The 144179-nt window shown below is 44.9% G+C and overlaps 4 protein-coding genes across 22 annotated transcripts in view; 1 reads left to right on the top strand and 3 right to left on the bottom strand.

Moving 5' to 3' along the window:
* Nucleotides 1-10526: 10526 nt before the first annotated feature.
* STEEP1 (STING1 ER exit protein 1) lies at nt 10527-56291 on the bottom strand. 2 transcript variants are annotated; one of them, XM_014857543.3, is made up of 8 exons: nt 56082-56274; nt 53043-53160; nt 41511-41552; nt 39775-39913; nt 38875-38964; nt 38182-38274; nt 36888-36980; nt 10527-11046 (listed from the first exon to the last, which is right to left on the bottom strand). In XM_014857543.3, the coding sequence occupies exons 1-7, from the start codon at nt 56203-56205 to the stop codon at nt 36918-36920; spliced, it is 669 nt and encodes a 222-aa protein (XP_014713029.1). In that variant the 5' UTR covers nt 56206-56274; the 3' UTR covers nt 10527-11046; nt 36888-36917. The 2 variants fall into 2 exon arrangements, with proteins under 2 accessions (XP_014713029.1, XP_014713028.1); XM_014857542.3 differs by lacking the exon at nt 10527-11046 and having other exon boundaries at nt 34660-36980; nt 56082-56291.
* A 9347-nt stretch (nt 56292-65638) lies between these two features.
* Nucleotides 65639-74707, top strand: UBE2A (ubiquitin conjugating enzyme E2 A). The gene is made up of 6 exons (XM_044763837.2): nt 65639-65913; nt 66027-66107; nt 66501-66526; nt 71952-72041; nt 73049-73137; nt 73410-74707. The coding sequence occupies exons 1-6, from the start codon at nt 65870-65872 to the stop codon at nt 73536-73538; spliced, it is 459 nt and encodes a 152-aa protein (XP_044619772.1). The 5' UTR covers nt 65639-65869; the 3' UTR covers nt 73539-74707.
* A 2710-nt stretch (nt 74708-77417) lies between these two features.
* NKRF (NFKB repressing factor) lies at nt 77418-91408 on the bottom strand. Its single transcript, XM_044763931.2, has 3 exons — nt 90703-91408; nt 81474-81604; nt 77418-80399 (listed from the first exon to the last, which is right to left on the bottom strand). Exons 1-3 carry the CDS (start codon nt 90966-90968, stop codon nt 78442-78444), a joined length of 2355 nt encoding a protein of 784 aa, XP_044619866.1. The 5' UTR covers nt 90969-91408; the 3' UTR covers nt 77418-78441.
* Nucleotides 91409-97726: 6318 nt separating this feature from the next.
* Nucleotides 97727-144179, bottom strand: part of SEPTIN6 (septin 6) — a 62599-nt gene continuing 16146 nt past the window's right edge. For 4 of the 18 annotated variants that reach the window (XM_070503196.1, XM_070503195.1, XM_070503201.1 and 1 more), the window contains 9 exons: nt 138086-138281; nt 127160-127346; nt 123723-123884; nt 117436-117532; nt 113827-113995; nt 110843-110975; nt 108521-108711; nt 105806-105850; nt 98945-102044 (listed from right to left, as the gene is read on the bottom strand). In XM_070503196.1, the coding sequence (XP_070359297.1) occupies nt 105847-105850; nt 108521-108711; nt 110843-110975; nt 113827-113995; nt 117436-117532; nt 123723-123884; nt 127160-127346; nt 138086-138281 (1139 nt within the window). In that variant the 3' untranslated portion in view covers nt 98945-102044; nt 105806-105846. Of the gene's footprint in view, nt 98745-98944; nt 102045-105805; nt 105851-108520; nt 108712-110842; nt 110976-113826; nt 113996-117435; nt 117533-123722; nt 123885-127159; nt 127347-138085; nt 138282-144179 lie in introns of those variants that run through there. The other 14 variants (XM_070503197.1, XM_070503202.1, XM_070503189.1 and 11 more) reach the window with 6 other exon arrangements.

The following is a 144179-nucleotide window of genomic DNA, read 5'->3' on the forward strand; positions in this document are numbered from 1 at the left end:
AGTGAAAGCCCGTGAGAACCCTAGAGTGAATGGGACCCTCTTTGACTTGCTCTGAAAGCAAGTGAGTTTGTTTTCTCTCTCTCTCTCTCTCTCTCACAGGTGGGTGGGAAGCCCCTAGGGGTACGCCAGGGGCTTGGTCTCTTACTGCTCACCCATTGTCATTTCTTGAGCATTTCCTATGGGTTAGGCACTCTTCTAATGTGTATGGATTCTCTGATTTAATCCCTTCAGCAAGTTTATGATGCAGGTGCAATGATGACCATTTTCCAGGTAAGGATAACTGAGGCACCGGGCAAGCCACTTATAGCACCTGCTGCTGAAACCAGAGGCCCCCCACTTAGAGAGGGCCAGGAAGCAGAGCAGGATGGTGTGGTGCCTGGAAAATGACCAGGGAGCCCCCAGGAAGGGGAGTGGTTCAGGCTGGGAACCATCGGCCTGTATGGGGACTGACCCAACATCAACAGCGTCAGGAACGGCGCTTGGTGTAGTGGTTAAGAGCATGACTCTTCCGCTTTCCAGCTGTGAGACCCTGGGCAAGGTACTAAGCTCTCAGTGCCTCAGCTTGCTCAGCTGTAAAATGGGATCAAGAACAGTACTACAGTGTAGATGAAATGAGTTAGTATTTGCGAGGCGCAGGCAACAGAGTTTGGCACAGAATACGTGCTTAAGTGTTACGCGACCGCCGGGCTCTCTCGGAGGCCAGCCTCTTCCCTTTAGGTGCCGGTCTTTTCAAGGGAAACTTCGGAGGGGCCGCTCTCAGCGTGTTGGCTACAATAGTCTTTGCCGCGAATGGGCGGAGTAGCGGAGGGAGATGCCCCCGCCCGCCACCGGGGGAAGTGAAGACAGCTAACTAGGAGAGAGGAGGGTTGGGCACGCCCTGAGGGGCCAAATGCAGCTGTTGTGGGCCTAATGGCGATTCCAGCGGCTGGAGCGCCCTGCTGGAGGAGAGAGGCAGGCTGAGGAAGCCGCAGCGCAGCAGCCGCCGCAGCAGCCGAGGGCGACCCCCGCGCGCCGCGTTCAGCGTCCGGCTCCAGGCGCCTTCTCGCAGCTGCCTGCAGAGGGCGCGCTCCTCCTCGCCTCGGCCTGGGCTCGGCTGGGAGCGCGGCGACCTGCGCGCCACCTATCTCTTCAGCTGCTCGCCGCCTATCTCGGGCCAACCCACCTCCTCCAAGAAGCCTCCTCTGACCACTGCAGCCACACTCTTCCTCCCCTGATTCCCCAAGACACCATCTGCGCTTGCATAATTTAGAACTTGGATGTGTGCTGGCTGGTTCGCTGTGTGTGTGGATGTATGGGACAAGTCTTGGCTCCACATTATCGATAATACCTTGTGTTTCTCCCCCCGTCACGCAGGGCCTCTGGCACACTGGTAGCCACATAGCGGATGCCCCGCAAACACTTGACTTGCCTCTATGAGGTCTCGCTGTAGTGACTCCCAAAGGAAACCCTCAGGGTCCCTGATGTCACAGAGCCCAGGAGTGGCAGAAGGGGCACCTAGCAGGATGCCTGCATGACCTCAGTTGCCACTTTGAGCCTTTACTAACCAGGTGGGATGGGTATAGCCCGCTCAGGAGGCAATGCCATGGTGCAGAGGAAACCTGTCTGTAGGGAAGTTCGGCGATATGGGACCATGCGCTGAGCCCCAGCCTCAGTGCAGAGTCCTGTGCTGGGCAGCCGGGACACAGAGAGACATAAACGGGGTCCTCTCCCTCATGGGAGGCAGCGTAGAAAAATGGAAAGAAGAGATTTAGAGTCAGAAAATTCCCACACGCACTAGCTGTGCGAACTTGAGCACACCATGTCACTTCTCTGAGCCTCAGTTTCCTCATCCCTATCTCTGAGGGGGGTGAGGGGGCAGCGGCCAAAGAATAGTGGAGCCAGATCTATAATGTTTTCACTTTCGTGAGGATATATTTATCTATTAAGTATTTTAAATTATATTTTAAAGTTGAAAAACAAAATGGAAGTGACAGCATTTTGTGACAATCAGATGATAAAACATTTATGAAAGCTCTTTGTTAACTGAGAGAGACTCCACAAAGGTTCGTCACTTTTTCCATTGCTAAAATAGTAGGCGTTTGGTAAATGCTTCTTGAGGAGAATGAAAATGTTTCCTGGGTGGTGAGGTGAACAGTCAAGTTAAGGTGACAGGATCCATGTATAAATGGGAAAGTTAAAGATGCAAGAACATCTGACATGTGCCAAATGACTTGTCCAGACACTTGAGTTGTCCAGATGGCAAATGTTGAATGAACTCAGAAACGAGAGCAATCACGGCGGGTGGTGGAGGCGAGTCTCGAGAGGAGCTTGAGGGCTGGCTGGGATCCGGGTAAAGAGGCCTAGGGCAGGCCATCTAGCCAGAGGGAACGCACGGCGGAAGGTGCAGAGCCAGGAAGGTGTGAATGGTCAGGAACTGCAAGTGCTGGAGGGAAGACCTCTGCTTTTGCTCACTATTGTAGCCCCAGTGACTAGCACAGTCCTTGGCATGTAGTAGGTCTTCAGGACGTTTTCATGGAAGGAAGGAACAAGCGAATGAACGAATTTGGCCAAGGTGAAATCAAAACTTCCCAGAACTCACGAGAGTCAGGACAAGCAGACAAACAGAAACTAGCAGGACACAGATGTCTGAAGCAAAAACATCGTCTCCCCACTAGATTGGAAGCTCCAAGAAGGGGAGACAGAGCCGTGCCTGGCTTTTTCATCCCTGTATCCTTAGCACCAAGAACAGTAACCAGCACATAGAAAAAGCTCTAGAAATATTGGCTGCAGGAGTGAGTGAGCGGATGAATGTGGCATTGCAGAAAAGGCATGGACTGTGGGGTCAGACAGCCCTGAGTTTGAGTCCTGGTTTGGCCAGTCATTGCCTGGGTGACCTCGGGCAAGTTGCCCAACATCTCTGAGCCTCATTTTCCCTTCTGACATTAATACCCACCTCTCAGGGGTGTCCTGAAGAGACAATGACATAATGTGTATCAAGTGCCTGCTGCAACCTGCAAGGACACTTGGTCGCCATTGTGATCACATCCCTTCGGCTGGAGCAGATTTCTGAGGAGTGCTTTGTATACAGTAGGCCGTCAGTCGGTATTTCTGGCTGAGAGGAAGGTTGGGGGCCTTGAACTTTTTCTCCTGTAGGCAACGAGGAGGCTCACAGGCAAAGTGGGGTGTTGGCTGATTAGCGTGGACGTGGTGTGGGGCGCAGGCTACAGGCAAGGAGGGGAGGAGGTGCAGGTGTGGAGGCTGTCATCACTGTGAGGGGATTAGGACAGGCTAGGACGACGGCAGTGGAGATGGAAAGAAAGGGATAATGGGAAAAGGAGAAGCAAGGGGACTTGTTTTCGAAAGGAGACCGCTGGGAGGGGAATGCAAGGAAAGAGAGGCTAGGTCTGAGCCCAGCAAGATGCAGAGCGGGTGTTACTGCCAAAGAGCAAGGAGCTGAACCCCGTGTGGAGCCCTCAGTCAAAGAGCAGAGGGACCCAGAAGACACAGGGGCTTCTGCTGTCCCTGGTCAATGAAAGTTACAGTGGCCAAGTGCCAGACCCTGTAAGATTTTCAGGCAATGGTATTTTTCCAGGAATTTTAGAGACTGTGTGTACTTTCTTCTTCTCTTCTCCCAAAATGTCAGAAAAGCACAATCCACAAGGGGGCAGATGATATCTGCCAGAGTCCAATTTCAATGGAAATGCAGTGATATTAAAAGGCAATCTTCCCTCATAGATGCTCCAGCTGTCCGAACGAGCACGAACAGGATGTCGGCGTCATTCATTTCCCTTGGCTCATTAGCAGGAGCTGCGCTGCCAGAGGTGTGCGAGTTGTGATGTGGCCACAAGGTGAGCACTAGGGAGCTGCAGAGCCCATGCCTGACTACAGGGGACATGGGTTATGGCTCAAACTTGGCGCTGCCTCCTGCTTCCAGCTCCTGGCCTCCTCGCCATTTGCATCTCCCTAGCAGGGCCAAGCAGGAGCAAGGAGTCTGATGCCCAGCGGGCCTGATGGTGCGAGCAGACGTCCTGCAAACTGAGATCAAACAGGCATGTGCCCACTCCAAGCGGAGCCCAGGATTGGGTGTCAGGAAGTGGAAATCCAGAAGAAATCGAAGGTTCCTTTAAGGAACTGAATCTCGTGGAAGAGAAAAGGCAAACCCACACTGGTTGAGAGAGTGGCTCTGGGATCAGGGAGACCTGGTTCAGATCCCAGCTCTACCACTTCTTAGCTCTATGGCCTAGGGAAGCCATTTAACCTCCCCAAGCCTCAATTTCCTCCTCTAGAACATGGGAAAAGTAATAACAGCACCCACCTCACAGGGGGGTTGTGGAGTTTCAATGAGGTAATATGTGGGGCTGGCCCAGTGGCGCAGCAGTTAAGTTCACATGTTCTGCTTCGGCAGCCCGGGGTTTGCCAGTTCAGATCCCGGGTGCAGACCTATGCACCACTTGGCAAGCCATGCTGTGGCAGGCATCCCACGTATAAAGTAGAGGAAGATGGGCACGGATGTTAGCTCAGGGCCAGTCTTCCTCAGCAAAAAAGAGGAGGATTGGTGGCAGATGTTAGCTCAGGGCTAATCTTCCTCAAAAAAATATGAGGTAATATGTAAATAAGACAGTGACCGGCAAACAGAACTCAATAAATGGTAGCTGGAATCCTTGATATTGTTAGTAGTAACAATAAAGCAATATTGAATATAGAAAAAACTTGGAAGACTCAGTGGCAGGTGAGAAGGAGGTAGGTTTTACCCTGAGTTGTTGAAGGTGAAGAGGCTGGAGTTGTGAGAGCAGAGTGGGGAGGGCATTCCAGGCAGAGGGAGAGAGGGGACGGCTTCAGGGTTGCCAGGTGACTTCACTTGGCTGGCCCGCTGGGTCTGCCTCCGTCTGTTGCTGCAAGAGGGCTAAGGGGCTGTAGGCCCTGCCAGGCCAGGCACGGGAGGCTGCTCAGCTCCTCATCTAAGCATTAAGAAGCTGGGGAAGGGAGCTGGCCTGCTGGTGTAGTGGTTAAGTTCACACTCTCCACCTTGGCAGCCCGGGGTTTGCAGGTTCAGATCTTGGGCGCCGTGCTAGGACCCAGCATTGCTCATCAAGCCACGCTGTAGCGGCATCTCACATAAAGTAGAGGAAGGTTTGCATAGATGTTAGGTTAGGCCCAATCTTCCTCACACACACACACACACACACACACACACACAAAGCTAGGAAAGTGATGTGAGGGAAAAAGCATCTCATGAGAACAAGTGTATTAGTCAAAGTTCTCCAGAGAAACAGAACCAATAGGAGAGAGAGTAGCCTTATTATAGGAATTGGCTCATGCGATTATGGAGGTCAAAAAGTCCCCAGATCTGCCATCTGCAGGCTGGAGACCCAGGAAAACTGGTGGTGTAACTCAGTCTGAGTCAGAAGGCCTGAGAACCAAGAGCGCCAATGTCCAAGGGCAGGAGAAGATGGGTGACCCAGCTCAAGCCAGAAAAGCAAATTCGCCTTTCCTCCACCTTTTTGTTCTAATGGCACCCTCAGCAGGTTGGATGATGCCCACCTGCATTGTCGAGGGTGATCCGGTTTACTCAGTCTACCGATTCAAATGCTAATCTCTTCTCGAGACATCCTCATGGACACACCCAGAAATGATGCTTTACCAGCTATCTGGACATCCCTTACCTTAGTTGACACAAAAAATTAATCATCACAGCAAGCTAAGGGAGATAAGAGGCCCAGTGCTCTCTCTGCAGGTGTAGGCCCAGAGGGAGTAAACTGAGAACATGGAATAAGGGAGTCTGAAAGTTTCTTTGTTCTGGGCTCCATACTAGTATCTAGAATTCCAAGATGATACCCAGTGGGACCTAGAAGTCAGCTTCGACCCACAAAGGCCTCAGCTATCAGCTGCAAATACTCACCCCAGTCCAGTGCCCTCCCCACCCCCAGCCCAGGGGCAGTAAACTGGAGGGAGGTTCTTGACATTTTTAAGCCCAGGGCCTGGTCTAAGGTTTTCATTTCCATGCTGATTTCGTAGGTTGCACTTTCCCTGTTAGCAGATCTTTTTAGGGCCCTGACTCAGGGCCAGCAGAGCTGGGCTCATTTCCTGTCTGCCCTAAGCATATGAGCCCATATGACCTCTGCTTACACAAGCCTTTGGAGGGAAGCCTTGGCCTAAATAGCCCCAAACAAGAGATAATAGAGAAGCCTTTTATATTTAGCTTTAAGATCTCGTAAGTGATTTTTTGGCAGCGCATTTCCCTTCCTAAATAGGGTTGGATTAGACTAATATTAAAATTATCTTTATGAGAGGCAGTGTAGCAGAGTGGTTAAAAGCCTAATAGCACAGCGGTTATGGGCTCATAACCACACAGTCGGGTTTCCAATCCAATCACCATCGCTTACTAGCTGCTGAGCACTCCGAGGCTGAGTTTCTTCACCTGTAAAACGAGGATAGCCAGCGCACCTTTCCCATTGGGTGCTCGTGAGGACGGCAGGAAATCCACTGCGTGTGAGCACTGAGCCCCATGCCTGGCCCATGTGGGCATTCCATAAAGGGTGGTAAACGATCATCATGTTATTACTATTTCCCCAGCAGACCTGCTGGGCTTTGGAGAAAGGAAGCCTGAAGGTAGCCTGGGGGGAGAGGCCCCGAGGGAAAGTCAGCCCAGGATAAAAGACGGCCAGTATACAATCCGGAACAAACAGTCCATGCCAGAACATTGACTTGTCCGCTCCTTCTCCTGAAAACCGCCAGAACCAGCTTTCTCCGCCTTGGGCTGAAGCTCGCGCTGGTTCTCAGCAGGTCTGGGCTAGAGGGAGCAGGTGGCGCTGGCCTGCGACCAGCTGGACACACAGCCTGTCAGGAAACACTTTCTGCGCCAGGAGGCAGGCCCAGCTGGGGACAGGTGTGTGTTTACAAAGTGAATGGTTGTTACCACACAGCCACCTCTGTCCATGAAGCGGCGGGGTGAGAGGAGGCCAAAGCCTGTGGAAGGATGACATCCCTTCTGCCTGGGGCGGGGCTCGCCTGCCTCCGCATTCTTGTCAGTTTATCAATTTCCTTTGTGATGTCTTTGGAACAAAGACTAAAAAACGCATGCTTTTTCTAGCCAGGATATGGTGAAAAGACCTCTTGGAAATAACTGTCGTGGCTAAGGCCTGAACTCTGTCACAAGCCAGGAAGACAAATTGGTAAATTCCGTCTTTCTGTCCTGGTTCCTCCATCTCTGTCAACAACCCTAGCACTTGGAACACGTCCTTGTGAGCTCTTATTCTGCTGTGTACTTCTTCCAGCTACACATCTGCATACTTGTCTCTCCCTCTTACCTCATTTCTTTTTGCCTAGATAATATATAGGGAATATGTTCTCTGCCACCAAATTCACAAGGCACAAAGGGTTTGCAGGGACACCTCAGTCTCCCTCCCACCGCCATTCCCTAACCACCCGCAGGCGATCTCTGTTACCACATTCTGCTCCTCCCTCCCAGAAGTAACCTATGCATATGCAAGCGGTATTCTGTTAGCAGGCATGGTAGCATTCTTACTCATGTTTGGATTCCCAGTGCCTAGCAGAGTGCCAAACACACTGACCTTCAGAACAAGTTTGTTGGTCGAATGTTTGCTCCAAAATTTGTTGCTCTCGTCCTAGCCCCGGGTGGCTGCATCATCGTCTTGAAATTTCCACAGGTAGGATCAAAATGTTACCTGTCTGCGCTTGCAGCTCAGCGGTACTTTCCCAGGGCTGAGATTTACAAAGAGGCCACTGGGGCCTTGCTTACTGTAAACAACTCATTATCTTTCACAATAGAACCTGGAACAGCACCCTGATGCCCTCCTATTCTTCCCTGCTCTGCTCAGCGTCCAGCCAAAGCTTAGCTGTTGGGTGGTTGTTGCCTGAAGCTGGGGTTAAAGAGATTTTGATGCCATGCTCATCTTGGGGAGTTTCTAAGCACACTCAGCTCAGAATTTGGGCCCAGAAAACAAAATGCAGAAGGTTCTGAACCACCGCGGTATGCCTCAGCCTCTGCCAGAGCTGGCTTTCCCAGAAGCATCCAAGCATCCAGACAGCGCCCTCATTCTCACTCATTCTCTCCCCCTCCCCCCAGGTGACTAGGGGACAGGCGGGACTCCTGCACTTGAGCGACATAAAAGAGCCTACCGGAGAAAGGAAAGGGAGGAGTATGAGGGTTGCCCCTTGTCCTGCTCTGCTCTCACGAGACTTGCAAACCCAGTGAGGCACTACACTGACCTTTGCCTGGGGCTGCTCTTGGGGCCCTACTCTACCTCCAGAGGGCTGAGGAGAGCCCTCCTCAGAGCCTCCCCAGCCAGCACCTTCTGGGAAGTGTTGCTTTGGCTGCTGAGCCGGGAGAAGTGCTCAGCCTCCCCAAAGATATGTATGGGGCTGTGGCAATGGGGCTGTGGCAGTGGGCCTGTGCCCTGCAGGCTGCAGAGCAAGACACCAGCCTGGAAACCAGGTCCAGGTCCCGGTGGTCATCAGAAGTCCTTCTGCCAGATTGGCAGGCTGTGCTCCAGACAACAGAGGTGTCCTGTGCCTTTCAAAGGGCTGGGTTGTCCACCCAGCTCCTATTAGGCCTTCTCTCCAGGCCTCTCCTGTTTCTACGTTATTCTGACACAGGCAGTGTGCCTTCCAAGGGAGCTAGCACCAGAAAGACTTCTGAAGTCAGCTCAGCCAGGCCACGCATCTACTAGGCCGGGGGCTCCTTGGGAGGTTCCAGGGGAGGAGCCAGGCTCTGTCATCTAGGAAGGCTTCACAGCCTCAGGATGCGTCCTGGACAGCCCTGAGTCACCCTTGGAGACTCACTCAGGGTTTGGCATTCTCTCAGTGACGAGAACCCTAATGATCCTGACCACATGCACCTGCATTCCCTGTGCCTTGTGTTCAGGCAGGGCTGGGCCCAGCTGTGCCAGAACAGCAGGGGTTCAAAGGGCACGCCACCTGGTTCCCAGGGTTGCCCGCACAGAGTTTAATGCAGTTCTGTGGAAAGGGAAAAAAAGCGTATCCTTGACAACCAGTATACACACACAGACTCAGTCAGCAAACCCTTGTTGAGTGTCTGTTATGAACAAGGCCCTGTGCCAAGTACTGAGGGGAGGGGAAGAGGATACGAAAACAAATTAAGCGTGGCCCTTGTCCTTGAGGACTTTGTCCTCTACCAGAGAAGCGAGCCACATATATAACTAGCTATAATATGAGACCAAATTCATCCACTGGCTTGACATTTGCTGAACACACACTCTGGGTGGGGCACTACACTAGATGTGGGGATACACAGCAGAGAAGAAGAGAAAAAAAGTCCTCCCTTATGGAGCTTATGTCCCACTGAGGGACACAGAGAAGTAAGACGACAATCACAATATAGTGTAACAAGGTGCTGCTAGGGGTCAGCAGACATAGCTTCGGGACCAAAGAGCAGGAATGCCTAACTGACACTTGGGGAATCTGGGAAAGCTTCCAAGAGGAAGTTCCAGCTAAACCAAGACCCACGGCTGCCACATGGCACTGCTACAACATGACTGGCGCCTCCTGGAGTTGGACGCCACCATTGGTGGCAGCCCAGGCTGAAGGAGGTATAGGAGTTAGCCAAGAGTACTCAGAAGGCGTGGCAAACGGAAGGTAGCTCAAAATGGTTAGAGTTCAAGGGCCAACTGGTGAATGTGGATGGAGGGGGTGTGGGAGTTGGAACCTCATCACTTTGCAAGTATCACTGTAAAGATTGGATCGCACAAAAATTATCAATGGATGCTAAATCTAGTGGAGATTTTAGTGAGAAGCAAGATATTTGCATGGTCTTAAAGTGTACCCCTACAGACTGCTTATTATGTGCAAGGGAGAAAAAAAGTAGCTATGGAGTAGAGAAATTTGGCACCCCCTTGAACTGGTGATCAAAATTAACATTGCCTTGAGAGACCGTATTACCTGTGTAGTGCACCAGCAGAGGGGCATAGCCCTGATCAAATCATGGGGAAACATCGGGCAAACACAACACGAGCAGCATTCTGTTAAAAGTGTTAGCAAGAAGGGGCATGTGTTCTTCAAAAATAGCAGGGTCATGGCAAAGACCCAAAAAATGCTATGGAATGTTCCAGATTAATGAAGGCTAAATAGAAAGAACAACTCAATGCACTACCTGACCCTAGAGTAGCTCCTGTACTGGAGGGGAAGAAATGTTCTAAAGGACTTCGGTGTGTCAACTGATGAAGCTGCAGTGTGGACAGTAGATTAAAGTATTGCAACAGGGTTCAGTTTAGGAGACGGAGAGCTGGCCTGTGGCCACGGAAGAGGCCTGCTCTACGCTTGGGAAATATTCCCTGCCGTGCGGGTGTAAGGGCTCATGATGCATACCACCTACTCTCAAATGGCTCAGAAAAAAGTGTGGATGTGTGGGTATATAACGTGTGAATATATGTGTGTGTATATGTAAGGTCTATACGTAAAGTGTGCATACGCGTATGTGCGTGTGTGTGTGTGTGTGTGTAGAGAGAGAACCCAAATGATAAAGGAAATGGGATAAAAGGTTAACAATAGGTGACTCTGGGCAAAGGGTATACAAGTGTTCCCAGTACTATTTTTATTTTTGCAACATTTTATAATTTTGAAATTATTTCCAAATAAAAAGTTAAAAAACGATGACCAGGTGTCCGGTACAAAGGATTGGGGGCGAGTGGTGAGAAATGACAGCAGCAGCCATATCTTTTTTTTTCCAGCCTTCCAGAGATACAGTGGACCATACAACGTTGTGTCAGTTTAAGTCGTACCATGTGGTGATTTGACCCGTTTATATATGGCAAAATGATTACGACCGTACTGTGAACTACGTTACATAATGACCATCACATCCATCACCTCACATAATTATTTCTTGTTTGCGTTGAGAACATTTAAGATCTACTCTCTTGGCAGCTTTCAAGTATATAATACAGTATTAATAACTGTAATCAGCATGCTGTACACCAGAACTTACTCATCTTATAGCTGGAAGTTTGTACCCTTGACCAGCATCTCCCATTTAGCAGCGGCCAGACCTTGAAGAGACTTCCACATCGCGGTCAGAATCTGGACTTTATCCTGAGGACAATGAGAGAGACGCCACAGAGATATTTAGAAAAAAGACCTTGCACCACAAGGCTGACTCGTTTTGTTTTCTAATTTGTGCCTTTTGATAGTTTACAGATTTGGGACCACTGTCACATACAGTCTATTACAGGGCTGGGAGGGGGCAGTAAAAGGTGTGTTGTCAACAGAGTTCAGGGAAAGGCATTGGCCTGGGAGGAGAAAAGATGAGCATGTTGCAGGCTGAGCAGAGAGAGGCATAGGGGTCGTTTTCTGAGTGCCTGTTATGTTGGGTGACATTTCACACTAAAGATACAAAGATGAATGAGACAGTAGTCCCTTCCCAAGAAATCTGGTGGTGTCACCATCCTGCAGGATTGATGGGGTAGTGTCCTGGTTTTGTCAGAGGCAGCTGTGAGAGTCTTAGGCTTCAGCCTGGCCTTGCAGGACGGTCAGGGGCTGGTTGGAGCTGTAGCTATCGGGGGCTATCTCTCCAGAGGATGGGGATTTGGGAAGAGAGTCTTGTGTTTTGTGAAGAATGACCACACAAGGAGACAAGCCTTCCTCAAACTCTTAGGAGGGACAGGACCCACCCACCCAGAGCAGAAATGTGGGGCTCTGTCACCTCTTCAGGCCAGAGGTCCCAGCAGAGAATAGGAGCTGCTTCTCCAGCCCCATTCCCAATTTCCTCTCCCCAGTTTCTCCCTCCCTTCTGCAAGGAAGCCCAGACCACATTCTGGGAGATCTTAGCACTCTCCCTCTGAGAAATCTTGGCTGGCTCCCACCCAAGAGAGACCCTGGGAGGGAAGCCCAGTCAGCGGTCACCCAGTCACCGCGGGAGCTGGCCGGCTGAGACCTCTCCCTCCTCCAGGGTGGCGCCTTCCCCAGTGCAGTCTTTCTCCTGGGCGGTTCCTTCAGGACCCAGCTGACTCCTTTTCTGGAAGCCACTTCCCCCAAATCCTGGAAATCCCCTCTGGCTCTGTGGACACTCGCACTATCCTACTCTGGGCCTTTCCCTGACTTCCTCATTGGTGTCAAAACTTCCTTTTCATTTCCCATTCCTTCCATTCTGCCTAGGAAAATTTGATGCCGGTAAGATAAATCGGATAAGCTGGGCTCTGCTCAAGAGTGAGCTAGTTTATACCACAGCACGCGCTCCCAGAATTGACGGAAATAAGGGAATGTTAGGCACCTACAACTTGGAGAGGAAGACATGTTCGGTGAGGTGGGCGTTCTTCCTGCTGCGTTGGGCGCGTTATTTGGGACTGGCTTATGGACGGGGTTTAGAATGGAGTTGGGGGGGTAGGGATGGTGGGGGAACTAGAGGCAAGACAGCACATCAAGAGACTGTTGCTGTACTTCAAGATGGTGGCCTGGCCTAAAATCTTGCCAGGACATGCAGGGTTAGGTTGACGAAGCGCAAATATGAAGGGTAGGACAGGCCTGACCTGGTGACTGGCTGTGAGCAGATGTGAAATGTGGGAGTGCCCAGGTTTCCTACTTGGCCAAGTAGGTGAGTGGCAGTGCCATTTATTGAGAAAGGGATCATCAGGCAGGACAGATTGTGGGTTTGAGGGGGAAGGAAAGGATGATAAGTGTGGTTGGGTATATTAAATTTGAGTTGCCTGTGGGACATCCAAGTGGGGCTGTCCAGGAGGCATTTGGATTGGGGGTGGGGGGGGGGGTCTGGAGCACAGGAACAAAATGTGGCCTAGAAGCAAAACTTTTAATATCCTAACACACACACACACACACACACACACACACACACACAAACACAGACACCAGAACTTCCAACTTGGTACACACACAGGGTCATTCAGCCCAGGGCCTGTTGACAGAAGGTGTAGAAAGTTCCCACACAGTGCTTTTACGATGCCTCCTCAACAGTCATTATGCATAATCACAAGGACAACAGTAATCTGGGTCTGGAGACATTTTACTCCTGAAACTCCACAGTCACGCCTCTCTGCAGACTTCATAGTACGCCCCGGTCTTTTCCAAACTCCTGTGAATGGTATTGTCAGAAGGCATCTGCTGGAGGATGTGTGGGAATGCTGGTGTGTGTGCTGGGCGGGGCGTGGCGGCTTGGCAGGAAGTGGAGCTCTTGGAAATCTGACGAGTTTCGTCCCTGCCCTTTCAGAGCGTATTGAGCCCTTAGTGTCTGCATCCTCACCCTGGTCAATCCCATCCCATGTACTACGCTGCCCTCTCTGCACAGGATGTTCTCAGGCGACGCCAAGAGCAAATCGCTCCCCTTCAGTACTTGCGCCAGCCTCAGGAGGCATGGGTGGGGTGGGGCAGTGTGCCTGGGGGTGGGAGGCAGAGGTGACTTTTCTCGTAGGTTGGGAGAAAACCAATCAGCACCTGAACTTCCTGGTTATAGAACATCTGGCTAGTAAAAACCTGCGTGTGCATGGGGGTGGGGATTGGGGAGTTTCCCCTCCCCCCAAGTGTTAGCAATAATAAAGGCCACTCCTCGCACAAGCTGACAAGCTGAGAGCTCCCACACGGGACTCCACACTGGGCTTCTGTTTCACCAGGAAGAAGTCTTGAATGGCAGCCAGACTTGTACTCATTGATTCATTCAGTCAGTGAGGGCTGGTCTTTGTACCAAGTGCTGGGTGGGGTGGGGCTGGGGACTGTGGCCTTGGAGAGCTGCCAGCCTAGGTGCAAACACAGAACATTCATTCGTGCAGTGACATCAGAGTGGTATATCCCAACACGGTCCCAACTGTATCAGCGCAGTTGTGCCTGATAAGTTGCCTGGAGGTGACCTGAGGAGCGGAGATAAGCACATGTGGCCCAGAGGGAGACAGGGTTCATTCGCGGCCTGTTCGCAGAGGATGGCCCAGAACGCTGGGCAGGCTTTCCACCAGAGAGGGTCATATTCTAAAGCAGACTGAGCCAGTGGACAAGAGGCCCAACCACAGACCCAAAGCCCCACTGCCACTCTCTCTTTCTGCTGAGAAGGAAACAGGGCCCCAAATGTAGACTCCAAAGACAAACACTGGGCTGCCCTCAGGAGTAGCTTCCAGGACTCTGGCCAACATCCTAGGGGCGGAGGAGAAGCATTTGGCCCCCCTCCCCAACCAACAGTCTCTGGTGTCACCAGCCTTTCTGGAAAGCCTTCAACAATAAATTACAGCCCAGCCAGGAGCAAGGCCAAGTGGCGGAAGGGCTGTGCCAGAGCTCCCCTGCCCCCACTCCTTCCTCTTTCCCTTAGTCTGGAGTGCTCACCAGAGGTGCCTTTCAGAGGCACTGCAAGCGTCCCTGGATCTCTTCCACCCCTGCTTTTTTCAGGCAGAAAGAGGCCACCCACCCATGGAAAAGCCATTGTTGTCAATCTGTCCTCCGGGCCCCCATTCAAGGTGGCAGCGAAGATTAGCTCTAGAATCCAGGAGCTTGCCATCCAGGGCGGTGGGCTGTGGGGTCCTGAATCAATGGCAAAGGGGAGACGGAGTAGTGATGGGGGTGGTTGAGGCCCTGGAAATATAGTTAGGACCAGGGCTGTGCTGGGGCCGGCTCCTTCTGCCCCGTGGAAGCCAAATGCTACATTTTCACCAATGTGAGCTGATTATTAAACAGAGCTATTGTTTAAAAATATATATATACACTTATGACATAAATCCTATTAAAAACTAAAGTAATAAATACCCCAAAACTCATCACTTCCTAATCATTTTACTCTATTATACTACTGTCTGTGCACTTGAGCTTACTACCTATAACATCTGTATGGCTGAAATCCTGTACAATGGCGTGCAATCGCACATCTCTTTCCAACATCACAGAGAAGTTGGCAGCTTGAAATCACCCACAGTGGGAGTTCGAAATCAGTAACTGTTATAAATTAGGGTTTGATTTCTTGTTTTGTTGATTATCTAGACTTAAAAAAGTGAGGGAAAATTGTTAACAGGGCAGATGAAACTCAAGTGTGAGCCATGTCTGTAGCTGTTACATTCTGAAAAATACTAAAAAATGAGGAAATAATCTTCCAGTGTTTCAAAACCACTATCCTCTTCAGCAAAGAAGTCACTCACAGTATTTAGGATTTAAAAGAGTTCTCACATACGTCTTTGTTGTTTCACACACAATGAAAATATCAGGGGCCGACACAGTGGTCAAGTTCGCAAGTTCTGCTTCAGCGGCCCGGGGGGTTCGGATCCCAGGTGCGGACATGGCACCGCTTGGCAAGCCATGCTGTGGTAGGCATCCCACATATAAAGTAGAAGAAGATGGGCATGGATGTTAGCTCAGGGCCAGGCTTCCTCAGCAAAAAGAGGATTGACGGTAGATGTTAGCTCAGGGCTAATCTTCCTCAAAAAAAAAAAAGAAAGAAAACAACCAACAGTCATGTCAGAACTATATTTTTCATCAATTGCAACCACAGGTTGGCTACAGATGCAAGGGTCTGGCAAAAATGAAAGTATTCTGTGAGAATCAGTTGGTTACTGATTAATAAGTAATATTATTTATTAATATTGTACATTGTACTGTTATATGTAATTTACGTGGCATACACACTTTATATCAGTAAAATTGCGAATTGACTTCTGTACATATACACATGCATACACTTCCTCCTAGAGAGCTGGTCATTAAACATTTACCAGCACTCCGCTGGTTAAGCCCAAGCTCAGAACTACTTTGGCACCAGAAACACAAGGCTCAAAGGTCCAAGAGGTACTGCAACCCTGACCAAAACCTGGTAGAGGACAGTCTCGTGACTCAAAAAATTTGTGTGTTTGACAAAAGAAGCAAAGCAATAAAAGCCTGTTTTGGATCTCACTAGGCTGTGAACTCTGTGGAGGCAGGGCCTTGGCCTCTCATTCACAGTGGTATCCTTGGTGCCTAGTCAGCACCTGGCATGTAGAAGGTGCTCAGTCAACTCCTCTTGAAAAAAATGAATGGTTCTTCTTCTTTTTCTTTTTTTTGAGGAAGATTAGCCCTGAGCTAACATCTGCCGCCAATCCTCCTCTTTTTGCTGAGGAAGACTGGCCCTCAGCTAAAATCCATGCCCATCTTCCTCTGCTTTATACGTGGGACGCCTACCACAGCATGGCATGCCAAGAGTGCCACATCCGCACCCGGGATCCGAACCAGTGAACCCCGGGCCGCCGAAGTGGAACGTGTGCACTTAACCGCTGCACCACCAGGCCGGCCCCTGAATGGTTCTTCTATGCCAACTAACTTTGATCTAACTTCCTCACAATGTCCCCCAGAGGCGGCCCTGACTGCAGACCTAGGCCTGTACTCCTCAGGCTAGAGATGCCCCCTCGGCAGGTTCCTGGTTTCACCCTCAGGAGGGCTCTGAAAGGACCCCCGCTCCAGCATGTCACGTTGGTGCCCGACAGGAAGGCCCGCTGCTTTACTTTCTGGACGCTGGCTCTCCAGAAGTTGGCCTGGGCTAGCTTGGCTCCTCTACCACCTGACAAACTGCTTTGGTCTCGCTGCCAACTATGACTGTATGGACAGAATGAAAAGAAATTGGGAGGTGGGAGAGGGAGAGTAGAGGCAATGAGGAAGTCCAGAAGAGTACAGCGCAAACGGGAAGCCATTTGGCTTGGGGAAAAAAGCACAGAGCAGTCTTTGGACTAGAACCCTATGGAGATTTCTAGTTCTACCTACCACTTAGTAGCTGTGAGATCATCGACAAGTCACTTTACCTCTCTGATCCTCAGTCTGCTTATGTAGAAAATGACCTAAAGGAACTATTCTAGAAGATGTCCTTCACCGGCTTTGCTGGTGTTGGGGGCTACTGCTGATGCTTACACCTGCAGGCTGAGGGGGGGAGAGAATTCTGATATACCAGAAGAAGGGCATCACCTGAAGCCTGGGAGAGGTGTGCTTTTAAGGAAAGAATTTCTCTTGAGGAGGAAGCAAAATGTGTGGAAAGCATCCCAGCTGGTGAGGCAGGCTGAAAGGAAATATTGCAGCTTCCAAAAGGCTCAGATAAATTCATGGCTGATAGTTTACTAAAGGACTCAAGGAGGATGTTTGGGACTTCGAATCCCATGATGCCCTTGTCTGAGTCAGAGGGGTCGGGTCCCACAGGGTGGCATTTTATACTCTTGTGTTCTCACGTCCATCAAATGTCCTGGCCCAAGTCCTCGGTGCTGCACAAGCACGCCCACGCCTTCTTCCCACATCTCGAAGCCACTGCCCAAGACAGGCGAGGGGATCTGCGCAATGAAGCCCAGCAGCTCCCAGAGAACAGACAGGAGGCTTCTCCACAGCCCTCCCCCCCTTGCTCCTCCCCGTCCCCAACTGCACTGTGGGCTCCACTCCTGACGACTGTTCGTCCTAGGCCTCTTGCTCGGCCTGTATGTTATGAAGCTCAGAATAGCCCCATGGCAATGGGAAGGCTGGCCTTTCTCAATCCTGCCTCCACACTGCAGACGTGGGGGAGCCTTCCCTAACAGTGTTTCCCTCCTGCTATTCTTCTGTTCAGAATGCCTCCAACCGCCTGCCATTTTGAGTCCAAATTCATGGCCTGACCTTCAAAGAAAAGTTCTCATTCATTCGGCACTTACTATGCGCCAGGCATTGAATCTAAGCGTGTATCCCCTGAACCCAGGAGCAAGTCTGCGCTAGGCCCTCCGCTATTTGTCAAACGAATGAGTGAATACATCCTCAGAACAACCCTGAAGAGCAGGTGTTATTACTCCTCGTTCCACCAGTCAGGAGACTGAGGCTTTAGGGAAGTTAAGTAACTTGCTCAGGGTCACGGTTAACAAGAGGAAGAGTCAGGATTCAAACCCAGGTCCGTCTGATTCTAAATCCTGAGGATACTATATATATGGCTCTTCAAGTGTCCCCCACCCTCAACCTCCTTCACCCGGGAAGGTTCTGGCCTAGCAGACACAGCCTTGTGATAGGTTTTGATCCCAGTTATTCCTGTGGAGATGGCTACAGCCTTCCAGACAGAGGGCACATATGCCGGCTGCCCCATCCACAGGCACTGCCTGCCACAAATGGCTCATTATACCCAGAAGATTCGCCATATAATAAGGCAGCTGCCCCTGGGAACTTCCACAGCCTTCCCAGGATAAGCACACCCTTGGCCAGTCACAACCTCTGCTGTGTCACTGGAGGAGGCACTTCCTGGAAGTTCTGGTGATAGAAGGATTTCCTTTTAGGGAGCTGCTATGCAGCCAGGAACCAGGGCTGCTATCACGGAGGACAGCTCCAGCTTCCACTGTGTGGGCCATGGCCAGGTACCCAACTCTATTCCTACGGAACCTACTGACCTCTTGTGGGCAGAGGATAAATGCGCTGTGGCCAGGGAGCCTCAGAGGGCCCGGGCCCTCAGCCAGCAGCCCTTCTGAACGTTGTGCTCCCACATCTTCCTATTCGTTGGAAGCCAGCTACCCTTGCCAGGTTTGATTTGCCTCTGACAGTGCTGTAGCAGAAAAGGCTTGCTGCGCCTCCGTTTCTTCACCTGTCAAATAGGGATAAACAAACACCCCTGCCATACTTTAAAACACGAGAATAAGCTTTAATTGGGGGGGGGGGACTTGTAGGTAAATTCAAGATGCAAAGGCCCCACGGGAGCACTCATGAAATTTTTGGCCCCTGACCAGAAGTATTAGATATTATTTAACAATGTTCAACCTTATGCATGTCACACACAGAAAATATTTGTCTAGCACACTGGGATAAAACGGAAGAGGCTCCTTGTGACCAGAGCTGCCCCAGGCTCAGCCCAGGGACCCCAAAGGCTGAGGACATCAACATCTCAGAATTCCTGGAATCCTTCTGCAGTACCTGGGGTGGCACGCCCTGCGGTATCTAAAAGTAGTCATGGAAGCAGTGGCGAGCCTTGTCAGGATTCTCTTTCCCCCTTTCATCAGCAAAGGGTTCGGATGGGGGACCCTGCCTCTCAGAGACCTGCAGTGCCCACAGACACAGGTGGGAAAGGTCACTGCGCAGTGGGCAAGGGCCCATATGCCTGGCCCCAGCCGCACGGTGGAGTTCAGCAGGTGCTGCCTCACTCGTGCTCCTTTCCGAATGCAGAGAGGTGAAGTGATCACAGCCACCCCCAGACCTCTGGGCAAAAGCAGATTGCATTTGGGGATAATCTGGGTCTGTCAGAGCCCAAAGACAGGGTGTCTAGCAGAGCAAAATTGTGAGACAGGGCATCTGCCTTCTGTCTTCCCTCAAGTGTCTTGTTCTCTTTTCTCCTCCTGCTACCCACTCACACCTCATGGACTCATCCTAAAAGCCCTTAATGAGTGGCAACCAAGTGCCAAACCCCATGCCAGGTACTGGGATTACAGGATGGAACTGTCGGCTTCAAGAAACTCAGTCTGGTAGAAAGAAAGACCTGGAAAGAGAAGCATTGAGTAAGGTGCAATAAGTTCAGTGGAGGCCTGCAAAGAGGAGGGGAAGGGCGAGGGCCCAAGACAACCTCAGAGAGTCGGGAAAGTTTGCAAGGACACTTGAAGAGTAAATAGGCGGTGGGGGAGGGAAGAGTAACCAGGAGTAACAAGGCAGCTTTCCAGAGAGAAGGACAGGGACAAAGTAGGCATTGAAATGTGGGAGAATGAGGCATGTTCAAAGCACTTCAAGTAGTCCAGTTGTGCTAGAATAGAAAGCGCTGGATTGGGGTGGGGGGAGGGGACGAGCCAGGCAGGCAAGAGGAAGATCAGAGAGGTGCCAATTAAAGGAGTTTGTACTTCATTCTAAAGGCTGTGGGGGCATTGTGAACAGAGAGCACCGGGATCCCAATCACTCAGAGACACTGCTCTGGCAGCGGAGGTCAGGGCAGGGAGGCAGCTGAGGAGGCTATATGGGTTATATGGGTTCAGAGCTCACACTAGGACACTGTCGGGGGGTGAAAAGGAGGGATTTGAGAACCTTAAATATGCAGAATCAACAGAACATGGTGGTTGTGGGGAAGTAGGTGATAAGGGAGAGAGGTCATGCCAAGAGAAGTGGCAGCTTTCTGGCTTGAGGAACTGGGTATGTGATGGCGCCATTCACTGAAATCAGGACCACAGGGAGGAAGGACCTAGGCTGGGGCAGGACTCAGAGAGCCATTGTGGATATGTTGGGTTTGAGATACTCGTGGGACACTGAGGTGGGGCTGTCTAATCGCCACTTGGATATAAAAGCCTTATCACTCAGCAGAGGAGGTCTGGCCTGGAGATATGGAATTGGGGCATCTTCAGCAGATGGGGTAATTGAAGCCATGGTCATGAATGAGATGTTGGATAAGAAGAAAGGAGTGGTGAGGATGGAGCTCTGGAGATCACAAGCATTTAAGGAATGTAAAGAAAGTGGGAGAGAGCCAAGTGTCCTAGAAATGAAGGGAGGAGAGAATGGCCATCAGAGCCAGGTACACCAGAGAAGTCAAGTAAGATAGGGCAGAAATAGGCGGAGAGACATTTCAGCAGAGTGGGGGAGGCAGAAGCCAGACTGCAGTGGGCTGTTTCCAGAAGCTTAGACTGTGAAGGAGAAGAAACAACAGAAGCTAGAGGGGGGCTCTGGGTCAAAGAAGGTTTTTGTTGAAGGTATTTGTTCAAATTTCCATGCTGAGAGGAAGAGATGGAGAGAGAAGGAGAGGCTGAAGCTACAGGAAAGAGAGGAAATAAGTGATGGAGAAAGGGGAGTGAGGGGACTGGGCCTGAACACACGGGGCAGGTGGGTCTCAGCCTTGGGTGGGAGGGGGGGTTGGGGGTAGGAGAAGAGGGGCAGGTTTGTTTGCTGAGAAGCCGACTCTGAGATGGAGATCAGCATGCAGGACGTTTATTAGCGAGTGCTCTTGGGATCTCCACTCACGGAAGGGAAGGAATGGAAGCAGGATTGGAAGAGGGAGACATTGGACTGCAATGCAGGTTTGTCGAAGACCTCAGCCGGCCCCCTGGGAACCTCTGAAGCTAGGAGTTGGGACCAAGGGGCCAGGCCTTTATACTCTGGCATCAGTTATTCACTGGATGTGGGCTGCCCTGGGAAGGCGGCATACCCTTGGGCAAAGCAGCTCTCTTCAGCTGAGGCAGTCCCCAAAGGGGTCTGACAGCTGAGAGCGATCTGCTGTAGGCACTGAGTCCTCAGTCCTGAAGGGGGTCAGGGAGGCACACACAGTGCCCACTACAGAGAGGAAGGGGGCGCTATTGCACTTGAGTTGAATCTGTGCCAGTGGGTGTAAGGCTGAAGGAGTTCACACTGTCGGCCTGATTTTTGCTCTGCGACAATGGAAACAAGTCCTTCTGGTGAAAAGGGGAGCTGGTCGGGGTTGGGGGCTGGAGGAAAGTGGAATGGCCGTGGGATGGCTGCTTCAGGACACTGAGGAGGAGCTGACCAGGGACGTACGATAGGACTGCCAAGTGGTATTGGGGTCTTAGTTGAAACTAGAGAATGAATCATTTTCGCAGGCCCAGATAGTGTTCAGATTTCAAGGTCCCTCATGCTTGGCCACGGGGATCTGTCCTCCCTCCCTAGGATTTAGTTAGTTTGTACAAGGAAATGTCTATATTATTCAGAGAACGTTTTACAACACCATGTCCTTAAATTCCCAAACTTTTACCTAAACTATTTCCTAAACAAGACCTAAATTCAAGGACTTCAGTAGATAACCATTATTTTTGTTATGACAAGTTACTTATGCTAATGGCGACAATCTGGCTAATAACAAATAAAACTGTGTGGATATTAAACATTATGCACCAATCAGAAAACTATTGCAGAGTTGACAATAAAGAAAATAAACACTTATTTACGAGCAGACGAATAAAAATTACAGGAGTCAGGATTACACCTAATTAGTAGGCAAATACAGAATGTAGAAATTTACAAAAGAAAACTAATTACAAAGCTACAAAGGAAAAACCTCTGCTATAATGAGAAGTAGAAAACAGGTGGCTTACCAGGTACTAGAGTGACAAAAGAGAAGTACACTGCCCAATTAAAGAAGCTTTTTTAATCCACACAGGAATTTTATGGATGATCATTCAAACACAATGCCTTGCTGTTCTGAGAAGAAAGGGGCCCTGCATGACCGGGAGCGGGTTGAATAGGAACTCTAGAGGCTTAAAGCGGGGGGCCAGCCAGCCAACTGTGCCTCGCTCAGGAAACCAGCTTGACGTCCATGAGTAACTATGAGAAAGTAGCAATAACTTTTTATAACTGACAGTAGCAATATGGTTCCTAGGAAAAAAACAAAATATCCAATTCTAGAACCAAGTCAACATTTGTGATGGGGCCTCACCCAGCTTCCCTGCACGGATCTGCCGCTGAGCGTACATTTTAACAAAGGCTTTGTTGCCCAAGCTGTGAGTGACTCCAATTGTTGAAATTTTAGGACATGGAGAATGGCAGATCTGTAGGGGAGCTATTTAAGAGGCATTAGGCTGCATCCTAAAATCATTCTAAATACAAGGTGAGTCAGGCCTACTTCCAGCTGTGCCTTAAAGGAGAGATGGGGTTCCCCACAGCTTCCAGGAGTGGATCGCTCCCAGCAAATATCATCTTATAGCTCTTTCCACCAGCCTGCCAGACCACTAGGCACGAATTCCAGGAGCTCCAACTACTGTCCCCATCCCTTACCACCTAATCTCAGAAACACACACACAAAGTACAGGTGATCTTCTGCATCTCCACTGATAATGTCTGCTTTACCGTGTTCCAGTCTATTAAGGGCTTTGCACTCATTTCCTCATTTTTCCCTCTCAAGAACCCTCTAAGTAGGTACTGCTGTTATCCCCACTTTAGAGATGAGGACACTGACGTACAAAGAGGTGAAGACACTTGCCCAAGATCACAGGCAGTATGTGACAGAGCCGGCACAGAAACGTGGGCAATCTGATGGCAAGGTTGTGCGTTTCACATAAAGCTATGATGCCGCCCACATTCTGAGGACCAGATCAATGATTCCTAACCATTCTTTCTTCACGAGCCCCTCTGAAAAGCTGGTGAAATCAATGAATCCTCTTCACAGAAAAATGCCCATCTACCACACACACACAAAACATATTTAATTTCAAGGGGTTTAGGGACTCCCTGAAACTCAACCTGAACCCTGTGGAGCCCAGATTAAGAGGCTCTGTTGGAGGCTAGTCCACTCCCAGGAAGCAGCTTGGCCTGGACCCCTCCTGGCTCATGGTGCCCCCAGCTGCTTCTGGGAGAGCTCTCGTCCGCTTCCGCTGCTTTGGGGCTGCTATCACAGCTGCCATTCAGAATGCTCTGGCTTTGTAACCTGACACTTGGGAGCTCACATTTTCCCCAGCCTGCCTTGCCTGTGCTGTTTCCTGCTGCACCAGGATGACGTTTCTGTGGGCTAGCCCAGCCCGGGCCCAGAGAAGATAAGAAAGCCCTGTGACTTTTTACAGAGACCAGGGCATGCTGCTCCAACTGCAAGACCAAGAGGGAGGGAAATCAAGCTCCCTGAGAGAGCAAATGAAAACTCTGATGCCCAGGGTACCCCGAGCACTGCTCCAGGTCAGAATTAGAGTCAAGAAAGGACACAAGAAGACACAGATGGAAACTTGCTCTGACGGCATCGAGGGTGGGTGCTGCAGTTTGGCCTCAACCCCCAGAAATGCAGGAGATTTGCGCTGTCCCAGAACTCAAAGGGCTCTGCAGCAAAGAGACGTGAGCTTCACACCTGAGCTCAGGACAGGTGGGGGCAAGCACATTTGCAGTTCATCCGTTCAAGTCACAGACAGTATTTCGCATTTGTTTATCTACCAGGCACTTATATGCCAGGCACTGTTCTAAGCACTTCACAAATACTAACTCACTTAATTCTCATGACAGCACAATGAGATGGGTACTACTATCGTCTCCATTTTACAGATGGGGAACCTGGGGCACAAGAAAGAGTAAGTGACTTGCCTGAAGTTATCCAGCCAGTAATTGGCAGAGCTAGGATTCGGACTCAGGCAGCCGGGCCTGCGGCGCCCGTGCTCTGCACCACCATGGTCTGCAGAGAGTGCTCCAGCACTGGGCTAGTGACTGGCAATGGAGCAGTTTGCAGCGCAGCCGTGGTCCCTGCTTTCAAGGGGCTTACGCTCTAGCCTGGCCCGAGAGTGGTCAACAGGCACATGATGATGAGTTCCTCGGTCAGGGCGGGGAGGCTGCGACCATGCTTCAGAGCAGGCCAAGGGTCCAGACTCCAGAGCAGCAACCAATAGGTTGCAGGGACTCCTTTCTTAGGCCCAGGATCAAAGGAGCCAAAGAGAAGGAGGGGAGCCATTTCTGGTTGTGAGGCCTCCTGTTCGGCTCCCACTCTGAAGCCTGGAAACCAAACAGCTGTGAGCGAGGCTCCCACCAGGAACTGCAGGAGCACAGGAACCAAGCAACTGTCCTCACTCCCGTCTGCGGTATCAGAACAAGGGATCCCTACAGCCCTGTTTCCTCGTCACTTTCTCCCTGCAAGCTCCCTGAGGGCAAGACCTAGGCCTGTGTCTTTCTCCATCATACCCTCAGCGCCCAGCACAGGCTGGCACCCAGTCAGTACTCAGTAAATGTTTATTTAATTAATTCAGTCAACCAATATTTATTGAGCATCTACTATGTTACCAGGAACTCTGCTAGGCTCTGGGATACAAGAGTGACCAAAAAAAAAAATTCCTGTCCTCACTGAGCTTACATTACAGTGGGAGTGCCAGACAATAAACAAATGAGCAACAAAAATATATAGGGTCTCAGGGGAAAACTGAAGCAAGGAAGGAGGATAGGAAATACAAGGAGGTGATGCAATTTTAGACAGAAGGGACAGCCAAGATCTCTCTGAGAAAATGACATTTAAGGCAAGACCTGAAGCACACGAGGGAGCAGGCCATGGAGATACCTGAGGGAAGAGTGTTCCAGGCAGAGGGAACAGCAAATGCAAAGGCCTCAGGGCAGGAATGTGCCTGGTGTGTGTGAGGGCCAGGGAGGAGACCACTGTGGCTGGATGAGAGGGAGCTGAGGGGGATCATAGTAGAAGTTGAGGCCAGAATGAATGAATAAGTAGTGGAGATTGTGTCTGGTGCCTTGAAGCAAGGGAACCAAACCAGTTCCACAGCCTGGACGCCCTCCAAATCCTGCTGGGACTCATGAGGGAAGGAGAGGGAGGCCCCACAGGAACGTCTTTTAGTAACTCACTCTCTCTCCAGCTCCATTCCAAAGGCATGAGTGGATTTTCGTGATTGGATTCTCCACTCCACCCCCAACCACTGGCCGCCTGGGAGGACAGGCTGGTGCTTCCTTGAATCTCCCCCTCCTCCTCAGTCTGGGATTAGGGCTGAGCTGGCAGGAGCAAACTGAGATTACGAATTGACCTTTACACAGTCCATCCTTCTACCTCCAGAGAGTATGTATTTCACTCACTTGACCTTTGAGATACTATGATTGAGGCCACGATGGGCTGTGGCCACCTGTTCCCTCTGGTCCTTCTGAGAGAAAAAACTTTCAATTAGGGTCATTAGACAGCAAATTCTCTTTCAAAATCCCACTTTCCCATCTCTGTCCTGCATACTGGCTCTACCTTCAGAGGCAAAAAGAATTAAGTGACCCTGCCCTCCTTTTGGGATCCTCGTGTCTGAGTCCTATGGCCTGCACTGTCCCCACAGAATCCAAAGTGAAAGCCCCTGTTATCTAAAAGATGATTTGTAGTTCTGTAGATATTTTGGATATGAGCTTTATAATTTTCAGTATTATAAATATCTTTGCCCACTCTGTGGCTTGCTTTTTCATTCTCTTATTAGTGTCTTTTGATGAACAGAAGCTCTTAATTTTAATGTAGTCAAATGTATCCATCTTTTCTTTTATGGTAGTGCTTTTGTGTTTTGATTAAAAGGCCTTTCACTTCCCAAAAATAATAAAAATATTTTGCTATATTATTTTTTCTAGAAGTTTTATTATTTTACCTTGCACATTTAGAGCTATGATTTACCTGGAATTGATTTTTGTCTTACCAAAGTTTATTGAAAAAAAAATCCTTTCCCCACTGAAGAGCAATGGCACCTTTGTTGTATGTCTGTTACACCTGTGTGCATCTGTTTCTGGACTCTCTGTTCTGTTTCATTGGTCTATTTCTCTATCATTGGGCCAATATCACATTGTTTTAATGACTCTCATTATATAATAAGACAATATCTAGTAGAACAAGTCTTCCCACCTAGTTCTTCAAGAATGCCTTAACTACTCTTGGACTTTTTCATTTCTATATAACTTAAATTAGCTGGTCGTCTCCCCACACAGACACGACTGTTGGGATTTTTATTGTGGTCTCATTGAATCTATAAATCAGTTTGTGAAGAATTAACACCTTAAAGCTATTGAGTCTTCCAATCCATGAACATAGTATACCACTCCATTTATTTAGGTTTAAATGTCTCAATAATATTTTATAGTTTTCTACATAAAGGCCTTGCACATGTTTTCCTAGATTTATCTCTAGGTATTTTTATACTATTGCAATGACTTAATAGTTATATATTTTGTTTCCAACTGCTTGTTGTTTATATACAGAAATACAATTGATTTTCAATATTGATCACATGTCCAGCAACCTTTTTTTAAAATTTATTTATTCTTTGAAATCCATTGCTGTTGGTATTGGGAATCATTTAGTTATTTTTGTTGTTGTTGTTTGAGGAAGATTAGCCCTGAGCTAACTACTGCCAGTCCTCCTCTTTTTGCTGATGAAGGCTGGCCCTGAGCTAACATCCATGCCCATCTTCCTCTACTTTATATGTGGGATGTCTACCACAGCATGGCTTGCCAAGTGGTGCCACATCTGCAACCGGGATCCGAACCGGAGAACCCTGGGCCACCGAAGCGGAATGTGCGCAATTAACTGCTGCACCACTGGGCCGGCCCCCAGCAACCTTTCTAAATTCATTTTTCAATTAAAATGTTTATCCTTCAATTATTTTGGATATCCTATGTACACAATTGTGTTTTCTACAAATAATGACAGTGTTATTTCTTCCTTTCCAAATCTTTAGAATTTTTCTTTATCTTCTCTTATTGCACTTGCTAGGATTTCCAATACAATGGTAATAGAGGGAATCCTTATCTCATTTCCAATTTTAGCAGGCAAGCTTTTAAGTATGATACTTGCTATAGGATTTTTTAATAGATATCTTTTATCATAATTAAGAATTTTCTTCCATTCCTAATTCCCATGTGTATCCTTACAATAAATCTCTATCACTTAAGATAACTTGAGTCTGTTCCTAACATCCCAAAAGAGCCTAATGAAAGCAATAATTTTTTCATTTTCTTTTAAATATTTATACCTCTCAATTTTCTTATTTTATTCAGTAAGGTAGAACTTCCAGAATAATATTGAGTAACAGTCACGATGGCAAGCATCCTAGTCTTGTTCCTGACATTAATGAAAATGCCCCTAGAATTTCATCTGGATTCTATTCACTAATATTTGATTTAGAACTTTTACATCTATATTCCGGATTTTTATGTCTATATTTGTAAGTGAAATTGGTCCATATATTTCTGTTTCCTGCTATCACTGCCAGGTTTGGCATCAGTTATCCTATTTTCACATAAAGAATTAGGTAAAGTTATCTTTTTCTGTTCTTTAAAACAGTTTAAGAACTATCTGTTCATTGAAGTTCTGCTAGAACTCAATGCCACATTCTCGTTACCTAGAGATCATCACTGTTAATATCTTAATGCATATCCTTTCAGATCTTTGTGTGTGTTTGTATGTGTGTGTGTACATATATATAATCACCAAATAAAATCACTATACATACTATTCTGCAAACTGCTTTTTTCAGTGAACAATCTCTACCATTTTAATAAATTTTCATCTTGTCTAATACCATGTTTATATTTTCCCAACTGACCCCAAAATGACCCTTATAGCTGGTTTGTCCAAATCATAACCCAATCCTGAAGAAGGCACTAATTGCATCTGGTTGTTCTGAAAAGGAAAAATTTTTTAACAATTATACCTGTCTTAAAATGGAAATGGCTGCTTTGGAAAATTGTAAGTTTACCATCACTGGAGACTTTCAAGCAAAGGCTGGACCAATATGTGTCTGGGAGGCTGCACAGGGAATTCCTGCATATGAGAAGTTAGAGCATATGATTTTTAAGGTCTTTTCCAAACTTGAATGATGAAGATTCTATGACTGACTTTCTACAAATCCTATTACTGTACGACTTCTGCACCAGATCTCATCCTTTCCTGCCTACTCAAGTACATTGCTCCAGTAATCCTCCTCTCTCTCCTGCATTACCAATTCTTACTTCTTTCTTGGCTTTTTCCCCATCAGTGTTCAAATATGCCGTTATTTCTCCCACCTTGAAAATACCTACTGTCAATCTTACTTCCCACCCCCCAGATCACTTCATCTCTCCTTTCCTTTTACAGTAAAACTCCAAAAAGAAAAGTTGTCTGTATTCACTGCCTCCAATTCCTCTTCTCCCATTTTCTCTCGAACTCACTCCTGTCAGGCTTTTGCTCACACCACTCTATTGAACTGCTCTTGTCAAGGTCACCAAAGACTTCCACATTGCTAAATGCAATAGTCATTTCTAAAGTCCTCATCTCACTTAAATGTGTTGCTCATTTGCCTATTTGACCTCGGAGCCATTCCTCCTCTTTTTCTGCTCTGCTGTGTAGAGCAGACAACTACATTTCCCAGGCAGCTTTCCTCTCTGACTTCCTGATAGGTTTGGCCAATGGGAATCATTGGCTGAAGACTAGACAGCAGGAGAAGCCAGGGTATTCCCCTTCCTTTCCCACTGTTTTGAGTGTCATCTCTAGCAGTGGCCGTGTCTCCTCTATGGCTCCCACTGGATAGGCCCTCCCTCCATGGACCAAGCTCCTGCCGGGCCAGCCTTCCTGCTTTTGCTAGGTGGTCCCTGATCCTGGACTTGGGTCAGGGGCCCAAGTTTTACCTCCAATAAAACTTCTACTTTTACCTCCAGCAGAGGTGAAACAGCTAGAATCCCTAGAGGAGAAGCAGCTTCCTGCTGTTGCTAAATTTCCGGGTAACCATCCTCTCCTTGGTTTCTCAGCTCTTCCTGAGAACAGCTCTCACCTGAGTAACCAATGCCTCATGTTAAATTCTTTCTGTTTAAAATTCTGAACGTGGTTTCTGTTTTCTAATTGGCCACTGATACAAAACATTCACTTCTCTTAGCTTTCAGGATATTTCACTGTTTTCTTCCAACCTTACCAGCCATTTCTACTCAGTCTTCTTTGCTGATTTCTCCTCATCTCTTGACGATTAAATGATGGAGTGCCCCAGGATTCAATTCTTGGACCTGTCCTCTTTGTTATTTACACTTACATATTTGGGAATCTCATCCTGTCTCATGGCTTTGAATAACAACTATATACTGAAAACTCCCCAATTTATCTCTCTAGCTGGACCTTCCCAATTGAGCTCCAGACTACCTATCCAACTATCTACCTGACATCTCCACTTTGATAGCCAATAGGCATTTCAAACATAACCTGTCCAAAACAGAGCACTTGGCTTTCCCCCAAAAGCTGTTCCTCCCCATCTCGGTAAATAGCACTTCAATTCACTCAGTTATTCTAGTCACAAATTGAGAAGTTGTCCTTGATTTCCCTCTTGCCCTCACTTCCCACAGCCAATCTATCAGCTAGTCCTAATAACAAAACCTCCAAAACACATCTCCCTTTACTTTCTCCAACTCTTCCTTTACTGCCCCGGTCCAGCCACTCTCATCTCTCACCCGGACTACTGCAACATCTCCTAACTGGTCTCCCTGCTTCCATTCTTGCCTCCCAACAAGCCATTCTCCATGGAGCAGCGAGAATGATTTTAAAACATAAATCATTCTCCTCTGCTTAAAAGTCTCCAATAACTTCCCACTGTACTTTAATGATCCAAAATCCTTATTTGGACCTGCAAGGCCATACATGGTCTGGCTTCTGCTCACTCTTCTGACCTCACCTCTTGAGGCTTGTTCATTCTCTCTTGCTCAATACAATCTAGTCACATTGGCCTTCTTTCCGTTCCTCCAACATGCTAAGCCTACCCCTTCATAGGGCACTTGTCTATTTTATTGCCACGATCTGGAATGCTTTCCTCCAATCTTTACCTGGCTGACTCATTCTCATCCTTCAGGTCTTAAATGACTGAAATGGCTCCTCCTCAGAGTCCATCCCTGACCACCCATCATTCTCTATCAAATCACACTATTTTAACTGGTCATGTTCTTTTCACTTGTTTGTCTGTCACCCCATCCCCAGAATGGCAGCTGCTTTGTTCTCCACTATGTCCCCAGCTCTTAGGGCATTATCTACCACATAATAGATACCTAATATGTATCAGTTGAATGAATAAAAGCTTGTGGATTAGCCTTAAGCAGGAAGAATGCCACCTCTTCCTCTGAGACTAAAAAGAGAAAAGGATGGGAGCAGATGCAACTAAGCATGCCCCTATGTTCTTGGTGCTCAGTGGGGGAGGGCAGTTACCTGCTGAGAGAGAGGGCTTGCAGGCGGAGAGGTTTGGGAAAGTGGTAAAGGCTCTAAACTGTTCCTGAGGGAAACAGGAGAGTTGCTGACCCAAAATACATAATAGAAGGACTGACTAGCTGTAGTGAGAACCCATCTGATATTGGAACCATAAATTCATGTCAAACTCCATTCATTTATAAGATATGGACACTCATCTATTTCAGTAAAAGATCAGAGAAAGCAGACTGTAGGACTGATTCTAAATTGCGAGCTTGCACGGCAAATGTGATAATATTAAAAGGAGGTAGGATTTATCTATTTATTTTTTCAATTAAGCATGGTTGCTGTAATAGAAATCAAGTCCAGAGTGTTAATCAAAATGTTTGAGGGCCAGCCCCATGGCCCAGTGGTTAAGTTTGTGTGCTCCACTTCGGCGGCTCAGGGTTTCACCAGTTCGGATCCTGGGCACGGACATGGCACTGCTCCCCAGGCCATGCTGAGGCGGCATCCCACATGCCACAACTAGAAGGACCCACAACTAAAAAATACACAACTATGTACTGGGGGGCTTTGGGGAGAAAAAAGGAAAAATAAAATCTTAAAAAAAAATTTGATAATTAGGAATCATTGGCAGTGGCTTAAAATATTTGGGCAGAAGGCTGTTATCCTACAGATTTGTGTAAAAATTTTTTTCAAAAGAACTATAGGTCTGGCCTGTGTACACCTAACTGTAATCGTCATCACTTTAATGAAGTGTTGTTGCCTCTCCACCCACTTCCCAGACCTGCTGCAATTCCGGACTGGTTTACCTAGAGACCTTTGAACCAAGAGATAATGCGTCCCTTAACATTGCCAAGTATGTAATATGAAGTTTCTTTATGGCCCAAAAGGTCTTGCAGCTATTTACCAGAGTTACTGTCAACCAAAAAAAAAGCAATACTCAGGCACTGGCTCTGGGGAGCCAGAATGCCACTGTGAGACAAGTCAGACTGGGGGCTTAGGGCATGAGATCAGAGATGAATGGAATTTCAGCCGGAGTTCATATCAGAATAGGCCTAGTGAGTTTGCAAATATACTCTGAGATTATTTTCCTTGTTTAAAAGAAGATAATGTTTACAATAGCACCAGAAAAAAATGAAGTACTTAGGTATAAATTTAAGCAAAATATTTGCAGGATCTGTACATGAAAACTACAAAACACTGATGAGAGAAATCAAAGATCTAAATAAATGGAGAGATCTACCATTTCATGAGTTGAAAGATGCAATATCATTAAGATGTCAATTCTCCCCAACTTGACCTTTAGATTTTACACAATTCCAATTAAAATCTCAGCAAGAATTTTGGAGATACCAACAGAAATTGATTCTAAAATTTATATGGAAAGGCAAAGGAACTAGAATAACCAAAACAATTCTAAAAAAAGAGCCAAGTTAGAAGAATCATACTACCTGATTTCAAGACTTACTATGAAGCTACAATAATCAAATCAAGATAGTGTGGTCTTGGTGCAAGGATAGACAATGTACAGAAGAGAAAGTCCAAAAATATAGTCAACTGATTTTTGACAAAGGTACAAAGGCAACTGAATGGAGAAAGGAAAGTCTTTTCAACAAATGGTGCTGGAAAAACTGGACATCTGTACACAAAAAAATGAACCTCAACACATGCCTCACACCTTACACAAAAGTTAATTCAGTATGGATCATAGAGCTAAATATAAAATATGAAACTTCTAAAAGAAAACCTGCATGGCCCTGGGTCATGAAAGGCACTACACTATTAAGAGAATGAAAAGACAATCCACAGACTGGGAGATGTTGCAAATCACGTATCTGATAAAAGATATATTTAGACTATATAAAGAGCTGTTAAAACTCAACAATAGGAGCTGGCCCAGTGGCACAGCAGTTAAGTGCGCACATTCCACTTCTTGGCGGCCCAGGGTTTGCTGGTTCAGATCCCAGGTACAGACATGGCACCGCTTGGCAAAAGCCATGCTGTGGCAGGTGTCCCACATATAAAGTAGAGGAAGATGGGCACGGATGTTAGCTCAGGGCCAGTCTTCCTCAGCAAAAAGAGGAAGATTGGCAATAGTTAGCTCAGGGCTAATCTTCCTCAAAAAAAAAAAAAAACAACAATAAACTAAAACCCAGTTTAAAAATGGGCAAAAGATCTGAACAGACCCTTCACCAAGGAAGATATACAGGTTGAAAATTAGCAAGCAAAAATATGTTCACAACAACAAAATCAAATAAGCCAATTAAAAAATGGGCAAAGGACTCTTCTCCAATAGACGCTTCTCCAAAGATAATATACAAATGGCCAACAAGCACATGAAAAGTTGCTCAACATCACTAATCATTAGAGAGATGCAAATCAAAACCACGAAATATCACCTCATATCTATTAGGATGCCTACTATAAAAAAAAAAAAAATAGGAAGCATTTGATGAGGGTGTGGAGAAACTGGAGCCCTGTACATTACTGATGGGAATGTAAAATGGTGCAGCTGCTGTGGAAAACAGTATGGTGGTTCCTCAAAAGATTCAACATAGAATGACCATGTGATCTGGCAATCCCATTTCCAGGTATACACTCCAAAGAGTTAAAAGCAGGACCTTAAAGAGATATTCATACTCTCATGTTCACAACAGCCAAGAGGTGGAAGCAACCTGAATATCTACTGACAGATGAATGGATAAACAAACTGTGATATATCCATACAATGGAATATTATTCAGCCCTAAAAAAGAAAGAAATTCTGTCACATGCTACAACACGGATGAACCTTGAGAACATTATTCTAAGTGAAATAAGCCAGACACAAAAACACAAATACTGTATGATTCCTCTTATATGAGGTATCTAAAGTAGTAAAATCCATAGAAACAAAGGAGAATAGTGGTTACCAGGGGCTGGAGCGAGGGTGAAAGGGGCAGTTGTTGTTTAATGGGTATAGAGTTTCAGACTTACAAGGTGAAAAAGTTCCAGAGATCTGTTTCACAACACTGTGAACATACTTAACACTACTGAACTGTGCATTTAAAAATGGCTAAGATGGTAAATTTTATGTTATGTGTTTTTTTACGATAATAAAAAAAGAAGAAAAATATGTTCAACATCATCTGTCATTAGGGAAATGCAAATTAAAAGCATAAGATACTACTGAGAAACTGTCATAGATCAAAGGAGACTAAAGAGACGTGACAGCTGAAGGCAATGCAGGATCCTGGAGCAGAAAGAGGACCTAGTGGAAAAAATGGTGACATCGAAATGAAGCCTGTAGTTTAATGTTATTGTACCAATGTTAATTTCTTAGTTTTGACCAATGTCCTCCGGTTTTATACAGATTTTAGTCTGCTATGGCTGCTAAAACAAAATACCATAGACTGGGAGGCTTAAACAGTAGACATTTATTTCTCACAGTTCCAGAGACTAGGAAGTCTAAGATCAAAGTGCTGGCTGATTCGGTTCCTGGTGAGAGCTCTCTTCCTGGCTTGCAGATGGCCACCTTCTTGCTGTACCTCCACATGATGGAGGGAAAGAAAGAGAAAGTGCAAGCTCTCTGGTCTCTTCTTACAAGGGCACTATCCCATTATGAGGGTCCCACCCTCACGACCTTATCTAAACCTAATTACCCCCCAAGGCCCGTCTCCCGATACCACTACATTGGGGGTTAGGGCTTCCACACAGGAATTTTGGAGGGGGCCACTGTTCAGCCCACAGCATTACATAAGATGTTAACATTACAGGAACCAGAGCGAAGCGCATATAGGAACTCTGTACTATCTTTGGAACTTTTCTATAAATATGAATTATTGAAAAGATTTTTTTAAAGTTTATAAAAAAATCAAGGTAGGAAGAGTTAAAGGTGCTGGTGAGAGGAATTCAGACCATCAATCACAGGGTCAGCTTGAGTCAAAAGGAAGAGAGATGGTGGTAGAACCCCACCACCGGGAGAAAACGGAGGATCAAGGCTCCACGACATTTAAAACAGGGTTAGCTTACCGTAGCGTAAGTGATGCTTTTTGTTTTCCTGGAGGAATATAGAATATTAAAAGCTCAAGTGTAATGGACTGTACTTTGCTGAAACTGAGCGCAAAAGAGGAGGAGGCAGGTGAAGAAGCAGCAGAATAACACATCAGAGAAATGAAAAAGGGAAGATTTTTCCATAAGGAAAGGAAGTAGTCCACAGTGGTAAGGCTCCTAGAATGGTCAACACAAGCTAGTTTTTAAAAAGCTTTTTAATTTGTCTTAATAATGACAATTCCAAATATCACCAATTATTACAGTGGAAACATTTTGCTATTTTATCACAGTTGATAATTTGCAAAAACCATCAAAAAATAGAATAAGACTCTCCAAAATTTCAATACGCCTCTTTCTACTAACATTAAAACACTGTACTTGTGGCTAAAATACTGTAAGTAAATACAGAGAATAGAGACGCTATGTCATGTTAGTTTAATAACTATTTCAGCAAAAGAATAAAACATAACGAAGAGTACATGCTTGCTTGGTGCTAATGACATAATGATTTGCAGTCTTAACGATGAAGCAAAATGCATAATTTGAACCAGATGTTGAAATGGTTCAGGAATAGCGTCTAAGGACAGATATTTCAGAAAATATGCAGACAAATAACCATACATTTGCTACAGCGGGTCCTCTAGGCAAGTGTCTTTACATTGCACTTTATTTGGTTTCTCAAAATGAAATTGTGGTCTGTTCTCAATAATATATTTTCAAAAATCCCACAGGAGAAGCAGTTCAGCATAATTCTACAGTCAGATTTCTGGCTTTATCACTTACTGGCTATGGGATCTTGGGAAATTTATGAAACTCTCAGTCTCGGAGTAGTCATTTGTCAAATGAGAATGATAATAGGTAAACCTATTTTATAGGATTATCGTCTTGTTTAGAGTAAGATAACACCTGTAAAGTGCTTCTCATGGCACCTGACACACAGTAAGTACTCAATAAAAAGTAACTAGTATTATTATCATTATCAATACTACTATTTTTTATTATTACCACTAATAAAATAATCACCCTTCAAATCTAAAAACAAAACAGGTTTAGTGGAAGTGAGTGTATGAAAGTAGCTTTGATAGGAGGTTGTGGTCAGAGAATAGAATATTGGGTTTCAGAGGTGGTGGAGACGACATCCGGGCTGTGGTCAGGGGAGTTTGTGGCTAAAGTGGAGTGAAGTTTGTGAAGGCCATTGTTTGGAGTTGAGGTCAAGGAATCATGAGGAGGTTATGGTTGGTTACCCACATGATGCCTAATTCTCTCTCTGAAGGAGGAGAGAAAACGAGGTGGAGAGGAAGACTCAGTTGCAAAGACCTCATGGGATGCAGGAGAATAACCGGGAAGATGGTAACACAGTCCCACCCCAGGCTTTCCCAGGACCCCCACCCCTCTTTCTTCCAGTTCTCGCTAGCTCACATCTACCCCAACTCCAACCTACTTTTCCTTCCAAATAAGGAAATCAGGAAAAAAGCCAAGAAAAACATGCTGCTATTTCACAACAGCACCTCACATACACGCCTTGGGCACCTAGTAAGTACAACCCACTGTATATAATACAAGGAGGTTAAAACATCCTTTCTGCCCCAATACCTTGTCACACAGCTGGACAGATAAAAACATGGATGCAAACACTCCATACTGATCTCACCGACGCAGCATGGCACTCAAATATTTATATATAACACTCCTCCACAAGTAGCAAATGTGAATAAGAGATACCCAACAGACACTTTTATCTCAGTCTCATTTCTTACTCTATGATGTCCCCCCCATGCACCCACACATGGAAGCAGCACTCTTAGCTGCCTGACAGGATGACAGCTCCCTTGGGTTGCTTATTGAGACCCCATTTTCATTCAGAACTGAGCTATCTTACTGGCTCACCTATAGCTTTAATATTTGAAGTAAAGGAAGCTTTATGCAGATTCTGGCTTTTTATGGATTTTCTCTGACTGTAGAGAGATTCAAACCATAGCCAATACCTGGTAGTCTAAGAATAAAGACAGAGTCACTTAAAAGGATCTGACTTGCTGTAACTTTAAATATAATTCAGGGTGCTTTTTTTCTGTGACACATCATAATATTTTTTTCAAAAATCTTTAAACATTTTATTAACTTTGAAAAAGGAATAAGAAAAGCTACTTTAGAAACTAGAGATACTCAAGCACTGACCTATTCATAGGGTTTATACACAGCTGAAGAAGTTTACATCAAATGGACAAAAAATAGTACAGAAGACCTATATGCAGAAAGATTTAGAAAAATCCACCTCTAGAAAGCAGGTCAGATGGACTCAAAGACCTCACTGAATGTAGAAAAATCAATGGGAAGCAACGTAAAGCCTTCTGCTGGGACATAAAGGTAGGAACCAGTCCATGTAGTCAAGAAAAAAGTTATTTTTCCTCCTGATCTAAATGCTTGCCTCCAGTCTGGATTCCGAGAAAGGTCCTGATCATTTAAACTGGTTGTCAATCAAGGTCCCCTTCATTTTCGCTTTTTTGGCTTCCAGTTCAGCCTGGAGAGGAAGAAAAGTATATGTTCCAATACATGACACAAAATTCTCATTTTCCTTCTTTATTCTAACTGTCCAAACACTATCCCTTAATGCTTATTTAGTATACAAACTAGAATAGTGGCTCTAAAATCGTTATGAATCTCTAGCCACTGCTTTCCAATCTTTCCGATGTTATGGCACACACAGAAAATGACATTATCTGTATGGCAAAACGGGGTAAATACACAAGGCTGTGGCCTAAGGCGATTCTGCAGCCCCAAGACCCCTGACGGGCCAAGGGACTCAACATCGTGACACACCAGTATCCTAGTCTGGCAGAATAGGAAGTAAACACTGTTCTAGAACAGTGCTATTCCAAGTTCTGTGGACTATGCAAGATATGCACAAAAATTGAGAGTAAGCTTTTAGGAATTTTTATAGCAATTTGACAGAGTAACAATTAAATAATTTAATAAGAAGAATTGAGGCAAATTCATTTTTACTGCATTTTATAAATTACAAATCTGTTCTTGACAAATAGGAAATTTAAAGAAAAAAGAAAGCACTGGTCCTTCATCTCAGAAAATTTGATAAGCACGGCTCTAGACCACTATGGCAGGGTAAAGCAGCTCCCCAGACCCACCACCTCTGTCAGGGAAAAGTCCTCCACAGTCACCAGAATAGACTGGTATCCCTTTTGATGAGGCACCAAGGCAGTGATGTCTGATATTCAAGAAATATCCTAAGTAAATTATCATCAAGAAAACAAAAATGCAGGCACCATCATATACAGATGTGCACACTCGACGATGAGCCCATGAATAACGCAGAAATTGGTGGTGGTACCAGTGCTTTAAGAGGCAATGACCAGCCCCAGTCCTGGTCCTGCCAATGTAGCACTATCGTACGCCATCACCTCCTGGGACAGTGTCCATGAATCCGAATCTTTAACTCCTGATCTTGGACCACAAGTAGCAGATTTAAATATGATTCTAGTTAGGACTAGCTAAACAAGTACTATAATTTAGGGCCCACATCCTATGAGCACTACTCCGGAGCAGGGTATAACAACAGTCACAGCCCAGGGTTAGATGCCTGGCAGCAAACTACAACAGTAACCCCCGACAGAACTCCCACAGGATTTTCCAGACGGCCGGCGGGTCTTTCAGACCAAGAAATCCAAATAGTCAAGCCCCGCACCTTGCCACCCCAGGCCACTCACCAGCTCTTGCAGCCGCCTTTTGCTCATGCCTTTGCGCTCCAGCTGTTTTTCAATAACTTTGGCGTTCTGTGCATACGAGTCAGCAACTTCCCTCTGAGGGGAAAAAAAAGTGTCCTTAAACCAGCAGTCTCACCACTGAATAACAACAGACCTTAAGTGGCAATTTATACAACTCAACTATGAAATTATTACTAAAACGGCAGGCCTCTGTTCCCACTCAATTCTTCAGCTTTTCAATAATCCAGGAGAGTTCAGGTTCCAACCGAAACCATTTTTAAAATAACAGATAACACCTCTCTGTAGACATCATTATCGTGAAGTACCATAAAGGTAATTGCTGCTAGTGCTAAGGACAGACTCACAAACCATCAGAGCTGGACTGGAAGGGACCTGAAATCGTCGAGTCCAGTAGTTTTTAACCTGAAGAGGGGTGAGGGATTTGCCCCCTAAGGCATCTGGAAAAACAGTATGAAAAAAATCACGGATCTAGTCCAACTCCCTGGTCCTCATTTTACAGTTGTCCCTGAGATCCAGGGAAACAGGAACTAGCCCCGTGTCACAGAGTTTCTTACTAGCAGAGCAAGGCCTGCGAGCAAAGTTTCTCATTATTCTGCTACTCAGATGCTCAGTTCTACAGTGCCCTTTCCTTTTGCCACCCCCCAATCCAATCCCCTTGAGAGCAGAAGCACTTACAGCCTCGATCTCCTCTTCCTCTTCATCAATAGTAGACACAGTGACAGAGCTGAACTTGCCCATATCTTTAGTCCGTTTGGTCATCATCACCTGGAGTCGCAGGAAGAGGAATCAGACTAGTTCAGCACAAGAGGCTCTGGGAGTCGTGGGGGTGCGTGTGCTGGGGGGACGTGAATGCACTTGCCCGGGTGTCGGGGGGTGGGGAGGGGCTGTTGGAAGGGACATCCCCTCTTTGAGACAGGCTGGCATATCTAAAAATGCCAATGTTTTTATTTGCATTATATTTTTCTAACATTTGTCATCAAGAGTTTTTAAAGTATATTTAAAAATTAGCCTGATTCATTCTTTTTAATTGGTCATGCTGGAAAAAAAAGAAATTTCAAAGGAAATAAATGTGAATAAAAACCATACAATTTCTTTTTTTTTTTTTTCAAGATTGGTTCTGAGCTAACATCTGTTGTAAATCTTTTTTTTTCCTTCTTCTCCCAAAAGCCCCCCAGTACATAGTTGTATATTCTAGCTGTAGGTCTTTCTAGTGCTGCTATGTGGGACACTGCCACAGCATGGCCTGATGAGCAGTGCTAGGTCCGCACCCAAGATCCAAACCAACAAAAACCCTGGGCCGCCAAAGAGAAGCGTGCGAACTTAACCACTCGGCCACGGGGCCAGCCCCAAAACCATACAATTTCTAGCTTTACTCATAGGACAGCTGTAGGAAAGAAAAAAGAACACATAATAGATGTTACGATTCTGTAACATCTGCTTATACACAAAATGGCATTCTCTTAAGGAAGAATGCGTGCATAAAGGGCAGTTTCTCATGCACTATAATCCTACTTAAAAATTTCAGGCTAAATCTGTAGCTATGTTAACCAGTCTGTCTCCTTCGATGATAATTACCTTCTTAGGAGGCTCTTGTTTCTGAGTATATATATTTGTTTTCCCAAAACCCTGGCCAAACTTGACTACTGCTCCATCCACAATGAAGGTCACGGGAGCATTCTTCGGCTGGGACTGGTAGAAGAGTGGCAGTCCACACCTGCAAACAGCAGACTCAGTCTCCGGGAGGCCTCAGACTCCAAATCCCCAAAACAGTGACTCGCAAAGCGTGCTCGGGCTCTGGGCATCTTTGTGTTTGTGGCACAAACGGATGATTAGCTCTTCCAAGTGTTTCCCAAAATTACTTGATAAGAATCACTGAGGGTGCTTGTTGAAATTGCTGATCAGATTGCTAGGTCCCTCCCCAAGAAGACCCTGACTCAGCAAATCTCGGAGGTGAGGCCTGGGAATAATTCGTCATTTTCCTCAGCACCCCAAGTGATTCTTACTGTTAGGCAAGTTTGAGAAATGCTGGCTCCTGCTTTCCACTTAAAACTGCTGCCGTTCTTCCCAGAAGTCTGGGTAACTGGTTTGGGGGTTTTGTTTGGTTTTGTTTTAGCAGTGTCAAGAGGCAGTGTAAAGACTCCACTGCAGGGGGTCAGCAAACTACACCCTGTGGTAATCGCCATAGTTTCTCTGCTTGGTCATTTTTACTATCGTTTTCAGCTAAATGAAGTAGCCCTATAAGATACGATAAAAGTAACAGAATGAATCCAGTGTGGCTGTGAACTAAAATGCATTCTTAGCCATTTCCCTGCTTTAATTCTCCCAGTCTGAGTCTTCTGAGGGCTAAGACACAGCTGTAGTTACATCAATAAGATTAAATTTACTATAGCTTAATAGTCTCACTATTAACAACCTAAACCTAGAAATATATATAAAAATATATATTATATATATATATATAAATTGCTTTAAACAACACTAAATTTCTTGGGTCTGTGGTCCTATAATAGGCTTTATAAAGAGGTCTGGATGAAATCACGCTAGGTTACATGGACCAGACGACCCAGCAATGCCACTCCAAGAGAGAACACAAGTTCCCACCAAGATTTATACTAGAACGTTCACAGCAGCTTTCCGTATAACAGCCCAAACCGGAAATAACTCAAATGCCTTTCACAGTTCACAGTTCAACAAACTGTGGCGCAATGGACAACTACTCAGCAATAAAGAGGAACAAACAATTGAGAAACATAACAACTTGGATGAAGCCCAAAAGCATTATGCTAAGAAACCAGACGTAAAAGAACGTAAAAGATACATACTGTATGTAGCAGAGCACACAGTGCAGGATTTACATAAAATTTTAGGAAAGGCAAAGCCATAGTGACAGAAGGCAGATGAGTGATTGCCAGGGGCGAGGGGTGAGGAAGGGGACAGACTGCAAAGGACACACGGGGTACTGGAAATGTTCTGTATCATGGGAGAGCTGGTGTGACTGACTGTATGCTTCTGTCAAAACTCATCAAATTGTACAGTTAAGAAGGGCAAATTTTATTATATCTAAATTACATCTCAATTTAAAAAATTATACTATGTTAAAAAAAACCATTTTGGGTGCCAGCTGGTCAGAGACGTAACGTTCACTATTCTCTTCGAGCAGCATATCGATATTTGTGTAGTTGAAGTTTGAAGGCAGTTGAGATTATAAGAATAAAGACATAACAGAGAATCATATCCAAATAATTCTTTCCCTAACACATTTCTGCCTCTACTTGCTTATGCTCGGAGAAACCTACACTGTTAATACTTACTTTGCACACTTTTTCCTGTACTGTCGTTCAATGCCTTCAGGCCTGCACAGAAAACAGAAGGTAAAAAATAGATATGAACAAATCTCATAAATCACCAACCTCATTCTCTCTTTTCTTCAAATGCTAAAAATGGCCTTTCAAGGTTTTCATTTCATAGATTAACTCATTAGTTTGAACATGTATTAATTTTAAAGCATTCCTTCTTTCTATAAGCATTTACTGAGCCCCTAACATGGGTCAGGCACCTCCCTGACAGAGCAAGAGGAGCAGCAGTAGTTATGGTCACAGTAATAACAATGACATCAACAACAATAATAACAGTGGCAAGCACTTGTATAGCTTGTATTATGTGCCAGGAGCTGTTCTAAAGTGAACATGTATTAACTGATTAATCCATACAACAATGCTGTGAGGTAGGTCAGATTATCATTCTCATTTTACAGATGATGGCTCCTAAGTACAAAGCTATTACATGATTTGCCCAAGGTCAAAGAGTTAGGAAGCAGAATAGGTTGAATTCAAGCTCAAGAGCCCACACAGCCTTCGATAAGCAACCCAGAGATAAAAAGACTCTTCCACCATTCCAGTTGCTTAACGGAAACCTGGGACTCGTCCTGATTCTTCTCTTTCCCTCATCTCCCACACCTACTTCATCAGCAAATCCTGGGGGTTTTATCTCTAAAAAAATATCTTCAGGGGCCGGCCCTGTGGCCAAGTGGTTAAATTCCCACGCTCCGCTTCGGCGGCCCGGGGTTTCGCTGGTTCAGATCCTGGGCACGGACATGGTACTGCTCATCAAGCCATGCTGGGGCGGCATCCCACATGCCACAACTAGAAGGACCCACAACTAAAAAATATACAACTATGTACTGGGGGGCTTTGGGAGAAAAAGGAAAAAAAAATCTTTAAAAAAAATAAAAGATCTTGAGCATGTCTACTTTTCTCCACTTCCTGCCACCATCTTGGCCCAGGCCACCAGTATACTCTTCCCTGGACTACGACTGTAGTCCCTGGACAACTTTCTGACTGGTCTCCTCACTTCCTCTCCCCTTGTTTGTTTCAATTTTTTAATAAGTGATATATGCACACAGTATACATAAGACTATAAAATGAAAAGTAACTATCTTCCCCACTCATCCTCCATCCACCCACTTCTCTTCCCCAGAGGCAAATACTGTTTCTGGCTTCTTCTGTTCATCTCAGAGATAGTTGGTGTATATACAAAGAATTCTTACTGGTATATAACGAAAAGATATATTTTTTTCTTTTCCTATTTAGACAAATGAAGTATAACTTACACTACTTTTTTGTTCACTTAAAAATGTACCTTGGTTAAAATATATATGCATGATCTTTCCCAATCAATTCACAAAGAGTTGCTTCATTTTTCATAAGGGCTGCATCGTATTCCTTTGTATGGATGAACCAAAATGTCTTTTATCTGTTGGATAAATTCCTAGAAGTATCCACTTAAATTCCGATAGATATCGCCAAACCACTCTCTAGAGAATTTGAACCAATTTACACTCCCACTGCCAATGAGAGTTCTTGTTTCCTTATGGTCTCAACAACACAGTATGGTATGAAAATGCATTACTGCCAATTTGGCACGCGAAAAATGTGATCTCATAACTTGCGCTTCTTTTTTTAAAGAGTGAAGATAGGTATCTTTTTATATATTTAATAGGTATTTGTATTTTCTTTTTTGGTGAACTGTCAGTTCAGACTATCTAATGAGTTGTCTATTTTCTATTAAGGAGACTTGCAAATGTTAAGGGGCCTTGCAAATATTTCTTCCCTAGTTTGACGTTTGTCTTTGACTTTTCTCCCCATGTGAAAATTTTAGATTTCCTGTGGCCAAATCAATCGTGTTTGTGGGTATGATACTTAGGCCTCCCTCCCTCTAAATCCATATCTAAAATAAAAATTCTCATTGCTTACTCTGGAATCTGCTTCTGCTACTGTCTCACTCCAAATCATTCTCTAAACAGAGGCAAGAGTGGCTTCCCAACACAGCTAGAGTAAAATGCAAACTCCTTACCATGGCCTTCCCGGCAATGACTGAGCACAGCACTGGGCCCCCGCCTCACCGCACACGTCCCCTCCCTGCCTCACCACGCACTAGCCACACGGGTCATCCTTCCATTCTTTGAACACATTAGTGCTTGCCCACCTCTGGCCTTTCACATATGCTCTTCTCTTTGCCTGGAATACTCTTCTCACCACCTTGCCAAGGGTGTCCCATTCTCATCTTTCATGATCTCAGTTCAAATATCACCTAGTCATAGAGGCCTTCCCTGACCACCTTTGCGAGGAGGTTCTCATGCGATTCTCTATGAGCCTTTTGTTTCATTCATACGACTTTCCATAATCATAATTACTTTATTTTTCTGTCATCCCAGTAGACTGTAAGGTCCATGAGATCAGAGATCAGCAGAGACCACACCTGTCTGTCTCACCACTCTATCCCCAGAGCTGAGCAAAGTACTGGAAACAAAGTAGACATGCCATAAATGTTGGCTGAATGAATTCTTAAAAGAATTTCAGTTTAGTGAGGAAAACTGTAATCGCAGAGGTAAGATCTTAAATGGATGAATGTATACGGTGTAATGGGAACACAGAGGTGGAAGCACCAAGTCAGTCTGAGGCAGTCGTGGAAGGCTTCATGAGGAGGTGATGTTCAAACCAACGGTCCTGATTGAAAATGGTATTTCAGGCAGAGGGAATACCATGTGCAAAGGCAAAACAGCACAGCATATTCATATTCAGAGAATTACAAATTGTCTAATGTTATTAGGACTTGGAAAATCAAGGGAGTACTAGCGATCTTATAGACATAAAAATGATTATCAGATTATACTATGAACAACTGTACACCAACAAATTAAATAACCTAGATGAAACAAATGCCTAGAACGACAGAATGACACAAACTACCAAAACTCACTGGAAAAGAAATAGAAAATCTGAATAGTCTATAACAAGTAAAGAGATTAAATTAGTAATCAAAAGACTTTGCACAAAGAGAAGCCCAGGACCAGTGGCTTCACTGTGAATTCTAGCAAAAGTTCAAAGAATGAATACTAATGCTTCACAAACTTTTCAAAAGAAGAAGGAACACATTCCAACTCATCCTATGAGGCCAGCATTACCCTGATACCAAAACCAGACAAAGATATCACAACAACAACAGACTCGAGATGAATATTGCTTAAGAATACACAGGCAAAAATCCTCAAAAAGAACCTGGCAAACCAAGTCCAGCAGCATATAAAAAGGATTATACAACATGACCAAGTGGAATTTATCCCAGGAATGCAAGATTGGTGTAACATACAAAAAGCTGAATCAATACAATACACCATATCATAGAATAAAAGAGAAAAAAAATACGATCATCTCAATAGATGCAATGAAGCTTTTGACAAAATTCAAAGCTCTTTCAACATACTAGGAATAGAAGGAACTCCTCTACCTGATAAAGAACATCTATGAAAAATCCACATCTGCTAACTGACATAAACTAACGTCATACTTAATGGTGAAAGACTGAAAGCTTTCCCCCTAAGATCAGGAACAAGACAAGGATATTCACTCTCAACACTTCTATTCAACGTTATACTGACAGTTCTGGCTAGGGTAATTAGGCAAGAAAAAGAAATAAAAGGCATTCAGATTAGAAGGGAAAAAGTAAAACCATCTCTATTTGCAGATGACATGATCTTATATTTGGTAACCCTAAAGCATCCACACACACACACAAACTATTAGAACTAATAAACGAGTTTAGCAAGGCTGCAGGATACAAGATCGATATACGAAAACTAATGGTAGTCCTATACACTAGATGTGAACAATCCAAAAACAAAGCTAAGTAAACAATTCCAGTTATAATAGCATCAAAAAGAATAAAATATTTAGGAATAAATTTAACAAAAGAAGTGCAAGACTTGTGTACTGAAAACTACAAAACACGGCTGAAAGAAATTAAAGAACACCTAAATAAATGGAACAACATCCCATGTTCATAGATTGAAGACAATATTATTAAGACGGCAATACTCCTCAAATGAATCTACAGCTTCAACACAATCCCTATCAAAATTCCAGCTGGGTTTTCTGCAGAAACTGACAAGCTGATCCTAAAATTCACATGGAATTACAAATCCAGAACAGCAAAAGCAATCTTGAAAAAGAAGAACAAAGTTGGAGGAGTCACACTTCCCGATTTCAAAACTTACCGCAAAGGTACAGTAATCAAGACACAGTGGTACTGGCATAAGGATAGACATATAGATCAACGGAATAGAACTGAGAGTCCACAATAACCCTATACATATATGGTTAATTAATTTTGACAAGGGTGCCAAGACCACTTAATGGGGAAAGAATAGTCTTTCAATAAATGGCACTGGGACAACTGGATAGCCACATGTAAAATGATGAATTTAGATACCTGCCTCACACCATATACAAACATTAACTCAAAATGGATGAAAGACTTAGGTGTAAGAACTAAAACTATAAAACTCTTAGAACAAAACATAGGCGTTAATCTTTAAGACTTGAGGCAATGGTTTCTTAGATATGACACTAACTCACAAGCAATCAAAGAAAAAATAAATGAGATTTGATTAAAATTTAAAATTTTTGTGCTTCCAGGAATACCATCAAGAAAGTGAAAAGGCAACCCAAAGAATGGGAGAAAATTCTTGCAAATCACATATCTAATAAGGGACTACTATCCATAACATATAAAGAATTCTTACAACTCAACAGCAAAAAAGACAAATACTCCAATTAAAAAATGGGCAAAGGGGGCCGGCCCCAGGGCCGAGTGGTTAAGTTCGTGCGCTCCGCTGCGGCGGCCCATGGTTTCACTGGTTCAGATCCTGGGCGCAGACATGGCACCGCTCATCAGGCCACGCTGAGGCAGCATCCCACATGCCACAAGTGGAAGGACCCACAACTAAAAATACACAACTATGTACCGGGGAGCTTTGGGAGAAAAAGGAAAAATAAAATCTTTAAAAAACAAATGGGCAAAGAATTTAAACAGACATTTCTCCAAAGAAGATACACAAATGACCAATAAGCAGATGAAAAGATACTCAACATTATTAGCCATCTGGGAAATGCAAATCAAAACCACAATGAGATACCACTTCATACACACTAGGATAGATATGCTCAAAAAGATAGACAATAACAATTATTGGCAAGAATGCAGAGAAATTAGAACCCTCATACATTACTAGCAAGAATGTAAAATGGTGCAATCACTTTTGAAAACACTCGATCAATTCCTCAAAAGGTTAAACATAGTTACCATATGACCCAGCAATTCATAAGTATACACCCATGACAGCTGAAAACATGTTCACACACATAGTTGTACACAAAGGTTGACAGCAGCATTACTCATAATAGTAAAAAGAAAATAGAAACGGCTCAAATGTCCATCAATTGATGAACGGATAAACAAAATGTGGTGCATCCATACAATGGAATATTATTCAGCCACAAAAAGGAATAAAGCATCGAGTCATTCTACAACATGGATGAACCTTGAAAACATAGTAAATGAAAGATGTCAGATACAAAAAGCTACATATTTATGGTTCCATTTTAATGCAATATCTAGAATAGGCCAATCCATAGAGACAGAAAGTAGATTAGTGGTTGCCAGGGGCTGGGGGAGAAGGAAATAGGAAGTGATTGCTAACCGGTACAAGGTTTGTTTCGGGGTGGGGGGGGGAGGCGATGAAAAGTTCTGGAATTAAATAGTGATGATGACTGCACAACCTTACGAATATACTAAAACCACTGAATTATATACTTTAAAATGGTGAGTTCTATGGTATATGAATTATATCTCAACTAAAAATATTAAATCTCTGAGGGTGGAGCTGAGGCATCAGGAGTTTTTAAAAAACTCTTTCAGATGGTTCTAACACAGCCAGGCTGGAGAATCATTTCGCCAGGGTACACTGAAGAATAGAATTGCTGAGACATACATTATGTGCATCTTTAGCTATACTGGATGTTGCCAAAGTGCTTTCCAAAGTCATTATAACTGTTTATGGTCCTTCTGGTACTGTAGGAGACTTCCAATTGCTCTTTGACAACACATGGTTATTATTTTCCCAGTTGAGGGATAAGGAAACGGGAGCCCAAAAAGGTTGGGTGACTTGCCTAAAGTCACAAAGTGGCACTGCTTGAACTGTAACTCCAAAGTCTGTGCTCTCCACCATCTTTAACCTTCTGCCTCTCCACTTACAAATATCACTTATCTCAAACGTGCTCAATTCGCTAACATCACTGGACTAGGGCACTAGCAATATTTTCGGTTCTGTGTACCACATCTGGTTTCTACTGGGACTCTAAATCCAACCTCAGCCTGAAGGGAGAGATTCACCAGACAACTGACTTCTAGAATCCTGAAGTCAGCCAATCTCATAAACCCAAGCTTTCAAAGCACAGGAATATCAAATAAAAGGGGCTGTATATTTCCCAATGAGTTAATCTTCAAATACCAATGACAAATGGGATTTTGTAAAGTTTAGAAAAATGTATCTATTCCTAACTATGTGCCGAGAATCAGGCCAGATATCCTAAGGGCTTCAGAAATATAAGGCAGGGTTATTGCCCTCGAAAAGTTCATCATCTTGAGATACTGAGACTCTAATGCAAATGAGACAAGGCTTTTAAGTGGTATGATTATAAAGCAGTGATGAATATGAGCTAGATATTTCGACTAACTGACCTTGCTTTTTTTTCCTACCCTTAATCTCTAGGAAAATGTGAGATAGGGACAGCCAAAAACAAAACAAAACATTCCCCCTGGTTGTGGTAGCCAGCCTCTCAGGTGGCCCCCGATGATCCTTGCCCCCTGAGACTGGCACCCTTGTATAGTCCCCTCCCACAATGAATAGGGCTGACCTGTGACACCAATAGGACACTGTAGAAATGATGGTGTATGACTTCTGAGTCTTGGTCATAAAAGACATTGTGGCTTCTGCCTTCTTTTCTCTTGGATTACCCACGCTGTGGGAAGCCAGCTGCCATGTCACAAGGATACTCAAGCAGCCCTATGGAAGATCCTGGTGGGGAGGAACTGAGGCTTCTCCCCAACAGTGAGCACTCAGCTGCCAATCATGCGAGTGAGTCACCTTGGAAGTGGAGCCTCCAGCCCTAATCAAGACTTCAAATGACTGCACCCACGGTTGACCTCTTAACCACGGCCTCACGAGAGACCAGAACCGCCCAGCTAAGCTGCTCTTGAATTCCTGACCCACAGAAACCATGTGAGATGATAAACGTTTGTAGTTTAAAAAAAAAAAATCAAAGGAGTAGCAGCAGATGAGGATGAACAGGTAGACCAAGGGCAGATCAGAGAGAGCCTTCAGGCTTGGATTTTACCCTGCTAATCAGGATTTTTTAAATTGTGCCCCACAATGACCCCTAAATGAAATCAGATAGGGGAAGAGGAGGAGTCCTTAATGGATTGGGCTCCATTCTTCCCCAATCAGAGAAGCTTCCCGCTTCCATACTTCTGGTAAGAATTTCATTTAAAGAAAGGATTCGCTGTCTAAAAGTGTTTGAAAGGCACTGCTATAGGTAATGAAGAGTCATGGAAAGCAAGAGACTGACATAATGTGCATTTGAGATCATTCAGGTAGTAGACAACAGACTGGAGGACAGCAAAACTAGAGGCAAAAAGACCAGGTAAGAGCCCACTTCAACAGCCCAAGCAAGTGATGTTGGGTACCAGAATGATGGCAGTGTAGCAGGGCTGAACAGCCACGAGAAAGATTAGAAGGTAGAATTGACAGTACACGGTGAGCGACTGGATGTGTAGGGGATGGTGGGGGCGGGGATGGATGAGATGAGGAGAGGACTGGCTCCCAGATTTCTGCTTTGGGCCACTGCATGAACGGTGGTGTCATTGTAGGAGGAGGAAAAAGAATCGTGTTTGGCTGATAGTTACAGAGACCCGACTGCAGTGGCTTCAACACAAGAGTTTGCTCACGTAAAAGAAGTCTAGAGGAAGGTGGTGCCTGGCAATGGCTAAGACCCAAGGACAGCATGGCAAAAGCTCTGCAATTCCTGTGGCTTTTCCTTCCCAGTCCCAGGATGGCTGCTGGTGCCCCAATTATCATGTCCATTTTCCAAAGTGCAGGAAGGAATAAGGACAGAAAAGTCAAAAGGGCCTTCCTTAGAAGCCCCACCCAACAACTTCTACTTCCATCCCTTTTACTTGGCAAAAGCTAAGTCCCACTCAGAATCTTAGGGGGTTTTTTTGGGGAGGGAAGCTGGAACACGTGCCCTAACTTTACAGACACCAGTATATAGGCAGGTATAATAGAAGAGTGTTGAAGTGGTGCTCAGTGAACCAATCTGCTGTGCTTTCCACATTAGAGAAATGATGAGTTTGGCCCTAGTCCTGCTGGATCTGAGGTAGAACATCAGGTGAAGAGGTAGAGTAGGCAGTCAGACATACAGCTCGTGCACAGGAGAGAAATGTAGGCAGATCTAGATTTTGTGAGTCATCAGCATATAAGTGTAACTGATGCCATGAAAGGTGGTAAGAATGTCCAAGGAGAGTATAAAGAGAGAGGGCATAAAATCAAGGTCAAAATCAAAATCCCTGGAGAATACCAACATTTAAGGGGCAGGCAGAAGAAGAATCCAGAAGACTGAAAAAGCCAAAGAAGTGGAAGGAGAATCACAAGAGTAGCTTCACAGAAATCAAGGAAGGAGACAGTATCAAGGGAGGCGTGGTCAACAAAGAGGCAGAGAAAAGCCCCTGCTGGAGTAGCAACTGGGGGAGTGGTGCATGAGGGCAAGAGAGTACTAGGAAATGACAGTGCCAAAGGAGAGGCACTTTAGAATGGAAATAAATAGAATTTAGAATAGAATGGAGGTACTTTAGAGGTGCAAAGTGATGGGCTCCAGGGCATGTGTTGGGTAGACTGCTATATTTTCAGTAACTGGTGTTCCCACACTCAGCTGGCTAAAGAGGAAGGGTAAGAGCAGACCAAAATTCCACCCTGGCCAGCACGGGAGCACACTAGAGTGGGCCCTTGGAAAGCCTGTTCACGATTAGAGCAGGAACTGTGTCAACCAAAGGGGAAGTTCACCATGCCTTGTTGGTAAACTAGGAATGCTGTGGCCCAAGAGAGTTACCTGGCCAGAGGCCACTGGCCTAGGCAACATCCGGCCTTCAGGCTGGGCCTGAAGCTGGCTCACTTCCAGGATCAGGCTAATTAGATTCCAGGGTTTCTACTTCAGCCTAGGGCCACCCAGTTTTCTGGCCTAGAGGTGAGGGCATCTGTCTTACAGTGCCATAGAAGCCTGTGGCCTGGTTGTGTTGTTAGATTACTTTCTGTATTAACTGAACAACCTATGTTCATTTAATATATGTAATATATAATACTATTATATACATGTTATATATAGTTACATAATGTACACAACAATATATAATAAATATTTAAGTGTGCCTAAAGATAGTTGATAATTTTCAAAATCAGAAACCTAAATAAAGGTTAATGAAAGGAGAAAAAGCACAAGAGAATGGATTAGCTTCAGAGAGGGCACATTATTTCTAAACCTTGCTATGTACCATCATGGAGTGCTTCCCCGATGCTTCCTGAAGGGCCTTCCTTTGTGAATTTCGTAAGTTTTATAATCTGCACCCTTGGCTGTATCTTGTATATAACCAATTTTCTCTTCAACTGCACAATTCCAGAAGCCCAGTTGTCACAATGGTGCTTGATGCCTGATTTGCGACTGAATGTCACCTAGCAGCGGTTTCTAACTCTTCACTAGTGTGGGCTGATAACAGTTTGGTTTCTTAAATAAACACAGTTACATGTCAGCCTGTACCTCTTTCTGGTTCAACAGTAGAATATCAGCTCCATAAGGGCAGGGTTCTTTGCTTGTTTCCTGGTTGTACTGGGTTAGAGAGTGTCCCTTATAAAGTCATGTCCTTATGGGAACCTCAGAATGTGGTTTTGAAAAGAGGGTCGTTTCAGGTATAATTAGTTAAGATGAGGTCATGTAAATGAGTAGACTGTGCCCTTAATCTAATATGACTGGTGTCCTTATAAGAAGAAGAGAAGAAACACAGCAACAGAGACATAGGGAGAAGGCCATATGATGATGCAGACAGAGATGAGAGTGAGGCATCTACAAGCCAAGAAATGCCAAGGATTGCCGGCAAACACCAGAAGCTAGAAAGGGGCAAGGAAGGACCCTCCCCTCATGGCCCCATGGACACCTTGACTTCAGACTTCTGGCCTCCAGAACCATGAGACAATTAAGTTCTATTGTTCAAGCCACCCAGTCTGTGGTACTTTGTTATAGCAGCCGCAGCAAACTAATACACTAGTATATCCCAGGCTTCTAGGACAGTACCTGGCATGTAGTAGGAGCTCAATAAGTGAAATATTTGAAGAATGAATGGATGGACTTTTTAATTCCCTAGGACTGACCTCTCTGTGGCATTTGGCACCTATTGATGACTACCCTCCCCCACCATACACATACTTCTTGAAACTCTCTCCTCTCCTGTTTTCCACATCACCAGGTTCTCCTGGTTCTGTTCCAATTATTTTGTCTGCTTTTTAAAAAAATGTCAATGTTTCCCAGAACTATATTTTCAGTCCTGTCTTCTTCTTGTTCCACACTCTTTCTATGTAATTTATCTTCCCATCTTTCAATTCCCCATATACACCAAGGCTTCCCAAATCTAAAACAGATCTAACCATGTTACTCCTCTGCTTAAAAAAAGGAGATGGCTATTGCCTACAGATAAAGTCCAAACTTGTCTACTTCAGCATTTTACTCCGTCTCACCCCAGGATGCATGAACCCCTTCCTGGAAAGTAGCCTGGGCTCTAGTCACAAAGGACTATTCAAATTTCCCAAGCACACCGCATTTGATGCTTTTAATGCTTCCATATACCCTCCACCTGGAATGCTCTTCATTCCCCCTCACCTACTTGGTGAAATACTAGTTCAAGACCAAACCCAAATGTCACCATCTCTTGGTGCCTTTCCTGATCACCATTCAGGCAGGATGACCCACTCCCATCTGTTTTCCTATGGCCTTCTCTTCACCACGCCAGTATTTTATCATATCACAATGGGGAGCCCGTTCCGTCACTGAGCCATGAGCTCTTTAATGGTAAGGACAGTACGTTATTCATCTTCACAGATCCACTTCCTAGCTCAGCGTCTGGCCCATGGTATACTCCAAGAGATTACAGGTTGAATGAACCCATTCTACTCACAAAAAAACCCACATTACAGCTATCAGATGGCAATAGAATCACATCTCAGCACCACTTCAACAAAGCACAATAAAGATATTGCTGTATTAAGAGAAGTTAGAGAACTACCACAAACATCAAAGTATCGGGCCCAAATGGCTGACCTGTTTGACAGTAGATGGGCTATTTATATTCCCTAGAACTAGACCCCAATGTAATAAAGAAATCTCAGACAGAGAAGATCAACCTCTTACCTCCGAAGATACATAGTCTCCTCATCTTCTGTGTTACAAAACTTGTGGGCGTGTTTGGCAGCATCAATCACACGGGACCGATCCCGGGGCCTCATGGGCAATTTCTCTAACTGACAGTCTGAAGGAATGGAGAAAGATTTGGTCAATAGAGGCACTGAAAAATACCCTGAGGCAATCAGAAGTTTTCAGTGGGGCCCTTAGCACTGTAATTTTTACTATAATTACTATGCTTACTGAAGCCTATTATTGAATTTTCCAACTGAAAATGACTTGGGGTCAGGAGACCTGGATTTTAGTTCCAGCTCTATTACTACTCTGGCCATCTTTGGCAAATCACTTCCTCTTTTGGGGTATTTTTCCTTATTTGAAGGATGAATAGATTATATTATCTCAAAAGTCCTTGCCAGCACTGCAATTCAAGTTTTCTATGAGCATTTCTGTGATCGTGGCACACTTGGGTTGTGTTATAATGCCTTAGAATCAGAAGAGACAATCCAGTGTCCTGTGACGCCCATGAGAAAGGTGTTGGGAAAGTGGATAAATGCTTACAAAAGGAGAGAGAGGGTAGGCGGTATGCTACACATGGTATGCAAATGATCCATCCCACTGAGAGGCATTTTAAGCTGAAAACAATAAAAACATACAGGAAATAAATTAGCTACAGTTATAAAGCAGATGGAAAACTGATATAATGCAAATTAAGTACCTAAAGGATCACAGAGAAGTCAAGTGATCAGAGTGACTGGATTAATGGGGGAGGTGCAGAGGGAGCTAGAGAATAGCAGGCAGTTGGCACATTAGCTCATTACTCTTCCCAACGACCTAGTGGAGTAGACATTTATTATTCCTAGTTAAAGATGAGGACATTGAGGCTTAGGAAGGGAAGGGTGAGAGATCTGCCACACATTTAATAAGAAGCAGAACAAGAATTCAGATCCAACCCTCGGTGATCAAAAAGAATTCATTTGCCCACAAATATGAGAGGGCCCTCCATGTACCAGACGCAGTTTGAACGCTGTGCTGGGGATTCAGCAAAGAACAAAACAAAGTCCGTGACCTGATGAGGTTTACAGTTTAGTGGAGGAGACAGAAAATTTAAAAATAATAATTATATGATATGATCTTAGATAATGACAAGTGCCAATAAAAAAATTAGGATGTTAAGAGGATGAACAATGATTCAGTTCGTGATAAGTGCTCCCAAGAAAACTCAGACAGGGTAAGAGGACAGAGAGTGACAGGGATGCCCCTGGAGATAAGGCAGTCAGGGAAGTTTTCTAAGGAAGTGACATTTCAGCAGAGACGTGAATGAAATAAGGAAGCACTGAAGGAAGAGTGTTCGAGGCAGAAGAAATACCAATCCCAAAGGCCCTGCGGGCAGGCACATTTTAACATGATGGAGAAAAATCAAGAAGGCCACTGTAGCTCGAATGAAGTGAACAAGGGGAAGAGTGTTAAAAGATGAAGTCTGAGAGGTAGCCGGGGTCTGATCATGCAGGGTCTTGGTATGGACTTTGGTTTTATTCTTGACATTATAGGAAAACACTGGTTTGCAACAGAACTCTGGCTGCCGTGTGGAAATAGACCAGTGGGGATAAAGAGTGGAGAGCAAGAAACTACTGTGGCAGTTCAGATGAGGGATGCTGTTGGCTTGGACTAGAGTGGCAGAATGGAGGTGGTAAGAAGCAGTCAGAGTCAGGATAGATTTTCAAGGAAGCAGCTGCAGAATTTGTTGATGGACTGGATGGAGAAGTCAGGACTGATTCTGAGATACTGACTGATACTGGTACTACTGACTTCAATAGGTCAGACTGAGGAGAATGGTGAGAGCAGGGAAGAGGGGCTCACGAAGTTAATTTTGAATATGATCTCCTTGAGAGGCCTTTTAGACATCCAAGTGGAGAGGCTGGATAGGTAGCTGGCATTTGAGGAGAGGTGTAGGTTAAATATGAACACACTTGGGAGCCATCAGCACGTAGATGGTATTTACAGCTCGGGAATGGTTGAGATCACCTAGGGAATGAGGACAGATTGAGCATGGGTGAGAGGATTGAGCGCTAAGGCCATGCACTGCCTTAAAGTCTGCAACAGAAAAACGAGCCAGACACTGAGAAAGGGCAAAATCGGGGTAGGAGGAAAATCAGGAGAGCGTGGAGTCTGGGATGCAAATGAAAGTGTTTCAAGGATAGAGTGATGATCTGTCAAATGCCACTGAGAGGGGGATTAAAATGAGCATTGATAATTGACCACTGGAACTGGTAACATATTCAGTTAGTAATCTTGACAAATATGGTTTAGATGGTGAGGTAAGAAGGAAAGTCTGTCTGAAGTGAGGTCAAGGGGGAATGGGAAGTGAGGATGCAGAGACAGCCAATATAGGCAACTCTTCTTACAAATTTTGCTATAAAAGAAGCAAAGAAGGGGCCGGCCCCATGGCCGAGTGGTTAAGTTTGTGCGCTCCGCTTTGGCGGCCCAAGGTTTCACCAGTTGGGATCCTGTGGGGACATGGCACCGCTCATCAAGCCATGCTGAGGCAGCATCCCACATGCCACAACTAGAAGGATCCACAACTAAAAAGAAATACACAACAATGTACCGGGGGGGGGGGGGTTGGGGGAGAAAAAGGAAAAATAAAATCTTTAAACAAAAAAAAGCAAAGAAATGGGGTTATAGCTGGAAGAGAATGTAGGATCAGGGAGGGTTTTATTTTCGTCCAAAATAAGAGCTTTACAGCATCCTTGCATCCAGCAGGTTACAAAGTTTCCAGAGGCGGAGTCGGAGGAGAGGGAGATACAGCGTTTTTTTTCCTGAAGGAGGCATTTCTTTTGGCGGGAGGCTGGATACGTAATCACAAGGCTAAACAGAAACCAGAAAAGCTTCCCTGGAGTGGGGCGTTGACGTGTAGGGAGCATTTTGATGGAGAGGGAAAGCCCACCAATCTTCAGAGACGCGGCTCCCAGATCACAGCCCAAGGAAATTCGCCCCGGAGAATGCGCAGTTTCGCTCTTTGCAGACACCCCGCAGCTCCCGACTACTCACCCAGCACAAGGACCATCTGGCCGCACAAACAGTAGTAGACGTGGAGGGGCTTCTCGCCATCATCATATTCCTCCCGGTCCCGGGTGTCGGAGCAGACTACCGACCGGGACACTACCTTAGGCATAGTTCAGAGGAGCAGCCGGAAAACTCACAGCAAAACTAAGGGTCGCGCAGAAATGACGTCACAGACGTGCGTCGGGCCCTTCCCCTACGTAACTCTGGTCACGTGTCAGTAGTAGGCACGTGGACTTCCGGGCTGTCCCATTAGGCTAAGATGCGCAGGGGCCGCCCTGAGCCGACCAGAACCTCCTTTGATTTGGCCTAGGTTAGCCAGGAGCGCTTTACTTGGGACGCTCTTAATATTATTTAAATTATTTGTTTATATTTCTATACACGTATGCCTAAGTATATGCATTTATATACATATATATAAACCGGATATAACAAAAGACTGTATTTACACATTATATGCATAATACAGATTTTAGGTGTGCCTCTAAATATGATTTTGATTTTAATGGCTGTATTCAGGATGAGTACCTAATGAAGTAGAGGCATCTTTTTAAAGTTGAGATATAATTCACATAACATAAAATTCACCCTTTTAAAGTGTATAATTCAGGGCTGGTTAAGTGGTTAAGTTAATGCACTTGGCTTTGGCAGCCAGGGGCTGGCAGGTTCAGATCACAGACATGGACCGACACACTCGTTGTTAAGCCATGCTGTGGCGGTGACCCACATACAAAATAGAGGAAGATTGGCACAGATGTTAGCTCAGTGGCAATCTTCCTCAAGCAAAAAGAGGAAGATTGGCAATGGATGTTAGCTTAGGGCCACTCCTCCTCACCCAAAAAAAAATTAAAATTAAAAATAAAGTCTATAATTCAGTGTTTTTTTAGTATACTCACAAAGTTGTGCAACCATCACCACTATCTAATGCCAGAACATTTTCATCATCCCAGAAAGAAATTCCACGTTGTTAGCAGTCACTCCTCACCTTGTTTCCAGCTTTTGGCAGTCACTAATCTACTTTCTATCTCTGCAGTTTTGCCTCTTCTGGACATTTCATATGAATGAAATCATACAATATGTGGTCAGTGGTGTCTGGCTTCTTTCATTTAGCACAGTATTTTCAAGGTTCATCCATGTTGTAGTGTGAATCTGTAAGAATTAGTAATGAATCAGTTAAAAGGAACTTCATTCCTTTTTATGGCTGAATAATATTCTGTTGTATGAATATACCACATTTTGTTTATACATTCATCAGTTTATGGGCACTGGATTGTTTCCACTTTTTGGATATAATGACTAATGCTACTGTGAACATTGGTGTACAAGCTTTTGTGAGGACATATGTTTTTAGTTCTCTTGGGTGTATACTTAGGAGTGGAATTGCTGGGTTATGCGGGAACTTTATGTTTAACCTTTTGAGGAACTGCCAAGAGTGTTTTCCAAAGTGGCTCTACCATTTTACATTCCCATCAGGAAAGTATGGGAGGGGAGATTCTGATTTCTTCACGTCCTCACCAGTAATTATCTTTGTCTGTCTTTTTATTATAGCCATCCTGGTGAGTGTGAAGTGGTAGCTCATTGTGGTTTTTATTTGCCTTCCCCGACGGCTAATGATGTTGAGCACCTTTTCACATGCTTGTTGGTCATTTATATATCTTCTTTGGAGAAAATGTCTATTCAAAGCCTTTGCCCATTTTTAATTGGATTGTCATTTTACTGTTGAATTGTGAGAGTTTGTTATATATTCTGGATACTAGACTCTAATCATGTAAATGATTTCCAGATCGAGGCCTCTTAATGACCCTGTTTGCCCCAGGTATAAGGGAACATCTTCCACCCTTCCCTCCCCAACCCAGCGACTCTCCCAGATGCTCTTTGTGGAGAACAGCAGGAGCCTGGAGCAATCCAGAATAAAAACACTGAGACAGTTTACATTGGATAACTTCAATAATCCAAATGATGACACCAGGATAGTAGATTTTTAACAGAGAAATTACTGAAGATAGCAGGAGCTTGTGACTAGAAAATTGACAGGTTGGCTGGAAGGAGTATAGTGTTCAAGAGACACAAGATGTAAACCAATGAGAATTCAAAGCAATATGCTAGCCCTTGAATGAACATGAGTTAAATAAAGTGTAAAAGAAATATCAATTCAAGTCTTAAAGAATCACAGTGTTTGCTCCTTAGGTCTTTGGTTTTTTTGTTTTTTGGGTTTTTTTTTTTTTTTTTTGGTGAGGAAGATTGGCCCTAAACTAACATCTGTTGCCAATCTTGTCTTTTTTTTTTCCCCTCTCCAAAACCCCAGTACATAGTTGTATATCATAGTTGTAGGTCCTTCTAGTTCTTCTATGTGGGATGCCGCCACAGCATGGCTTAATGAGTGGTGTGTAGGTCTGCACCCAGGATCTTAACCAGTGAACCCCCGGCCACCAAAGCAGAGCACACAAACTTAACCACTATGCCACTGGGCCAGCCCCTGCTCCTTAGGTCTTAGTCCAATGTCATCCCTAAGTTCCTATGTTATTCAGTATGTATTGATCCTCTACTGTGTGTCAAGCACTGTGCTATATATTGGTTGTATAGTGATCAATTATAAATAGTCTCACTCCCCTCATGTGGCTTAGTCTAGTGCAGAGTTGGGTAAACTTTTTGTGTAAAGGGCTAGAGAGTAAATATTTTAGGCTTTGAGGGCCAAGAGGAAAAATCAAGAACATTATGTAGGTACTCATATAACAAGAGAGAAAACAAATTTCCACAAATGTTTTCTTAATGAAATTCAAAATATAATTAATAATTGAATATAATTTTTTGTAATACAGGTCTACTCATGAGAAGAATGGCATTCTTTTATAGAGAGGGATAATATTTCACTTAATTAGGGTTCAGAGTGAGTGTTCCCTATCATCAAAATCAGTTGCAATCTTAATACACCTTTAAAGGTTTTTAAATTGTTTCATATCTGTTCAAGTTCAGATTTTTAAGAGGCTCATTTTTAATTTGCAATAAAAGTTTACAACTTGATTTTTTCAAAAGAATCAACAAACTGCAAGTGACTGTTAATAAAGCTCTTAATAAAAACTCAGTTGCAAATATTCATCTGTAAATGCTTATCTGTAATGAGATTTTATGTATTTCATCTTTGAAAATTTTTTAACACAGATAAGTGCTGCCAAATACTGATATCAATCCACAAGCATCCGATTTTAATTGAGCATATTCATCTCTTAGAAGGCATTTATAGAATTCAATTAGATTCTTCTCTTGATATTTGCCTTTTAGCATGCCATTACATTGCTGAATAATCACTTCCAAATGAAGTCTAGGTGGAAGCTCCTCGATTGCACAGTTAAATTGATTTTGAATATAGAAATTTCCTTTGCACTTTGCACTGAGGTTCAAAAGATGCCATTGGAGGGGCTGGCCCCGTGGCCAAGTGGTTAAGTTTGTGTGCTCCACTTCGGTGGCCCAGGGTTTCTCCAGTTGGAATCCTGGGTGTGGACATGGCACCGCTCATCAAGCCATGCTGGGGCGGCGTCCCACATGCCACAACTAGAAGGACCCACAACTAAAAATACACAACTATGTACTGGGGGGCTTTGGGGAGAAAAATGAAAAGTAAAATTTAAAAAATGCCACTGGAGCTGTAATTTGAACTCAGAAAGCATATCCACTGCAAATTTGTGTGGCAATGCAAATCTTGATTTTTGTCTTAACTTTTGACAGCACCCAAGCAATTAAAGTAACTTGACATTACTTGTGATTCAAACAATGTTAGTTGTTATCAAAATGACTTCACTGCAGTATAAGTTTCCCACGTAAGCAGTGTTTTGCCTTGTAATTTTGGGTTAACTTCATTAAGCAACATTATCAAGTCTATAGCAAAAGCTAATTTCAAAAACCATTCACTGTTCAATAATAGTGGCTGAGGGTGGTTCTTCTAGTTTAGAAATTTTTCCGTCTCAGCCCTGAGCTCAAAGGAAAAAACCTCAATAAACTTTACCACTGCTAAGCTATTCAAGTGCTGTCAGTAGAGCAAGTTAGAATATTCAGCTTCTATTTCTGACAAAAATTCATGAAACTGACAATGGTTTTAGTCTGTGAGAGTGAATGAAGTTCACTGTTAACACTAATTGTTGAAAGACACAAGATAGATTCAAATATTTTCCTGCAAAGTACCTGCTGTTTAATAACACGGTGAATAACCATAGGATTTAAACAACTTACATTTTCACAAGCTTTGAACATTTGTCCAACTAGCCTGTTTCTACTTCAGCTTGTATTGAGTTAGTATTTTCTCGACTTCTTTGAAAATATTCTCATCTGCAGTTGTTTCACACAGCCATCCATACAGGCCAATTCTTCCATCACTTTAAGCTCAGTATTAACTCTTTGAGTAAACCACAACAACACAGAAATATTTGTAACATCTGTCAACTCATCAAGAGCCAAGGAAAACCTTGAAATCATTTGCCCTGTTTTTTAAATGACTATTGATGTTGCTTCCAATGTTCTCAACTCTTTGAGCCACTATTCTCACTGAAAGGCTAATCGTCCTTAAAAAGTTTATTTTTCCTGGACATATTTCTTTGGCTTCTGCAATCAAACACGGTTTAATTAACTCACCATCAGTGAATGGTTTTCCTTGCTTGGCTAACAAATGAGCCACTCAGAAACTCTGCCTGCAGCCTCATTTTCATTTTTATTTTTGTGAAGAGTTCTACTTTGATAAGATGTTCCATTTTAAACTTTCCAATTCTTCCATCCATTGCTTTCCTGCGAGTTGGGACACTGTGATTAGCATGTAGTTTGTTAATGTTGATGTATATTGTGTCCTTTTAGCAATGCTACAGTGTCATGTTGTAATAAACACGATGATTTGACATCTAATTTGATAACCAAGTAATTTACACTCCACTGTGCCTTAAAAGCATGATATTCAAAATCCACTTTTATTTTCTTGTTTTAACATAACAGCTATGCACTTGTAATAAAAAAAAAAACCAAGATATCACAATATGGTGATACACGTGGCACTCAAAACACTGTCAAGTCATAAACCACTGCGATTTGTAGCGCACTGACCAACAGTGTGAAGTGATGAGAGCGCCACATGTGGTCTGTGTCACGGCTACTCAACTCTACCATTGTAGCACAAAAGCAGCCACAGACAATACATAACTGAAAGCCTGTGGCTGTGTCCCAGTGAAACTTTATTTATAGACATTGAAATTTGAATTTCATATTGTCTTCATGCATCACGAAATATTACTAGATATTATTCTTCTTTTGAGTTTTTGAGCCACTTAAAAATATAGAAAACCATTCTTAGCTTGCAGGCCACAGGAAAAAAAGATGTCAGGTTGGATTTGGTTGTAGTTTGCTGGAAGATGTGGATGGTTTGATTGAATTCCCATGTGTAACACTGTTGCCATGTCTATTAGCTTCCCATTGCTGCTGTAACAAATTACCACAAGTTTAGTGGCTTAAGAAAACACAAATTTATTATCTTACAGTTCTGGAGATCAGAAATCCAAAATCAATCTCACTGGTCTAAAGTCAAGATGTCTAGGGCTGGTCGCTCCTAGAGGCTCCAGGGGCAAATCCATTCCTTGCCTCTTCTAGCTTCTAGAGACTGCCAGCATCCCTTGGCTCCTTGGCTGGTGGTGTATCACTCCAGTCTCTGTTTCCATCATTTCTTGGCCTTCTCTTTGAACTTGGGCTCCTCCTTCCCTCTTATAAAGGACTATGATTACATCAGGCCTACCCATTTAATCCTGGATACTCTTCCCATTTCAAGATTCTTAATTTAACCACATCTGCAAAGTCCCTTCTGCCATATAAGGAAACATATTCACAGGTTCCAGAGATTAGGACATGGAGATTTTGGTGGTGGAGAGAAGACTCGAGAGCACTATTTAGCCTACCATGCCATGTCTTGGTTTCCCTTGCGTCAGCAATTCAGCCAGTAGTGAAATCCTATGTTTGTGGCCCTCATTTCCCCATTTCTCTGCCCTTCACTATTTTTCCCTCCTCTCTCCTCCTCCTCCTTCTACTTTTTCATCTCCACCCCCCCCCATTCTCTCCTTCTGTCCTAGGGGCTATAGATGGACAGCATACTACTGCTTTTATTGCCAAAAGCACGCACTGTGACAACTATTGTTTTCCATAAGTGATTCTCTTGACTTGTCTTCTGAGATTATTGGAGTCAAGAAAAAACTTTTGATTTTGTTTTCTGCTGTTTCTTAGTTGATGTTTGTACTAAATTTTATCAGTAGAAGTGGAAACTATATAGGAAAATAAAATTCCTTTGCCTCCAACAGAAATACAGCCTCACAGGCTGATAAGGTAGGAAATGATCGTTTATTTAGTCTCTCCCTCTAACCCAAAAACAGTTCAAGAAAATCACAATCTCTTCTGAATTTTGAAATCTTCATGAATGAAATCCCACAATTTTTCTAGTCATATATTCCCATATTTCACAGTCCTCCCTTTTAGGAAAATTCTCAAATCCTTGCCTGTGGACAATTTGGAATTTTTTATCTTCCCTGCAGCTGCATCGCAAGCACACTTTTCTTTAAATTGAAAAAGACTTCTAGTTTCTTGACCCCTGCTCTTGGTGGTGGGAGGCGGGATGCTTGGCTATGAAGAGGGTATTTCTTCAAGATGTCAAGGTGAAAAGGGGGTGGAAGGAATGCTTGGCCAACTCTGCTATAGTTAGTGTGTTCTAGCCTGATAATCATCTGTGCTGGAGAACAATCTTCTGTGTTGCATCTTGCTATGACAACCCTGCTTGTGATGAGGAATGAGGGGGCCCAGCGTTCCTGCAGTGCAATTCCATTGTGTAGTCAGGGAATGCTCTCCTCATAGCCTGGTGTCGTGGGGCTTCCAGACTGCTGGGTTCATGCTCCTGAGTTTTCTTGATTAGGTAGTCCAAGGAAGGGAGAGCAAAGTAGATTCAGAAAGCAGACAAGCCTACAATAAACTCACATACATTTCCAGCCTTCAATCAATTTCAAGTATTTACATCCAGTGGCAGGAGCTTCCCAGTCTCTTTCCTACTCTCCAGTACAGTATATGCTGCTCCTCAGTAGGATGTTTTCAGTACATTTCTCAGGCTTAATCACCTATAAAAGTTGCCTATCAAGCCTACATTCCTCATCCTTGCACTTGAGGGCATCTTCTGTCACCTTCCCTTTTCTAAGCAGAGGTCTCATCATTTCCCATTAGCCACACTAATCTGCTTACTGTGCCCAGAACATGCTTTAGCTCCATGTCCTTGTTTGTGCTGTTGCCCTCACAGAAACTCCTTGAGTTCTTCTCTCCCAAGCCCTGCTTTCATCCTTTTTGAAACAAAGCTGAAATAGGCCCATTCCAGGAAGCTTGTTCTGAACCCACCAGACTGATGATTCCCCTGCCATGCAGTCCCTCAGTGTTTGCGGCTTCACAGGCTTCTGCTATGTATCTTGCTGCTGCTCTGGTAGGCAGAATTCTAAGATGCTACCCCTTCCTCAAGATTCCTGGTCTGATGTACACACACCTTTTTCCTGTTATTCAATCAAACACTAACCTAGGTTCTACTGTGGAGGAATTTTGCAGATGTAATTAAGGTCCCAAATCAGATGATTTTAAGATAAGGAGAGAACTGGGATGGGCCTGACCTAATCAGATAAGCCCTTAAAGTGAACGTGGCTCTTGCTAAAGAAAGAGATTCAAAGCATAAAAGGGATTTGATGGGAGAGAAATTTTCTGCTGCTGGCTTTGAAGATGGAGTAGGCCATGTGCCAAGTAATGTGGGTGACATTTAGGATCTGAGAATGATCCCTTGTGGACAGCCAGTGAGGAAATGGGGGCCTGAGTCCTACAACCACAAGGAGCTAAACTTGGCCAACAACTTGCGGTAATTTGTGAAGCAGCAAAAGAAAACTAATGCACTTGCTTTGGTAGATCTTGCTTTTATTGATTTCATATGTGTGTACTAGTGACTGCAAGTTCCTAGATGAGAGGAAAAGGAGGTTTTCACATATTTTTGTATGCCCTTTCCACCATGGCCATAATGTGATACTATTAGGGAGACTTGCCTTAACTGATATGTTGGAGTTAATAGGAGATATAAATCCTTGCCCATGGAGGTACCTGTTGTTAAGCAGCAGCTAGAATTACTACCATTGTCAAATGCCTCCTGCTCCCATGTTAGAAACAAATCTCTGCACGTCTGATATCTTCTGGACATCTTCACACGGGTGTCTCACCAGTCCCATGAACTCAGTAAGTCCCCAAATTTCATCTGCCAAAATTGTCCCTCCCCCTCTATTCCCTAATTCTCTTAATGGCACTTCAAGCCCCCAGTTATCTTCAAACCCCAATTATGGTTGATTCCTTCCTCTCTCTTGCCCCCCCTCCCCATTCAACTGTTGCCAAGTCCTCCCCATTCATCCCCTCCTCTCCATTTTTATCATCACTGCCTGGTTCAGGATCTCTCGCCTAGAATACTTCAAGAGTCTCCTGGCTGCTCTCCTGGAGCCCATCTCCGATTAGCACAGCTCTAATCATGTTGCTTCTCTGCTCAACCACCTTCCAAGGAATCCATTAGCTTGGCATTCAAAACTCTCCAGGACTTAACTCAGACCTACTTTTCTCATATTTTCAAAAATTCTTAAATGAGTATGTTGCCTCCCTTCTAGGTTGTTTTGGGTTGAGCTTTAAAAATTATTCTTCAAAACTGTTATTGCTTTTGCAGGTCCACGTACTAACTGAGACTCTTCCCCGCAGCCCGCAGCTTTTTCACGCGCATCTTACTGTTGCTTTTCCTTCAGACTCACCGCCCCTTCAGTTCTCTGCAGTCGGATATTCTCATACCTTGGATTCTTCTGAACATATAGTAGCTGCTTGGCTTGTTGAACTGCCAAGGGGAAATGTGGTTCCAGAGCCAAATTGTGAGTGCCCAGAGCTAAAACCTCATTCTGTCCGCCTTAAGCTCTCATCCCCTTCCCCCAGGACACACAACACCATTGTATTCTGCTTTGGGGTGATCAATTGGCCTAAATGTTGGGACCCGAATCCCGCATCTTCATGCTCTAGAAAAGGGATTCACAGCCCACTTTCGTAGTCGAGGCCGATTTGTTCTTCCGATCTTCAGTGATTTTACCCAGTCACACACACTCCTCCCCAGTCTCCTGTGTCCGCAGGAGGTGTGCATCCTAGAGTTCCCGCTTTTTGATAATCGGTTTTGCCTCCGCCCACTCCCTCCTCCTCTAGTTTGGAACTTCATCCTACTCCCACCATCCACAGTGCGCCCTTTAATAAGTGATCTGGTCTCAAAAAAAAAAAAAAAAATAGAAAAAGAAAACAGAAGAAAGCTTCCCAGGGTTCGTCTTCGACTTGGCAGGTGGAGATGGACCCCTTCCACCACGAAATCCTAGTGAATTACAGGCTTTTGTTCGCCCCGCCGCTTGCCTCTCACCCCAGGACCGCCCGGCGCTCGCCGCCTCCCGCTGGGGTTTAATGACCTCAGCAACTTTCCTCCCCAACCCCCCCCGTCTTGGTACGGCCGGTCCGGCTTCCCCCCCCCCCCTTCCTTCCAGGTTGGTTCAGCCCCGGTCTACTCCGGGGTGGTGCTTAGCCGGCGCCAGACCGACCCTCGACTTCGGAGAGGCAGTGCCGTTCCTCTGGGAGCTTCCTCGTCGGCTTCTTCGGCTTCTGCAGCCTCCTCGGCCTCCTCAGCCACCGCGGGGAGCCGAGACCTCGGTGTATGCCCCACTCCTGACCCCGCTAGAGCTATGTCCACCCCGGCTCGGCGGCGCCTTATGCGGGACTTCAAGAGGTAACTGACAGGGCCGGCGCCGAGGCCGGGGCTGCCGGCCGGGGCGGGCGGGGCGGGCGGGGGGGCGCGGCCGCGAGTGCCGGATGGCGGGTCCCCTGTCTGTGTCTCCGAAGGTTGCAGGAGGATCCTCCGGCCGGAGTCAGCGGGGCCCCGTCCGAGAACAACATAATGGTTTGGAACGCGGTCATTTTCGGGTGAGTCTGCGTTCCGGGTGGGGCCGAGGGATGGGGCGGCGGGCTGGCTCCGTGTGCCCTCCGGGACGGGCCCCTGGCGAAGGCGGAGGGCCGAGGGGAGGTGTTTGAGTCTGGCAGGGCCTAGGCGCCTCCCCGGAGCCTGTGCCTCGATTAGCTCAGTTCCCGCTGCCAGGGGAACCGTTTGGGGTTCTTAGGGGGGCGGGGCGGGGAGTGGTGGCGTTTAGGCGCGGCGGCCTGTACTGTGTGCCTGAGCCCGAAACATCTATTTGTCGTGGCTTTGCGACCCAGGAGAGGGTGGAGTTGGCTGAGCTTGGAATAGCCATCTCCTAAGATGAACCAGGGAGATGGAAGCCCCTTAAGCAGGAATTGACTCTTTTTTTCTCTGTGTTGCAGGCCTGAAGGGACCCCGTTTGAGGATGGTAAGAGAATTTCTTTACCCACCTTTCAGGAGCCTGATCAGCTGGGGAAAGGGTTCTCAGTCCTCCTGGAAGTGCCTCCTACTTAGGAACCAGCTTCTCCCTAGCCTCTGCCTACTAAAGGCTTGAGTGGAATCCAATATGTGGCAGGTTGTTCTGGCGATTGTCCGCTTGCCTACAACTGCATCTTTTTTCTTGCTTGCTTCTTTTTTAAAAAAAAAATCTGGGTAAGGCAATCACGTTTTAAAAGGCACATCATAGCACTGATGTTAACGGATTTTGAGGTTTGGGCTGTGATCCTGCTAAATTCAGCCCCCTCATCAAGATACTGAGTTAATATCCACCCAACCACTTGCTGATAGACTCAGAGATCCCGGAGACCATCTGGTTCAGAATTCTACCACAAGGGTGGAAACTGTGTTCAGCAGGTGCTTAATGTGTGTTTGTTGGATGTTGAATGGATGCCAGAATCCCTTGCTCACACTATCTGGTTTCTACAATTTGGCATCGAATGCCTGTCAGCCTCACTGCTCTAAGATGGTCTTTAATGGCACCTTTACTGGCCAGTTTGAGTATAATATTGTTTCTTCTTTTTAAATGAGTTTTCAGTGTGTGCTTTTATCAAGACTTCATGGTCAGTAATCTCAAAACAGCTTCAGAATTGAGGGTAGCTTTAATGTATGTATTCTCTTGGCCAGTGTCCAACCTACTCGAAGGTACTACATATATCTATGGCTGTGTGATTTTTCAATGGATTTAGGTTAGACTTTTAAAAACACACACGTTAATTGCTTTTTAAGGATTTTTTTAAACTTTCTATTTTGAGGTAATTATAGTGTCACGTGCAATTGTAATAAATAGTAATAATAATAGAGACCCTGCATACCCTTCCCCCCACTCCCCCTCTCCATTGGTAACTTCTTGAATGACTATACTACAATATCACAACCAGGAAATGGGCACTGATGGAGTTTATGTGCATTCAATTGTGTGTGTGTGTAGTTGTTTTTGAAAGTTTAATACATTTAAAAGATGATTAAAAGTATTTGAACTACTGATTGACATCTTTAATATTTAAGACTTTTTTAAAAGGAGAGGATCTTTCTGTTGTTTTTTTTTAATCAATGACATATTCCTTTGGTCACATAATATTTGATACACGCACACGCACATAACTCAGTTTGAAGGTGGGAACAAAAACATTTCTGCAAACTACCAGTACACCCTTAGGTGGTGGAGTCAGATTGCTTTTTGATGCTACCAGCCCACAAGATGTAGTGAGATAGGTCAATATCAACCAATTATACAATTTGTCTCCAATACTCAGATTTTCCTAGGACACTACAGACAGTCACCTCAATACTTTTAGCTTCCTCTCTACCTTCACTCCGTGAGTAAAGATCAGTGCTCTTCATTGCTGCCATAAAAAGGCATGACAGCAGGAGAGAGTGATTCTAAAGACATACCACTTTGGTGCAGTTAAGCATATGAACTGATCCATAGCAGGAGCTAGCTAGACTTAATTCTCCCCCCCTAGATTGCTGCTAGTTCTTCCTCCCTGAGCTTTGTGTGCAGATTAACTGTGTATTTGCTTTAGCTTTCACAGACTTTGTTTTCGTTGGCTTCTTTGTTTCCTCCTGGTTTTATTCAGACTGCCTCACCCGGGGCACAGCTTTATTCACAGTACATCACTTTGCTGGAGGTTGGCTACTTAAATATTTCAAGGGTGCTTCTGTTGTTTTAAGTGGTATGAATTGAAAAGGTACTTATGGAATCCATTATCTACCTGGACCTTCCCCCTTGACATTACTGGCTCTATTTTTGATGATGTGTATCTCCATCCTGGCATTACTGAAAGGAATTACTCGGGCTAAATGAGAGTACCCTTTTCTGATTCATTTGGTTGAGCAGTGTGCTATCCATAGATGCTTCTTCAGGTGTCTAGAACACTGACCGTGGCTACAAAATAATATCTTTGACCATTCAAAAATACCTCTTATTTACAGTTAGGGAATTTACTGGAAAAGACTGATTAGGGATAAGTAGCATAGTTGATTTTGCTATTTCCAATCTATCGTATATATTGACAGCCCCAAAACTACTTTTTCTGCTTCCTTGTAAACCTTTTGTCATGAAAGCTTCTGGAACAGCCAGGCCCTAGCTAAAGAGATGAAATCTTAAGAAAAGGAAGTCTTAAAGGTATTTTAACTTCACACACTTGAAGTAAGACGAGTATGTTCCTGAGAGCTTACACTATAAACAGAACATTGGGGGGTTGGTATGGATGCTGAATACAAAGGCTATGGAATAAACTATTCTCCATCACATCATCTAAAAATTGTTGATAGACACAGTAAGATACTAGTATTTGCTTTTCATAATAGGTGCCTTCTTAAGAATTTGGTGTCTTTGAAACACTTAAAATCTACTAAGGGTGTTTTAAGGTAAATAAATCCTATGACGAAGAGTATTTTGGTTTTATCTTAAAATCCGAATTTTCAGTCATCCAAACAATTTTTAAGTACGTGATCTTTGCTTTCTCCTCAGGGGTCACAAACTCGTGGCCAAATGGCAAAAAAAACCTACAGGTGTTTTCTTTGCCAACACAATATTCAAAAATTTGAATTTGTGAATATCTTTAGGTGGAAAATACACTGTCTACTTTAACCATATCACTACCTATTGCCATACACCAGCCAGTGAACACTTTTATTTAATTTTCCTGGTTCCTATGTATAGATGGATTAATTGATACTTTCCTTACAATGTTGTGGCCTCCTCAGGAAGATGAAAAAAATCAGTACAGATTGTGTACAACACTGGTGAGGCTTAAGTTTTCAGTAATTTTAAAGCCTAGTCTTCTAAATTTTCAGAGGATAAACTCTAGTCTCAATTGTGTAATATTAATGATAGGATTTTAAATTTCCGTAACATTTGTTTGGGATCTCAGAAGGTGCATTGAGGGTTGTACTGAAGAGGTTCTGCTTGTTGAATGTAGCTAAAAGTATGAAATACCCCCTTTTAGATGTGTACTTTGAATAAGATTTGGGTAGGTCCTAAGTTACATTCAGGTAGACATAAGCAGGTTGTTTCACTTCTCAAGACATTAAATGAGCTGTTTTAACAGACCCGATTAACTTCCTTGGTGACCAGGTAACCACCTTGTTGAACTTCTGGGCAGGTATTAGGCGGAAAGCTCACATGGAGGGCTTTGTGAGCCACCAGCACATGTACCCAACTTGCATTCAACTGTGACTGTTGGATGTAGATGAGAAAGAAAATACTATTGAACATATGAGTTCATTAACTGCGTGTTTCTTACTGATAGGGAAGTTTGGCTTTTTGGGTTTTGCCTCCATCAGCTGGGTCTAGAGATGTGAAATTTTAGGATTATTTTAGCTAGAATATTTGTGGAGCACTTACTTTGTGTCACAACCTCACAACAGTGTTATGTGGTGGGTCCTATTGTCAACCCCATTTTACAGACGAGGAACTTGAGGTTTACTCAAGTTGAGCAGCTTCCCTGAGGTTTCACAACTAGTAAAGAGCAAAGCAAGGATGTGAGCCCAGCTCGGTCTGACTGCAGAGCCCGTGCCCATTGCCACTCCGCTGCCCTGCTCCCCCTTAGGCCTGGCTCATGTGTGGCTTCACCACCTTTAGGGATCATATTTAATGACGGTTTTCATTTAAAGTACCTAGGCTCTCTGTGTACTCTTACATCTGCCCAATTTGGGAGCAATTCCTTGATGATATCAGATTTCAACATTGAGCCAAGTGTTTACACTTGAGATACATGAGGAAGCTCAGAGTTTTGAACTAACACTCATTCCCACTTTCTCTTGCGTATTAGAATATCAGTAGTACTGAAAAGGAAGAACTATGCTTTCTCCCTCAAAAAGAGGAGGGTTTATGACCAGGTGGTGGTAAAGGTGAAGTTTGTTCTGACGGACTATAGCATGTTTGTCCATTCCAAATATTTTACTGTTTGTCCTTAGTTATAAAATACCTGGTTCAGATGTGGCTTTCAAAGAGTTCAGGGAGTAACACTAGTTTGGGAATATTTCTCTATATGTTGCATTTTAATTTATTCTGAAACTTTGTGACACATGTTCACACCAAGGGCAACTTTGTTAGTGAATTGTTCTTGTGAGCACGCTGGTGGGAAACAGACTTTTTGGTGGTGTTATATATAATAGATCTAGCTGTAGAACGATTGTAATCTTCTCTGTTTTTCTTAAGTGGTGATAAACCTATTAAAGGAAGCAAGGAGGAAATAAATTGCTAACTCTGAAGGAATCAGTAGCAAATGATACTCTATCTGAAGCGTGGTCTATTAGAATAAGTAATTTAAATGGACCAGAGTAATACAGTGGAACATGCATCCCCTTATACCAGTTAGTAATTGATCCCATAAGTTTACTTGAAGAGATTTCAGTCAGGAAAAGACAGTCGCCCAATTGTTTTCTTGAATTTATTAAACCCAATTAAAAATAACATTTGAAGGAAATAATCTCCCCAAATCACATCCTACAGTTGTTGAGTGAGATCCAGTGTGTCCATTCCTTGTAGATAAGTCTATAACCTAGTATGCTTTAGGGCCTCCCAATACCTTAGTTGACACGTATTCAAGTAAAATAAATCCATTTCAATAGTAGCCTAAACAAACATCATTAAAAAGATAAATTTGCTGGAGACATGAATGCAATCTAATGTGATTTTTAAATTATTTCTGCCATTAATTCCCTCCATTAGTGTGAATAATTGAGTTGATTTTATAGTGAATTAGCTTGTGAGTCATACTTAAGGGTTTTTGAGAGGGACTATGAAGTTTTTTCTGGCTTACATTCAGTTGTTTTCGTTATGGAGTGAGTTTTACATGAAAAGGAACCATTGAACACTTTTATACTTATTCCCTTCTATTTTAAAAAGAATTTGATTATTGATTTGTATTTCTAGCATTGGCTTTTGAACCTTTGTACTCTCATTTTTCTAGTCCATTTAAAGATCACTGGAGAGTTTAAGATGGCAGCTGATTAAAATAGGCCTTTAAGGTCTTTCAGTCTTCTAAAAGAGAAGGCCAAATTTTGGCTCTAGTTTTTTGTGATTTTAGGAATGTCTTCACAATGTACAGTGGCTAAAGTTATCCTGCAGGCAGTAATTTTGAGTTTCAGGTGGCTGTGTTTAAGTTTGAGGGAGAATAATGGCAAAACAAAAAACAAATCCCCTCAGGTGCTGGTTCTTACAGTTCTGTCCATTTTTAGAGCAGCTCCTGGAGCTCTGTCTCTTACCTGGTCTCGCTTTCCTCTCTACCCTCTATCTTTACATTCTGTCTTTTAATACTTGAAAAAAGTCATGTAGCATTAAAAACAAAGTGCTGCTGAACAAAGTGATAACTATATTTTCTTAAACCTTTCTTTTCTAACTACAGGAACATTTAAGCTGACAATAGAATTCACTGAAGAATATCCAAATAAACCACCTACGGTTAGATTTGTCTCCAAGATGTTTCATCCAAATGGCAAGTATCACTTTGAACGTGGTATTTTAAACGATTATACTTTTTATTATGGAGGTATTCCACGTTTCCCATTTATCTGTCTGCAGTACCTGAGTATTTGCTTAGGCATCTTGCTGTTTCCTGGAAACTGAACTTGTTCCTGGTAGTCCATTGCTGTCTCGATCTTTAGTCCTAGAACTGAAGCAGTGAAGGTCCCCCTTTGCTGGGAGTCTGAGAGCCTCCTGCTTTTCATGATTTTTACCATTTACTTATTAAACAAAAATAAGGATGCTCTTTAGGTTTCTTTCCTTTTAATGTTAGGCCAGATTGGGGTAGTCTTGTGTTGTAATTATTTTCACTAGCGTTTAGAACAGTCATTTTCAACTTTGGATGCAGATCAGAATTACTATGGAACATTTAAAAAATATAGATGTCCTGGCCCCACTCCAGACCTACTGAATGTCAGATTCTGTGGTTGAGGGCCAAGTGTATAGTGTATTGGAAAAGCGCCACAGGTGATTCTAACTTACATTTTGCTTTTTTTTCCTAGTAGTAAGCCTAGGACAGCTTGCCTTTTATTCAGGTTAATAAAGTATTTTCCAGGGTCTCGGGTATTTTTAGCTTCATGCCAAAATGAAACCTTGTGAACTCTGAGCTATCTTTTGTTACTTCAGATAGGAGATATAGTTCACAAATTTGGTGGAATGAATTTCCCACAAGTCTTTGGATGGGTAGGGACTCTGTTAGGAAACGTGTATGATTTCCTGGATAATACATCAGTCTTTTCAGAAGAATGAGCACTAAGTATCTTCCAGTTTTATACCGATTACATTTGACATTCTCTGATCATCCTGATTCTGTCACTAGTAATGATTATGACTCTTCGTTTTAGGAAGGGAACTGAGAAGCAGCTTAGGAATCTTTTCAAACCTCAAAGCCAAAGTATTCTTGACTATATTTGTCTTGACTACGATGTTAACATCTTAATGGTTTTGTTATGTTTAACATGCCTTCTTCTTTGCTCTTAGTCTATGCAGATGGTAGTATATGTCTGGACATACTTCAGAACCGTTGGAGTCCAACCTATGATGTGTCTTCCATTTTAACATCCATACAGGTGAATATTCCTTAATGTGACTAACTGTGGCCTTTGATATGTTTATATTAGCAATTGTTTTTGAAAGTCATAACTTAAGGTAAAAGGCCAGTCATTACGACCCAAACCCCCAGAAAACATATGTATTTGCCTAACCCCTAGCAGATTAATGTAACTCTAAGTTAGTATGCCAAGAGCAAATTTAGCTGTTTCTTAGGACAATTCAATTGAGTGTTTTGAATATATATATATATTGCATTGAGGAACTGACCTTTTACAAATTGTCTCTATAGTCTCTATTGGATGAACCCAATCCCAATAGTCCAGCAAACAGCCAGGCTGCTCAGCTGTACCAGGAGAACAAGCGGGAATATGAAAAACGTGTTTCTGCGATAGTAGAACAGAGCTGGCGTGATTGTTGACCCGGGTGCAGCAAAAGAAGAGGCTGGTCACAAGAAAAATAGATATTGATGTGTTTGTCACCTTCCTATTCCTCAGTGTCATTACATTTACTTTATTAAATGCAAAATAGCTGTTGTGCTGTTTCCATCTTCCCTTCCCAAGCTTTCCCTACCCCTTCTCCCCTCTCCTTGAACATCAGAAAACACCCTCTATGAGATCAAATGTACTGTACCTGGGTTACGTGCAAAAATTCCTAATGCTTAATTCCTTTTCTGTTGTCTCTCACCTCCAGTTTTAGGGCAGTATTGTGTTACTGTACTTCACACTGAGCTTTTAAAATGAATTGTTAGACAAGTGGTGCTTATGCGTAGCTTGATGACCAGGATGTTATTTTTAACAAAATGACTGCTGAAGTGTTTCATCCTGGCTGGTTCTTCACTTGTGTTGGAGTGAGCAGTGAATGTTTGGAATATGGCCTATAGAAAACAGGGAAACAAATCCATATAAACATCTATTTTGGAAGAGCAATGGAGCTAAAAATGCTATGATACTAAGATCTAACCAATATGAATTACAAGACGGTTGTTACTGGTAGGAAGGAGACTGTTAAAGGATTCGGCCAAAGGAGTGCAGCAATTGTAGTAACCAACACATCCTCTCCTTGCAAGAGTCACTGGGCACACCCACGCTAAGTTTCAGAATACCTAAGGCTTCTGGGTTTTTACTTTTTAAAGAGGTGTGGGAGCAGAGGAATGGAAACAATCATTAGTTTTTAAGCTAGGGAAGGTTGGAGATCCTTTAATCTTTTTAAAGGAGCAGTGCTACCCTAGATAAACTTACAATCCCCCATTGGTTTTTAGAGTTTTAATTAACTCACGGAAGGGAGCCTATCTGTGGGAAACTCTTTTCCACTCAAATCCTGAGTTAATGCTGCATGCTTTAGTTTTTCCTTCACTTTCAGTATTATAAGAACCTTACAGTCAACGTTTGCAATCTTTCTTTGGCTATCTATACTGTTAGATAGACAGTACCTTTAAGTAGCAGAGTGGGACAAGCTTGTAAATGTTTTGTCTGATGTTCCATTGTCAACTTTTGTGCATTTATCACTCTTCTAAATCTAACTTTGCACAAGTAACCCATGTAAAAAATGTACATTTTTCAAAACTTGTAAATAAAAATAACCTTAAAAGTTTGTAGTCAAGGTATAATTATATTTTAGCTCAGTATGAACTTTTAGTATTAGCTTACTAGAATCTCATCTATTCAATTCCTCCCTTAAACATTATGGTAAAAGCAAAAATACAGATTCTGGAAGAGGGAAAAGAGAAGAGTAGATACTGTTGGAGAGGACATTTTTTTCTTTTCAGTCATAAGTGTTAGTTTTTTTTTTTACATTTTAACAGAATGTAAAGTATTCAGTAAAACAAAGTTACTTCAGCACATATTTATGGTCAATCAAGGGAATGAAATTGTGGTAAGGGGAGAGAATAGACAAACGTGGATATTTACCAGCACCCTCAGAGCCTAAGATCTAACTTGGTGATCCTGAAATTCCATCTCTTAAAGCCCTAGCTTAAAAACAAAGAGCACCAAGCTACTATAAAATGGTATTTTTAGACTCATGTAAAGTTTGAAAGTACAGGTATCCTCAATCTTATCTTGTTTAAACAAAACTCTTCTCAGGAGAAACCTCTCTCACTTTAAAGAGACAAGGACAGTGACTTTGTGGAAACTCGCACCTCTTTACTTGTTTGGGGGCTAAATGAAATGAAACTAAGTCCTTAAGGTGTACGTACCCACTCACCCTTTAAGACATGCCACTGGAAGGAGCCTCAGTGCAGGGGAGTTCATTCTACACTGACCACCACATTAATTGGTTTGTTTCACCTAGGAGCAATACCTTTAAATGTGCTTAATATTTTCCCTCAAGTCCATGTCTGCGTCAAAGTAGAACCACACTCAACTGGTCTTTATTTGGTAGGTTAGTTTTACAGTAACTTTCTCATCCTACTGTGGCTGGGTCCCTTAAATAGTGACACTGCTGATCATACTTGAAAAAATTTAAGGTGAGATCAGGTATGTGCAGATTTAATCATTTTTTTCTTCTGTACACCTCCTGAGAAACACTACTCCCAATCTCTTTCATGAGATAATCCTTTTAAAACCTTAGAAGAGTCAACAAGCTGACCTCCCAAAGCATCACACCCATGTCAAAGGCACCACAAACCATTCGACTGTTTAATGCTAATTTGCCTTTTTTCTTTTACAGTTTTTTTACAAATGGCACAGGCTGCCCACATATAATTATAGCAATAATTATAAAGTTAACTAAAACAGATTTGCGAGGTCCCTTTTCAAATGGCAGTCAGATTTGAACTTGAGTCTTCAATTCTGCACCTGCTGATGTGGGGAAGGGGGCATGACGGGACCAAAGCTGCAATTAGAGTCCTTTATTTAGGACCCATCTCCAGCTTCAGGGGTTACTCATAGCGAAGTGAACACATTGCATACTACTAAAAAAAGAAGCCCAACAGAATGCGTGAAATTTCCATTCATTTTGCAATCAGAGGAGGGAAAAATCTAAAAAGCAAATCTGTGAGACTCAATGCTATGTATGTAACTGAAAGCAGAGGAAATTCCTCAGCATAACATACTTAAGTCATTCAAATGGAACTGCTCACGCACCTGTACAGGTTTCATAGCAAGGTTACCGGGTCAAAAATGACTGCTATTTCAAAGAGAGGGAAAATAGAGGACCCAACAAAAAGGGGACAAAATAAAACAGCAACGTTGTCAGCAGCTTATTCTTGCTGAACCCATTTCTCAACATATTTTACTGTCGACTAGACTTAAGTGGCTTTGCCCTAATTCCACATCAATACCAAAGCTAATCTAAGAAGTTAGGAAATCTGGACCCTCAAATCCAGGAACCAAATTGGTGTATACTTGGCCCAATTATTTGGGAGTCTTCACTTAAGCACATTAATATTCTGTTCTGTTGAACTTATTTAAGCATTTACATGTAACATTTCCCTACTCCTCGCCCCGCCAAAAAAACTATTTGGGGAAGAGAAGAGAAATGTAGAGAGAGAAATGAGTTTTCATACCCCTTAATCCCCAAAGCCACTCTCACCCAACAGAATCGAAGGCTGGCTTTTCTAACTCACTAATTGAACCATAGCTTCTCAAGGTTGGCATGACCCTTGTAAGCGACAAAAAAAAAATCCTATAAAATCTAGAAACATTTTAGCTTAGTTCTCTTTGCCAGTGTTAAAACATTAAGTGCCAAAATAAAATACACACCTCATTTCTCTTCCCACCAACATTAGGAAAGGCCACACACACTAGGAAGAAAGATGGTTAGTAGAAAGCAAATACCACACACTGTGTTAATCACTGTAGGTGACTAAAATTTACACAGATCCAGGTGTAAAAGTTAACCTCTAAATTTTTAAAATATCTATTTCACTACAATGGACAGCTTCTTAATGTAAAATATAAAAAAGGGGAAAGGAAATTACTGTTTATTGTGCGCCAATTACATGAAGCGTGGTGCTAAATGCTTTAAGACACTGTAAACAATCTAATTGTTCTAAATATTTCACCGGCAGTATTTAACTATCAATATTAATATTCATCTGTGAATATTAATACTTGATTTATCTGACCAACACAAACAAAATCATGGAAAAGTAAAGAGCCTGAGATTTGGTTCCAGCCAGCATGTTGGTCCACAGGAAAAATGGGATGGGTGACTGCTTAGCTGTTCCTATCTGCCAAGTCATTGTGTTCACCCAGATGTGCTCTGGTGTTGAAATATTTTGTACAAACACCACCTCCCCTCTCCAGAGACTCAAAGTGTTGCTATTAGGCTACGGCCCAGAAAAAGCACACCACCGTTTTGATCAACTTCGGCTCCTTTTTATTCAGGAAGCAAACACTAATTCTTTTTATACATTTTTTTTTTTTACATTCCAGAAATAAGTGAAAATAGCAGTTTTAAATATGTTACAAAGTTGGCTTTTGGGGCCTAATAAGCTTTTTGAGAGAGGGACCAGCCAACTGACCTTCTCCTCAAAGCACCAATGTAGCTTCAGTCTTTTACCAAGCTCTACCACAGCTGTGGCCGTCTAGGATGTGCTGGACATCCAAACCGTGTGAAAGCTATAATGGAGAGTTGCTGTCAGCCTCTCTGCAAGGCACCAAGAACAAACGGTTCCAGCTTCCTTTCTTCAGATTGAATCAAAGTTTCTGAAACTTTTCAATTGCTCTCTCAAGTAGTGCTCTCTCAGCATGAAGACTAGGATTTGTTAAAACTCGTATATCACAAGATACAGTAAGTCACTTCCAATATTCTGGAAACCACATGGTAGAAGTTATAAATAAATGAACACTAAAATTACTTTAAGAAAGTTTTACATCATTTAGTCGGTAAGGACATGTACACATACAGCACAATTTACTGTTAAACATTCTATAACTGGCTTCACACAAAGATGAAAATAGGTAATACAAAATGATCTGACATTTTCAGTAAGTCTGGAATTAAGACTGCAGTTTTATTGTCGTCAATGTCAACCTTACATATTGTTGCAGATTGCTGTGCTGTGCCCTTTAAAATGGGAATTCCTTTCTCGGGGTGAAATCCCGTTTGGATATGTGTTCCTGCTTTGTACACACTACTAAAATTCGAGAGACACAGCATATCAAAGACACAAACAGTAACTGCACAATATCATCTGCTGGATTAAGCTAATACAAGTGGACAGAATTCTTTAGGTTCCAATACCTAATAAAGCACTATATGAAATGAACAAGGTGAAACATCTTAAGAATGAATATACTCTGCAACCAGAACATGTAGCATTTCATCAATTCACAAATCTGCCTCATTAGGCATTTACAAAATAAATTAGTAAGATCTCAATTTGCTTGAGGCATCACAAGCTCGTAATGCCCCACTTGGCCTTCCTGTTTGAGCTGATCTAGCAGGTCTTCCTTCCGTCTTTTTCTACCTACTACCAGGTACCTGTCATGGCCTACCCCATGAGACTTACTCTTAAGACCATACTTCTGGGCAATCTGATGTATCTGCTTCCGCTCATCATTAGTCAGCTCTGTAGAGAAAGTCAAATCCGTGTGGCTCTCGGAGCGGGCGTAGTTTCTGATAATCTGTTCAATATCTCTCTTGGCAATTTTATTTACCCTCTCTACATCAAGACCAAGCCCTTCCCGCTTATGTTGCTCTTTCACGGAGATGGGCTCCCGGATACCCTCGCCAGATTTACCTAAACCGCCACCCGTCCAACCCATCTTTCTCAGCAGCTGATTTCCTATGTTATCTTCTTTGATTTGTTGTTTGTAAGCCTCCTCTGCTGAGCGGCCCTGAATTTCATTTCTTGAAATCACATCTTCAATAGCTCCTTTCTTCAAGTTGTTAATGACAGTCGGCTGGGTCTTTTTGAGAGTTTTTACAGCTTCCCCAGCAGCTTCATATTTGACAGTTTTCTTTACCCCAACTGCTTCTGCAATTACTTCACTCTCTAGAATCACCTTGCATTTCCATCGGAGGCCTGTCATCCTTTCATAGACGTATTCAACTGTCATTCGGTTAAACTGAGCTGTGTCGTTCAGCGTGCAGACAGGATTTGAAGAATTCTCATAAACGACAAGATCCTTAATATCTTTCTTCTTTCCAGATCCCCTGGGTGAAGAGCCTGTTTGGCACTGTGAACTTTTGACAGATGGGTAAGTGGGTTGTGTTTTTTGAAGGATTTTCAAAGCCTCATCAGCAGCTGCATGTTTACTCGTTTTTTTGGTTCCGTAACCTTCAGCTAAGCAGTGATCTTGCAAAAACACTCGACAACGCCATGTGCGATTTGGCATCATCTCATATTTGTATTCAACTGACATTTTGTTGTATGAGGCAGAATTGTTAAGGATACCAATTGCATCATTTGCATTTTCTGTAAGAACAAAATTGGTCCAGTGTTTGGCGGAAGCATTAAAAATCGGCTGCCCAGAAGCATCTTTAGCTAGCACCACCAGCTCTTCTGGTGGTTTCAGAGCTGGAGGAAATTCATATGAAGGCATGCCAATCTGACACACCACAAGGTCCTCTCCAATTGTGTGCTTGAATTTCCGTCGGACAACCCTCACTTCAATACGTTTCTGCAAGAGTTTTACGGCTAGCTCAGTAGCTCGATCCCTGGACCCATTCTTGCTGCCAGCATAACCTGTAGTTAAGTAGATATTTTGGCATCTAACTTCACAAGCATAACCATCTGTTAGAAGTTTTTTATTTTTGGGGATGTCAGCAGGAGGAATTTCTTTTAAAGGAGCATATATATACTCAGGATTTGTCTTACATGCCTGAATACAACGAGTTAACATATATGTATAATTAATCTTATCAGAACCAGAAGTCATCTCTGGATTAGAAAGGTTCTTCCAGATAGTCGCTGTTAATTTTTCAATAAAATACTGCTTCTCAGCTACCACTGACTCAGGAAATGTCTGTGATGGTGGAGGCTCAGGAGCTGACTGAGAGTTTGCCTGCTGTGATGTGCTGCTGGGGGCAGGGTTCCCACTGTCAAAATACATGTTGGCTGTCACAGGCTGGTCTTTTGTGAAAATAAATCCTGATGAATCACAATATTGAGAATTCCCATCTTGTACACTGAAAGAGTCTTGAGTGTAATCTTGGTAGATGTCTCTCGGCATGCTGGCAAAATGTGTTTGTTCATTTGCCTCTTTTGTTTGAGGGCCATAAGGATCTTCCTGTCTTTCATCTTTTGAACTACTAGCTACAAAATGTACAGGCTCAAAACGAGGTCTCGCATGGAATTTGGAACCGGCTTGCTTTTTAGGAGGATTTTGACCTATAGAATGAGTGAAATTTACAATTCATTAAAAAGGGAATATTTCAAAAGATCCAAGCAGGAAAATAGTACCAACCATATTATTTGCAAGCTGCACTGTTGGTACAAGATACTTCCCATCACAAAAACGTCAGGTCATTTGGGTGAAGGGACTCACTATCAATGTAAGATTCCAGCATAAGACGGGATGCTCCCTGTCCTTCCGTGTGTAAGGGAAGAGACTTGATAGAAATCATGCCATTGCATCAAGTATGCAGGTCACCACCACACATGACTGGTAGGTGCTTTCGTATCTAATGAGTTATAAGCACAGGTGAAGTGTACCGAGTAAGAGGTTGTTCCAGTACAATCTCTTACCACCTGTGCTGAAGAGCTCCCTTCTTAAGGATTGCAAATGGAAGAGATGGCTCTAACGCAACAGAGATGATAACCAGAGGCATTTACAAAGTTGCTCTCTTTTGTATCAGAGGTGAGTGACTCTGTGCTGGTGCTATGTATAGTTGCGACTAAAAATCAAATAAAAGTAATTATCAAAAGATCCCAAAGGTTTTCAACTTCAAAATCTTAGCTCTGACCTATTCTGCACAAAACGTGTTTGCTATATTTTATTTCTAGAACAAACAACAGCTGGAAACTAATGATTTATGGAGGACATCAAACTTAAAGCTTTGGAAGAACTCTCTGTCAAGGCTATGGCCGACACTAGAGCTTCCTCCCTCTAACACTGGTCAGTAGAAAGCTGGTCCACCTTGGACCCATCCAAGAGGATTTAGTCGCTTAGATGTGCAAATGATCAGAGTATAAGGCTGTTCTATTTAGAGGGAGGTTCCATGGCATGGACTTCAAGGACGGCATTATAGTGTGACTGCAATAACCTTAGTTTTCAGTTCTATTTAGCATCCTCAAAAAAAAAAAAAAAACACCATACATAACTAAAAGTTAAAACTCTTCTACATCTGTGTAAGATCCAATGTTACCAATGTTATTTAAAATCATATACGACACTCAAATCGTTAAAAAAAAAAAGCCGCGTTGTTTCTTCAAATTCCACCTTCCAGAAACAAGTATACTCACCATCGCATGTGGAGAGGTGGCGTTTCTGACCCTTGGAAGGTTTGGACAGCATCAGGTCATAGGAAGGCATCTCCCCAATATCAATACCTTCAGCCATTTGGAGAATCTTTTCCATCAAGCGTGGGCTGTACCTATTTAAAATTAATATAACCTACAGTTAAAACAGATAAGAATGTAGTTTTAACAAAAGCTTCTAAATGAACCAATCTTATAATTGCTCCCATAGGATTTTATCAACAGAGTGTCTTGGCTATAAAGCTGAAGAATCCGCCCTAAGATACTCAGCTATCAAATGAGTAATCATGTTACAGTCACTAGAAGACATACAAACATAAAATCAAGAAATGTAAGTGAAGACTTTATCTTTAATTTGAATTGAAAGTAGCTGTATAAACTCGTGATATATTTTCCTGTAGTATATGCATACTATAGGTAACTAATTACATTTATATATTCATAAAAGTACTAAGAGTGTTAAGAGCTGCTGGGTTGTTAACGTCCAGATTGTGGTCTCCATCATTTTTTGTGAAAAGCAATCAGAGTCCTTAGAGAAATGGCTGATTCCAAGTCTGGAGCAGGAAATGCATAAGATGAACGCGGGAGACATTCTTGTGCCCGGAAACAGGGAAGCTATCAAAGACTTCAGGAGTTGTGTCAAATGGACTCAGAACCCAATCTGAATAGACTCCTACTGGCAAAGTGAGCCAACTTGAGTATCAATAAGAACAGTAACTGCAGTGGATTGAGACACATCAAATACATTAAAAACCCAGTGGTTTATAACGATACTTACAAACTCATTATTGGTCACCTTTGGAGGATGGTAGGGAGTCATTATTCCAAAAAAAGGGAATATTAAAAGAAGAAAGTAAGCATTTATCTGGAATTTTTCTGTACAAATTGTAGCTGAGAGCAACTAAAGAGCTGATGAGGAAAAATCTCTTTTACAGAAGCATTCCAAGTAATAAATGAAGGAATGATAGACTACTACCATTTTGCAACCCATAAGAGATAATAAATGATCATCAATGGCTGCCAAGCCTATCAGGTGAAAAGTTGATGGGGAAGAGCCCAGAAACAGACCCACACAAACATGCTCAACTGATTGCTGACAGAGCTGCAAAAGCAATTCAATGGAGGAAGGACACCCTCTTCAAGAAACGGTGCTGGAGCAAGTGGGCATCCACAGGCAAAAAAAAAAAAACACCACAAACCACCCCCTCCAACCTAAACCTCATACAAAACTGAATTCAAAATGCACCACGGACCTAAATGTAAAACTATAAAACTTTTACAAAAAAACAGGAGAAAATCTTCAGGATCTAGGACTAGGCAAATAATTTTTATACTCAACACCAAAACATGACCTATAAAAAAATTTGATAAAATGGACTTCATCGAAATTAAAACTTTTCCTCTCAAAAGACCTTGTGAAAAGGAAGAAAAGACAAGCTACAAACTAGGAGAAATGTTTGCAAACCACATACCTGACAAAAACTAGTATCTAGTATAAAGATCTCTCAAAACACAAGAGTAAAAAGGTGTATCATTAGGGGCCGGCCTGGTGGTGTAGCTGGTTAAGTTCACATGCTCTGCTTCGGCGGCCCAGGCTTCACCAGTTCGGATCCCGGGCATGGACCTGTGCACCGCTTATCAACCATGCGGTGGCAGACATCCCATATATAAAGTAGAAGATGGGCACAGATTTTAGCTCAGGGCCAATCTTCCTCAGCAAAAAATAAAAATTAAAAAAAAAGGAGGATTGGTGGTGGATGTTAGCTCAGGGCTAATCTTCCTCAAAAAAAAAAAAAATGTACCATATTAAGAAATGAACAAAAGACATGAACAGAACATTTCACCAACGAGGATATACAAATTGCAAATAAGCACATGAAAAGATGTTCAACGTCATTAGCTACCAGAGAAATGCAATTTAAAACCACAATGAGATATCACTACACACCCTCAGAACAGCTAAAACAAAAAACAGTGACAACACCAAATGCTGGGGAGGGTGTGGGGAAACTGGATCACTCACATATTGCTGGGGGCAATATAAAATGGTATGGCCACTCTGGAAAACAACATGGAAGCTTCTTATAAAATTAAACACGCAATTACCACATGACCCGGCAATTGCACCTTTGGGCGTTTATTTCAGAGAAATGAAAACTTATGTTCATACAGAAACCTGTATACGAATGTTCACAGCAGCTTTATTTGTATCAGCCCCAAAGTGCAATCAGCCCAGATGTCCTTCAACAGGTGAATGGTCAAACCCTGGTACATACACACCACGGAACACTACTCAGCAATAAAAAGGCATAAACTACTGATATGTGCAGTACTGCGTATGAGTGGGAGGGAAATGGATGTGGTTTTAAAAGAACAATGTGAAGGATCCTTGTGGTACTGAAACTGTTCAATATCTTGACTGTAGTAGTGGGCACACAAGCTACACGTGATAAATTGTATAGAACGCACGCACGCACGCACACGCGCACACACACACACACACACCCCCCCCTAGTAAGCACTAGTAAAACCGGGGGAATGTGAATATAACCAAGGGATTGTAACAATGTCATTATCCTGGTTATGATATTACACAATTTTACAAAATGTCATCATGAGGGAACTGGGTAAAGAGTACAGGATGTCTCTTTGTATTATTTCCTACAACTGCACGTGACTCTACAATTATCTCAATAAAAATTTCTATTAAAAAAGATGATGGGGAGGGGCTGGCCCCGTGGCCGAGTGGTTAAGTTCGCGCGCTCCACTGCAGGCAGCCCAGTGTTTCGTTGGTTCGAATCCTGGGCGCAGACATGGCACTGCTCATCAAACCACGCTGAGGCAGCGTCCCACATGCCACAACTAGAAGGACCCACAACGAAGAATATACAACTATGTACCGGGGGGCTTTGGGGAGAAAAAAAGGAAAAAATAAAATCTTTAAAAAAAAAATGATGATGGGGAACTTTATATAATCTTATACTATCACCAAAAATGGGACAACCAGACATATGCCCCCTGATGTCATACAGGACATACAAAGCACTAGTATTCTTGCCCTCCAAATAACTGAACCTGAACCTAACTGAGCCGCTAACTCCCAGAATGTTAACCACCACAAGAATATAGCCAGCCAAATCCAGAATGAAGGAAACACTGTGTGACAGCCCAATTTCTTCACCCAATAAATAGCATGGAAATCAAACGAGAGGGGAACAGTTACAGGTTAAAGGAGACAGACCAATCAAATACAACGTGTGGACCTTGTTTGGATCATAAATCAAACAAACCAACTGTAAAAAGACATCTTGAGACAAATGGAGAAAACTGAACATGGACTAGGCATTGGATGAAATTACTAATTTTGTTAAATGTGAATAAAGGTATTATGACTTTTTTCTTAAGATTTTATTTTTCCTTCTTCTCCCCAAAGCCGCCCAGTACATAGCTGCATAATTTAGTTGTGGGTCCTTCTAGTTGTGGCATGTGGGACACCGCCCCAGCATGGCTTGATGAGTGGGGCCATGTCCGCACCCAGGATCCAAACCAGCGAAACCCTGGGCCGCCGAAGCTGAGAGCGCGAACTTAACCACTCAGCCATGGGGCCAGCCCCCATGACTGTTTTTTAAAATTTTTGTCTGGTACAGATACATACTGAAGTATTCACAGGTGAAATGAAGTCAAGACTTTAATATACTCCACACTATGTCCCACAAAAAACTGGGGGCAGAATAGATGAAACGAGAAGCATAGCATGACAGACTTGGTAACTGCTGAAGTCAAGTGATGGGTACAAGGGTGTTCATGAAACCCTTCTACTTTTGTGTGTGTTTGATTTTTCCATAATAAAAAGCTTTAAAACATACAATTTTAAAAAGGGCTCCTTATGAAGTAGATTGGTTGCTTGAGAGAGATCGTTTTACTACAGAGAAACAAAAATATGGGCTCAAGTGAAGTTTTTGTTATCATGGGGATGTACTCACCCTTCCTACCTTCAGAGCCTTTCCCGGCCTATGACCAAGAAAGAGACTCCTGGTGGCACTTGGGAAGAAAGTTCTGAAAATGAGTAACTATCATACCTTTACATGAATAGGTTCTGAACTTGAAGGAGGGTAACATTTTCCATTTTGGGCACAGTAGATTCCACACCCATCAGATGTCTTTCCTTACAAAGCAAAGAAGTCAAGACATGGTAGCCTTCATTGCAGGTTACCGAGCCTGGTTGGAACCTGCGCTCCCCACTGATAATTGCTACTGCTGCCGCTGACACCAGTATTTAAACTCCAAGAGTAATTTTATTTTCATTTACTCTTATCTAAACATCAGAAGGTGTAGCCTAAAACATCATACATTCTATATATCACTTCCATTCAGATTTGGGTGTCCCATCTCCAAGTATAAGATGAAAACAAGATTATGAAAATGAGATGAACTCTACAAATCTTAAACTGGCGATGCCACTCTTGCTACCAAAATTGGTACTACAACCAAGCCACTCACCTTAAATTCCTGTCAAAATTCTCCAGACCTTCAATTACAGCCTGATTCCAAATATGGTGTACAACTGTAAATGGCATGTATGTCAGACATACAGTGTGTGTGAATGAGGCATTTGGGGTTCACTCCATTCATACTCACTTTTCTCCCAGGTTTCTTCCAGCATTAGTAATGATTATACCTACGTACTGTTCTCCATTCATTACATTTGCGACAAAATTCAGCATCACCCATAGGCTATAAAAATAAACCTTTGCGTAGGTTGCCAGCACAGTCAGCTTCTCAGTCCTTTATTAGGAAGTCATAATACTGAAGAAGTCCAACCAGCTCAAACAATAAGGGAAAAGACCGTACAGCACCCAACGCTTGACTATTCAAAGAACAATGCAAATAGTATAATCTAGAATCTTTAATAAGATCATTAGGATTTCATTCAAAATTCTAAAATTCTCCAGAGAACAGCAATCGAGGGATAAAGAAGTGGTTCCACATTTTTGAATTAAGCCAAGGCAGTAAAGCTTTCATTGCTCAGTCTTCTGTACTGTGTTTTTTCGTACTGGATTTAAAAGTAAGCTTTACTCCAGAAATTTTAGAGACTCCTCCAGGAAAAGCACCCACAAATCCCACCACTGATAACTTCAGTAACATTTTGGGGTTTGCCTTTTACTATGCTTTCCATATCCCACCCTCCCCCCAAAAATCACCATTGGATCATCAATGTTGATTTGTAATCTGGTGGAGGTTTTTTTGGTTTTTAATTTACTATATCATAAGCTTTTTCTCCATGTCATTACCACATGAAATTCAATGGCTGTACAGTATCTACCTTATGGAGAAGCATGATGTAAAGTACATCATTCATGAGCTGGTGACTGATGCACTCTACCTACTGTGTGCAAAGATGGTTGCACAGCGTGAGCCCAGCCGGCACCTACCTTCCAAACACCAGTCTCACGTCAACAAGGAAGAGAAGGGGCAAATAATCACGGTGGCAAAGCTGGTTTCATCTTAAGATATATTTTCCCGATTAACTACTATGTCATCAAAGATCAAGAGGCCAGGATTCTGCTTCTAATCCTATTGATGAAGAATGACTGGAAAACTCAATGCTCCAGTTAACCAAACATTCTGCTTTATTAAATATATCTACAATTTTTTTTTAAAGATTGGCACTTGAGCTAACAACTATTGCCAATCTTTTTTTTTTTCCCGCTTTATCTCCCCAAATCCCCCTGGTACATAGTTGTATATCTTAGTTGCAGGTCCTTCTAGTTGTGGCATGTGGGACGCCACCTCAACGTGGCCTGACGGGCAGTGCCATGTCAGCGCCCAGGATCCAAACTGGCGAAACCCTGGGCCGCCACAGCAGAGCGCACAAACTTAACCACTCGGCCACGGGGCCAGCCCCCAATATATCTACAATTTTTAAGTAAAAATTGCACAGTCCCCTGGGCATTCGTGTGAACAATTATGTAAGTGCTATAGATGTAGTTGATTAGAAGACGATACTAACTTTTCATTAGCCACAAGATATATCTTAGAAATGGCTTGCGGAAAAAAATTCTTGACAGGTAGTTTACTTTTATGAAATAGACAAATCAAAAGTGAAGAGAAATAATTTCAGCTATTTGAGTTTTCTGGTTGCCTAGACTGTGAGGGAAAAAAATGATCAGAAAGCAGATTGGACAACACTGCTTTATTCGATCCTATAAAGCAACGGTTCTCATAGTGTAGACCCTGGAGCAGCATGACCTGATCATCATAATCAACTGGGAACTTGTCAGAAATGCAAATTCTGGGGTCCCACCTCAGACCTACTGAATCAGAAACCCTGGGAGTGCGGCCCAGCAATCTGTGTTTTAACAAGCCTAACAGGTGATTCTGATGCTTGCTTAAGTTTGAGAACCACTGTTTGAAGTCCAGAAGATATTCAAACTTGTTCCGTGAAAATGGCCATTGTCACAAGGAATGAAATGTGTGGTTCGCCTCCCTGCACATCTGAGCTCCTCCTGGCTTGGTCTTATGATCAAGGAGTTTTCAAAGACATCCTTGACCTAGGAGTTATCGCAATCCCAACTAAAAGAGCACACAGCAAGTCCTGCTAGTGGGGAAAAAAGTGCAGAGTTCCCTTCTTGCTATCATCCACAATCTCTTCTAAAAGTCAAAAGATGAGCCTTGAGCAACACGTTAACAATTTAAGTTTAGAATGGGCTGTTTCACCATGTATTCTGCAGTTCCCATGAGAGAAAAGAAGGGTCTTTTGTCACAGAAGAATAGACCAGAGAACACGAGCTCTGCCAGCATCAACGTTAAGAAGTACTGGAGGGGCTGGCCCCGTGGCCAAGTGGTTAGGTTTGCGTGCCCCGCTTCAGTGGCCCAGGGTTTCGTCGGTTCGGATCCTGGGTGCGGACATGGCACCGCTCATCAGGCCACGCTGAGGTGGCATTCCACATGCCACAACTAGAAGGACCCACAACTAAAAATGTGCAACTATGTACCGGGGGCCTTTGGGGAGAAAAAGGAAAAATAAAATCTCTAAAAAAAAAAAAAGTACGGGAATATAGATTTCACCCACCTGAAGATGACAGCTACACAAAGTCTGCCTAAAGTGGAAGAGTGCACTTGGTCCCTAGCTTCCAAGATTCTTTATCGCCTTTTCTCTTTCTCCTGTATCTAAGTTATCAGATATAATGCAAACAGTACTTTTCAGTTACACTATTTGATAACTGAATTTCAGCAATTCTTGTATTGACTGAACTGACTTAACTACAACGTAACATGATGACTATACATACATACACACACACACACACACACACTATACACAGATGTGCTTGGATGAGTGCACACACACACAAAATGCCCTGGATGGTTGAGCTTTTAACACTGACCACCACTGGCCTGCTTTGTGTGTTTTAATGCCCTAGTTATGTACAAGGCTGCTGTTCTTGGAATGAAATCCTGAGATATAATAATGATGTGGCTTGTGTCAGTTACTTGCTTTCACTCCTGGTCCATCCTTCCCAAATACAGCAGTTGTGTCTCAGTGGAAAGAGCATTAGAAGACCTGGGTCCTAGCCCTAACTGTGGGACCTTGGAAAAGTCACTTAACTTCTTGGCCTCCATTGATTTAGCTGTAAAAATGAGACACCACCTAATTCCCAAGGGTGGTGTATTAAGCGAGATACATAAATATTTTGTACACCAAAAAGCTACATTCATGCGTTCACTCCACACATATTTACTGAGTGGCTATTATGCAGAAGGCTCTCTTCTAGGCACTGAGGATAAAAGTGTGAACAAGAAAGCAAAAACCTTTTTCCCAAAGGAGTTTACATTCTAGTGGGAAGGTAAGATTTATTAACACAAAGGATGGTTATTCTCCCCCATGTAAGATTTTTTTTAGGATTCAGATTCCCCATGGATATTCCTTATGTGATATTAAGGAGACCTATGATTATAGGATAAAGTTACCTTTTCAACTGCAAGAACAATATTGTTAAGTGAAGGTCGATTAGATTTATCTGACTTGATTAATAACTGAGGTTTCCCCAGTTGTAACCAGTTCCTCCAGTGAAATAATCCTTACCTCTGGAGGCAGAAATTACACCAGAGAAGATAGGGAAAAAAATTTGTGATGAGAGCAAAGCAAAGTATCACACTGCATGCTGTGTTCAATAATTATGAGTAGGAGTGGCCAATCTTATTTTTCTGTATCTGTTACACTCATTCCTGGAACCGAATTGGCTGAATTTGACCTGATCGTTTTCCAGAATTTCTCATTCTTCCTAATAAAGAATTCACCATGAGGCAGGAGTGTCAAAAAAAGAAGCCTCTCAGTCTGTTAAAGGAATGATTAGTGTAGTATAGGACCAATTTGGGGGTTCTGAAGGACAGAAGTCCAAGTAGTCTGTTTTTTGAAAAAAAGAATGCGTTGGAACCATACTGCAGTCTCCATTGAATGCAAGGAGCTTTCCAAGAGGCCTGTTCAGAATGCACACCAGGTTCTGGGAAAGAGGGGAAAAACACACACACACACCTGAAACCTCACCCAGAGGCCAAATGTTAACCCTTCTGATCACATTTAAGGTGAGAGGAGGGCAATCCATTTTCACAGCAGATATATCCATTTCTTTGTTTGCGCCCAGACACATTATGCGCAAATCTACAAGCAAGGCGGACCCTGCGCCGAGAGACCTCATACAAACCGCCTCCCCAGGAGAAGACAGTAAAACCCAGCTAGGGAGACTGGTGGTGTTTTATTTAATGGGGACAGAAAGAGAGTGGTCAGGAGGAGACTAGGATTAGAACCGCAGGGTCCCCTCCCCTCCCCTCGCAGACCCGACTGTCGAATATTCTCTGCGGATACCGCATCCTTGGAAGGTCCTACGCAGGTCCGAGGTTCTGCTATTCGTCATTTCCCACGCCTTCCAAAACCATCACCACAATGACCAGCTCTCAACAATCCTCTTCCAGGCGCTGCTTTATCTCCATCCCTGGTCCTGAAGGGGCCGCTCCCGCGATCCCTGCACCCTTCTTGCTCTTCTGTCACCCCCTGCCACCTCGCTTGGCCAACCCCCCCGCCCCCAGGCCAATAGTGAGCCCTCTGGTGTCCTCCAACATCTCCAAATCCCCAGCCTCTGAGCCCTCATCCATACCCCGCCCCCATCCCCATCCCCTACCCCGGTCCCTACCCGGACCTTCCCATCTTCCTCACCTGCAGCCCAGGAAAACGTGGTTGGTCCAGGCGGCGGAGAGCGCGAGGAGCTGGTCGAGGGCAGCCCCGGGATAGCTGTGCAGGTGCCGACAGATGAAGCTGCGCCGCAGAGCCCACTGCCAGTCACTTTCGTGGCTATAGCGCCACTGCTCCAGCACTGGCTCGGGCGGGGGCGGCGGGAGGGGCGGCAGCGGCGGCGGCGGGAGGGGGGGCAGCGGCGGCGGCGACAGGAAGTCGCCCCCCAACAGCAGACGTCCGCCAGCCATCTTCTCCGCCCCCAAGCAGGGACCCCAGGGATGAAGCCAACTACTGACCAGGAGCGAGCGGGAACGGGGGTCGGTGGGAGGGGCCGGGTGAGGAGGGGCGCGCCAAGGCGCAAGGACCAACTCTCAGGGGACCGGCGTGTGTGCGTGAGGGGCGAGCGGCAGAAGGGAAGGGCGAGCACTAGCTCGGTCCCGACGCCGGGGAGCACGCCCGCTGCACTCCTCCAACTCGTGGAGGAACAGGAGGAGGGCGCCCGCCGCAGTCCCACGCGCGCCGGGGAGGCCGGGCCGGGCCCCGCACGCCGCGCCCCCAGCGACCTGCAGCCCCACGCACTGCGCGGGGAGAGAAGAAGAAAAAGACACCGGCACGCTGGGCTCCCCCTCCTCTGGGCGCTAGCCTACCTACCCGCGTGCGGCCCCGGGGTTGTGAGGCCAGTGCGCGTGCGCCGCGCCTGTTCCCTAACTTCGAAATCCCGTCGCCGAATCTCGCGAGACCTACATTTTCTCTCTTCTGCCGACGACGGGCGTTTGACGCACTACGGTCACAAGCGGAGGGCGGGGACTCCGGGAAGGGAATTTTGGAAGGCTCTCTGAGGTTCGGGAACTTGATTCCGTTAAATCCCTGGAAGGCACCCTCAGATGATCGTTGGTAGCAAGGGCTGGCCTGACGCTTCTCACTGGGTTTCTGAGCTGTGCGACGGTGGGACCGTGTTCTTTGGGAGGGACTTAAGTTTGGAATGGATTTTATACTTTTTAAAAACATTTCGGCTCTCCAAGGCGCCTATTCTTCAGAGAGTAGCGTGAAAAGCTCTGTGCGTCGTGCATCATTAGCTTTGTATTTTATTGTGAAAACATAGGAAAAATGAATGACTTGCAAAGAAAATCATGCACAGGACCACTTCTCAAGTCAACCACTTTTATCGTCCTTACTCCATTCCAATTACTGACAAATACAGACACCATACTTACACAGTTCTGATCACGATTGCAAATACTTCTGTATTTCCTGTCAATCAATTTAAAACATGCAAAATATTATAAAATACAAAAGGGGCGCCCAAAAGAGGGTTAAAAGCTGCATAGCAGCAAATGGCTAAATCACTCTTTAGCTCCAGCGGTGGATCTGCTCCAGCCACTTCGCTCAACCCCTATCTGCCGGCCTATGCTGTTAAAAATAGCTGATCAATGAGTGTCTGTCAGCGGGAATTTACAGGGCACCTATTGTTTGCTCAGTATAGTAAGGATACAAAGGAAAAAGAAACTGGGTCTTCTCTATTGTCCCAGAACTGATTATAATCTTGGTGAGAGAAATAGTCCTGCATAGAACTCAATGTCCCACCGGCAACAGGACCATTGGATGAGGTGACTTTGACCCACTGCCCTCTTTCACTCTTTAATGACATATTTCTCTTTATATGGCACATCTTATGTGTAGGGGTGTATTGGACTGAGAAGAGCAGAAGATAACAGCACTTTTCACACCGTTTCCTAATGATTTATTTCCTCTCTCCCATTACACCGGGTGTGCTTTGTCTTTGACTCTAGAGATGGTAGGCATTCATGTTTATTGAAGTAATGGTAGTCTTTGAACTGTCACATCAAAGAACACGATAGTAGGAAGGAAGCCTAGAGATCATAAAGTCATCATTGTATGAGTGAGAAAAATAAGTCCGGAGAGGTGAAGTGCCTTGCTGAAGGCTGTGGAGACTGTTTGTGGCAAAGCTGAGATTAGACTGCGGGTCCCCTGGCTCTTCATCCAGTGCTCCCCCAGTCATTTGCCGCCGTATTGCCCTGTTTTATTTATTTTCTTCACAGCATGTATCACCTTTTGAACTTTTTTTTATACTTTGCCCCCCCCAAGTGTCAGCTCCATGAGAACAGGGAACACATCTATCTTGCTTTTAGTACCTACACCTGGCTCCTGTAGGCAGTCCATAGGTACTTGTTGAATTAAATAAATGATTGAATCGATGCAGTCTCTTCCCATTGTCCCAACCTTGTGAAATTCATTTTCTTGGAGCCTACATTTTAAGCTGATTTGTTATACTGTTGGATTAATTTCAGCCTAAGCTGCCAACCTTCATGGAAATCTGCATTGTAATCAATACACATCTTTCCTAGAAAAATATTTGAGAAAATAAAAACTACTTCCCCTCAGCTTAGATGGAAACTTTTCCATCACATAGGAACAAAAAATTGCAACCTGACTTTTGAACTTGGGTTACAAAATGAAAGTCAGGCCATTTGCTCTGTAACAGCCATAACTGGATTCCATTTGTAACTCCCACTATGGAATAAAGAGTTTCACCTCTAGAAAACAAAACAAAAATTTGCATGATTCTCCATGACCTTCTTTCCCTGGTAATCCTTCTGATTGAAAAATCCCTCAGCCAACCTCTCTCACCCCATTCCCTGCTCAGAAGTCACAGATGATTTCTCAGTGAGCAAGAATTGAAACCGCTAAGCAGAAGTAGATTATCTGAATAATGGTTGAAGAGAAGTGGAGGAGGGAGTGATGATAAAGGTGGCCATTGTAACCCTAAAACAATCCAGAAACCTCCTGTAGTCTCCATCCTCCTCCCCTCCATCATCTTTCTCTATTCTAACACAGGCTCTTGCCACTGCCTTTACACTACACACACACACACACACACACACACACACACACACGCTGACAGCTCTGAGCTTCCTTCTCTGCCTTTTCTTACTGGGGAGTCAATGAGTGATGAAAGGAGGAAAACCTGCAGCCTGGCTAAGCACCACCCCCATAAACTATCCCAGAAATTAGATCACCAAAAGTTCTTGGCCAGACTGCTCTGCACTACAATATCCTCTTGAGGAATGTTTACTAGTGGATTTAAAAGCAGTAGCTAGGAGCTCCCACTGGCCAAATCTTGGTAATTTTAGTACCAAAATTATTAAGAACGATAATGAACTACTGAAAAAATAGGAAGCCATAAGTCCACAGTGACACTAAGTAGATAAGGAAATAATCAGGGAGAAGGGAGGGCCTTTGCTTACAAAAGAATACGATGTGCTGACTGGTAAATACGAAGGGACTGCTGGAGTTGGAAAATCATCATTTTGTAAATTGGTTCCGGCAAGAATTATAAATAGATGTTAAATCTAGGGGAAATTTTTGATGAGGAGTAGGATATTTGCAAGGACTTATAGTTTCTCCCCACAGATTGTTTATTAGTAACAAAGAAGAAAAAAGCCTCCAGCAATTATGTAGTGGAGAAATTGGGCAAGACCTTGACCTAAAATGAAAACAATCTATTTTTTTTTTTAAAGATTGGCACCTGAGCTAACAACTGTTGTCAATCTTCTTTTTCTTTTCTTTCTGCTTTTTCTCCCCAAATCCCCCAGTACATAGTTGTATATTTTAGTTGTGGGTCCTTCTAGTTGTGGCACGTGGGACACTACCTCAGCGTGGCCTGATGAGCCATGTCCGCGCCCAGGATACGAACCAGAGAAACCCTGGACCGCCGCAGCGGAGTGCACAAACTTAACCACTCGGCCACTGAGCCAGCCCCGAAAACAATCTATTTTTTAAATGGGACTTCAAAAATATCAATGTCATAAAAGACAAAGAAAGGCTGTTCCAGATTAAAGGAGACTAAAGAGACAGGATACAATGTGATCCTAGAGCAAATCTTAAACGGCAAGAAAAAAATGCAATAAAGCATATTATCCAATAGGTTAAAGTATTCTAACAATGTTAAATTTACAGAAGTTAACTGTCTGTGGTTATGTAAGAGAACAGCCTTATTATAGGAAATACCCACTGGAATATTTTTAGGTAAAGGGCCATGATACATGCAAATTACCTTCAAATGATTTAGAAAAACTATGTCTGTCTATCTGTGTATACACACACACACACACACACAGAGAAAGGACCTGAATGGGGCAAAATGTTATCAATTGGTGAATCTGAGTCAAGAGCATGTGGGTATACTTTGTACAATTCTTATAACTTAATTTCAAAATTAAATGTTTGAAAAGTGCAATAGCTCCCTACATTGGTGAAGAATCTCAATCTAGCTATCTCTTAATCACTTTTTCTTGTGTGTCCAGCACTTTCCCGGACTCCCTGGAGGGCTGTGATTGATGTTCCTACCCTTAGAAAGCTTTACATCTCTTGAGGAGGGAAGTCCCTCAAATGGGAAGCAGAAAATAATATAAAAGTTCAACTAGGAAGTTCAAAAATGGAGAAGAGATCAGGATAGGTGGATGGAGTCAAGATAGGCTTCAGGGAGAAGGTGCATCCTGAGCCTGGAAGTCAGGGTTTAAATCAGTAGAGGATATTTTGGACAATGTCAATAAGTAGTTTGTGTAACTCAGGGAGAGGCCTGTGCAGAGACTGAAGGGACTGGAACAGAGACTGGTTATTAGGAAGTATTGGAAAATATGGTTGAGTAGATAAGATAGGGCCAGTGTGTAAGTTCCTCAAGAGCAGTGTCTAAGTAGATCTCATGCAATAGTGTCTCCCATAGCACAGGGCACTGGGCCAAACCCACGGGAAGTGTTAAATATACCCTTATCATTTGATTAAGGAAACATAATTTAAGCCCAAAACCAAGATAAGGAGTTTGTCCCTAATCCTATACATAACAGATATACGTATAATTTTTATAGGTATTGAGCCCAGGGCAGGGACTTTGAGAGGTAGCGCAGGACCTGGATGGACACCGATGGAAGGTAGGTCCAGGTGGCAAAGCCACTGTGAAGTATTACTGTTCTAATGCGGAACTCTTTCCAGGGGTGGCCACATTTTAACACAATGGCCTTGCAAGAAAGCTGCGCTTATCGCAAAAGATGAATCTCCTGAATGAGGACCTTTCAGAAAGGAGAGGACACTGCTTTACCTCAGTGCTGACAATGGGAGCCCCGGTTGCTTGGCCTTTTTGAGGGTATCAGAGGCCCAGCTCTCTCTCTAGAAGCAGTTGGTATTCTCACCTTCTCAGCAAGGCCCCAGGAGCAGGCTTTCACCGCCACAGCAGGCCCCTGCCCCCACATACGCTCTAGCAAAACTGTATGCAAATTTTAATCAAACCCATTCTCCCCCCCCTAATTTGCATTAAAACTTCAGACATTTGTCTTCATTTCTGATTTCTTTTGATCGGCCAGTCGGTTCTAACACCTTTAGTCTCGATGATGCATCAACCAGCACTAAAATGCATCAGAGGTAGGGTCAGCAAACTATGGCCCTCAGGCCAAATCTGGTCCCACCGCCTGTATTTGTGTGACCCTTCATGCTAAGAATGGTTTTTACATTTTTTTAATGGTTGAAAAAAACCAAAAGAATAATCATTCAAGACATGTGAAAATGAAATTCACATATGATTTTCAAATCTCAGTGTCCATAAATAAAGGTTTATTGGCACACAACCACTCTCATGCTTTTACATATTACCGATGGCTGCTTTTGTGCTATAGTAAGAGTTGAATAGTTGCAGAAACTATATGGCCCACAAAGCCTAAAATATTTACCAGCTTGCCCTTTACAGAAAAAATTTTCTGACCCCTGGCCTAGAGCAACGGTGCTCAACATGGGGCCATTTTGCCCTCCAGGAGACTTTTGGCAATGTCTGGAGTCATTTTTGGTTGTTACAATTGGGGTGGTGTGCTACTGACATCTAGTGGGTAGAGATGAACCAATGCACAGGCCAACCTCCAAAACAAAAAATTATCTGGCTTCAAATGACAGTAGTGCTGAAGTTGGGAAACCAACCGTGAATTAGAGGAATCTAAGATACTTCTAGTAAAGGGGAAGTTTCATCCTTAATAAGCGATACTGTTTGTTGAGCACCCAGCTCTTTAATTTACGTTAGCTCATGTAGCCTTCACAATCACCCTGCAAGGGAGTTACTGATATTCTCTTTTTACAGAGAAGTTTTTAACTCAACTTGCCCCACAACACACACGCCTAGTAAGACTCTCTGCGTTCCGAGCCTGTATTTTTCCGCACCTCAGTGCCTACCGCTGCTCAGTGACGTCACAGGCGATGGTTGGCTCGCTCGGCTGCCCCCTAGTGTTCGAACTGCGCAGATGCAGGCCAGAGTTGTTTCTCTGGGACTTTTTCAGAGGCCTCCAGGCCTCCGTACGCAGAGGATACGGACCACTCTCCTGTCTCCAGCATCTGGCCATTCGGGAAATGAAGCCGAGGGAAGGAAACCCCACCTTGACCGCAACTATAATTATGAAAACTGATCACACTCCCTCTTGTCCACTTTAATGCTGGGGGCTGGGGCGGGGCAGGAGGCTTCCCTTTCTGGCAGACCCAGGACACAAAATACTATTTGCTGTCTGTAGAATGCTTTTCGAGTCATAAAGAACAGTTGTATCAATGAATTTTCGGGATGCTCACACCACAGGATTAAATGAGAGAAGACACGCAGCATAGAGTTCTTTTTCTCTCGGAATTTAAAACTCACCCAAATCTTGTTCTGTAGGATCTGGCACTCCACTTCCTCCAACTATTATCTTAGATGATAATGAGCTCAAGGGATCAGTTAAATCTATGCTAATAGAAGAAAAGCAGAGGACTTCCTGTCCACCCTCCAGCCCGCCCCATGGGAATTTCAGACCCAGATGGAGGAAGGGGGAGGGCACCGCAGCCCACCTAGGAAGATTGCATATGGGCTGATCGCACCCTCCTGAGCCCCTCAAGTCACCCACTTGGAAGGCAACCACCCACTCCTCCTAAGGCAAACCCTGAGGATCACCTAATGATTTAAGATCAGATCACACAGCCATTGAGCATTTCTTTGAATTTTATTGAAAATTGACATGGACATTAGAAAGGTATCAAGCGAAACAGTGCTGGTTTCGGGATGTTTCTCCTGGCGAATGAAAGCCCCGAAGGGCCAGTGACTGGTCACACCTTTGAGCAAAAAGAACAAAGGAGAAGAAAGGAAAAACAAACACAGATTCTGGAAAACATGCAAAGAGGCTCTCTCAAGAGACTGGACAGTGGAATGGCGATGTTCATAAGGATATATGGGAATGGACACACTCATATGGTATTTTGATGCAAGTTAAACCAGTGAATTCAAGGCAGATTTATCAACATCAAAGCTCTCCCTCCAAATCCCAGGTTGAGCAGAAACTTCTCTCAAAACCCCAACTGGCCTCGGAAGGTTGCACGGAGTAACTTTGCTCTCACTAAGCTTAAACCCCCTCTCGTCTCTCCCTTCTCCACCTGAGTGTTAGTGGATCCGTTTTCCCCTTGCTGGGGTTCTGCAGGAGGTCTGTGAATTCTGAAGATACAAACGTCACTTGACTTTCTCTTCCAAATTCAGAAATGTTTAATAGTGGCCGTAGACAGTCAACCCAGTGAACCGGAGAATTGGTGTTTAAAAAGAAAAACAGAAAACTCAAACGAAAACTTGTGAACAGCACTTCCACACCCACAGCTGAGGTCTCCTGCCCCAGTCACTTACACTCGGGTGAGTCGTCCTGCAGTTGTCTCTCTGAGGTTACATTTGGTCCATTCTCCAGCTCTGACGGTTCTTTTCCTGCCTTGTTAGGTTAGGACAAGACACTTCCATTTAAAATACCATGTAAGTCAGGAGAGAGCTTCTTGCCTGGACACAGGGACACATGAAAACTTGTTGAGTATGTGGTGTGTGTGTGTGTGTGTGTGTGCACGCAGTTGGGGGGGAGGGGATTGGTTGATTTCTGGTTTGAGACAATATGGAACCCTAACTCTTCTATAATGGCAGTCTTCTCCTTTAGACTTAGTGCAGCTGCTGAAGACAAGATTAAAAAAAGCTGGAGAGGGAGAGAGAAAGAGAAAGAAAACATGAAATTAGCCAAAGAGAAAGGACATTCAAAGGAAGACAGGGCAAGGGGAGTGGGCAGTGTGAGGTAGCAAAGACTATACTTGGAGAAGACAGGTTAGAAATGGGCTCACTGACGACCATCACCATTGGGAAATCTGCGGAGAAGGTTTTAAGAACACGACACACCGGTTTAAAGCTTCTTGTTTTAATTAAAAACAAGCACATATTAACAGCCACGGGTAAATGCCAAATGATTAAGACAAAAAAACAAAAACAAAAACAAAAGTGATCTGCCCTGCAGCTGGGAACAGCAAACTTCTTGGCTTAAGAGAAATGGGGGCTCTGTGTGTGTGTGTGTGTGTGTGTGTGTGTGTGTATGTGTGTTTATACACATGGGGATTTTTCAGGAAAGCCGTTCTATTCCAGTTTGGGAAAATAAAAGCACAGACCATTTCTAATGACTGGTTTTGTTTCACCGGAAGTAAACAGAGTACTTAGGATATTTTTTAAAAATAGTAACAATTGTACTAATTAAAAAGCCTTTTCACTGAAGGAGAAAAATCTTTCTGTCTACACTGAGGAAAGCCACCCAATAAAATAAGCATTTCAATTCTTTTAATAGCCTTGGTTGACTTTCTAAGGATCTCATGTTCACTCACAGGTTAGATTTTTGTCTACCAAACTTCCTTGATTACAAGGCTCCTCTAGGACACTGTTAAACATATGCATGCCTGGGCCCCATTCCAGACTTCCAGGAAAGCTGACGGGCTAACAGGTGCCTGGTGACTCCTATCGTCAGCAGAAACGCTCAGTTCAGGAGCTGGCCTGGAGTCTTCGGCTGTGCCCGCCCCTCCCCACTCATTCCCAGGTATTTTTCTATAGGAACAAACCCCTCAAAGGCCCTCTAATATTAACTACTCTCTTTCTCCGACCATCAAAAGACCTTGTCTCCAGGAACATATATGCACAGATTGGATCCATTTGTGAAATAGATCGGAGTAGGACAGACTTCATGAACCTAACCTGGCTTTTGCCACAAAACAGCACGGGGACTTCCAGCAAGTCCCTTCACTTCTCAGGGCTTCAATTTCCTCTTCCGAAAAAAGTGGGTCATATCTGTTCTACAGACCAAATTTCTCCCTTAATACAAAATTCCTGCCTAGTCCCTGAAGGTCTCTCGAAGGCTGGTGGCTCTCATTCTTTTGAAGTTTACAGAGCGCCTCAAGCCTCAAGTAGTTAATCTGCAAACAAATGCAAATGAGGGGGCCTAATTGTAATGCTAATAATTATTCGGGGGGGATGGAGACCAGTTGGTTGTTTAAGTTTGGGATTCTTGGGAAGCAGCAGAGAAACTGGCCATAGAAACATCAAAACTGCAAATAAGATGCCTTGCTCAAGGAGACCTGACAGCCCAAACTTAGCATCTTTCTGAGCTACTAGCTGAGTAGCCATGTTTGTTTTTTAAACCTCCAAGCACAGGGTCTCCTAAAATGCTGCACTCTGAGACTTGGATTTTCTCAAGAAACTAGCTTGTGCTTTGGCAGCATCACTTGCTTCTGGCCGTTAACCAATCAGCGACTCCCCAAACAATATATCTCATCAAAACTGCCCTCCTGCTTTGCCAACAAGAAAAGATAAAGTGTGTGCATGTCTGCTGTGCATTCTTTATACTTTTCGCTTCCTATTATTATCTATTGTTGAAGAGAGAAACCCCCTCCCCATTCTCAATGCTTCAAAAAGGCCTGAAAATTTGGCTTAGCCTCGTTGGTGCGTTTTGAAAGAAAGTGACCAAAAAAACCCCAAAGAAATAAAAAAGAAGAAGCTCATGGTCAGCGCCAGTGGGACTGGGAGGCAGAACTCAAAAGAAGAAGTGGGGCTTGAAGGGAAAGTATGTGGCAGGGGCTGGGGGCTCGGCTGCCTGGCACCCCAAAGGAAAGCTGTCGGTTAAAATAAGAACCTTGGCTTAAAAGGCTAAGTGGAGTCCAGTCCAGCTGTAGCGGGGAATACTATTCAGTACACAGCCATGGATTACTGCAAAGGAAGGGCAGAGAAACGGCATGTTAGCCACAGATCATCGCCAGGTCACCTCCAGCTCTCCCTCTCTACTGGCCAAACACCACAGGCCACTGTGCCTCGTGGCCCTGACAATGGGGGGCTCTCTACTTCAAAGGGGTTCCCAAAGCCACTATTGAATGGGCCCCATTATAAAAACTAGGGCTGGAAGATTTTTAAAATATCAAATCCTCAGCCTGGTGGTAAAGGTGGGGACCTTTCAAGGTACAACACCTTGTTTCTCCTCTCCAGCTGATGCTCTCACCTCTTCTTACTGGCGGACACGTGCAACATGCAGATGAAAACTCATCATCACATTTACCAATTAAACAGACTGGAAGGCTCATCAGAGCAAAACTGAAAACACCGACTCTTTGACTGCTCAGTGGGGCAGTTTATGACGTGGGATTATCACACCTGCTGTTGGCCCTGCCTCACTGGGATGGTGTGGAGCCCAAAGAGAAATTACAGAGGAGATGCCGAGACATCTCAGAAGATTTCCAGAAGTCTACCATTCAAGACACTAGGCTGGTAATAACAGTCAGGTTTATTCTCCCTTCTGAATCTGTGGGGTACCCAGAATTATAAAGAGGGCAAACTTATGCCATTTTCTTCAGCAGTGGTATCTTCTGGGAAGGGCTTGGAGTAAATAAACTCCTTCCAGATTTTTAACACAGCTTGAGTGCAGCTACTTTGAGTGAATCAAAACTGGAAAGGGCTGGGATGGGTGGCCCGAAGGAAAAGTTACCACAGGATCTCCTTTTGAGCCCTCTGAGAAGGGGCTGCGGCTCCTGTCCGGGGGAGTGCTGTCAGGGAAGCCCCGTGCCCGGGTGCAGGAGCCTGAAGGGGAAAGCCCTGCTGACTGGTGCTTACCCAGCCGTGGTGGATGCAGATACCTTAGGGAGACAAGCAGCAATAAGGGTTCAAACGGGCAAGCTGGTGGTGGCAAGTAGCAGATGGGAGCCCTGAATGTCTTACAGTCTGGCAAAGATGGGGGGCGGTGGCTGGGGGTGCTGGGAGGGGAACTGGGATGCACAATGCATCTCCAAACCATGTGGCTGCTGGCTTCTTGACCAGAGGCCAGGCGCCATCCTCAGACTCTCAGGCTTCTATAAACCTTGGCAGGAAGAGACAGGAGGACACGGGTTGTGTGCCCCCCACACGTGTTAAAGGGGAATTAGAGAAAGGGAGGCCCGGCTCTGTTGCGCAGGAAAAGGGTGTCTACAGGAAGCCCAAACTGAAAATGAAAAGAGAAGTTGGGTTAATGAATGGATGGATTAATGTACAAAAAAAAAAAAGGTTAGAAGAAAATTGTTTAAGTAGTGATGACTAATGGGTAAATTAGAATACAGCCATGTTAGATGGTCTAAGGTCTTATCGCATTGGCTGCTGGGAACATGCTTTTTCTCTCATGCGCCCACACACACCTCTGAGTGGTAGCAGTGGTGGCATCAGCTAGCAAACTAATCAACAGCCACAAGAATACTTTTCCTCTCTTCTTAATTACTAGGTCCTTTCTAACATTCCCCTATCCAGACGCTTTGTGGAGGATCACCTTCAACAAATCTCCAGGTGGCCTCAGGCCACTGGATAGAGTGCCAGGCTCTCAGCCACTGATTGCCTTGTCCCATAGGGAAAGCGGAGGGGGCTGAGGTTTTACTTCAGGTAGCCCTGGAGCAGTCCCAATCACCTAATGGTATCCTGAAGCAAGATCTGCGTGAGAAGGGCCTGGGGATGGTTGCTGGGCTCCGCACTAGGGTCCAGACCACAGCTACATGAAAATCTGAACTATGGAAATCCGCTATTGGTTTGCAGTCACGTAGCACTTTGACCCTTCTCCCATTTAAACTTCACGCCTGCGACATAAATAGGGCAAGCAGTTATCCATTCCCATTCGACTGAGAAGCACAGAGAAGCCAACTGACTTGCCCATGGTCACAAAGAAAGAGTCGCAGCCAGGATCAGAACCCACATCCCTTGGCTGTTTAATTGAGACTCTTTCCATCACCCCGCAATGTCCCTGAGAACTCCTTGCCTGTGGATCTTAGCCCCTGTTTTTTACCTGAAGAATATATTTATCTCATTAAATAAAGACTATTAGATATTTGGGAGGGATAATTAAAAGCACATGCATATGTGAGTATGTTTGTACAGTCACTTCCTCAGAGTGAATACATCCACACACCTACACACACACACACACACAATCATGTGAATAGCAATTTATACCAGGAATCAGGAGTTCTGCGTTCTTGTTCCAATTCTGCCACTAACTCACTGGGTGATCCTTGGTAAGTCTCTGAAATTCCCTGCTCCTCCATTTACTCATCTTAAAAACTGAAGATTATTCTCTCCTTCTCTACCTCACAGGACTGTTGTAAGGTGAAAATGAGGTATCATATGGAAAACTGCTTTGAAGCGTAGTCAAATGTTATACAAATGCTCACCTCTTATTTTATGCTTTGTCTACTTGTTTGGGGAAGAGACCTGACCAACAGTGCACCAGCCTATGTTCTGGGCTTCATGGGGGGCTCATATATTTTGTTATGTGTATACTGTGCAGCCCTCCAAGGGTCAAGGGACCAGTAACCATTAAGATATGGTATCTGCAACTATGTACAGGTCACAGAGGAATTTCTCTTACAACTGCACACAGCTGCCAGTAGTGCCTCGAGCAATTTCAAACCAGTGAGGAGCAGCAAGCCTGGCTCCGCCTGCACTCCGGTTAATGAGGGGTGGCCTTTGTGATCCACCCCTGGAATGAGGGCTTTGCGGAGGGGACGGGTTGTTTTTGCTGCTTTCAGATCCCCGGGAGCCAGGGCCTCCCTCCTCTGTTTGGTTTGGAACTGCTTTTGTGGTCTGCTGGGGAGAAGCCTGCCAGGAAAACCCAACCTCCTTGGGGCTGAGGTTGGCTGTTCCCGCTGTTTGCCAATTGCCTCTCGCTTGTAAAGTATGGCTTTAATTACAGTTTTGCCAGAATTCATTTTAGTAACGGCCACTAACAATGATTTACTCAGGGAAACCTGAACCAAATTGTGTCAAACCACGTGCACTGACACCCGAATTAACTAACTGAAATCTAACTTACCAGGATACATCAGTCTTGCTCTCCTCACTGAAAATGGGAGAACAAAGAAAACGCACATGAACTGAGCTCAGACAGGTGTCAGACACTTTGCCAGGCGCTGGGACTACAGCAGTGGGCAGACACTGGGAATTCAGTCTTCCCAAATGGAAATCTGCTGTTCGATTCAAGTCAATGAACAGGGGCTCCAAGACTTGCCTTGAAGCCAGACAATAAATCATTTCATTGTTCTTTTAGGGTTGTTTCCTTTGGCTCAATTTCACGGGCCTTATGTTTCAGAAGCCTCTACGGACTTCCTCCTCGGGATTTGCTTGAAAGTAGGATGTTTTGCCAGCTGCCCAAGGTCCCCAGTGCAATAGCTGGAGCAATCAGTTCGCTGATTAACAGCAGGCTTTCCATTTAAATCATAAACTACATTGGTGAGTGGGGAGAAGTCATCTTAATATTTTATATTCCCTGATCCAAACAAACCAGATGTAAAAGGCATTTATGAGACAACAGGGGTATTCTGAACACCAACTAGAAATTTTATGTTAACGAATTGTTAATTTTGTAGGTGTGATAATGGTGGCATTGTGATTACAATTTTTTAAGAGTCATTATCTCTTAGAGATACATGCTAAAGTGTTTACAGATGAAATGATAGGGGTTTTGCTCTACAATAATCCAGCAGGTTTGGGGTAATACACGAAACAGGATTGGCCATATGTTGATAGTTGTTTGGGGGCTGGGTTGTGGGTCCACGGGGCTGCATTGTTGCTAGACTCTCCTCTTTTGTTCCGGTTTGAAAGTTTCTATGGTAAAGTTTTTAAAATAGTAATAAGCCTAATTATGTTAAATTAAAAATACTTATGTTCCTTCTCCACCCACCACCTGGGTCTAGCAGAATAAATAGAAGGTGCTTAGGGGGCCGCCCTGTGGCCAAATGGTTAAGTTCACACGCTCCGCTTTGGAGGCCCAGGGTTTCACCGGTTAGGATCCTGGGCGCGGACCCAGCACCGCTCATGAGGCCATGCTGAGGCAGCGTCCCACATAGCACAACCAGAAGGACCCACAACTAGAATATACAAGTATGTACTGGGGGCCTTTGAGGAGAAGAAGAAGAAAAAAGATTGGCAACAGATGTTAGCTCAAGGCCAATCTTTAAAAAAACAGAAAAGAAGGTGCTCGGTCATTGCTCTAATCAACCTATAAACTATGTGACGTCAGGGGCTGCTTTCTTCACTTCTCTAGACACAACACCTAGCCCTCAGGAATCCATTTTACCAAAGGTGACCTGCTTATCTCCTTCTCAAAGGTGTTCATAAAGCTGATACTCGTAGAATTAAATGTAAGGAATTCTCTATAATATCTGAGAGCTCTTCGTTTTCTCTCACTTTTATGATGGGTTTGGGGGGTTACATAGCCAAAGGAAATTTGAGAATTGAACCCCTCAGATAAGAAACAGCCACCAGAGGTAAACAGGGAAGCAAGTTTCTGTTGGCTCAGAACATTCTCAAACCTGGGGGTCATATTGACTGTGACATTGCAAGACAGGGCTTGTAACCCCAACAACTTCCCTAATCACTACTGTTTAATTAATTTTGAAAGTAATGATTAAGGCTCTTTAAGGAAAAAATGGTCAAAACTGAAAGCTCCAATACTGATCACAGGATCCGGCTATGCTACCCAGCTGTTCTGGCAGCAAGTCTAAAAACACCCCCCTTTTAATCAGGCAGGCAAACGTTCCACATGTACACTGGAAACCACACCAGACTATTTCTTAATATTGTAAGTCACAAGAGGAAACCAGTTGGGACCACAAAGCAGCTTCTTGTATGATTAGATATGTGTGTTGGCGGGGGAGGGGGCAGGGTTTGGGGAGAGGTGTTCTAAAGCCACTGCCAGTTCTATTTAGAGTTAATAAAGCTTACCAGGACCCTGGGTCTCATGCAGCATGCAGCAAACAGCAGAGTTAACTGTAAAACAGTAAGAGCTGATGAAGATGGAGCGAGCTTGAGGAGAAATCAAATGTTATGAGTTGACACAAACAATGAAGAGTTAGAGGTCAAAGGAGATTAGGAGGAGTGGGGAGGGGAAGAGGGCGAGATGGGCTAGAGGGACCCCCTAGAACACTGGTACTCCTTCTTAACCTCTTGAAGGGCAGCCAAAGGACATTCTGACTGTGTGACTCTATTAGATCCAATCGTCATCTCTTAAGAAGGAATGCTACTGTCACCACTTCTACCCTCAAAACCCACCACCACCATCATCACTATGGGAGCAGAGTGGCACAGATCTAATGATGGGGTTTCCAGAAGTTAGCTAACCATTTGTGGAATTACATAAAAAGCCCAGGCCTGGAGCCACTTATACATCTGGAAGTATGGAAGAGGACAGTCTATTTTGTCAGGCCCTTATTGCTCACATGAGGTGCCACATGCCAGCAAAGTTTTCGCCCATCTCAGAATTGGGAAAGGGTGTCATCGCCAATCCCAAATAACCCTGGAGACTGGAGAGAGGGGTCTCCTTATGTAGGGTCTTCTGCCTGGGGTGACGGGGGAGGGTCAGTTAATTTGAGGCGACTAGGAGAAAGCCTGATCTGAGAGGAACTTCCACTGAACATCTGAAGGGGGCATATTTATAGTTCAGTGTCAGTGGGCTCTGAACAAATGAATCTCAAGCAAGGCTGTGAAACTTCCCTGGGGATTGAGTTAACAAATACCACAGGACTATGAAGGCAGCGGGTTAGAGCTAGAAGACAAATTTAGATTTTTCTAATCTTAAAAATAGGAATCCAGGGCTGGCCTGGTGGTGTAGTGTTTAGGTTCATGTGCACTCTGCTTTGGCGGCCCGGGGTTTGCTGGTTCAGATCCGGGTGCAGACCTGCACACCGCTTATCAAGCCATGCTGTGGTGGCATCTCACATACAAAATATGGGAAGATTGGCACAGATGTTAGCTCAGCAACAATCTTCCTCAAGCAAAAAGAGAAGGATTGGCAACAGACGTTAGCTCAAGGCCAATCTTCCTCACAAAAAAAAAAGAAAGAAAATCCATTTCTGCTGGTGCAACTAACACATCATGACAGATTGGTTAACATACAGTGTGTCCAAAGGGGCTTTTTTTCTGGCTAGTTGAACTTTATCCATCAAGTAATACCCAAAAAAGTTAATTAGTCAGTGAATTTGACATACTATAGTGTTAGGATTCCGTAACAAAAATCTCTGGACTAATTGGTGGAAATGTTCAAATTGTACTTTTGAATAAAGAATAATCGGATTGCAAAACTGAGTGCCTTCAAATATAAAATATTTTAATATTGTACAAAAGTCACTATTTTATTCCTAAGTGATAAGCCAGACACAGAGGAAAGGAAGATATTTCCTCCTTCTGGCAAATATCCAATACTTGAGTCCAGGAACAAGCGGCTAAGAGCAGAAGGCATTGACCATGGACATCTTTTGGGTCCTCAGGCCCCTTTAATAAGGACATTGCCTAACACTCCACCTGAGGGCTCCTCGAGTCACACTGCTCAAACCACTATAGAGCACAGGGGACCATGGGATGTTTTCCTGGTGTTGTATAGGTCTCATCGGAAATGCTTTTCTCTGCTCTAGTTCTAGGATGAGGAATGGGTAACGTCAGCAAGCAAAGCCTGGGTTTAGATTGGGGTTATTGACCTACATGGTAACCAGGAGCCATGCTATCTTGCCTTACCAAATACCAGAGGACACAGATGGATTGTAAACCCTAGGTTGAGAATGGGGCACACGGAGTATACAGTCATTCCTCAGTATCTGCGGAGGGATTGGTTTCAGGACCTTCCCACCCAACCCCTGCGGATACAAAACTCCGGGGATGCTCAAGTCCCTTAGTCTGCTCTCCGTATCCGTGGGTTTGGAATCCTCAGATTCAACTAATCTCGCACGATCCGCAAATGTGGAACCCGTGGATACGGAGGGCCAGCTGTTCTAGCATCTGAGGGTTCCCCACCAAGTTCTCAGCACTCCAGGCCCAGGACAACTAAGCAGCCAAGAAGGAGGGACAGAGAAGAGGTGGGAGGTCAGGACTAGGCTGCAGCCTTCAGCATCTGTTGGATGCCACTAGTGAGAACTGAGGCAGGATGACAGTTGGCCTCCAGGCACAGAGGTGAACACCCCAGTTATAGGATGAGCAAGCAGGCCTGTAAGCCGGGTCAGCCCCAACCTCTCCAGGAGAAAGAGGGCGCCCAGAGGCTTCTGCTAAGGCTCTCTCTTTCTCCCACTACTCTCTATCTGCCCTTCTTTTTGTTCATCTCTTTCTTGTAACTGCAGCTTCTCATTGTTTCCTCCCTTCTTCTTCCTACTCTCACACTTCTTTTGCTTTCCCTCTCCTTTCCCTTCCTCTCCTATCTCAAGGTTGCAGGACATTCCTAAGTGGCGGAACAGAGGGGCTAGGCCTCTGGGACCACACCCCTCCCCTACTCTCAGTTTCCCCAACTCAGGGAATCCGAAGGTCTCATGGGGCTGCTGAGACCAGTTATAGATAGCCAAATGAGTCTATCAGCCCGCAGCTCACCTCTGGTCCCCGGCCCTCAGCCTCCAGGCCCTGCCCTGAGGGGATGAGCAGGAGGAGGAAGCCGCTACCCCAGAGCAGCCTACCACTTACTTTTTCTTCTCTTTGTCTCTTTTCAGAGTCTGTGAGCCTCCGGCCTGGGAGCCCTGGGACTGGAGCAGCTCGGCTGCTGTCTTTCTCTGTTTGAAAGCATTCACTTCATCATCCAGGGATTTCTTCTTATCCTCCAGCTTCTTCTTCTCGTCCTGGTGTAGTTTCTTCAGACGGTCAAACTTCTCATGCAGCTGGCAGGGAAGCACAAGGAGTTTGAGGAGAGGTCCTCGCGAGCAGCTCCCAGCTGAGCCGAGCCCAGGGCGGGTGGGGACTGGCAGGGTCGTAACCCTGCAGGACCCTGGGACCTTAGGGGACATTTCTGCCAGGGACAGTTACGACGGCATCAAAGGGCACCAAGTTCTGGATAGTTCTCTTCTCCTGCCATTTTATTTCCAAGTTCCTGTTCCTGAATATGGTCATGGCACCGTGCATTCTGCTTCATCAAATGTTTTATTTAAAAGAGGTACCACACATGGTTCACAGTAATATCGATGACAATAGCATAACGTTTATTGAGTGCTTATTTTAGGCCAGGCACTGACTTTTATAAGCACTTTATAGGTATGAACTCATTTAATTGTCACAACAATCCTATGAGGTAGGTTCTGTTATTATCTTCACTTTATGAGGAAACAGAAGGTCAGAGAAGTTAAGGAATTTGCCCAAGGTCAATCCATTCTTTAGAAGATTCTATAATGAAATCTCCCAATATGAAAGGAGCACCTGCCTTTTCTTATCCCCTCCAATCAGGAAGGCTCACTATGGATCACAGAGCAAACTTCAGCAATGCCAAAGCCGGTCAAAGAAAATACTTGTCCCTGGACACAGAAGGAGAGAAGAGAATTCCATACAATGGAATGAGTGCAGACACCTTGGCCAAAGGGAGGCTGAGCTAGCCATGAAGAGAGCCAGAGACCCAAAGGAGAACAGCAAGAATATTCTGGCATGCCATCGTGGTAAGGGATCAGAGAGCAAGGGGTCTATAGGTGGTGACAAACTAGAACATGATAAACTAGCCTGAATAGTAAGAGCAGACAAGCATAATTTCACTCTCTTTTGGGGACTCACGAGGGAGCTTAGGATTCCGCAGCCTTTGCAGTGCACCATGAAGGAGATCAGGTCTCCGGGTCCTATAGGGATTTGGGACTGTCACTTAGTAGGGAGTGGTGTGTGACAGACTTGCTGTGGAAACCAGCTGTAACTAGTCACTTGGGGCAGGGTGGTGGGAGCTCAGCCGGTCACTTGCTTTAACCTGGCTTCCCTTCATTGGCCTTTCATTCATTTATGTTTGAGATCCCCTCAGCTCTCCTCCTGAAAGTCCTGGGTGACATTTTTCTTTTGAAAAGTGAAACTGAAGTAAAACCAATACCGTCACCACAGGCTTTGGTGATAACCCTAGAGAGTCATAGCAGACCGAAGGAGGAAGAGACGGGAAATGAAGTGCTTCCCTTCTTATGGGTTTCAAGGCCTAGAGAGGTGAAGCAGTTGTTGACGTGACCAAACTGTAGCTGAGGCCACTTAATTGGGCAGCAGTGAGCAAACTGGTAGGGGTACCCGGGAGCCAAGGCGATGGTTAGAGGACCAACTGCACTTGATGAGACATGGCTCAAGTAATGAAAACCCCAGACAGACCATCAAACCTTAGTTTAAAAACTTGCTAGAGCCACACAGCTGTTTCTTTAAGGATAAAATGAAATGGAACAGAATATCCAAGTGAATGGAGAAATGCTCCAGCTGTCACTGGCTTAGGTTTCAGCAAGGTCCCCAAGACTGTCTGGGACCATCTTTCCCCGTGGCCATCACAGAAGGGAGGATGGGGCAGGACAGCCAAGAAAGTGATCAACTGTCCCTACTGAGCTCCGAACTCCCACGAAGACGGAAAAGAATCAGCCTGCACCTGACCTCGAGGGGCTGTGTCAGGTCTTGACTTTTGAGCAGCACTGCCAATAGAAATTTCTTTGGCGATGGAAATGTTCTATATCTGTGCTGTCCAATAGGCACAGTGTCCGATAGCCACTAGTCACACGAGGATTGAGTATTTGAAATGTGGCTGATGCAACTGAGGAACTGAGTTTTAAATCTTATTTAAATTTAATTAATTTAAATTTAAATAGTCACATGAGCTAGTGGCTACCAAAGGGGACAGCGCAGCTCCAGAGAATTAAGTAACAGAAAGAGAAAACATCCTGGCATTGAGGAATGAGGGATCAAGAAGTCACAGATCTGGAAGCCCTCTGTGCCAGCCAAGGCAGGGCTTCACATGCGGTGCCCATTCCTGCCTGGAGGCTGCAAGACTCCAGCCCAGAAGCCCCCCTCTCTTACCTCTTTCTCTGCCTCTTTGAGTTCAGCTTCTTTCTCTTTGACTCTCTGGACGAACATCTGTCTCATCTCCTCTTCTTTTTTCTGGAGCTCTCCTAGGAACTCATTCCTTTTAGCCTCATACGTCTCCTGTAAACTGCGAACATGGTCAGGTTACTTCCCCTGCCTTCAGAATGGCTCCCATTTGATGAAAACTGGCCCCAATGATGCTCCCTGTGTTCCCCCATCCTCCCTTCCCCAATTCTGGGAGAGGTGCAAAAACAGAACCACAAAGCTGTGGGCAGCTGGCTTGGCATGTGACAGCAGGGTCATGGGGCTACTTGAAGGGGATGGGGTGGCCCTGGTGAAATGGAGAAATATTTGGAACTGGGAGTGGCTTAGGACATCTGCTTCTATACCCTCTTTTTACAGATGAAGCCATAGGTCCAGAGAAGTGAGGTGACTTGCTCAAGACCACACAGCTAGTTAGAGGCAGAGCGGGGACAAGAAACTGGATCGCTTGTCTCTTAATCTGGGTCCTCCCACTGCACTGTGCTGCCAGTTCCTGGCTCTGAAACTGATCACATTAATGAATGAACTATTTCAATAAACACTTGATTAGACTCCACCATGTGCTAGGCACAGGACTAAGTGACACTGTGCTAGTCACTCAACATCTAGAGCCAACAGCCACTGTGCCTGCCATCAAGGCATTCACAGTCTCCTGGGAGATGCCTGGGCTAAGTCTCTGTACCCCCAGCCTGAACTTAGTTTTAGAGAAATAGGAGTTGGCCTGGTGAAGAGGAGGAACTGTGCTCCGATGAGGGCAGCAGGTGGAAAGGCGCGTGTGAAGAGAGAATGGCATGCCTGGGGAGGCAGGCACAGTCCGACATGGCTGGAGAGTCTCGTGTAGGCTGTGGAGTAGTGGGAGATGAGTTTATCCACTGCAGGGTTCTAAGTAGAAGGACTGACTTGATCCAATTTGAAAATGAGCAAGGCCACTCTGGCTGTTGCGTGAAGGACAGACTTTGCAACAATCCAAGTAAGAAATGACAGGGTCTTACTTTTAATGTTAAGGAAATGGGGGACAGGGAATGTGGGAGAATACTAAGGGAGGCAGAACTCCCAGGACTTGGGAGGAGTCAAAGATGATGCCTGGTTTTTGGCTTGGGTAACCAGGTGGATGGCGGTACCATGAACCGTGACAGGGAACACTGGAGAAAGAGTCTGTTTAAGAAGGAAGAAGATGACTTAAATTTTAGACAGCCTGAGTTCAGGTACGTCCTCTCTGGGAGGTCTGAGTGCAAGTATCCAGTATGCAGTTGGATCAATGGGGTCAGAGGTCAAACGTAAGATTTTAGCTTGGGAGTCATCTAGGTGGTATTAGAGCTGTGAGAGTAGAAAGAACCAGTGTGAAGAGAAGAGAGAGGGAAAGGAGCAGGGCCCTAGGAAAGAATCCTGGGGCATATCAACATTCAAAGGAGTACGCTGAAGGAAATGAGTCTGCCAATGAGGCTGAGAAGCAGCACTGAGAGAGACAGGAGTAAAACCAGCCAGACCAGTGTCAGAAAAGCCAAAGGCAGAGAGAACTTCAGGGAACAGGCAGCGGGGAAGACCATCAAACGCTGAGATCAAAAAAGATGGGACTCAGAAGGCACACTGCGATTGGCTTTGAGTGTGTGATTGCTGAGCTTGGACAGAGGTGTTTCAGTGGAGTGGTGGGGGCAGAAGCCAGTAAATACACAACAACTCTTTCTCCTTCCCGTCAGAGCCAAACTTCTAGACAGGGATAGGCTGGCGAGGAGGAGCAGTTAAGGGAGAGTTTCTTTAGGATGAGAATGTTTGCACGCAATATGGAAAGGAGCCAGCAGAGGCGCGCAGAGGGTGAAGACGCAGGTAACGGAGGTTTTCGGGATGGAGCAGGAGGAGGGGAGGGGACTAGATGAACAGTAGAGGCACACCTCTTCCTCCACAGATGCAGATTAAAGCTGTCGGAGGGGAAGGACAAAGCTAAGGGAGTGCCTACCAGAAAGGCAAGCATGCCCTCCTCCAGCCTCAGGAGCTCCAGTGGCCCCGTCCCTGCCTGTCTGTGAAGGGAAACGAGTCTGCCCCTCTGGAACCAGGCAGCCCCAGAGAACTGGCTATGCTCTGCCCTCAGGCTGGCTTTCTGCTGTGAACAGGAACTGTGGGATCTCAGAGGCCTTTTGAAAGCCTTCTTAGCCCACAAGCGTCCTCCTCACTTGCTTATCGAAGCCTAACATTCCCTGAAAGGAGATTGAGCGGCAACAAAGTGCGCCACATGGTGCTTTAAAATGTGGGCTTATGTCACACTTCAGGCATACAAATCAGACACTTATACCTGGCGTACCGCCCATATCAGCACAGTAAACTGCTTTCAGAAACCTTCTTCTTCTCGGAAAGCACCTTAGATTCTGACTTGAGAAGTATGTCAGTGATTATTAACATCCTGTGGTCAAAACAAAGCTCGCACTTGAATGCAAACACTAAGGCCAGTGAATGAAGAGGCTCAAGTTCATCAATACCTGTGCGGTGACTGCTGCCTGGTCCCGCCTGATTTTGATAATGGGGAGGAGGGTAAGGAACAGACTGGAAACCTACCAGAGTAGCAGGAGCCTGATGAAGCTAGGCAGGCAGAGGACACGCATAAATTGCCACGTGGCAGAACAAGGCGGCAGCTCAGGGTTCCCCTCCAGCACAGCTGACAGCAGCTGCCATGTGTGTGCTTTTGGCCATGAGACCATCGGTCTTGCTGGTCCTCTGGGCCTCCTCCCTGGCCCAGTGCTTACCAAGCCCACCCTGCCACAGCTCCCCTGGCAGGTGTGCAGAGGCAGAGAGGGAACAGGCAAGTGGAACTGGCAAGGGCCTTAGCTCTGCTGCACTGGGTCTCGGCACCTGTGTCTCGCCTCCCCTGTGAATTCTCCAGGGCAAGGCTTGCACACTTCCTGGGTGGGCTGAGCTGAGCTGGGCTGGGCTCACAGGAGAGGTACCTGAAGGGTTTGCTGTCGGGGTCGGTGTCCTTGAAGCCCATCTCCTCCAGCTTGCAGCGGCGGTACAGCTCATAGTGCCGGCTGTGCGTCTGCTCCCGTAGATCCTCCATGTTGACCCGAATCAGCATCTCCCGCAGCTTCACAAAGTCGCAGTGGGCCTCGTTTTCAACTGCACAGCAGGGGTTGGGAAAGTATATGGAAAGGAAAGCCAGAAGAAGGAGAAATGGACAAAATGAGAGGCGAAATGTCTAAAAGCCACATTGCCTTTCAATCTGTGTATATTGAGCCTGCTAATTTGCCTCCTAATTCACTTTTCTACTGAAAAGGCAAATGAAAAGTTACAAGAATGACAGGAATGGAAAACTGCAATACCATAAAAAAAAATCTACGAAGACATTCAGTAGCACCTCAACTCAAATTCGCCACTCAGACTCTTCCAGGAATGTTTGCTCTGCACCACTTTTAGGACTGTGGCCATCACATTCAGCCATCCACCCAATAAATATTTGCAGAACCTCTGTTCCTGGTATTGTATGAGGCACTGAGAATTTAGAAACGAAGTCATGGAGTCTTGCCCTTAGGAGCTTACGGTTTCATGGAAGAAGAGATGCAAATAGACAAATATAATATCATGCAAAAATTACCAAAATGGAGGTAGATAGACAAGGTGCAATGAAAGCCCAGAAGAGGGGGCCTAACACCTCCTGGGAGAGTGCAGGCTTCTCCGAAGAGGTAACCCCTAGATATCTCTTGAAAGAAGACTAGGAATTTATCAGGCAGATAGGGGAATAGTCCTTGCAAGGTCTTGAGGAGGTTAGGCAAGGTTACACAGCTCGTAAGTTGCAGTGTTAGGATTTAAGTCCAGGCAATCTAGGGGCTGGCCCCGTGGCCGAGTGGTTAAGTTCGCGCGCTCTGCTGCAGGCGGCCCAGTGTTTGGTTGGTTCGAATCCTAGGCGCAGACATGGCACTGCTCATCAAACCACGCTGAGGCAGCGTCCCACATGCCACAACTAGAAGGACCCACAATGAAGAACATACAACTATGTACCGGGGGGCTTTGGGGAGAAAAAGAAAAAAATAAAATCTTAAAAAAAACAAAACAAAACACAAAACTATTAAATCCAGGCAATCTAAGCAGAGGAGAGGCAAAGGCTATGACCAGGGGCCAAAGTTTCCAAAGAATAAGGGGGAAGAATTAGGACATCAACAGACCCAGTGACAAGGAGAGGTATGGACCACAGGTGGGGCCCATCTGGATGGTAGAAGCTTCAAAGATTTTTGGAGGGTGGATAATGGCCTGACAGCAGCAATGGTGACAATGACAAAGTGGACCCCACTTTCCAGCTTGAGTGAGCAGGCCCCCTCCTCTGAAGAGTGCAGCAAAACTCTGCATTTGGGGCAGTGGCCCAGAAGGGCAGAGATGTGGACCATAGCAAAATGGACTTCTGGATGGAACACAAGGCTGTGAGCAGTGCCTTGGCGCGTGTCTGCAGGCATGGCTCCACTGTGGAGAGGGGACTGTGGTGTCTGAGATGATGAACAGGCACAGTCACCCCAGATTCTGTCTTGCAAGGTCTGTGAGAGGGTAGTGGGGGCAGGGCGGGGGCCTGTGATGACAGAGTGGGGCATAGTTGCAGCAGACTGCCTTGTGGTCATCAGAGTAATCTTTCCAAAGCCCAAATCAGCTCACATAACCCCTTTGCTTAAGACCCATTGCCAGGGCCGGCCCTGTGGTGTAGTGGTTAAGTTCTCATGCTCCGCTTTGGCAGCCCGGGGTTTACAGGTTTGGATCCTGGGTGCAGACCTACACACCGCCCAACAAGCCATGCTGTGGCAGCACCCCACATACAAAACAGAGGAAGATTGGCACAGATGTTAGATCAGGACTAATCTTTCTCAAGCAAAAAGAGGAAGATTGGCAACAGACGTTAGCTCAGTGACAATCTCCCTCATCAAAAAAAAAAAAAAAAAAAAGACCCATTGCCTTTGGGATAAAGGCCCTTGCTGTCATAGAAGAGAAGGTGATATTAAAAGTCAAATCAGTCAGGTGACTTCGCAGGACCATCTCCTTCTCCATCTCCAGGCAGTGGTCCCTGGTGGTCAGTTGGAAGGAGTGACTCCAAGACCCCTGCAGGCTGTGCAGACAATCCGCAGCTTCTTCCTCACTCTAAAAGAACAGTGAACCGCGACTTGCAAGAAAAGTGTTCAAAAATCCCTTTGTTGGGTAGGTGCGGGGTGATCTAAATTGGAGGAAGTCATTGGAACCCTGTCTGCTGGCTTCTCCTCATTTCACCTCAGGTTCCTGCCTCTGAGAAAACAAATTCATTCCCAGGGTGGGACTGTTGGTCCAGAAAGCATTTGTAAATGTTCCTGGTGGAGCATCGCCAGCCCCAAATGGCAGAGAAGACCAAAACCTAGCAGAGCTCTGATGACAGTCTTGTCCTACCTATGGAAAAATCCAGCTATGGCCAGAGGTCTCTGGCATGCCCTAAGATATGCAGGTCTTCGGGTGTGATGCTCACCCCCGCACCCCCGCTTTCACTTGCTTGCTCAGTGGTGGGGCTGAGTTTACAGTGGACAGCCGCGCTCTCACACACCGCGACCCTGTGCTCCGAGACCTCGCTTACAGCTGGAGACTCGGAGGACCAGACGCCTCCTCCACCCATGGCAGTGTCCTAGGCCTTGTTTTAGCCACTGCACTGATGGTACCGAGGGTAACAACACACGTCAGGCAGACCACAAAAGGAACTTTCCTGAGTGTATGTACATCTTTAAATACACTTTTTACATTGAGAAATAATCATACATGCAAGAGTGCATGAAATGTACATGTGCAAGTTAAAGAATTAAAAAAAGAAGAATACCAATGTATCCATGCCCCAGGTGAAACATTACTATACCTTAGAAGTCCCTTTGTGTCCTTTTCTCATCTCACACCCCTCCTTCCCCACAATGAGACTTAAACACTATACTGACTTTTGGGTTTATCATTCCTTTGTTTTTCTTTATAGTTTTACCACTTACATATGAATTTTTAAAAATATATATCTTGTTTAGTTTTGTCTACTTTTGGGGTTCATATAAATGGAATCATACAGCATGTATTCTACTATGATTTATTTAGCCCAACATTATGTTTCTGAGATGCATTCATGGAGATGTAACTATAGTCCACTCATTTTCACTGCTGCATAACATTCCATCATATGAGCATTTTGCAATTCAGCCAATTTATTTTTAATGGTGTCTGGGTTGTTTCTACTTATTTGCTATTATGAACACCACTGCTGTGAACATTCTCGTGGGTCTCCTGGTGCACTGGGGCAAGTACACATGCTTTCTAGCACCCGCCTGCCTGCCTTGCTCCAGGTGCGTTTGTTTGGTTTTAGGAATGCTTTCTCCATCAGAGACAAAAGAGAGCCTACTCACGGCAGAGAATCCAGATATGAAGCCAGAGTCTGCCTGCTGGCGATGTCTGTGGCTGTTTGCGGCCCAAGCCAAATGAGTAGACTGGGGACAAGTTAGGGACGGGTCACACAGTGGCTGGAGCCAGGCAAAGAGACAGACAGAAGGGGCTCCCTTCTCCTTGTCTCCAGGAGATTCACTCACCCTGCACCGTGCCCCAAGGATACTGTCGCGCCTTCATCATCTTGTTACCTATCTTCAGTTCTTCTGTGCTGCCAATGACAGCAAACGGCAGGTGGGCCTGAAACCAAAGGCAAACAAAAGCTCAGAACTCCAGGGAAAGGCACTGAGTGCCCCACGATACAACTGCTGCTCAGCCCTCGGGCCTCGGACCCTCACGCTGCAATGTCCCTCACTGTCGTCATCATCAAGAGGCATTTCTTACGTTCCCGAGCTATGTGGGGATAAGAAGCCCAATCCAAGCTTCTACTGTTCAGAAATTCGCAATAGAAGGTAGCAATGACCTGGCTGAATGCATAGGGAAGAGAGGCAGAAACTCAGCAGAATAAGAAGCGGATGCACAGGTTAGCTAGCCAGTCGGTATTCACAGTTGCTGAGGGGAGGAGCCTTTGGAAGGTGGGTGAGTGGGATGGGGGGTTAAGTGTGGATAGAGAGAACCGAGGGGGCTGGGATCACTGGCCCTCCCCCTCCCCAGAGTGTGAGAGCGCCAAGGATGGGTACATACTGAAACCACACGGCTGACTGAGCTGTGCTCTCCTTGTTCTCATCCTCCCCTGGAGCAAGAACTCACACTGAACTCTCAAGCCCAGAAGTAAAGTTCTGACCCACCTGCCTACTACTGTGATGGGTTCTATTTTAGGTGCTGTAAGGGGGACAAAAGAAGCAGCAGACACACTCCCTCACCCTCTAGGAGCTTACAGTCTTGGGGAGGAAGCCTGAATTACATACTCGATATCATAAAAGACAGACTATGACCAAGGGCTCAAATGGTCTGGTGCCCCACACATAGTAGGTGCTTACTAAATACTCCTTGAACGGCAGTGGCAGGGCCATGGGAATAGTAGAGAGGAAAGAAAGGCAATGTACAAACAGGGTGTGAGCTTGGTGCTTGCGGGGGGGATGAGGAGCTAGGCCTGGCCGATGAAGGCTTTGTGGGTCAGAGAAGTGGCAGCTGCTTCCAATTGGTCACGTGGGGCCTGGGAAACGCTCACAGAGCCCCGTTCCGCAGGGAGCTGGCCAGGTGGTAAGTGCTGAGTGAGCGCTGGCCGAATGGAACCACTGAATAAATACTGTCTATAAACCAGGCAATCTGGGCGGGGCTTTGCTCAAAAGGACTTTACACGGACAAGTAAAAGTCCACTGGGCTGCTTGGAGAAACAGACCTCGATTGCAGATATTTTGACCCATTTGCTCATTCATCCATTCTACAAGTATTTACTGAGCTCCCACTGTGTGCTAGGCATTAAGAAGAATACAATGCTGAAGAAGCTCAGGGCCTACCCTGGAAAGCGCAGTCTGCTAGGGGAGACACATGCCCATGATGATAATACAGTAAGACCCAGACTAAAAACAGAGGCTCGAGGGCTGGAGGAACACAGAGGAGGGCGCAGCTAACTTTGTGGGAAGCCAAGCAGGCTTCACAGAGTAGGTAAGTGCAGTCATACTAACAGTATTGGAAACTATAGAACTGGCATTAGCAGCAGCAATTTGTTCAGCTGTATGTCCTATGTACCAGGTGCTCTACATTGCATGATCTCACTGAATCTTTACAGCAATGCTACGAGATAGCTATTCTCATTATCCTCATGTTATAGACGAGGACACTGAGGTTCAGAAGGACCAAGTGACTTGCCAGCAGGCACACAGTAGTAAGAGGGCAGAACTAGGCATGGAATCAGGTCTCTTTGACTTCAAAGCCCATCCCTGCTGGCGTGCCACTCCCATTTAGGGGTCTAAGAAGCAGATGAGGGGAGCACTCTACACCCTGGGGTGAACTGGTTGTGCAAGGCTGGATTATAAGAGGCAGCTCAATTCTGGGAGACGCACAGCAAATGTCTTTTGTTTGTCTAATCTGCACACTGATCTCACAGCCAGTTCCTCTCCATTCTCTTCTAGCTCTGCGCCCCAAGAATGTTCTTCAGAGTGGAAAAACACAAGACTTAATCAGGAGCTCAGCTCTAGGAGGTCCGCTAAGCCCCCGAGGTGCTTGGCCGCCCAGCTGAAGTGGCTCTCCCTGCCCCCCCTCAGCTGCTCTCAGAGTATCATCTCAAGTATTCCCTCCACCCCTTCCCCCTCTGCTGACTGTCCCTGAAATAGGGACATAGGAAAGCGAGAAACAGGAGATTACGGATATGGAAGGGAGTGAGGGGTGGAGGTGGGAAATGTTTCATCAGTTCCAGTGGGCAATGATCAAAAGGGTCACTGGGCATGCGCCACATGGGACAATAGGGGGCACTGAAGTCCTGAGAACCCTGCCCAAGGGCTGGAGTATCTCTGACCTCTGCCAGCCGGCTTTGTAGGGGGATCATCTGGGCACAATTCATTCCCACTCAGGGACCCAAGACATGTCGGGAGCCTCAAATCCACCCCCAAACACTTTCTGGGAAAATGTTGCTCCTCCTACAGAGATCCCAAAGTTTGGCCACATGACACAAAAGAGCCAAGGGGCAGTGATGGCAGAGGGCTAGACCGAGGGAGGAGGTGGGAAAGAGAAAGCGTGTTATATCATTCCCGCGCATCCTGGGCTCCCAGCTGGAAGTGATGGAGGAGGAGGGTGTGTGAAGTGGGAAGTACTTCTCTAGGCTCAAGAGGAGAGGAGAAAAAAACCCAAGAAGAGAATAAAGGCATAAAAAATGTCAGTATTCCCATGAGTCTGTTATTTTTATCTCCAAAAGACGGTGTTAGTTAGAATGACAGGGTCACTTGCTTCCCCTCTTCCTTAAACTGTTGTCATTTTATCCCTCCCCGCTCTAAAACACACAGCCCCTGCCAAGCCAGCTTCAGAGGGCTCCCGGGACCTCCCACAGTGCACTCCTTTGCAACTGGCATCAAAGTCTGTTCTGATAAGTATATGCAAGGATAACATTTCCAAGTGCTCCCCGACAGACTGCATTTGATTCTCACAACAGCCTTAAAGGGCGGTTATTATAAACCCCATTCGTGCTTTGGAGGAATTGACATACAGAAAGGTTAAACAAGTCACCCAGGTCCCTAACTCCATGTCCAAATCTTCCTAGGGAGCAGGGAGGACACAGCGCTGTGGCTGCCAGCCTCCCCCAGCCCCCCGGGGCAGCCTGTGCTCTGCCTCCTGGGTAAATGGCATCTGCTGGAAGCCAGCCAACCATGAAGGGCAGGAAATCATGGGGCCAGGCTCTGGCCCTCTTTCTGCTGCTCTTGGGAGACTGATGGCTATGACAAGCAGAAGGGTGTCGAGCAGAGCAGGGAGAAGGCAAACCCTCCAGCCACACTCCCAGGGGTGACAATTGTACATGTGGGCCCAGGGAGGAGACTCTGATGGATGCAGGACAGTGCTGCTGCTGAAACACAGACAGGCCCCTAAGGGGAGTCCGTGTAGCTCTCAGCCAGGAGAGCTCTGATGAGGTGCCCTCAGATGTCAGATGTCCCAGTCTCAGAAAACTCCAGCAAGAGATAATCTCAAGCTTCCTCTTGGGAGTTTGTTCCCAGATTCACTACCTTTATGGTCTTGTGTGCGCCTTAAATTCCTCTTGGTACATTTTAAAGTGTTTGATAATCCAACTGGCGTGAATTATTCTATTCTGGTCCCACTACATCCATTATACTGGGGAGGTTAGACGACACCTCCCTTCAGCCCGGCAAAACAGAGGCTGTCAGGACTCTACTCCTCCTCTGACAACATCCTGACGGGGCGAGGCTTCCTCCCATTTCAGGCTCCTACTGGACACTGAGCAAGAGCATCACCTGATCCTCTCTCAGGCCGGCCTTTGGTGATTCCCGCAAAAGGATGTGCAAACAATGGAAATGGCACTGCCCCCTCGGGAGAAGGGACAGGCTTGTGCCTGTGGGTCTTCTTGTGACCCTCCTGGTCACCGTGTGCTCTCACTGGGCCCAAATGCCTTTGTGGGAGCCAAACCCAAGACCTCGCAGATGGCCAACCAACTGAGCTGAGTCGAGTAACTGGGCCTATGCCCTGGTTCCTGGTCATGGTTTGAGCCATTCCAATAACAACATTCAATTTGAAGAACAGCAGTTTTAGTATTCAAGTCTACAACCTTGAGAGCTGTCAGAGCATGGGGTGGAAGTAGCGTGCAACAAGACCTCTCACTCCCTCCTCCTGCGCCCTCAATCTGAAATAAGTTTTCTCAGAGGCAGCCATAAGGCAAGGAGGAGACTGAGACCTCATCACTCTCATTTTCTGCCATGAAAATCACTAGTGGGGGGCAGCAGGATGGCAGTATGGTCTCCTCCACTTAGGCAAGAGGCTTCTTCCACCTCTTCCAATCCAGTTCCCATGACAATCGGCTGAGGTGGCTGAGGCTGTGGGGCTGGAGTCAAATTCAGAATTGAAAGGCCAGCACCCATTCCTCCTACCACGCAAGCCTGGGTCTCTGATGATGCAGCTTCATGCACCACAGCTTGTCTGGAAACTCTGGGGACTTTCGACACAGTTGTTCTGGTGGCAGGCAGGCTAAGCAATCCTGTGTGTGTATTTTATAGCAGCGAATCCCTACATTTCCCCCAAAACAATGCGTAACACACAGCATTCACATGCATGCCCCCCTCCCCTGGGCACACCCAATTCCAGGCACACTAGCTGAGGCCACCTCCCTCTTTCCCACTCAGAAAAGCATGGTGGAATGCCAGAGAGTGAGTGCTGAGTGACGTTATTACAGGGCAAACCCTGAATCCACTCAAATGTAGTTTTTCCAAGTGAAACACTGGCAAACTTTGGACTGTTGTAAGAAAGGACCAAGAACCCCTTCACAGCCAAATCAGTGTGGCTGAGAACTGCTGCTTTATTATAGCACAGGAAGTTTCCAGGCTTGAGGCTGAGCCTGCCCTAGGCTCAAGCAGGAGGCCAGGGTGATTGTCACTCTTGATCCACAAGGTAGTGAGAGGTAGTTTTGTCTGATATCTGGGATTGCTGAGGACTCTAAGCCCCTCTTTACTCTTAGCAAAGCAAACCGCAAGCCTGGAGGCTGCCTGGTGACTTAGGGAATTGAGCTGGGAAGGGATCTATGGGGCCCAATGTTCTGAGGTGACGAGGCGCTTCCAGACATGAGTACCAGTGATACCAGACATCACTTCTCTCTCAGCTCCCCTTCTTCTGCAGGCTGGGCACCCTTTCAGGTTTTCTCCTCATGACTAAGCCTGGTTTCCATCAAAACGCCCTACCTGCTTGAGAGGATAAGCAAGAATCTTTTTTGTTTTCATGCTTACAACGAGTCAAAGAGGATATAACTCCACCTACCACAACCCACACAGCCTTACTCCTGGGCCAGATTTGTCAAAGATGATGAGGGGCTTCTAATAACAAACAGATCTCGGGTGTCTGATGGGCAGGAAGTCAGGCGAGACGATGACTTGCTGCCCCGCTATGCGAATTTGTTGGCCAATTCATACGAGGTGGCAGCTGATGCTATAATGATAACTTAGGGGGCAGCGACAGCAGGAAAGGTTTCTAAAAATGGCTTTTATTACAAGGCTTTCCTGAATTTGGCTATACCCAGGCATTATGTCATTAGGAAAAACTGATGTCTCTCAATAGAAAAAAAGAAATCTGTTCCCAAAGCAGAGGCTTTCTGAAAGCTATTAGCTGTCTCCTTGAAATCACAACATTGAAGATTTCACAGCAACAGCATCAACACATTGTAAAGAAGCATGAGGAGTTGTTTGACTCTCTGCCTTCTCCATTACTCATTTCTCTAGTTGGGGAATGTGGGGGAGGAAAGGAAAGATGGCAAGTTGGTTTTCTTTTTTTTCTTTTGATTCATTCACACTTAATAAAGCAAAGCATAACCCTGAAACATAAAAATAATGTTTCTCTAATCACCAGAAAAATTGGAGGCTATATGTCATTTCTCTTCCCAGGGGCAGAGAGCTTGATTATCTGAGTACAGATTATCCTTGAGTCTCCGAAGCCAGGCAGCTTGTTCTCTGTAAATGTCACAGCATTGTTTTGGTCAGAGACAAAGACTGTTTGCCTCTCCAGCAGTTCCTTGGGGCTGCCTGGCCCAGAGCAGAGCAGCATCAAAGACAAGAGTGGAAGGAGAGGTCTGGATCCCCTGCTCCAGACTCTTCCGGAGTCAGCCTTTCCTTCCCTCAGTCTCGGGCTATCCATCTCTGTACCTCCGAGGCTTTGGAGCAGCCACCGCTAGGAGAGAGGAGCTGTTTTGGTTCTGGATTCTTTCTCACAAGTAGATGAGACTCAGATAACCAAGAGTTGACAACACTAAGATGGTCAGAAAGTTGAACCCTGTGCTCCCACTCACGTTCATGGTTCCGTTGATCTCTGCCACCGACTCATCATCTGTAGGGAACTGGTAGATCTGGACCCCATTGCTGACAAGCTCGCTGGTGATTTTGATTTTAAACTTTGTTAGCTCGCTCTTCGAAATGGCATCGGATTTGGCAATGATAGGGATGATGTTCACCTGGCAAGGGAAGAGCAAAGTGGGATCATTGTTGGTAATCTGCAACTGACAACGGCATGACCCAGGACTTCCACCAGCTGCCAGAGGGAGCAGCTCGACCCAGTGATCTAGGACTGGCCACCCCTGGGGCCAAGTAACAATATAATAAACAATGAGTGCTTACTATGTGCTAGGCACTGAACTAAGTGCTTTACATGGATTAACACAATTAATTCCGACAACAACCCTCCCAGGAGGTATTATTGCCACTGTTTTACCAATGAGAAATTGGGGCACAAAGAGGTTAAGTAACTTGTCCAAGGCCACAGATCAGGTAAGCAGCAGAACGGGATCCAAGTTTGGCCTTATTCCTAAGTCCATAGTCTTAACCATGAGCTGTCTACCAGCTCAGACCCAAATTGATGAGCTGTGTGATATCTGAATATCAAGGTCACTGCTTGGGTGATTCGAAGGGGAAAGATGACAGTTGGGAATCTTTGGTTGACAAGGGGAGAAGTGGCCACCCCTTTCTAACAGTAAACTGTCCCAACCCATCCAGTGCTGGCTCGCCCCAGCCAGTGTGAGAGGGACCCACATGGGCGATGGAGGGAGGGGAGGCAGGGCAGAGCTCGGTGAAGATGCACACCTGGTCCCCTTTCTGGCAGCAAACACTGATGAACCAACCAGTTAGGCAAAGAAGACCCTCTCAGTTACCAACTTGATCTGAGACTTATGCAGAAAGAGTTATACTGCCTGAGTCTCATGATGAATTTCTGCGTAAAGAAAGTAGCCATAAATGTCCAATTTCAGCCAGCAGGAGAAAGGCCTAATGCCACTCCAAAGTTCAACCCCACCTGAACCCTGATCCTTGAAATTCCTCCAAGAAGGGACAAAGCTTTTACTGCCAGAAGGTAAAGAAACTTGAAATGCACGGGCTTAGTGAGACAGAGCACACCTAAGCTCGGGTTCATGCAGAGAGCACAGTTGCTCCTGCCAGCAGACTGCAACGGGGTGGCGTGGATGGTGCTCGGGCCCTGAAAGGAGCTCCAGGCTTGGAAGACAGATTCTACCTCCTTCGTGCTTTGCCTTAAGAGTGCCTCTAAAGGCTGCCCTCTCAGCTTCAGGTGCTAGGTCAAAGAAAGATGAAGGCTGGACCTTGGAGTCACCTCTCTTCAAGTCTGTGGGGGGTGGGGGTCAAAGCCCTTGCCAAGGTGGAGCAGCAGGCAGAGGCCATTCTCCTTGTCGCTTTTCACCACGTACCTACCACTGGCACACTATAAACATATGCCAAAGCCTGCGTGCCTCACTCAACCCGCCTACCAGGCCGCCAGCCACACGGCTCTCTGCCGCCCTATACAGGGCATGCAGGGCTCAGCAACATTTCCAGAACAGCCGTTACTCATGGGCTGCAAAAAATGAAAAATTCCTTCTATTTTGACTATAGCTGAAATTCGGTTTTTATAGTGGATGTGCTGCTAAATAACTGCATATAAATTAGATTTTTGTAAAGTAAACTACGTTGGAGTCAAAGAGCTCAGTCCAAATCCCAGATCCATTACAAGTGGTCTGACCTTGAGCAAGCTACTTGCCTGCACCTCAGTTTCCTCATGTGTAAAATGGTAACAATGAAAGTATCCACCACACTGCATTATTGGAAGGATGAAACAAAATAATGCATAGAAAGGACTCATCATAGTGCCAGACACATACAAAATGTTAGGGGAAAAAATGTACTAATAATTGGGCTTTTTTTTTTTTTTTTTTGAAGGGGAAGATTTGTCCTAAGCTAACATCTGTTGCCAATCTTCCTCCCTTTTTCTTCCTTCCCCCCGCCCCCCACAAAGTCCCAGTACATAGCTGTGTATAGTTCTAAGTTCTTCTGGTTCTTCTACGTGGGCCACTGCCACAGCACGGCTACTGACAGACGACTGGTGTGGTTCCATACCTGGGAACTGAACCGGGGCCACCGAAGTGGAGGGTGCTGAACTTTAACCGCTAGGTCATCAGGGCTGGCTCAGTAATTGGGCTTTTTAAAGAATTCTGTGGTCTATTCTTTTGTACAGCAAATAATCCTTTAACATGAAGAATCATTATCAAATTTATATCTGGTGTGGGACTTGGATTTTTCAGTTTCTTTTAAAGCAGGACATGCCTGATTCCCACAGGCGTCTTTCTTGGACATGGAGGCAATATAACATGGTGCCACAGATCTGAGCTTGAATCTAGGCTCTGCCAGTAGCTAGCTATATGACAACGGGCAAATCACTTAACCACTCAGAGCCTCAGTTTTCTGTTCTGTAACATGGGAGATAATGATAGTGTTTGCCTTATGGGGTTGCTGTGAGGATTCAATGAGATACTCCATGAAGTGTTTAGCACAGTGATGGCATATAGTGAGAGTTTAACAAATGTTAGCTGCTATTACAAAAATTATTATTGGGGCCAGCCCTGTGGCCAAGTGGTTAAGTTTGTGCGATCCTCTTCAGCAGCCCAGGGTTTCACGGGTTCGGATCCTGGGTGCGGACATGGCACTACTCATCAGGCCATGTGAGGAGGCGTCCCACATACCACAACTAGAAGGACCTACAACTAAAATATACAACTATGTATATTTTGGGGCTTTGGGGAAAAGAAGAAAAAAAAGAGAAGATTGGCAACAGATGTTAGCTCAGGTGCTAATCTTAAAAATAAATTTATCATTGATATTAGGGTCAGCCCAGTGGCATAGTGGTTAAGTTCATGCACTCTGCTTTGGTGGCCCGGGGTTCGAAGGTTCAGATGCTGAGCACGGACCTAGCACTGCTAGTCAAGCCATGCTGTAGCAGCATCCCATATACAAAAAAGAAGATGGGCACAGATGTTAGCTCAGGCCAATCTTCCTCACACATACACACATAAAATTATTATTGATAATAAGAATAATAACTTTCAAAGTCAAGTTTACACACCTGATTCTAGCAGTTAATATTCGAACAAAGAAAAGACACCTTTCCATTGCCAAGGCCTGAGCGCCTAGACCTGAACAGCCACCCTGATTGCATCCACCCTTATTCCCAAGACGGAGCAGGGCAGAAAGACAGCTCAGGGCAAAACCTTGCCCGGTGCTGGAAAAACAAAACGTTTGACGCAGGTGTTGGATCAACAACACCATCCTTATGGAGGGCCAAGGAATGAAGGAGAGGATGAGGATGCCCCAAATGCTCTCCTGGAATCTGACATCTCCTTTGCACAAGAGACCAGAAAGAGTGCGTCCAGCTTGCCCAGCCTCCCGCCCGCTCTCCCCCTTGCCTCTGTACCTTACTGTCCAGCTTCTTCATCGTCACTAGGTCCAGAGACTTCAGTGAATGACCCGTGGGGGCGATGAAATACAAGCAGGCGTGGATGCGGGAGTCGTGGTAGGTGTGCAGTACCCTGCGGATCTTCAGCTCCTCCTGCAGGTAGGCCTCGAACTGGGCATCAATGAATTCCATGATGGGCTTGTAGCTAAACGGGAGAGTGTGGAAATGGCCAGAGCATTTCAAAAACTGGGATTTTGATACAGTCCCTTTTAGAAGTTTAAAATGCCCTCAGTAATCTGACTCTGCCCCATCCAGCTGGATTTCTCCATCTCCCCTCAGTGGGTCTCCAATCTTGTCAGGCTGGCCACCTCCTTGGTCCCCACATGAGCCAAACTTATGCCCATCAGTGCGCCTTCACTCTGGGATGTCCATTTCTCTCTTCTCATCCCAATCCTGCCCTCCCAGACCTCAGGGCCCAGTTGAATGCCTACCTCCTCCATATGGCCTTCCCCAATTATGCCAGAAATCCTTTCTATGACCCAGGAGCATAAAAAAGAATTATGCTATTGGATCGCTTACTGTCACTTCACAAGGACTGGTGTTCCCTCAAATAAACTGCATCCTTCTGCAGGGCACGGTCTGTGAATGGCACTTCTCTATTCCCCCTGGGGCCCCGATACAGTGTGGAGCCCACTGGCAGCACCTGTGCACGGGCTGATTGTCCTCCAGGCCGGGCCCATGTCTTTTTGCTTCCTGTGTCTCCCCCCAGTGCCTAGGATGGGAGCCAGGGACCCAGTGGTGGCCAAGACTTCTTGACCCACTGCTGGGGAATCTCGTCAGAACACTGGGTTCTGCTCAGTCTTGCTGGGCTCAACGGCGCTCCTCACTTGGCTCCTCCAAAGTCCAGGTATTTTTCCTGTTCTCATTTCCTCCAAGGTTGTGACTTTAAAATCTAAGTATTCAGGCAAAATTTGGTAAAGATACTCCCCCTACACCGTCCATGTACACATGTACACATGCAGCGCAGCTCTCTGAGTCTCCACGCCCAGCTCTCCTCTGCAGCCCCAAGTCTTGCTAGGGCGTCTTAAACAAGAGTCAGTCCTCTGCTCCTCCCTGTCCTGGGAAACTTCTCTTCTCGGCCATTCTTGCCGCCCCTGCAGCTTCTTTCTGCTCTAACTAGGTCAGTTTAGCTTCAGCCGTGCCTCTGTTCTCATCTCCTTGTCTGTTCGCTGCCTCTCCATCCGGGGCTTCCTCCCTTCAAGCTAGAAGAGGTTTATTATCTGGCCCAGGGGCCGTGAGTTTGCAGATACCACTGCCAGAAGGGAAGATGATCAAAAGAGGAGCAGGGCCCAGCCACTGCCTCCCACCTGCAGCAGCCCCCAACTTAGGCCTTTTTGAAAGATCCCCCTAGTAGAGAAGGGAAAATAGCTTTTAAAAAATGAATCACAGAATCCTATATTCTGAGACCTACATACAGAGGAGAGATCCAGGTGCAGGGTATCTCTGCAACCCCAGAGAAAAATCCAAAAATACGGTCCTTTCTTTCTTTCTTTGATCCCTCTGAGCCAAATATTGTTCTGAAGGGTAATAGCATTAAATAATCTCTTGGTTGCAGAGATCCTTAGAAGGTTCCTGAAGAATTAGGAGTGAGGGAGGAGGATGCATCTCTTAGGTTAATCTAATTAATTTTTGGATGATTGGCTCATTTGAATTATCTAATCAAGGCACTGCTTCATTTTTTTCTCCATTACTTAACTTTTTTTTTTTGGTGAGGAAGATTGGCCCTGAGCTAACATCTGTGCCAATCTTCCTCTATTTTTGTATGTGGGATGCTGCCACAGCATGGCTTAATGAGAGGTATGTAGGTCCACACCTGGGATCAAAACCCTTAAACCCTGGGCCACTGAAGCAGAGTGTGCAAACTGAACTACTACACCACCAGGCCGGCCCCAACCTTTTTTACTTTATTTTTCATTCTGCAAAAGAAATCAAAGGAGGAAAGAGAAGAGGACATTTTTAGCTTTTTGTTGCCCCCTGAATCTCTAGTGATACCCTGGGCCTATCTTTCTGCTGCTGCCTTTGGCTCTTAGGGTCTCTGAAGAGGTGCATGGATCAGACCAGCCAAACCAGCCAATCAACCAACAGGATTTCATGTAGACTAATCCTAAATGGGTGAGTCATCTTTGTCTTATTCATCTTTGTGTCCTCAGTATCCAGTACGGTATCTGGAATACAGTAAGAGTTTCACCCCCACTCCCAATGGCTCATCTTCCCACGGTGGCCATCTCCTCCACCACACTCTGTTGCATTCGCTGGATTCCAGTCCACGATAAGCAAAAGCCCTTACTCCTATAGTCAACCTTCTCACAAAATGCCTCCTTCCTCTAAGTGATATCTGACTCTCCCTCATATCCTTCTCAACTGGGAATTTCTACATCTCTCACACCCGAGTTCCATGGAGGGGTAGAGAGGACAACTTTCTTCTTAGCTCATTATTCCCTGGCTTGCTATGATCTCTTAAATCTCCTACAAAACCCAGTTCCAGCATACTCTCCTGTTCCTCATCACTACTGTTTATCTTTTACTTTTCAGAGCAGGAGTTCCTAACCTGGGGTCCACGGACCTCCAGGGGGTCTATGGATAGAACTCATAGGACGCATGAACTTGGATATAAAAAAGCCACATCTTTTTCACTAAGCTTGAACTGAGGTTTAGCAGTTTCTTCAGGTACGAACATAGGTAACAATCTACAGGAATTTTATCAGTACCTGTGCTTTCACAACCAACAGAAATCACCAATATTTTTGTAATTTCCTATTACAGTTGTTGCAAATATCTCAAAATATCATTTACTTGTCACAACTTCTAAATTTTGATAGTTATTACACCTGCATATAAATATTACTATTTTAGGAATTAATAGAGAAGGACATGGATTGCTAAATAGCAATTTTAAAATATTTCTGTAACTGTATTTTTAGTATAATTGGTGTATTTTAGGCATTTAAAAATTTTATTCTGAGAATGAGCCCATAGGCCTCACTAGATTGCTAAGGGGGCCAAAGGCGCATACAACCCCTGGTCTACACACTACCTCCTATTCATTTCAGATAGTGATACATACTATGAAGACAATCAAATAGGATAATGGGATAAAAAGTGACTGAGAGTTCAGCTACTTTAAATACAGTGATCAGGGAGGGAAGGCTTCTCGGAGGATGTGACATTTGAGCTGCAAGGATAAGAATGAGAGTCATGGAGAATCTGGGGGAAGAGAATTCCAGACAGAGGAATAACAAGTGTAATGGTCCTGAGGCAGAAATGAGCTTGACAAGTTTGAGCACTAGGAGGAAGGCAAGGGAGCTGGGAGTTGGTGAATGAAGGAAGAACAATAAACTAGCCACAATTGCCAAATTTGGAAACAACCCAAATGTCCGACAACCGGAGACTGGATAAACAAAAGGTGGAATATTACTCAGTCATTAAAAGGAAGAAAAGTTGGATACTTGCTGCCACATGGATGAACTTTGAAAACACCATAAGTGAAGCCAAACACGAAAGGATAAATATTGTATGATCCCACTTATATGAGGTACCTAGAATAGTCAAGTCATAGAGAAAGAATATAGAATAGTGGTTACCAGGGGCGGAAGGGAGTGGGGAATTGGAAGTTACTATTTAATGTGTTTCCTTCTGGGGTGATAAGAGTGTTTTGGAACTAGACAGAGCGGGTGTTCACACAACATTGTGAATGTATTCAATGCCACCGAATTGTTCACTTTAAAATAGTTAATTTTATGTTACATGAATTTCACCTCAATAAAAACAAGAATAAGAGATGAAGCAAGTGAGGTAGCAGGGGACAGATCACGCAGGGTCTTGCGGGCAAGGTATAAAGGGGTTTTCACTGTGAATAGCGTCCTCTGTTCCATACCGTTTTCTAATTGGTTCTTGTTGGTTGATAAGAAGTCTATGGCTCTCTGCATGTTTATTTTGAAACTGGCCACTTTACCGAAATATTTTTTTTCCTTAAAGACTGGCACCTGAGCTAACATCTGTTGCCAATCTTCTTATTCTTCCCCCCAAAGCCCCCCAGTACAGAGTTGTATATTCTAGTTGAGAGTGCCTCTGGTTGTGGCATGTGGGTGCCACCTCAGCATGGCCTGATGAGCAGTGCCATGTCCGCGCCCAGGATCCGAACCAGCGACTCGCTGGGCCGCCGAAGCAGAGTGGGTGAACTTAACCACTCGGCAACAGGGCCAGCCCCCAAAGGATTATTCATTAAAATTGTTTTCCAGTTGATTACTTTGGGTTTCCTAAACAGCCATAATAAAGAAAAATAATTATTTTACGTCTCAGTAAACACTTTTCAATTGTCATCTCTCTTGATCATGCTGACCAGTCCCTTCTTGAAACACTGTCCTTTGGCTTCACTGCCACCAATATCTCCTACCTCTATAACTCTTCCTTCTCATTTGCCTTACCTTAAATTCTTGGCTGGGCTCTGAGGTTCCATCCTGGACCATCTTCTGTTGTCATCCTACACATTACAGGTGCATTATCCCTGAGCGGTCTCACTCACTCCCACCACCTCAGTTATCACCGTCTTCCTATCACACTTCCTGGACCCCTGGAGGTCATCCTAGTCTCCTTCGTCTCCCATGCGCCAGTCCTCTGTGCAAACACAGCCATCAGAGGCTCTCTTGCTGGAAACCCACAAGCACACATTAAGCTTGTAATTATTAATCAGTCAATTAATAAACTAATTAGTAATATTTTTTTCTTATATTGCTGGCATGGACTTATGAACCATATATTTTTTCATCCTACAAAGACTGTTCTATCTTTCTATTTAGAGACAAGGAAACCACAGAGTTATAACAGATAATAAAATATCTATTCCCTGATATATTAGTCAGGGTTCTCAAGACAAGGACTGGCCACAGACACTGTAGTTGAACACAACCACGCCAACTTCCCGCCTCACTCCCTCTCCTCTAAAAATGAATCAACCCTTCTGTTTCCCTCTAGTCTCTGAGGATGATGGGTCCCTCATCCTGTTCAAGGCCCATCGCCCCTTGGGCACTTGATCTCATTCCTTTCAGGCTCTTTGAGAATCTCTCTCTTCTATCAGCTCCTCACCTCCTGCAGACTCCTTCCCCTTAACCTGCAAGCATGCATAAGTCTTCCCTCGTCTCAAAAAAGAGAGCTTTCCTCAACCCAATCTTCCTCAACCACACATTTCTCCCCAACTACTACCCTATGTCTTTTCTTCCCTTAGCAATCAAGTTTGTCTTCGGCACCTACCACAGGGCCTGGCATGTAATAGGTGCTCAATAAATATTTAATGGCTGGATGGAGATTTTGTTGAAAGAATAATCAACTCATTTATCTACTTATTTTTTACTTCTCATTCACTCCTCAACACACTGTAGACTCTTTTCTACCCTCACAAGCATCGTAGTTAACACATGCAATGGATACTTTTGGTTTTGAATGAGAACTTAGAGGTATTTTCTTTATTTTATTTTTCCCATCAATGTATATGTCATTCATTCATTCATTCATTCAACAAATGTGTACTGAATACCCACTATACGCCAGCTGGCTAACTTTTACTCGTCCTACAAGACTTCAAGCCTTAGCACAGCTGTCCCTGATCACCTCCTCTCCCCTTTCAATAACCTCCACCCTACACTCCCACCACCAGGCTCGACCGATTGCTACCCTTCCTGTTCCCACAGTCCCCCTCCACATGCCTCTGTTATTGTACTTACCGCACTACCTAGAATTTGTAAACGGATTTGTCCCCTCCACTAAACTGCAAGCTCCTTAACTAAAGACTGTGCCTTATTTCTTAGTATCCCTGGCACTTCAGCTGTACCTGGCACACAGCAGACGTTTAGTATTTATAAACTTGACTAGATCCCCCACGTCAATCTGGTTACTATCACTTGTGGATTTTGTTTCTCGGACATCTGCCCCCTCCTCTCTATCCTCGAAGCTTCTATTCCTGTTCAAGCCCCCATCATCTCCCCCTTCTTCAAAAACGTCACCCATGACCTCCTTGCCTCCCTCTGGACACTGCTTTCTCTCTTTTCCAGCTCAGAAAAGCTTCTCAAGTCAGTAGTCTACACCCACTTTATCTGCTTCCTTTTTAAAAACATCATTCTTTTAAAATTTAGTTTTAATTATGCCAGTAATAGATGTACTTATTCTCCCCTCCTCAGAAAGAACTAGAATTTTCAGTTTGCTGATTTTCGCTGCAGACCTTTTCTGTGCATTTATACAAATAACGAGAGAGGGGGAGAAATGTTTATTGTTTTATTGGGAAGGGGCAGATTTACAGAGATGGCATCATGATCTGTGGATCACTCCACAGCTTCTTTTTCTCACTTAACAACATGTCCTTGTGAACCCATACAGCTCTGCCTCGTTCTCTTACACTGCCAAATGCAATTCCATTGTATGGCTGTACTACAGCTCATTTAGTTGCTCTGTTGGTAGAAATTTAGGCTGTTTAAAAATTTTTTTTATTCCATAACCAAAGTTGCAATGAACATCCCTTCCATATGCTTTTCATGAACATATGCAATTGTTTCTCTAGGCGGTATACCTAAAAGTGGAACCACCGGATCCTAAGGTATCCACATTTTCAATTTTAATAGATACCACCAAATTCGCCCTCTAAAAAATCTCTTATCAATTTACACTCCCAGCGACATGAATGAAATTACCTGGTCTTAGTGGATGTTATATTTTCATCTTTTATTTTTACAAATCTGATGGATGAAAATATATTTCATTGTTTCATTTTGCATTTCCCTAATCACTGGTGAAGTTGAATGCGCATCATTTCATATATTGCTTGGCCATTCCTATTTCCCCTTCTGTCAATTACCTGTCTATTTCTCATTCAATTGTAGGAGCTCTTTTTACATTTTAGAGAAATCCTTTGTCTGTTATATAGGTTACAAATATTTTCCCCCATCTGTAGTTTGTTTTTACTTTTGTTTATGGTATCTTTCAATATACAAAGCTTTTTTTTATTTTAATGAATTTAAATCTGTGTTTTCTTCTATGACTTTTGGATTTTGTGTCATGACTACAAAAGGCTTCTCTGCCCCCCAAGTTATAAAAATATTCTCATATATTTTCTCTTTATATTTTTAGAATTTGTTTTTAATCCAACTGGAATCTATTTTTGTGAATGATGTTCGTGTGGGAGGGTCTCATTTTATTTTTTCCTAATGGATGGCCTATTTTCCCAGCACATTTTCTTGAATAGTTCATTCTTTCCCTCACCGACTTACAAATGCTAAATTCCCATATAAATATGAATTTTATCTTGAGCTCACTTTTCTGTTCTATTGCTCTTTTTGCTATTCCGATGCCTTTACTTACCTCCGATTCCCTCATGGCAGTCCAGCTTCCACCTACAATTTCCCTGGAATTATTATTCCTAAGTGCATTATTAGTGACTTTCATGTTGCCAAGCCCAATGGATATTTTTCAGTTCTTATCTTCCTGGACACCATTTATCATTTCCTCCCATATGCTACATGAGACAACACTCCCTTGAATTTCTTCTAACAATAAAAGTCATGATCATAACAATATCTTCTGTTCCTTAGTTACTCTGTGCCAGGCACTGTTGAAGCATTTCATAGCGCACATATGTCAAGTATGCCCCACCACAATCCTCCAAGGTAGATATTAGTATTATCATCATCCCCACTTTATAGGTAAGAAAACTGAAGCATAGAGAATTCAAGTATCTTGTTGTAGTGTAAGCCCTGGCACTTGGTTTTTCTTTTTCCTAATGCAAGTGCCGGATTTAAGCTTTGGTTATGGAGGCACCCACTTCAAAGATGGCTAACTCAAATAAACCCATTACCAGCCACACAAAGACAAAGAGCCAGGCCACATTCTCCCCTCAGGCTCCTTTGTTTCAGAAATCTTGATTGATCTCCATAGCTGACCATTTGGGCCCTGATTTTTTCCCTTCCACACTCTGAATTCCAGCTCTTATGTTTTAAATTCATCAATAAAGAGTGAGCCTGCGAAACCCTAGGCCACCACACTCAACCCCAATAAAAGCAGAACCCCAGGCCCATGTGCTCTCTCTTTTTCTCTACTCATGACCTTGCTGTGTGGCCCCAGGCGGGCCATGTGCTTTCCAGGACCTGTGAATAATAAACCTTTTGTTCCCCAGGGTTTCCTGATGGTTATTGCTGAGGGCATCTTGCAATTACAATAAGAACCACAAGGGCTGGTTCAGCCACAACATTGGTTGTCGATAGGCTAAGACCACCACAAAACACTTGTCCAAGATCCCTGGGCTAATAAGTAGACAAGATGGGATTTGAACCCAGGTCTGTCTGAGGCCAAAGCCTACGTTCCCAAGCACGGCCCTTTCTAGCCTGTCCTTCTCAGTCTCCTTCTTGGGTTCTTCTTGCTCCAGCATCTTTTAAATGGTGATTTTCCCAGGGTACAGCCTTAGTCATTGCTCTTCCCCGTTTACCCACGCACCCTGGGTAAAGCAGGGCATTCTGATGGTATTTCAAGGCAGCTGCACTACATATCTAGGCCCAAATGGCCCTGTCAGTATGGAGAAAACACTGCTTTTTTATTACAGATCCCTAGAGCTTACTCCACCCCTGCTCTCCAACCCAATTTCTGGGAGGCTTTTCACTTCTACTTATTTGAGTTGGTATTATTTGATTTTGTATGAGTATGTATCATATTTATAATCAGGAAAAACAACAAAGACATTAAAAATGTAGTGGAAGGAGATTAGCCTCTAAGGGGCCATATCAGTTCAGTCCTCCCAAACCACCATTACCAAGGCATTTTCCAATGGTAGATATGTTGAATGTACACTACTGAGACTCGGGAGGAATTTAATTGAGGAGATCTCAGGCAATCTGCAGCTGATATGAAGCACTCATATTGTGACCAACATCCCCTGTCCCAGGGTCTAATTATTCTCAACCAAACAAGATTAGCACAATAAGCAAGCGAATAAAAAGCAGAGTTGTCCTTCATCTAGAATTCCAAATGGAAAGCAGAATCCAGTTCCATTATTAAGAGGTTCAATATATTTATTCATTATAGGGAAATGAGAATGGCTGTAGTAACTTTAAGGGAGAAATAGGAGAATTTGGAAGTTGATCTAAGAAGTAGGAGAGTCCTCAAAGGATGAGCAGACACCGCTCAAAATGATGAATGGCCTTTTCTGAGACAAGCAGGCATGTGTGACAAACATGTGACTTCTAGTTAAATGAAGATGCTGCCCGACCCCAGCCCCTCCCTGGCCCCAGCCCCCATCACATCCTCATCTCTGAGCCTCACCCTGCTCTCCACTCACACAACATTCTCTAACCCCCATGGTCTCTCCTCCTACCTCTCTGCTTAGTCCTGCTCAGTCTCTTTTCAGGATGTCTTTCCTCCATCTGCCGACTTCACATCCCAAGGTTTTTGTCTTTAGCCCCTTGTTCATCTCGCTCAACTCCCATCCCCGGGTAATCTTACATATGTCCACGGTTGGAACATATCGCCTATACCTTGATAACCCAAATCTATATTTCCAGCCCAGACCTCTCCTGACCTCTAACCCTGTATATTCAGCTGCCTACCACTGAGGGTCATCATGTCTCTCTCAATGGTTCACAGACAGCTCAAACTCAACATGTCCAAAACAGAGGCGATTCCTCTAAAAGTTGGTTCTATTACATTACCTCTCTTACTGAATGCCACCACCATCTGTCCACTCTCCAAAGCCAGAAATCTGGGCCTCATTCTAGATTATTCTTTTGTCTTCACATCCCCACACCAAGTCTCTACCAAGTCCTGTTGATTCTACCTACTCGATGTTTATCAAATCTATCTCCTCTTCCCTAGCTCCATACCTGATTTACCTCTAGGCCTTGATCTAATTGGTCCAATAGTCTCCTAATTGGTCTTCCCATTCTCCAGTCTACCTCCATACTATCTCAAAGTATCTTCGTCAAAGGCCAATCGGACATCAGTCTACTTCTTAAAACCTTTCAATGGCTCCACATCTGCGCATTCTATCAATCCCTCCACGATCTGGCTCCTGCTTACCTCTTCAGCTTCATCTCCCCTACTTTTCCCCCAACTCATGCCAAGCACTAGCCTAGGGGCACACCCAGGTATTGTGGGGCCTTAGGCGTGTGTGACTTGAAGGCCCTCCAAGATAGGTAATTCAATATGATGACTAAAAATTAGTTACAGGGCCTTGGAAGGGGCCTGTGCAAGTGAGAGCCCTGAAGCTTAAGCTTCGTTAGCTTCACAGTAACTCTGCCTCTGAACTAGCCAGAGAGAGCACGCTGCAGTTCCCCAGAACATACCATAATCATCCACATCTCTTTGCCTTTGTACAGCGGTTCTCCTGCCTGGAACGCCCTTCCCTTCCTTCCCTTGTCTGTCTGGCAAAATAGTTCATCCTGCAGGGGCCAGGTCAGGGGACACCTCTTCTGTGAAGGCCTCCCTGACCTCCCCACATGGAAGTGACTGTTCTCTCCTTCGTATTCTCATTGTAACTTGTCCTTTACCTCTTTGTACCCTGTCCTTTACAGAGCATATCACACTTGATGGAACTGATTTGCTTAAAACCGGTCTTCACAAGGGCAGAGATAAAGTCATTCCTTTGTAGATTGTCAGAGCACAGGCGTACCTGGCACAAGGCAGGAGCTCAATGGAAAGGAGACCTCACCCTTGTATATCAGGAAGACAGCCTTCTTTTGGCAAAGCATGTGGAGTAGGACAGTTGCTGTAGACAGGGGCCCTGGGTGGAGGCGGGGCTTGTGAGGTATCTGCTGCCTGCCCACACCATTCTGAGAAGAGGTCCAGGCAGGACCCTCGTGGTGGGCCCCTCCCTGTGGCCTCCCACCAGCCTTTCTACCCTGCTGCCTTCCTTACCTGTCCTCCTTGTTGATCTGGTCCCCAAAGCCCACCGTGCTAACAATTGTGAGCTTTAGCCCCACGTTGCTCTCTTGGAGGTCATAGGTATTGGACCGGAGCTGGACACCCGGCTGTGTGTGAGTGGCCGGCTCTCCTTCAAACTTGGTGTTGAACAGGGTGTCCATGAGGGTAGACTTGCCCAAACCTGTCTCTCCTGAAAAGCAAAAAGATAAATTATGGTCCATTCGTACAATCACCATGCAGCTGTCACACATCATAGTTCAGGTGCATATTTATTGACATGGGAAAACGTACACGATAAGACACTAAGTGAGGAGCGTATAGAACTCTCCGGACTGTTTCATCTCAGTTAAGTGAGAAAGACTGAAAGGAACTGCACCCGTGTATTAGCAGTAGTCATCTCAGAATAGTAGAATTGGGGCAATTTTCCTTTTATTCTTCATATTTTTTGTGTTACTTGAAAAGTGAGCATGCATTGCTTTTATAGTCAGGAAAAGAAACTACGTTACAGGCACTGACGGAGAGGCAGCGTTATGCCTAGAAGAAGACTGGTAGGAAACACAGTATCTCTGGTTGTCTCTGGGCGGTGGGGTTATGTGTGGTTTTCATTTCTTTATGCTTTTCTGTATTTTCCAAGTTTTCTGCGAGGAACATGCATAGCTTTTGTAATAAAAATTAATGGGCTATTTTAAATTTTAAAAGAAAGGGACAGCAGGCCCCCTGTCAAATAAATATCCTCTCCTCTGATCCCCACCTCACTCCCTGCCAGGCCCAGACAGAGCTCTGCAGATGCCAGGATGCGTATCCCAGTGGGGAGACCATTTTTAGCTAATGAGGAGGGAATTTAGCAGGCCACCAATTACTCTTCCCCTTAAATTTCAAACAAACCAGTCATTTGTTTGTTTAGCTAACAGGCTACAGGATACTAATAAATTAAACCACTGGAATTTTGAAAATTGACCTTCACCCCGGGGAGACAGTGGAGGAAGGGCTGTGAGGGACTGGTAAAGGTTTTTGAGATTATTCCTGGGAGACCCAAGGGATGTCAAGCCACTGCCAGGAGCCAAGGAGTCTTCAGGGAATGGGACTTGGGAGGGAAATTGGTGGCATGGGAGTCAAGCAAGAATCTGATATGAGGCCACAAACTGGGCTGAGCACTACAGACGCTTATAATCTCCATGGATCCAGACTGTATTTCGTCCCCACCCCCACCCCAAGTGATTCAGAAATACCAGGAATAGAAGATGCAGCAGCTAAGTACCCTGGACCGCCCTTTGAAGACCGAGGCTACCCTGCTGTTCTGCTATCATCATCCCTCTTCCCCTCTCCCAACCCTTGAGATGTGAGCATTGACATGTCTTCCCAGTCAGGAATGGGTTGGCACTGGGCAAATCCTGGCCTGGCAAACCCCGCTTTGTGACCGACAGCACACATCGGGCAAGGCATCCAGGGCTAAGGTTAGAGCTGCAGAACACATTACTACAGTCTGTCTCCCCTCCAGCCTCTGGATGTGTCTGGCTTTGCATCTTCCATGCCTTTTTTATCCCGAATAATGAGCTATGGATGCAGAAGGTGATTTTTAAAATATCTGTCTATGATGAGAGCTTTCTGCGCATGGAGAGATTGCTGAGAGAGAGAGAACAAGGAACACATTCAACTCAGCCTGGCTACTCCCCGCCCCCACCCCCCACCCCCTGCCCAATTTCATAGCCAGGTCTGATTAACATGGTTGATTGCCAGGGTGCAGAGAAGTGGCTCCTCACACAGATCATGTTTCCAGCCAAGGTCTGCTATACCTATTAGCAGCAAAGATTCTCCCAGAAGAGGCCCCCATTTTCCTCCCTAAAGGAACAGGAAGTATTTGGGTCCCAAAAAAAATTTGGTGAGGTAGGGCCTTTGCCGTGGGAGGTGGCAGACTTGGCCGAGCGAGGGAATGTATCACCCTCCCCTCGCCCACAGTGGGAGGGCAGCTCGACTGCAAACGGGGCCAGCACCGCTGAGGCGGGAGCACAAGGGTGGCCCCCTCACCCTAACTCACCTTCCCTCTGGGTGCTGAGGTTCGGGCTACATTTTAGCCTGCCTTTGTATGTGCCTAAGGAGTTTTCCGAGTACATTCCCACCTCCACCCCCTCTTCTGTTCTGTGAGCTCCTTGCCCAATGCCCCGTGGCTCCTAGAAAGTGGTGGGCTGTCTCTGCGGCACCCAGAGCTAGCTCCTTGCCTCCCTGAGCCTAAGAATTCTCAGAGAGCAGGGGATGGGGCATCTTTCTGTGCTCCTCTGAGGGCCCAACACGAGGGTCACACAGAGGCCTCAGGAGCTGTACTATGAGAGAGGGGCCCCGCCCTGTTTGCACAGCTGGAGAAATGGAGGCCAGGCATCAGGGCAGGGCACGGCCAGGCAGCAGAAAAAATGACCACGCGGATGCCTGCCAGCACAAACGGGCTGTGGAAATTAGATGCCCGATGATGAATGTCTGGAAGGAAAGAACCCGTGGGTGTCTAGGGAATCGTGATAAATGCAGCACGAGAAGAGGGCAGAAAATCCAGCAGGCTCCTCCCGTGGCTATCGAGGGCTCCCGTTCCAGTTTTCCATCAATGTGGAGCCTGGGGGACAGAGGGTGACCTCTCTCAACGGCTGGCACAGACCCAGCCTGAGCCTAGGATGCTGTCTCCCCTCACGCTGCCTTGGGCCCAGTATTGAGTTGGTGGTGGGGTGAGGGAGGGGGCAGCACATGTGGCCTAACTCGAATCAGGTCAGCAGATTCCACACCCCTGCAGGAAGGTGGGGACTTGGCAATTAGATTCCAGCAGGAAACCTGAGGAGTCCCGAGGGGTCAATTTCCCTCTTCTCTTCACTCCTCATAGTGGACAGCGGGGTTTCTTAACCCTTTGAAAGTCATCTCCACCAGCCGAGAAGGTTTCATCTCACTTTGCTTAATGTAGATAGTATTCTGGAAACACCAGAGGTTTTTTTTGTTTTTTTTTTTTTAAGATTTTATTTTTCCTTTTTCTCCCCAAAGCCCCCCAGTACACAGTTGGCTATTTTTAGTTGCGGGCCCTTCTAGTTGTGGCATGTGGGACGCCACCTCAGCATGGCCTGACGAGCGGTGCCATGTCCAGGCCCAGGATCCGAACCAGCGAAACCCTGGGCGGCCGAAGCGGGGCGCATGAACTTAACCACTCCGCCACGGGGCTGGCCCCTGGAAACATCAGAGTTTTAAAAAAATAATTTCATTTTAAGACATGTAACATGAATTATGCTTTTTCAAACTACACTCCCTAGGATAGTCCAGTGTTGACCTCTCCACTCTGAGATAAACACCACTGTAAGAAAGAAAAGCTTAGTCCTTTTCCTCATTTGCTGTTAACATTAGCATCCTCTGGCACCTTGTGCAATTAAGTCCTTGCAAGTGATGAAATGCAAAGTCTCAGTCAGGTTATCACTAAATGACTGTGTGACCTGAGCCATGCTCTTTGCCCTCTCTGAGCCGCAGTCTCCTTTTCCACAAAGTGAGCAGGTTAGAGTAATAAGAATAACTATCGCTCCTGGAGCACTTACGATGTGCCAGGCATCACTGTAAATACTTCACATATATTTCCTTATTTATTCCCCACAATAAGCCTGTGAGGGAGAAACTACTATTTGTCCTTAATTTACAGATGGGTTAACCAAAGCACTTCCTAGCTGTGTGAATGTGCCCCAGCTCCTCAGCCTCTCTGCACCTTACCTTCATCATCTACAAAGTGTGGACAAAGTATCTGGTCCAGGGTCACAAAGTAGTGAGTGGCAGAGCCAGCATTTGAATCCAGGCAGTCTGATGCTAGAGCCCATGCTTGTCACCAATATGCTCTGGTGCATCCCATAAGTGTGATCTGTTGGTTCATTCGGTCATTCAACAACTATTTACAAAGCCTCTAATAGGAGCCAGGCACGCTTTTAGGGGCCGGGATACAGCAATGAACAAGATAGCCACATGGAGCTCACAATCGCATGGAGCTAAAGTCGCTTCCGGCTCCAAATGTTGGAATAAACCAAGAGAAACATCTCTCAGTTCAACAAGGAGGTGTCCAAACGGAAACTCTCCAGGAACTCCAGTTGGCCAAGGGAGCCTATGGACAGGGACAGGTCCTGTCTGGCTCTGTGACCTTGCCCTCTTCTCCTTCCTGATGTTGTAGAGGCCTGGCCAACAGTTGTGTGCTGGAGCCAGCTCGCCCTGCTTCCTACAGCTCTTCCCAAGCCCATGTGCGGTGACGTCATGCTGGCAGCTTAAAACCAGCTATGGTGGAAGTAACGACACCCCACGGAGATCGGCAAATGCTAGTTTGCTGCATGGCAAGTTTTCTCCTGAGAGAGGATTGTGAGACACTGACCAGCACACCACTGCTGGCAGCGTGTCTTAGACAGGTGGACAGCTGCCTTTCCCGGAGATGGGGGGACGAGACAACTGAGCCCTGACCTTGATCGAATGCTAGCTGCCCTTCCCCTTCTCCCTTAGTGAGCCTCAATCCAGCGTCTCTTGTATATTTTTTTCCAAGTTCAACAGAGCCCAGAGCCCAGGAATCCTGAGCAGCTTCAAAGTAAATATTATCATTATGACCCTTTGTGCTCTTCACAGGCATTTCTGTTGCTGGCACATTCAGAGAGCTGAGTCTCTGTGGGGCTCTTTCCCAGCAGAACATTTGTACTGTTGGCTCTGGTGGTTCCTCTGAGGTCTCCTGTGCTGCATCTAGGATCATGAGATCCTAGCGATTCCCAAAGCTAAGGGACTAGTAGATGCTTTTTATGGGCGGAGGGGAACCTCGCCCCACTCAGTAATTATTGTCAACCCTAGAGAATCTGTTGGAGAGGAGTCATAATATGCTCACACCCGTGTGCCTAACCCTCTAAAAATAATCATCGTAGGTGCCATTTCTTGGTACCCTTACACACAAGTTGAACTCTGGATTCGTAAAAATTCTCTCTCCCAATCCCCACACACACACATGCATACAAGCACACATGCACAAATGCAGGTAGAGTGTTCACTCTGCTGGGCTAGGGACTATGATCAGCAGCCCAGCACCAAGACAAACAATAGTGTGATAAAAATATCCTAGGTCTCTGTTAATAGTCGAAGCAAGTGCTACCATAACTTTACACTTAAAATGCCCTATCAGAAAAGAACATATTCTATGCACAAACAGGATTGTTGTGTAACAGTCATTGAGGGAGCAAACCTGACAGCTATGCACAGGCGGTAGGCATGAAAGTGTGGTCTCTGAAAGTCCTGTGAGAGAAAAAATCACCTTCAGCAGACAAGCTATGGACCCACCGCTAAGTCAGCAACAGGACCCAGCCCCATGGCTGGGCTGAGATTGCAGCCTCAGAGCAACCCTAAATCACTCATGACCTTGGCCCAAATTGTGTGTTCTCTGCGTGAGCACAGCCAGAGAGCGGGATGCGAGTTGTAGGCTTTTTTGGATCAGGGATGGGGAATGTAATTAACCTGGTCCAGGCTGGTGCATCCAACGGTTGCACCTACAGGGCTAAGAGGGGAGATATTAGGGCAGCCATTTCCTGAAACTTGAAAAGTGGGGAAAGAAAGAGAGCCGGTGACTCCTTGGGGGTGAAAGGGCCTTCTCTCTTTCTATCCCTCCCCTCTTGAGTGGTCTGCCCCGGGCAATTGAGCTATTATTCATCCCAGCAAGGGCACACTTGAAGCAGTTGTAGCTGTGCAGTGCCTGGGTTGGAATTCAAAGATAGGGGGTTACTATTTCTCCCACTTTTTTTGCCTTGAGCTTGGCTTCATCTTCCTCTGGGCTCTAGGGAAGCCTGTGGTCTGTGCGTCCAATTTCCCTACACTTCTGCCCTCAGACAGCCATTCTGATTTACATGGCCTCCCTCCTAAAGCTTTACTAGCCCACTCAATTAGTTGAAAGGTTGCTTAGGGTGGGTCTGTCATTTCACTTCTCATCTCCTCAACTCCAGTACAGGTCATACGGAGTCGTGGGAAGAATGCCAAGGGAATCCAACGTGTTTCTGCGGAAATGTTTCGGTAATCAAATCTTATGTGAAATAAGTTGGCCATCAGCCAAAGATTGGAGAGATTTGGC

The sequence above is a fragment of the Equus asinus genome, chromosome X (genome assembly GCF_041296235.1).
Source record: "Equus asinus isolate D_3611 breed Donkey chromosome X, EquAss-T2T_v2, whole genome shotgun sequence".
Lineage (NCBI taxonomy): Eukaryota > Metazoa > Chordata > Mammalia > Perissodactyla > Equidae > Equus > Equus asinus.

Bases quoted from the DNA above. Each gene is read 5' to 3' on its own strand.
- STEEP1 (XM_014857543.3), bottom strand. From the start codon at position 56,205: ATGCCTAAGGTAGTGTCCCGGTCGGTAGTCTGCTCCGACACCCGGGAC. The intron at 38,965-39,774 runs GTAATTATCATC...CTGCGACTCCAG, and splicing joins AACAAGAGCCTCCTAAGAAG to GTGATGATGACCAAACGGAC. The intron at 38,275-38,874 runs GTAAGTGCTTCT...TTTTCCCCTCAG, and splicing joins AGGAAGAGGAGATCGAGGCT to AGGGAAGTTGCTGACTCGTA.
- UBE2A (XM_044763837.2), top strand. From the start codon at position 65,870: ATGTCCACCCCGGCTCGGCGGCGCCTTATGCGGGACTTCAAGAG. The intron at 66,108-66,500 runs GTGAGTCTGCGT...TCTGTGTTGCAG, and splicing joins TGGAACGCGGTCATTTTCGG to GCCTGAAGGGACCCCGTTTG. The intron at 72,042-73,048 runs GCAAGTATCACT...CTTTGCTCTTAG, and splicing joins CAAGATGTTTCATCCAAATG to TCTATGCAGATGGTAGTATA.
- NKRF (XM_044763931.2), bottom strand. From the start codon at position 90,968: ATGGCTGGCGGACGTCTGCTGTTGGGGGGCGACTTCCTGTCGCCGCCG. The intron at 81,605-90,702 runs GTGAGGAAGATG...AATTTTAAATAG, and splicing joins CACGTTTTCCTGGGCTGCAG to GTACAGCCCACGCTTGATGG. The intron at 80,400-81,473 runs GTGAGTATACTT...CTCATTCTATAG, and splicing joins CCACCTCTCCACATGCGATG to GTCAAAATCCTCCTAAAAAG.